Source organism: Salminus brasiliensis, chromosome 1 (assembly GCF_030463535.1).
Source record: "Salminus brasiliensis chromosome 1, fSalBra1.hap2, whole genome shotgun sequence".
In the NCBI taxonomy this organism is placed as follows: Eukaryota; Metazoa; Chordata; class Actinopteri; order Characiformes; family Bryconidae; genus Salminus; species Salminus brasiliensis.
This window is the reverse complement of record NC_132878.1, coordinates 21,094,595-21,238,773: the sequence shown is the minus strand read 5'-3', so window position 1 is coordinate 21,238,773 and position 144,179 is coordinate 21,094,595. Positions and strand designations below refer to the sequence as shown.

The 144,179-nt window shown below is 40.7% G+C and overlaps 6 protein-coding genes across 7 annotated transcripts in view; 3 read left to right on the top strand and 3 right to left on the bottom strand.

The window, feature by feature from the left end:
• Positions 1-49,252: 49,252 nt before the first annotated feature.
• Positions 49,253-51,411, bottom strand: btg4 (B-cell translocation gene 4). Its single transcript, XM_072693787.1, has 4 exons — positions 51,239-51,411; positions 51,022-51,159; positions 49,582-49,822; positions 49,253-49,453 (listed from the first exon to the last, which is right to left on the bottom strand). The coding sequence occupies exons 1-4, from the start codon at positions 51,409-51,411 to the stop codon at positions 49,253-49,255; spliced, it is 753 nt and encodes a 250-aa protein (XP_072549888.1).
• Positions 51,412-60,821: 9,410 nt separating this feature from the next.
• hoatz (HOATZ cilia and flagella associated protein) lies at positions 60,822-72,289 on the top strand. 2 transcript variants are annotated; one of them, XM_072693766.1, is made up of 6 exons: positions 60,822-61,023; positions 62,595-62,630; positions 62,714-62,784; positions 68,365-68,424; positions 70,212-70,264; positions 72,127-72,289. In XM_072693766.1, the coding sequence occupies exons 1-6, from the start codon at positions 60,822-60,824 to the stop codon at positions 72,191-72,193; spliced, it is 489 nt and encodes a 162-aa protein (XP_072549867.1). In that variant the 3' UTR covers positions 72,194-72,289. The 2 variants fall into 2 exon arrangements, with proteins under 2 accessions (XP_072549867.1, XP_072549874.1); XM_072693773.1 differs by lacking the exon at positions 72,127-72,289 and having other exon boundaries at positions 70,212-70,328.
• A 2,329-nt stretch (positions 72,290-74,618) lies between these two features.
• Positions 74,619-86,422, top strand: layna (layilin a). The gene is made up of 7 exons (XM_072693730.1): positions 74,619-74,846; positions 77,581-77,878; positions 78,532-78,689; positions 80,913-80,957; positions 82,519-82,605; positions 83,064-83,166; positions 84,792-86,422. Exons 1-7 carry the CDS (start codon positions 74,771-74,773, stop codon positions 85,147-85,149), a joined length of 1,125 nt encoding a protein of 374 aa, XP_072549831.1. The 5' UTR covers positions 74,619-74,770; the 3' UTR covers positions 85,150-86,422.
• Positions 86,423-87,076: 654 nt separating this feature from the next.
• Positions 87,077-118,021, top strand: sik2a (salt-inducible kinase 2a). Its single transcript, XM_072674364.1, has 15 exons — positions 87,077-87,551; positions 88,620-88,736; positions 91,700-91,763; positions 98,009-98,170; positions 102,060-102,184; positions 103,333-103,456; positions 104,468-104,694; positions 106,345-106,497; positions 107,407-107,550; positions 110,817-111,033; positions 111,241-111,522; positions 112,003-112,151; positions 114,495-114,614; positions 115,020-115,114; positions 115,463-118,021. Exons 1-15 carry the CDS (start codon positions 87,417-87,419, stop codon positions 115,905-115,907), a joined length of 2,559 nt encoding a protein of 852 aa, XP_072530465.1. The 5' UTR covers positions 87,077-87,416; the 3' UTR covers positions 115,908-118,021.
• A 2,987-nt stretch (positions 118,022-121,008) lies between these two features.
• On the bottom strand, positions 121,009-132,740 carry ppp2r1ba (protein phosphatase 2, regulatory subunit A, beta a). Its single transcript, XM_072674363.1, has 15 exons — positions 132,589-132,740; positions 130,965-131,055; positions 130,167-130,267; positions 129,820-130,052; positions 129,505-129,652; positions 129,075-129,230; positions 127,813-127,927; positions 127,557-127,627; positions 126,595-126,729; positions 125,798-125,971; positions 125,378-125,438; positions 124,778-124,932; positions 124,292-124,434; positions 122,507-122,598; positions 121,009-122,408 (listed from the first exon to the last, which is right to left on the bottom strand). The coding sequence occupies exons 1-15, from the start codon at positions 132,664-132,666 to the stop codon at positions 122,392-122,394; spliced, it is 1,770 nt and encodes a 589-aa protein (XP_072530464.1). The 5' UTR covers positions 132,667-132,740; the 3' UTR covers positions 121,009-122,391.
• A 10,371-nt stretch (positions 132,741-143,111) lies between these two features.
• The window catches only part of alg9 (ALG9 alpha-1,2-mannosyltransferase), a 17,655-nt gene continuing 16,587 nt past the window's right edge, over positions 143,112-144,179 (bottom strand). Inside the window, exon 15 of the mRNA XM_072693705.1 lies at positions 143,112-144,039. Coding sequence (XP_072549806.1) covers positions 143,916-144,039 — 124 coding nt within the window. The 3' untranslated portion in view covers positions 143,112-143,915. The remainder of the gene's footprint in view (positions 144,040-144,179) is intronic.

The following is a 144,179-nucleotide window of genomic DNA, read 5'->3' as shown; positions in this document are numbered from 1 at the left end:
ACCTGCAATATGATAAGGGGAAGATTTTGTAAATTAGAAGGACAAATATGAATATAATTATGAATTATTGACCCCTGACACAATATTCTTATGAGTGTGAGACATGTGTGTATTATAGCAGGAATCCACTGTGTTCACATGATGTCATGTTGTTCCAATTTACGAAACATCTGATTTAGCTTTAGGTGTGCTTTTTAGTTGTTTTTCAATGAGGAAAAAAGCCCACTGCTTCATCTGTAACCTGACCCATGACTGGAAATCTGTCTGCCTTCGGGCAATCGCTGGCCCCCGAACAACATCCACCTTAAAGAGCCCCTTAAATGGCAGCCTGTGTCTTGATTTGTTCCAGCCTTCAGAGCTAAGCTCAATCAAAGACATTTGAAGAAGAGTCCCCCATCTTTATTATTTGGCAGAGCTAAAAACATTAAGAATATGGTTGTTAAAATAGACAAATTGGGGTTTATAGAAATTCCATTAGGGAATGACAAATGTGGTTGTTTCACTTAATGTCAGTACACTGGACGAATGAAAGATTTTTCACATATAAAACTGCTCGAGTAATTAAAATTGCAATCCAAAGGCAAGTCATGTAGGATATGCTATTTGTTGTACATGTGGGTGAAACTTTCAAGGAGTTGGGGGCTAGGATTTGTGAAAATTCTAGGACCATATGTGCACTGATGTTAGCAAACCATTGTCACAGCAGGGGTCATTCAATATTTTAGTATAGAACAAGTAGTGGTAAAAGATGGGGGTCACATTGATCAACTTCACAAATCTAGGGAAACCCTTCTGGAAATATCATCTAGGTACACTCCAAGAGGACTCGACTTAGAAATGGACCATGGTTGCTTCTTTTACCTTCCAAGGTTTCGACTGGTAACCAATGATTATTGAACTAATGTTGTTGTCCTTCTGTATGCAGACCACTAGATGTGGTAGAGGAGAAGATTGTGTCCATCCCTTGTCCCCATTAGTGGACCACATTTTAATTTGTGAGAGCCTTTTAGAGGTGTAGGCCTGTGGTCTGTGAAGTAGGCCCACGTTTTGTAATGCTATTGCTAATAGCATATTGCTTTTTTTATGTAAAGCTATGGCGTGATAGTCACAATATAGCAAAGTAACAAATCACACTGTGATCATAAAGAAATTGTTAGAAGGTTATAATCACGCAGTGCTGACCAGCGCATTAGACACACGTGAGCTCCTCCACTTGTCCACATTACACTTGACCTGCAGCGCTGTGTGTAGTCAGCAGGACAAACTCGACGTCAACCTGTCCTGGAATCCTTTGGCCTGCTAAACGTTGCCTCATTCATAATTTTATTTTTATCTTATGTTGTAATTTAAATGCTAAATTAATGTTTGCATTAGTGTTATTCCTTTGCAGCAACCTAAGCATTTGCACCAGCCTATAGCCTATTTAATTAGTTTAGATTAGACTGCAGTTTGTTTGATAGGTTATTATAGGTCTATCCGATGTTATCTTGGATTATTTTGCATACAAATTGTTATTGGCCTATTGCAGTTTAATAATTGTGCAAGGCATAGCCTTATTGCTGTTTTTTTGCACTTAGGCTGTACGCTTCATATAAAAATGTTTGTTTGATCAGAAAGTATTTTATCTTCTTAAACGTTGTTAAATTATATTACAGTAGAGGAAAGTCATTCAGACTTCACTCTTGTAGCCTATTTTGTCGATGTTTAGGCCTGTGGATCATTGTTCACATTGTTAGTGTTTTAATCATTTGTGAGTTCTTTTATAAACAGAATTCTTAATAAACAGTTTTCTTAAATAATAGGTCTGTGCTTCTTCCATGTTGCACTGCAATTTTGATCATTAAAAACAATTGTAGTTAAAAAGGTCAGTTTTAAAAGTCTACTAACTAAAAAATGTCAGATTTAAATCGGGCTCGGACTCGGAAATGACAGTTTATGGGGTGGGCCGATGTGGGTTTCGACAGAGCGTGCATGTGTAGAGTGGGTCTGGATTTTTTGTGCCCAATCTAAGCTCTACTTTAAGCATGACCCAAAACATCATGTCCTTAATTTAATAAAGACGCTTGTCTACTCTTCTGTTCTGCGCCTTTTTGCATAAAAGCTCATTTTTTATTTTGTTTGCATTTCTACAAACAGTTGGTTAAAGCACATTTTCCCTTGTTTTAGGCACTATATAGTGTCCCAGCTTTTTTTTCTACTGGGACTAATGTGGTCATGTGTAGATCAAGACAGTCATGGGTTAATCACACTCTCTATTACAAACATGGTTCTGTTTATTTTGTGTTCATGTACTTAATACTGTGTATTGTGTTCATGTACTTAATACTTTAGTCGGTCCATGGCTGAATCCAGCATCATGCTAAAGTAAATCTGATAGATGGGATTCTATCCTTGATATGGGAGATAAAAGAAGCTTGACTGATGGCAGTTATGGGCACTCAATCACACCTCCATGTTTTCTTGTCTGAAAGGAAAGAATTATGTGCATGATTTTACATTGTACTCCTTCTTTCTGAAACCAGTAAGGCACATTCCAGTTTGGCAGCACTGTGTTGTAACATAGCCTCCTATTGCCAGGAAATCAAACGAAATGAGAATGCAGAAGGCTATATGTGTATTATTATATATTATATTTTTTCACTTAAATATTAAACATTTTATGAGCATTCATTTTGTAAACATTAAGTCCTCTGCTACAAAGTTCACTGCAGGACAGCATTAGTAAAACCTGAAAACAGAAAGCGTAGCAATCATCATCACTCCTGTCAAATGCATTTCGCTGCATAATTCTCTTTCATGAGAGTGTGGATGCAAAAGCGTGCTGATGTTTTCTAGCTTCTTCTCAGCGTGTGGCCTGCTTCCACTGTGCAGGGAAAATAATGAGATCTTGACTTTTCTTGCTTTTGGAGAAGGGAGGGAGGGGGTCTCGGTGCCAAGCCTCATCCCTCCATGATAAATCCTCTCATAGTCTGCTGGACACTTGGCAGTGGCCTTCTAGAATGCCTCTTGGGCTGTGAGAAAGCCAATAAACCTGTGAATGATTGCCCAAACACAGAAAACTTGACGGGGATCGGTGTAGCTACCAAAAAAAAAGTAACACCTGGTCCAAAAGCTGAAACTGGGGTTAACAAGACAAATAACAGATCACATGAAGTCATCCAGGGTGAACTTCTGAACTGATCAATTCCTAGTAAAAAGGTCAGACACTTTTGTGCTGGGATAGTGTTCTTGGCTTTGCCTCAGGGCCAGCAGCTGGAACTAGACATGAACTAGAAGGTGATTTTAGAGGCAACAGTGCCCCCTCCTGGTGGTTTAGCCCAGGGTGCGACATACAGCGTGTGAACTCACAAGCTCAGGAGAGACAGAGCTGATCTAGGCTCAGGTTGCTGTGAGCACAGCTGTCATAAACACAAGAGGAATCTGATCTGAGATCAGTCCTCGTATACCAGTACAGATTCTTGTGCTATTGCCTCTGGTGGTGAGCAGATAAGATAAGATAAGATAGTCCTTTATTAGTCCCGCAGTGGGGAAATTCTCAGTGTCACAGCAGAAAGGGATAGCAAGACACTCAGTTACAAAAATGTAGATAAATAATTTACACTATATACACAATATAAAAAAGCAATAACAATATTATTTACAGCAAATGACTCTTAATTGCACATGGGGGGGGGGGGGGGGGTATTGCACATAGTATTTTTGCATTGAGGGATCTCTGTTCTCTGTTCCCTGAACATGTGTGTGTAGTTTAAGTGTGTGTGTATGTGGTCCGCTGGGGGCAGTGCTGGTTGTGCAGTCTGACGGCAGCAGGAAGGAAGGACCTGCGATACCGCTCCTTCACACACTTGGGGTGAAGCAGCCTGTCACTAAAGGAGCTGCCCAGTGCTGCCGGAGTCTCATGCATGGGGTGGGAGCTGTTCTCCAGCATGGATGCCAGCTTGGCTGTCATCCTCCTGTCTCCCACCACTTGCACTGGGTCTAAGAAGCACCCCGGGACAGAGCGAGCCCTCTTTATGAGTTTGTCCAGTTTTTCTGAACTGCTTTGTGATTGGTCATACCTCTCGTTTTATTTTAGGCCAAAAGGATCCAATAGGAGAAGAATGCTGGTTGATTCAGGTAGGGGTTACTAAGAGCTTCCAGTGCAGTGCTATTAGTTACTCAGTACACCCTTATAAATATATATTGTTTAATTAAATTTAGAGAGCCAACTCAACAAACCACCTTAATGTTTAAATGGTTCTTTGCTTGGTTAAATGGTTATAACCTATTATATCAGGTTATTTTAATAAAACAACAAAAAGGGTTCCACTACTGTTACAAGTCTTGAAACTCTCATAGAAATCTCTTCTGGCTGGTCTCTCTTTGCACACCATCAGGCCCTTGCATCTTATCCAAAATTCAGCAGCACAGGTCGTCTTCAACGTTTCTAAGTTCAGCTATGTCACTCCACTGCTGCGATCTCTTCACTAGCATCCTGTAGCTGCTGTCCACATCAGATTCAAAACCCTGATGCTGGCCTACAAAGCCAAGACTGGACCAGCCCCTCCTTTGTTGATGGCAATGGTCAAAAGCTGATCTGCAACAAGAGCCCTTCGAGCTTCAAGTACGGCTCGGCTCAACCCGCCATCCCTCAAAATCCAAAATCCAAGCGTCCAGGCTCTTTTCTGTCCTGGCACCGAAGTGGTGGAATGAACTTCCCCTGAGTGTCCGAACAACAGAATCAGTTACTGTCTTTAAACGCACACTGAAGACCCTCCTCTTCTGAGAACACTTGGGTGAATAGTAGAGTGGTCTCCTTATTGGCTTGTGTTTAGTAAAGTCTAAACTTAGAGGTATCTTTGAATTTAGCTTTGAAAATAGCTGAGGTTATTCTTGAGTAAATAGCAAAGCACTTTTGTAAGTCGCTCTGAATAAGAGTGTCTGCTAAATGCCTTAAATGTAAATGTAAATAATTTGCACAACCCTTTTTCTATAGAGAGGTGCACTCCAGCCAAAGCGAAAAAGGCTATGCCTTTTTCTAATCAGACTAAGACAGCTGTAGAACATTTACAACATAGAAGAACAAAAGTAATTAAAAGGGACAAGTGACTCCAAATGTTTGAAAGCTAATGTAAATATTACATAATGGCATTTTCTGTCCAACTTAAACAGTAACAGTTACATTGGTTCATTATAAGTTCCAGCTGCAAATTTGGGGGCTGTTATGTAACAAGCCCCTCCCTAGCAGCCAGACAGGCTGTGGAACAAGAGACCTTCTGTCCTGTGGGGGGAGGGCAAAGTGGTTATTTGTGTTCTGCCTTCAGGTCTTACCTCATGTATAGCTGATACCTGATGAGCGTGCAAATGTGTGCAAGAGTGATTATGAGTTTATTTCTCTGCAGTGAGTGGTGGGGGGCGCTAGGGGAAGCATGAGAGTTGGCTGTTTGTTCAGGGTTAGGAATGTGTTTTTTTTTAACCTTGTATTGTACTTGTCTTTGTATTTGTATTGCAATGCCTCTGTATTTCTGTATTTCATATGCTTATCTGCACAAATAATGCAGATAGAAAAAAAGTTTGTGGTGTGCTGCAAACTGTGGAGCAAATTATTTTTTCTCAGCTGAATTGCATGCTTTTGTACACGGCCACAGCTAAAATAACTTATTAAATTACATTTAAAATGATCGCCCTAGCCAGAAGCTAATACCACTCTCTGAATTTTAGACTTCTATTCCCATGACAATGGGCAATCCAAATTATTTGTTTAAGCTCTCTCTCCCTCTGACGGGCACAACCATATTAACCATATCATTGGTCTTGACAAATTCTGAGTTAAACTGCACTGGCTAATGTCACAGTTCTTACCGTCCATAATTGTCTTGACAACTGAACTGTCAATCATAATTGTCCTGTAACTGTCTTGGCAACTGAAATCATCTTCAATATAGTGAATACATCTTATGTTTTTCATTATAAGACTGTTGTAACTGTTGCAGTTAGTAGTGATGTCCTAATTAAGTACATTTATTAAGTATTAAGTTTCATTTTTCTTGTTGCAAAACCATTTACTTAACATAGTAACTATTGGGGCAGCTTTAATGCAAATCTGCCCACAAGTCTTATTACTTGAAATAACATTTTAAAAATGTTAACATAGTCATCTTTGCCTTCAAAGGAGCAAAATGTTTCTACTGAGCTTCAATCTAGATTTCCTGTGACTAAAAAACAACCAGAATTAAGATTGCTTAATTTTTTTAAATTGAGGCTGCAGCTCATTTAGTATGCTGTACACTGAATTGCAGTGGAGTGGCCTGATGTAAAATGGAGGTTTGTATTTATGCTTAGTATTACATACAATATGTTGTAACATACACATACATGTATGCAAACACACATTGGACCTGAAGAAAAATAGAATATTAAGACAAAAACCTACATAACTATGTTCAGCTTTCTTATAGAGGCAAATAGAAAACATATAGATATATAGTTTCCACAAAGATCCCCACCTGCAGAAACAAACAAAAAAAAAAAATTTAAAGGAACTGTGCCAATGATGTTCACTGAGGTAGAGCTGTGGTATAAATTTAGGCCTGCGTATGTGTTTTTCTGCCTGTTTCATGTTGCTGCTGGAAACTGGTGGTTTACAGATAAAAGCTACTTTTCACCTGCTGCTGTTAATATTGCTTAGGGCCAGTTATTCACATATGCAAACTACACAAGCTTCATAATCTCTATGTAGTGCACCACACTGGTCATAAAATCATGACTTCCATGAAAGCATATACTTGTCACGCCTGCGCTGCCGCGCCCGCCCCAGGGGCAGTCTTGGGCCGCGGCTCATAGGCGATCAAGAACTCCCCCTTCAAAGTCATGTCATGTTTTGTTATGCTCTGGACTTTTATGTTGAAAAGGACTCTTGTGTTGACACCCATCGTCGCCATCTTGGTTTTGGGTTGTGTTTGTCATGTGTCTGTTCATCGTTTGGTTAATGTGTTACACCTGTGGGCTGGTGTATTTAAGTAGGGCTAGTGCCAGCTGCCGGTTGCCGAGAATTACTCTTAGTGCAACCAATGCACTCAGGATACTCAGCTAACCTTGGGTACTCAGTGTTCACCGGTCTAGTCTGTGAGTCCGTCTGTATCTAGAGGACTCTTCTGGCCGTAGCTAGTTGAGTATAGCAAGCTAACTAGCTAGGCAGTATTATTCTTATTATTCTTATTATTTGGGGGCTACTGCAGGTCTGCGGCGATCTCGCCAGGCTTCACGGTTTTAGCGTGCTCAGGTTCTGGAGCTCCAGTACGCTCGTTTTGGCAGGTAGCTTCCCCTCCGTCGGACCGGTTCGTCGTCTAGGTTTGGCGGCTGACTCCCCACTCCCACGAGTCGTGTAAGTTCAGCGCGCCTGACTAGCGCACCTCTTTTGTTCTCAGTTGAGAGTTTTTCCCAGGCTCTGCCTGGTGGTTTATGTTTCCATATAGCGGTTCAGGCTCAGCCCCGGCAGCTAGCACAGCCCTAGCACCTCGCCAGCCCCAGGTGTGTTCTTTTGTTTTGCCCCTCTTGGTTGTCACGGTTGTTGTTTCTGTTCCTCTTTGCCCCACATAATTCTTGCTGCGTTTTATTTTTGTTTTATGGTTTATTGTCCCACAAACTTCTCGCTTTGGTCCATTCCCTGCGAGTGTTCACCCATTCTTGTCAGACCGTGTGGATCATGACAGAATTCTCGTCCGTATACCCCCGAACAGCGGGGATGGATACCAGGGATCTAGCTGCTCGCGCCCAAGGACAAGTCTTGGGGCAGCAGCAGCACTCTCTACAGAGTGTTTCTAAGGCCGTTGGTCGCCTGAGGCAGCAACAGGTGAACCAACGGCAGCTAGTCGCCCAACTAGTGGGTGACATCCAGAGGCTCACGAATCGTTTACAGACTTTGTTGGAGCCTGCTAGTCTTCCCAGCCAAGTCACCAGTCCGTATCCGATGGACATTCCGGATACGTATTCAGGCGATCCAGAGCTTTGTGAGGGGTTCTTGTTTCAGTGCTCGGTTTATTTATGTAGTCAAGGAACCAGCACTGACCAGGCGAAGGTTGCCTTTCTTGGATCCCGTCTCGCTGGAGAAGCTCTGGATTGGGCCATAGCCACCTGGGAGGAGCTTAGCGTGGAGCCCTTCTCGGAGTACCTGAAGCACTTCAAGGCAGTGTTTCAGTGTCCTCGAGGGGGGCTCACGCCGGGCGACCTGTTGCTGTGGCTGGAGCAGGGCAGCAGGTCGGTAGCCCACTATGCGCAGGAGTTCTGCTCCTTGGCTGCGCGTAGTGGGTGGAGCCACGCCGTGCTGGCTGCCCAGTTCCGCAACGGGCTTGCCCCCCGTTTGCAGCAGGAGTTGGCGTGCCGAGGTGAGTTGCTTGAGCTGGATGAGCTCATAAGGCTCGCTATCAGGCTCGACCAGCTCCCAGGTCACCCTACCCCCACCATGTCACAGCCCAAGTCACAGAGAGCTGGGGGTTTAGCTGCCGGGCCTGGAAGGCAGACGGGTTTGGTTACACAGCGTCGGGGTGGGTTTACGGGTCCAGAGTCGTTGGCGTCGTTGTCTGTGGTACCTGTCAGCGAGCCCATGGAGGTTGGCGTGTGCCACCTCAACCCGACGTCTGTTTCTGAGGTGCATGGCCCTAGGCCTACGCCTAGGGTCTCTGCTATGGTGGCTGTGCCCAGCTCCCCGGATCACGTCAAGGCGGCGCTCGCGGCCCCGGATCACGTCATGCCGGTGCCCAGCACTCCCTTTCAGGTCATGCCGGCGCCCAGCACGCCCTCACCGGCCAAGGAGGCGGCCCAGCCTGCCAGTCAAGCCAAGGAGGCGGCCCAGCCTGCCAGTCAAGCCAAGGAGGCGGCCCAGCCTGCCAGTCAAGCCACGGAGGCGCCCAGCGCGCCCTCATGGTTCAAGGACGCGCCCAGCGCATCCTCACGGTTCAAAGAGGCGCCCAGCACGCCCTCACGGGTCAAGAAGCGACCCTGTCTGCCTCTCGAGTCATGTCGGCGGCCTCGTCCACCTCTGTTCGTGTTTGGGCAGTGGCTTCTGCACCCCCTGTCAGGCAAGCAGGGCCAGCTGTCCCAGGTTCAAGGTCTGTGGGCTGGTGTATTTAAGTAGGGCTAGTGTCAGCTGCCGGTTGCCGAGAATTACTCTTAGTGCAACCAATGCACTCAGGATACTCAGCTAAACTTGGGTACTCAGTGGTCACCGGTCTAGTCTGTGAGTCCGTCTGTATCTAGATGACTCTTCTGGCCGTAGCTAGTTGAGTATAGCAAGCTAACTAGCTAGGCAGTATTATTCTCAGGGTCTGTTTGGGGGCTACTGCAGGTCTGCGGTGATCTCGCCAGGCTTCACGGTTTTAGCGTGCTCCGGTTCTGGAGCTCCGGTAGTGAGCAACTCGTACGCTCGTTTTGGCAGGTAGCTTCCCCTCCGTCGGACCGGTTCGGTCGTCTAGGTTTGGCGGCTGACTCCCCACTCCCATGAGTCGTGTAAGTTCAGCGCGCCTGACTAGCGCACCTCTTTTGTTCTCAGTTAAGAGTTTTTCCCAGGCTTTGCCTGGTGGTTTATGTTTCCGTATAGTGGTACAGGCTCAGCCCCGGCAGCTAGCACAGCCCCTCTTTTGCCCCTCTTGGTTGTCACGGTTGTTGTTTCTGTTCCTCTTTGCCCCACATAATTCTTGCCGTGTTTTCTGTTTGTTTTATGGTTTATTGTCCCACAATAAACTTCTCGCTTTGGTCCATTCCCTGCGAGTGTTCACCCATTCTTGTCAGACCGTGTGGATTATGACAATACTACACAAAATGTGGAGCCACTTGCAATGTTTTAGCCATAGGATACACATCCTTTTGTAGACATATAATGAATTATTTGCCACAAAATAGGTCAAATTCAAAGTAAGTGTTTTTTTTATCAGTAACATAGAACTACTGGGTGACCATCATTTACTGCAGATCATTATAAGAGTGAGTGCGAGTTTCACATTACTTTGGTAATGTGGTTTAGTTGACAGAATGTCCTAGGTCAAGTTTTGTTTAGGGTGGTGGGAAGGCCGGGACCAGTTAGTTCTGATTTTCAATTAAGTATTAAGGAAGTGAAATTTGCAGTAACTGTCATGGCATGCTAGGCCAGACCAAGATGGGAGAGATGGTTTTAAAGCAAGCAGATTTATTAACAACAGCAGATAACAAGAAGGAGGCAAAATGCAGCAAACAGTGACCAACAGTGATAAACAAAAAGTCAAACTTGACAAACGAAATGGCGAACAGAACAAACCTGGGACTAGGGGGAGTTGGGAGCTGAGCAGAAACCAAAGGGGAGAATGGCAGGAGAGGAACCTGAGAAAATTTCAGAAGGTTTTAATGTACATTTTGTAAAACTTCTTAATTCTTAGGACATTCATAAAAATTTCCGATTGATATTTTTAGCAATTTTGATGTTGCAGCCACATCTTTAAAAAAGGTCCTTGTTAAGTTACGACAGTGTTACCAGAACATAAACAAAGTTTAATAAAATGTTCTAGGAATGTCTAAGAACTAAAACTTGTAAGGTTCCACTATACAAACATTAGTTAGGGTGTAAGAGCAGCATGCAGTGTGTGTTTGTATGGGGTGGATGTGTGATAAGATATCTTATGTGATGAGACCGGTGAGATAGCTTTGTGATGGACTGGATTGGTACACTATACTACTGGCTGATTATGATTCTGGTGTTCACGCTGTTGTACCTCACGCTGTTGCAGCTGTGAGAACAGGCAGTGAGTGGCTTGGGTGGGTGGAGTCCTTAATAATAAACGTCTTGAGGATGTGGTGATTCATACCAAACTTCTTCAGCCATCTGAGGTAGAAAAGGCACCTTCTTCGCCACCCGTGTGATGTGTTCTGTCCATGTAAGTTCTGTCCTGCTTCCTCAATCCAATATCAGCTCCTTGGTCTTGTTGACATTTAGAGGGAGGTTATTTTCCTGACACCAGTGTATTTCAGGAAGCTAACCTCCTCTCTGTATGCTGCCTCATCATCATTGGAGATTAGCTGTGTCTGGCTTTACAGTCGTAGGAGTACAGGAAGTAAAATCAAATCATGTTTACTGTCACGTCACATTACACAGGTGTATAAGTGTGTGAACAGCATCGTCCCTTACAGTAGTTAAAAAATAACAGATATTTACAAAATTAATATACACATGAACTATACATGTACTATAAATATTATACACACACTATACATACTCTCTATTCACAATAGAGTACAGGATTGGGCTGAGCACACAGCCCTGAGGGGCTCCAGTGTTTAGTTTTCATGAGGAGGACGTGATGCTGCCCATCCTTACCACCTGCCGCTAGCCCAACAAGAAGACGGAGAGACAGCTGTTCAGACCTAGATCCCGGAGCTTGATGTCAAGCCTTGGGGAATATTATTAAATACTGAACTGTAGTAAACATTACAGTACTATGTACTTCTTGTCCAGGTGGGAGAGTGCAGTATGTAGAGTCATGGCAATAGCATCATCAGTGGATCTGTTTTGTCTGCATGCAAACTGAAGGCTGGCTGTCAACGGTGGCCAGTTTAAAACACGCTGGCATGACTGATAGAGCAAGAGAGGTGTGCAGGGTAAGCTGTCTGGGCCTGCTGATTTGTGGGTGTGGACATGCTTAAAGGATTTTCACGCATCAGCTATGGAAACAGAAGGTGGATGGGACTCAGCGATGGATGGGACTCTCTCCGGGGGCTCGGCATGATATACCTCGAAACAACCGTAAGAGCAGTTTAGCTCGTCTGGAAATGCAGCACTGGTGTTACCCATAAAGCGTTCCCCTTAAAGCACTGGTGGAGTTGAACTGTGCTTCTACTTTGGTTCTGTACAAACTGTCTTTGTGGGCACAACATCCCCTATGCTCTTCCTACTGACTGAGGCGACTGAGTCTGCATACTCAATTTTTGGTGTCTTTATGTTTTAGAGTATGGTCCTAACCGTTACCCTATCCCTAACTCTGATAAGAATTTACCAGATTATAACAAAATAACATATGTAGATAATCTATAGAGATTACATTATACTATTCAGATTATGGAAGATCAATCATGTTACTGCCAGAATGCAATCATCTTAAAGTTACTATTCTAAGTCATAGTATAAGAATAAAGATGCAACTACAGATGCAAATACTTTTGAGGGATCTTTTTTCAAGTTTAAAGGACCTCCAGGTAATGCAAGGACTATTTTTGTGCGGCCAAAGAGTTCTTTACAAAACTTCAGAAAAGGTTCACAAGTGATGTCAGATGGGGCCATGTCAACCAAGGCCCGAATTTTATCCAGGTTCACAGGAAAGAGATGGACCAGGCACAAAACTGCGACTTCTAGATAGACAGCCACATAACAGTCTAGGGCCTCCCTTAAGAACTCATTGCTGAGCAGTTGGAAGAACAACTGTTTTTTTTTTACACTCAATTTACACTCAAATTATTACTTAATTGTATTTTTATTTTTACAGTGTGTGGAACCAATGCACACATTTAAAGCAAATAAATTAAACACAAAATAGGCAGGCCACGTAAATTGACAGAGGGGGGTCAGCGGATGCTGAGGAACATTGTGTGTAGAGGTCACTAACTTTCTGTCAATCGCTACAGACCTCCAAACTTCATGTTGCCTTCAAATTGGTGCAAGAACAGTGTGTAGAGAGCTTCATGGAATGGGTTTCCAAAGCTGAGCAGCTGCATCCAAGCTTTATATCACCAAGCGCAATGCAAAACTTCGGATGCAGCGGTGTAAAGCATGACGCCACTGGACTTTAGAGCAGTGGAGACATGTTATCTGGAGTGCTGAATTATGCTTCTCCGTCTGGGAATCCAACAGATGAGTCTGGGTTGCCAGCAGAACGGTACTTATCTGACTGCATTGTGCCAAAAGTAAAGTTTGGTAGAGGGGGGATTATGGTGTGGGGGTCAGGAGTTGGGTTCGGCCACTTACTTCCAGTGAAAGGAACTCTTAATGCTTCAGCATGCCCAGAGATGTTGGTCAATTTCATGCTCCCAACTTTGCAGGAACAGTTTGGGGATGGCCCCTTACTGTTCCAACATGACTGTACAAAACAAGGTCCATGAAGACATTGGAGCGAGTCTGGTGTAGAAGAACTTGACTGACCTGCACAGAGTCCTGAACCCCATGGATTAATAATGGAATGTCACTCAAGTTCATATGCATTAAAAAGGCAGACGAGCAAATACATTTGTCAATATAGTATATATATGGACGGGCGGGACGCAGGGGTTGAGGGGAGTAAAGGGACAGAGCTTTCTCCTTCTTCAGCATTTATGTCTGAGTTAAACTTGAATAAGCCATCTAACCCCCTTTAACCCTGTGGGCGCAAAGGTCTCTTTGCGGTGTGTTCTATGGAAGGGTGAAATGTCACTCATACTCAAAAGTTTACTCTTTACATTTCCTTTAGGCCTTCAAAGTATTCAGTGCTGATCTCAAAATGCCAGGAAATATTTTTTCTTAACCAAATTTAAGCCAATGTTAAAACTACCTACAGCTATACTGTTTTTTCTTTGTGATAGGACCAGTACAACCCATTAGTCAGCATACACTACCAAGGCAAGGCAAAGCAAGGCTATTGTATATGTATATCACCTTTCATGTGCACTGGCATTTCAACACATATATACAAAGACAAAGAAAAATGTAAGCAGAATAACAAAAATAAGCCACCACACTGAGTTAGTCTGACACTAATTAGCAAAGCATCACATTAACTGGGAGTGATAGCAAGTTATCCCAATTTGGTCATTGATCTGATTCCAAACCACTAGGTAGGTCTTTACCTATCCATGTGTCATGTGAACCATCATATAATGTTAAACTGACACTAATTAGCACAGCATCACATTAACTGAGAGTGATACCCAATTATGTGCTGTTGAAATTGTCAGTCTCCAAATGATAGGGCCAAACCACTTGGGGGTCCACAAGTAAAATAAAAGTTTAAAAAGTTTAAAACTTTAAAAGTAGTCACAATTCACTTTTTCCCCATCCTATCTAATAGATAATGGAATAATGAATAACATATTGCTTATTTTTCTCTGCTGAAGTATATTTTAAAGCTTAGCATTACATTTGAACCAGGACACACCTTTCTAGACAATGTACAAGAGCTTGTTAATTTTGTCCTTGTTGGCTCTGTTTAGCCATAATTCTTATCTTCATTAACTGACCTTGTGCAATCTAAGTCCCTTCCAAACATCTGAAATTTCTATGTGCCCCAAAGGTTAGATGTGTCACTTCCTTCCTGCAACCAAGAAGTTCATACATGAAATGTACCAGCAGTTGAACTTATGTGGCCTGCCTTTTCTCTCAAGAACAATACTGGTCTACTGGTTGTTTCTAAGACCAGACAGATCATTTATTGCTATGGTGCCCAGACTTGGACTGGGATGGCAAAAACTGTATAAGATCAACAATTTAATATGATCCTTCTTAATTATTCTGGTACTGCCACTTAATAGTGCTTTTAATTATTATTATTGCTAGGTCAAAAACTAGCTTGTTATATATGCCTGGCCTTTAAACTGAGTGTGTTTGGAGGAACAATGTGTTTGCTGGGTAACAGGTGCAGGTAACAAAATTCTCCAGGCTACATCATCTGCTTCTATTTTGCAAGTGTACGATTGTTGAATCAGAGAGGTTGTGCAAGCCAGCAAAGCTTCCTTTCTTACAAGAACATTCAGTCTCAGCTTTCTAAACAGACTATAAAACAACCAAGCATATAAACTTGATTTGGTGCCTCAGGCAAGGTTGCCAGTCACGGCAAACTATACATTTTCATCACATGTCACAGTTTTTTGGCTTTTTGATTTAGTTTTCTTCCTTTCTCAGCTTGTTTTGTTTCTCAAGAAATCAGTAATCGCATCCAGTTATGTGAATCTGATACTCCCTCACTCCCTCCCTTTTCTCCATCTCTGAGCTCCCCACCCCCTTTTTGGCCACATCCCACCTCCTCTACCTATGAAGAACTGCTCCTGCCTCTCATACCATATTGCTTCTGAAGCCCTTTATTAACTAAAAGTGCAGTTGTGAAAAAATTACATTATTGTACAAAATGTCAGAACTGTACCCTTGTACAAAAAACTGACGGAAAAAAACAAATTCACTTTAGGCTGAATTTGCAAACTCAATTGGAGATGGCACAAAAGCTCACACTGGATGTTTTCCAGGATGGCAAGGAACCTAATTATTGTAGCACTGTTAACTGGAATCATTTGCCTCAGAATCCTTGTCACCATCTTTGTCTTGATGTCTCAAAATCTGACCATTTTTGCCACTTTTGAAGGATTCTTTTTGTCCCCTAATATTTTCCTGTACAATCCCGGCATCACACTGGTGCGTAAGAATGCCAAATTCTTGTTCCATGTCTGTTAACATAAGACACAATGCAAGCATGGAAACTTGTTTGCACTGAAGTTGTGGTGGGAGATATTTTTGTATACTTTGCACGATCACTTTCTGTCTAAAGAAATAAATATTCTTCTGTAATCTCCTTTTATATACTCAACATGTATATACTGGCATGTATCAAACATATCTTACATAGTCAAACAAAAATGAAAATCACATCTTTGTTTTTCTTCCTGTTTTTTGGTGAGTGGGAGTGTAGATGACTGTGATTGTGTTTTTATTAGTGAGTGCATTTGTAAAGATGATAAAAAAAGTGTTCCCTTCAAATGCACCTCTCTTTGTTTTAAGTAAAAGTATTTACAGAGCGAGCCCTTAGCTTGGAATATACCAGGAGTCTGCAAATCCGGCCCTGGAGGGCTGGATTCCTGCACAGTTTTTTGCTTTTCCTGCATAGACACACCTGATTCAACTCACCTGTTGATTGTCAGCTTCAAAAAGCTTGTTAGAGATGGGAAATCAGCAAACTGTGCTGGACTCTGGCCCCTGTTGCCCACCCCTGGATGGTACACATGGTAGAGTTAAAATTTGAATGTAATATTGGCCAACATGTTGTGGACTTGAAGTATAAGGGGATTTCCCACTAGCAAGGGAGAGCATTCCTCTAACTATTGTTCCTTGAGTGCCAATTAAGCAGTTCTTGATTGCCCACAGAAGCATTGAATCAACTTCAGTGACGTTGGATGGACCACCATAGCCTGAATTACTGCCACACCTACGCTCAAGTTCTTGTGAGAAACCAGAAATCCCAGGAAAGAGATGACTCGGGCATGAAATGGTGACGTCTCCAATTTCATATACAAGTCATTTTCCAGCAGTATTTGGAAAACCCGCCTGACATGGGTAATGTGTTCATCCCTAGTCCTGTAGACCAGGATGTCATCTAGATAGATGAACATGTAACGATTTAGAGCCTACCATAAGACCTTATTGATGGGCTGGTGGAAGACAGCCAGTGCATTTATCAAGCCAAAGGGCATCACCAAGTACTCATAATGGCCTTAAAGCATGATGACTGCCATCTTGGTCTGCATATCCAGACTGCATTCCAAAGCCCTCACTTGGCTTTTCTCCAGATCCTATGACACTGCCTGACGAATTGTCTGGCCAATGGAACCCCAGCATCTCCCTCCTGTTTGGGGAACATGGGTGAAGCATAGCCATACTGGCACTCAAACAGGGACATTATAAATAGTTCCATAATGTGTTATAGTCTCTCTCCACCCACATCAGATGATCAGACCTGCAAGAAGGGTTAGAAGATGCCAGATACTGGAGGGTCAGTTCCAGGTCCTGGTTGACCCTCTCAGATTGCCAGTTTGACTGGGGATGGAACCCTGATGGGGGGCCCCCAGGTATCAACAAAAGGCCCCGCAGAACCAACTAGTGTGCCTCCTGTCTGAAACAATCTCAAGAAGTTGACCTGCTGCCCTGTGTAAGTTATACAAGCTGTAAGAACAACCCTGCTGTCTCCCTAGCTGGCAGTTTCAAATGCAATCAAATGGCATGCTTTACAAAAATGTCACCTACCACACATGCAGTTATGAGCCCATGGAAATCATGGTCCATATGGGTTCACCAAAACTACCATTGTATGAATGCTTGTGTGCGGATAACCCCACCGTTTTGAGGCTTTTTCCTGACAGTGGTGGGAACATACAGTATCTGGCTTGTTGGCTACTTTGTTAGCATGCTGTATGGCTTTTTCCAGGCCTATTCAATTATGCAGACATCAGGGATTATGGCATTAGGTATCTACAACTGTGAGGAGGTTTCCCACTGGTGATTGAGAGCATCCAGTTTAGTGTTCTTGGTACCCACTCAATAGAATAGGATGAAATTGAACCAGACAACATGAACAATTAGCCAAATCTTCTCTGCTATTGCCAAACAGCTTATTGACACTTGTTGTGAGCTTCTGTTACCCCCAGGTGCAGCACCTGTGAGCATGGGCCCTGCTGCAGTAGTCAGAATGTGTCTGCTCCAAGAATCAGCATGCCACATTTGACTGATCTGGATGGGGCCCGTGCAGAAGACTTCCCGAGAAGATGACACCCCTAGAACATAGTTTCCTCACTTTCTCAGCACTTAGGTACCATACGCTTAAGTCTTCTACATATTTACAGTTAAGGTTTGCATAATGATAAGGCCAATGGCTCTCTGCCCAGACAATGTCACTGCATGCAGCCAATCTCCAATCTCATCAGGCAGCCAGAAGACCAGCCATGACTACACTTCACCATCAGGCCCATTTGTGCTGGTGTAGGCAACACATGCACTGGATCCTGTGAAGGTACATTATGTTCAATGATGAGTCCAGATTCTGCCTATGGCATTTGGATAGGGTCAAAGTGTGGAGAAGACACTGAGAACACTATGCTGATTGCTGCACCGATAGAGTAACATCTTTTGGTGGATGCAGTGGGGAGGAAAACCAGGGCTTGTGATCATTGGAGGCAATATCAATGCAGAGAGATATCGAGATGACATTCTGCAACCTGTGAAAATCCCATATCTCCAAAGTTTGGGACTAAACTCTATCCTCCAAGATGACAATGCTTATCCCCACAGAGCAGGGTTTATCAGAGACTACCTCCATAATTTGGGAGTTGAGAGGATAGAATGGCCTGCCAGCAGTCCTGACCTCAACCTTATTAAACACTTGTGGGATCAGCTTGGGTGTGCTGTGCATGCCAGAGTGACCAACACAAACATGTTGACTGACTTGCAATAAATGCTGGTTACCAGGCTGGTGACCAGCCGGAGGAAGAGGTGCCAGGCTGTGGTGCCTGTGTATGGTTCTTCCACATGCAAAATAAAAGTCTGGATTATTGATTGTTCAAGTTTTAAGATTATTTTCTAAAATGTGTCACATGTAAAAGAACTTCAAGGTTCATGGATAGTGAGTCAGCACACTGCACTCACACAGTGGTAACAGCTTCACTCTGAATTAGACAAACATACAGAAAAAAGCAGAGAGTCAAACATTTTAATTTGGGCACCAAAGAAAATCTTACATACATGGTAGACATGTAAGAGATATAGTTCAAGAGGGAGTCAGGGAAAAAGGGTATGTGGTTTGTCTGTGTGGGACTACTTGATGCCTGTAGTACAGCAGAGGTGATCAAAATTCCAGTCAATTAATTTGGAAATAGTGTCAAAAGGAACACTGAATCATATAAAAGTAAATGACTATGGATGTTTTCATTTTTACAATGATAGGGATTTTACAAGATGTTTTAATAAATTCACTATTTAAAAAAAAGGAAATCTGACATTGAAAAAAAATAGAACATGACCATTGGGAAGATATAAAGGAAAATGCACATAGTACAAGAATTAAATAAGTTTTCTGTTTCTATATAAAATTGTATAATAACAAAGAGCAAAGCCCCTTAGCAAAAGGAGTAAAAGCACAAGGGTAAGTAGTAAAGTAAGTATGGAATACTACACTCACTATTCCTACGTTTATTGTTTGTCAGTTCAGTTGATGTACCTGGTATAGCTAAAATGCAGCAGTTGATGTCTGTCCACTGGTGGGCTGGGGAAATAAGCAATAATACAATCACTACAGATTACATTAATATAAGTATCTCACCTATCTACTCCACTTAAGCCTCTGGACTGATTAGTGGTCTATCCACTTAAGCCACATCTTAGCAGGTTGGAATCCACAAAGACAACCCTGCTGAATGTGAAACCCAAATGTGAAATTGGTCTCTTGAGCTGAGCTGCACACTGCAAGAAGTTCAAACAGGACAATATACTGGATCTACTGCTAATGTGTATGTTCTGTAATAAAATGCATTCCTATAAAATGTAAAATTCTGTCTGGCTTTAAGTTGTAACTTTATGAAACTGTTGTACGACAACATTCAATGTACACATATAAATGAACTTACCACTTCATTTTACATGTATATGCCAGGGACACCACTGCAGGGTTTGGGCCATTAAAGAACAGGGGGATAAAGGCATCTAACAAATTATGCAGAAAAAGATGGACTGCGGTGTGTAAACACATAACTACAACATGGGCAATAATTGAAAAATGGGCAATAATTATGGATATAAGAAGTTAATGAAATGTCCAGTCAGTGTATAACACATTCATTTAATTCTATATTGGGTGACAAGCTAAAAGCCACCGTGGTGCTCACTGAATAAAGTTTTATGCAACCATAGCTTCCACTTCCACTGATTATTCAAAGGTTCTGTATTACTTCAGAGTGTAATTTAGTGTCATTCAGAGTGGTTTAATGAAAAAAAATGCTCTGTTTTAGAGAAACACAACCAGTTTTACGACCTAATGCCTCTAAAAAGTTACCCCACAAAAAGATTCTACATGAAATGGTTATGAAGACACTGTGTGATCAGATGAGCTGGTCTGAGGCATGAGGTTTTGAGGTTTTGACCTAAAAGTTATTTTCAAACTGCATTCCTGGCATAGGTGTACACACACAGCAGCATCCGGCAATGCTGTCCCCAAAAAACATTAGTCACTAGCATTTCAGATTTTCAAAATATAATTGAAAGAATACATGTAGGGTAACTGGTGGACTTGGAGAGTAAATAACATGGGTATATCTGTGTTGTAGACATTTGGACCCATTTCCCATCACCACCACTAAAGAAATCTGAGTCTGTAAGCTTTTATACAATTTACCTTTTCACATCAGACCACTCTGAATAATTTTATTTACATATTCTCAAAAACAGATACAAAAACCCAGCTTTAAGGAACACATTGATTGACAGGCATTGTTTAATTATTAAGAGAAAGTAAAATCTCAATCGATTTGACTGGAAGAAAGAGGCCCAAAGGGTTTTCATTGGTAAGAAATGAAATGGCATTTTATTTGAAGAGGTAAGCCAACACATATGTTGTAGACTTCATAGAGATACAATGCAACTTTACTATATTTGCATAACCAAGCTTATTAATGTTGCATTAAACATGGCTTTGCTGGTCAGCAATTTAAATTGAAATGGATACATGCCAACAGAGTTGTCTTGCTGTAATTAATGTTGCATGCCTATACCATTAGCAATCAATAATGCAAGTGCGCCATAAATACAACTATGTGCAATTTGCCCAGAAACGTCAACAGACTTCTCTTGTCGCAATGGATATAAATATAAGCTATATCCATTCATGGTTACATCACTAGCTACATTTATTTTTACACTACTACTACCACATCCTAAAATGGTGTAGGACAGTTAATGTAGTTGAACAGCTAACATGTACTACATTTTTATTATACTAGACCAGTAGATTGATAGATCTCCGGGTGCTCCATATCGCTCACAATTTCACAACAGAATAATGTTTGTTTGCTTAACTGAGGCATTTAAAAGCATGTTCTTTTTGTGGTTGTTTGGGGTTTTATGGTTGAACTACATGACTTTCATTTTGAAACAGGTCAGCAAGGCTCAAGTATTACTTACAGTGTGCACCCATTGCAGCCACAGTGTTCTGGACTGATTACATGTTTTGTACATGCATTATTTAGTAGATTTTATGACAGTTGGTTAAATATACACACAAAACCAAGAAAGGTAAACACAGATAGTAAAAAGAACAGAAATGTGAGGAACCACAATGATTTACACTGAGGAATGATTTACACTGTTATTTGACCAAATCCAATCACCCTAATAAAATCTACTACAGGTACATTTACAGGATTATATGGAAAAAAAAGATCTAAATAAGAGAAAGAGGCTTTTGTTTCTACACATTTCTTATAGTAATGAAAACTACATAGGATTATTTTAAACCTATACTCCAGTTTTGCAAGTCAGTTTGTGAATACATTCAATTAGGGAGCTTCTGAAATGTTTAGTCTAGCAACGCTTCCTTCTTTGTTAGAACATTCAGTCTCAGCTTTCTGAACAGACTATTAAAACAACCAAGCAAACTTCATTTAGTGCTTCAAGCAAGGGTGCCAGTCACAGCAAACAATGCAATTTCATAATAGACACAGTCTTACTTTTATTGTTAGCTTTTTAGTTTTGTTTTTCAAGAAATCAGTAATTACATCCAGTTATATAAACCTGACACTCCCTCCCTTTTCACCATCTCTGAGCTCCCCACCCCCTTTTTGGCCAAAGCCCACCTCCTCTATCTAAAGAACTGCTCCTGACTCCCAACCCATATTGCTTCTGAGGCACTTTCCCAAGCAAGTCCAAGTCTTTGGTTTTTTTCTGTCTAGGCAGAATTAAGAAGTAAGAACATGGACGGGAAAATGACTGGAGTTCCAAGTGCTGCCAATGCCCCGACATACCTAGGATGGTCCATCTTCAACACACTGTGCTGCTGCCTTCCTTTAGGAATTGCAGCTATCGTGTTCTCCTGTAGGGTAAGTCATCTGAAATGCACTCTTATAAATGAGGGTACCAACACTGTACTTAAAATGTTTAAATGTTTATTTTAAAGGACCTCCAGTTATTCTTTAGCAGTGAAAGGATTTGTTTTTCCTAAAAGTACTAAGTTTTGAAAAAAATGTATATAGTGCATTTCTCCTAGTACAAACGATTTCTGTAAAACTTTCATCTTAGGCTGATACTGCAAACACAATTGGAGATGGAACAAGAGCTCACGAGCACTCCAGGATGGCAAGGAACCTGAATATTGCAGCACTGGTCATTGGAATCATTTTCATCATCATCTTCATAATCCTTAAAGTGCTTAATTCCTAATGGATTACTTTTGTCATTATTGTATGGATTTTATTCTGCTACCAAATATTTTCCTGTACAATAATCCGAGCTACACATCGGTGGTAAAGAATGCAAAATTCTTGCCCTATGCCTGTTACATAAGACACAATGCAATCTCTGCTTTGTTGAAGCTGTGGTAGGAGTCCTGAATTGGATGTTTGTTTGTTTTTTTTTATGTTTTGCTTCATTTTTGTATACTTGTATAATCGTTTTTTATCCAAAGAAATAAATGCTATTCTTCTGTTATCTCCTTTTTGTACTGAATACATTATTGGCATGCATCAAATATCTTACATAGCCAAATAAAAACGAAGAAATCTCATCTTCTCAGCGTCTTTCTTCTTTTTGTTGTAGTGCAGTGCATCAGATACGCTGTACTGAGGTGCAACTGACTGTGATCAGGTTTTTACTTGTCAGTGCATTTATAATTTGCACTGGTGCAGTTGGGGAAAAGGAAAGGGGAAAAAAAGCCTGGAGAACTGCCAGCATTTCAAGAGGTAAGCCAACCAAACGTAAGTTGTTGACTTCATAGAGATACAATGTAACTTTACTAATTTTGCATAACCAAGCTTCTTGCTGTTGTTAAATAATGCTTTGCTGGTCAACAACACAAATACAGTTTTAGTACAAATCATAATAAGAAAGAATTTTATAAAACCAGTAGTAGGACATCATGGGATGCCATAGGATCTTTGGCAACAGGGTTATCTTGCTGTAACTGTGTTGCATGCCCTTACTATGTGCACTTACTAAAGCAGGAGCGCCATAAATAAAATTACATGCCATCGGCTCTGAAACATCAATGGCCTACCTCTCTAGACACGATTGCAGCAGTACATGGCAGTGTCCCCCTACAACCAACCATAAGCACACAAGAAGCTCAGATTTCACAACCAACTGAGTGGGCGGGTGGAGCAAAGTATGCTGCACCAGTTCCATATTAACAGTATTTATGCTCCACTCCTTCACAATACGTGCAACACGGAAAAGGGGGCTTTGTGTATCACACTAGCTATTCTTGATTTAATTTTTTTAACAGATGAGTTCTGCTAGAGACTAAATATGGCTTCACTAAAAAACATACTCTGTAAAGTTTCACAAATAACGTGAAATTGACCTAAATGATAAGAAATTGTGTAACCGAAGACTGAACTGTTAGTTCAACACAATTAGAAATGTAAGAAATGTTACATTTGAGACCATGTTAAATTGTTTGTCCAGTTGATTGTTCAAAAATATTTTTTTTGTGAAAACTCAAAAGGCCTATTGTTATCATATACTAATTAACTAACTAATTTGTCAGTCATTTTTAATAACTTTATCCAATACCCAGAAAATAGAAAATAGCCACTTCAGAAAGTTACATCACCAACATTATCAAACTTAAGGAAAAAAAACAAATGGCCAGGATACAAACAAGCCAAGTAAACTGCTGAAACAAAGGGAGTATAAATACACAGACACTAATGGGGCACACCTGACCAAAATTAACAACAGGGCAGGGTTACAATGGAGAACACCTGGAAAATCGAATGGCTGAGTGGGGAAAGGACAAAAATTAAATAAGAGGACAAAGGAAAAAACAGACAGAGCAGAAAAGGGACAAAATGTGTGACAAAGGAATTAAAAAGCCATGAAAAAAGCATTTTTAAGTATTTCAAACATTTAAAAAAGTACTGGAGTACATATTACAGTTTAGCATTACATTTAAACCAGAGCACACCTTTTTGAACCCTGTGCAGGAGCTTGTTAATTTCAACCTTGTTGGCTCTGTTTAATAAAAATAACCTTAATTCTTATCTTCATGAAGTGACCTTGTGCAGTCTACGTGCCATCCAAACATCTGACATTGGTTTGTGTCCCAAAGGTTAGATGTGTTTTGTCCCTTGAGTAAACCCAGTTAAAACTGTAGATTTGGGGCACATTGCATTAGGTTTTGAAGCGTCACACATATTATTTTCCATCAGAAACACATATGGAACTTTTTGTCACTTCCATCCTGCAACCGAGAAGTTACAAGAAATATACCAGCAGTTGTCCTTATGTGGCCTGCCTTGTCTCTCAAGACCAATACTGGGCAACTGGTGATTCCTAAGACCAGCAGGGACAGATCATAGCTTGTTATTTATGCCTGAATTTCAAAGTGTTTGGATGAACAATGTGTTTGCTACCTCTGTTGTACCTCAATTTAGATTACAGCCTAAAGTACCTAATGTATTCAACAGTGCAAGTCTATCGCGTATGTGTAGACCTGATGGGAAAGGTTGTGTTAAAAATGTTCCATTCCACCTGGAAAGGATAATGCTTTTGATGTTATCCTTATTACCGGTTGTCAGAGTACAGTTTTTTCCCAGCAGAAACACTGTGATTTAGGGCACTGACAGAGTGTAAGTGACCTGCAATGTCCAGTCTGTGATGGTTTGGGGTGCCATGTCATCTGATGTTCATCTGGTGTTGGTCCAGAATGTGTTATCAAATCCAAAGTCAACATAGCCATCTAGTCCCAACTAGGGACTGTGTCTCTGACTTGGTGGTCAGCAGCACAGGAGCCCCTCAAGGAACGGTCTTGGCACCGTTCCTCTTCACCCTGTACACTGCTGACTTCATGTACAGCTCACCAACCTGTCACCTCCAGAAGTTCTCTGATGACTCAGCGATCGTCGGCCTCATATCCAATGAGGAGGACAGCGAGTACAGAGAACTTATTCAGGACTTTGTGGACTGGTGTCTGCAGAACCATCTGCAGATAAACGCTGGAAAAACCAAAGAACTGGTGGTGGATTTCCGCAGGTGCAGACACCCCCCTCCATCAGTGAACATCCGGGGTATGAACATCGAGAGTGTGGACTCTTATAAATACCTGGGTGTTCATCTGAACAACAAACTGGACTGGTCAGTCAACACTGCTGCTCTCTATAAGAAAGGCCAGAGCAGACTCTACCTGCTGAGGAGATTGAGGTCCTTTGGAGTGCAGGGAGCACTTCTGAGGACGTTCTTCGACACAGTGGTGGCATCTGCCATCTTTTATGGAGTGGTCTGCTGGGGTAGTAGCATCTCGACGGCAGATAAGAAGAGACTGGACAAACTCATAAAGAGGGCCGGCTCTGTCCTGGGGTGCTTCTTAGACCCAGTGCAGGTGGTGGGAGACAGGAGGATGACAGCCAAGCTGGCATCCATGCGGAAGAACAGCTCCCACCCCATGCATGAGACTCTGGCAGCACTGGGCAGCTCCTTTAGCGACAGGCTGCTTCACCCCAAGTGTGTGAAGGAGCGGTATCGCAGGTCCTTCCTTCCTGCTGCCGTCAGACTGCACAACCAACACTGCTCCCAACGGACCACATACACACACACTTAACTACACACACATGTTCATGTTCAGGGAATACTATGTGCAATATCCCATCCCCATGTGCAATTAAGAGTCTTTTACTGTAAATAATATTGTTTATTGCTTTTTTAATTCTTATTTATATTGTGTGTATATAGTGTAAATTATTTATCCAAATTTTTTGTAACTGAGTGTCCTGCTATCCCTTTCTGCTGCTACACTGTGAATTTCCCCACTGCGGGACTAATAAAGGATTATCTTATCTTATCTTATCTTATCTTATCTCTTAGATGCCGATTCCCTTTTCCAGCAGGATTAGCACCTGTCCACAGTGCCAAAACTACTACCAAATGATTTGCTGACCATGATTAAGTGTGCTTGATTGGCCAGCCAACTATCAGGACCTGAACCGCATAAAGAATCTATGGGGTATTGTCAAGAGCAAGATAAGGACCACCCAATCCAGCAATGCAAATGAGCTAAAAGCCACTATCAAAAAAACCTGCGCTTCAATAACACCTCAGCAGTGCCACAAACTGATCGATACAGACTGATACAGTCATTTGTGTCAAAGAAGCCTCAATCAAATACTGAGTGTTTAGATGAACATACTTATGGACATTAGAACAGCAGCGAGTTTAAGATTTCTATTAACACCTGTGTAGGCTCTCATATGAAACAATAGTTAATAAAATAAAAATAAAATAGTAATAAGAGAAACTGTAAATAATTGTATTAAATTAGATTAACTGTAAAAAATAATATATATATTTCAGTGTAACTCCATAGAGTATGTTACAGCTATGACTGGCTCTGTATTTAGGGACAGAGTTTAGCAAAAGGAGCTGTATGATTGCTTTGCTTCAGTTTGAAAGTGCTTCATGTTATTTTGGATAGTCCAGTTTGTAGTGAGTAAATTACATTTGTATGTAAAAGCTTTAGTAATAAAGTCCATATGCTTTGTTACTTTCCACTGCTAGTAAATTCACATGTATTTGCAAACTGTTTATTTGTCCCATGAAAGAAATACCTACATTTCAGCTACCCAATTATTCAAGAATTAAAGGACAAATTAACTACATAAATGTATGAAGAGAATCTCTTTAGATGGTGCTTATATTTAGAGCGCTCTGACAGCCAAATACCAGAAAGTGTTCCATTACTGTTATGAGTCAAAAAAGTATTTTCCTGTACCATATAACGTATAGCTCTGATTGCTATAAGTGTACTTTCCATACAACATTCTTACTCTCGTTGCCAAAGTCTGTACACAACCTATATTTCAGAGGTCTTATTACACAGCTCACTCTCTTCAATTCCACTGCTGCTTGCATACCGGAGGGGGAGGGGAGCGGTAACATGATCTGTTGAGAATCTGTTCAAAACCCACCCCACAAACCACAGACACTGCCCCTCTTTAGTCAAAGTAACTTTGTCCTCTACTGTTCTGAAAACAGATGTGCCATGAGGGTTTGTACTCAACAAAGCAAGAATTTCCCGTTAGGACCCAGGCTCTGAAAGCTGAATTCCGAGAAACACAGCCCCTCCAACATACCCACACACCAGCATCACCACATACTGCAACAAGAAGCATACTGAGGCGTGCATATACGGGGGCAGAGCAAGCGGAAGGGCTCATCCTCAACAATGTTCTTGACACTGAAATGAAAAAAAAAATGAGACTCATCCATGGAGTTTCTGCATGACCAATGTTTAGATTCTGATGTTATGATAAAATTCTTCTGCACTGAGAGTTGATCTTTGCTCTGCTGCAGTGAGCAATTGCAGATAACCTCTTCATTGCCCAATGGCAAAAAGGAGCTAGTACTGCCCTAGAAATTGTTATGGCTTTAGTTCTACAGTTACGTCCAAATATAATTATGTATATACATAATTATTATATAGTAGTAGTAGTAGTAGTAATAGTAATAGTAGTAGTAACTATAATAACTATAATAACTTTTACATTCCATTTAGATTTTTCATCAACATATTCAGGGTGTTTTGAAGTCAGGAAGTTTTGATGGTATTGCTTGAAACATTCATAGCATTTCTCCATTGTTTCAATGAGCTACAACTGAAGAGAGAGGGATAAAATAATAACAAGAGAGAATAACAAAGAGGAATTCAACCATTTTTTAAATATATCTATATAAAATATTCTATAAAATAACTAAATCAAGACATTAACATAGTAATTTAGAGTGGTTTGGTCTAGAAAAACACATTGTCAGAATTGTCTTAAAATGTTATTGCCCCTCACAGCTCTCTCACCGAAATCTATTACATGAGCTAGTTATGAGTACACTACATGATGCCATAGATATTGTTTGATTAAAGCTCTGAGATGAGGTTTTGCCCTAAAATAAAAAAAAACAAACGTATTAGCCCTGATATGTTCACTTAACTTAAAAAATTCCAGTCAACCTGTTATCTTTTACAAATTAGGTTACACTTTGTTGAACAAACAAAGTAGTCTAAATGTAAGCATGTACTTGAAATACTAAACACTGTTAGATGTTAGAACAACTTAATTACATTACATTATAACTTACTCCCTGCACAAGGCACGTTGCGATGCTCATTGCTATCAGGTGTATTGCTATCTTGGCAACGGAAAACAGGTCATCAGTCAGATGTTCAATGCTATCTTGGCAGTGAATATACATGTCCAACAAGCGTACACCCATGTTTGTTACGCACACATGGACACGCAGCAGTTCACAAAACCATATCACATGTCAGTTGGCAGCTATGCAAACTTTTACATCAACAATAAACAGAATACAAAATTAAATAAAAAACATTATTCTAGAGGTGAGGCACTCCACCGCTTCAGAAAGCCTTCTCAGACCGTGCACGATGCGCCAATGAAACAGCACTGCACACGTGCTCGGAGCGGTGGGCAGCCATTGCTGCGGCACCTGTGGAGCAGAGAGGGTGAATGGTCTTGCTCAAGAGCCCAGCAGTGGGAGCTTTACCAACTAAGCCTTACCACTAGACCACCAGGTCAAACACACTGATGGTGAGGGAGATGCGAGTGACATGCCCAATATGCAAACGAATAGTGTCAATAGTAAAGATGTGAGTTTTACTCAGTTTTATTGCACATCAGGTAAACACTACAGGTCACTATAAATTATGCAGCACAGCTGAATGTTATATGCACCTGTTGAGAAACTTCAATGTGAGCAAAATGATTAAATCCAACATCAATGCCTTTTCTATTTTTATATATTGTGTCATTCTTAAGCTTGCATGAGCTTGCATTAGTTGTCAGTGGCTATCATCTATTCAATTATAATAAGTTAATTCAATTTAAAGATCCCATTTGAATGTTGGAAACCATTACAAATGTTTCTCAAAGTAGTTAAGTTATATGTAAGAAATGTCTAGTTTTACACTATTAGACATATAGCTTACACTCCGTCATACCAAACGGAGCTACGTGGTTAAATTAACAAACAGTCTACAAAATACCCTTCGATCAACCTTAGACAAAGTGGCACCGCTTAAAGTAAAATGACAAGGCAAAAAAGGCTCGCACTGTGGTACAGTGATCAAACTGGATGATCAAATTAGAGGTGTTTGACTCTGCCTGGAAGGACAGCCTTAGTCAATATAGAAAGACACATTAAAGCTCACTCAGCGTGTTTGGCTTCGCTGACTGAGAATAACAAAAACATCCCAGAATACTTTTTAGTGAGATCTCTTAACCGAGACTCAACCACAGATTCCGACTTCTTTAACCAGTAATGTTTTTATGGACTATTTTAACAATAAAATAGAAAACATTAGACAACAAATCCAACTCTCTTTATTAAATCAAACATGGCCGTCACCTGATGTAGCTGTTTTAGAACGTCACTTAGTTTTAGAATCACTTAGTTGTAGAACAAAGGCTGGAAGCCTTCAACCCACTTCCACAGCCAGAACTAGAAAAAAATATTTCCTCAGCAAATTGTGCAACCTGTATACTTGACCCAATTCCCCAATTGCTCAAAAATACTAAAATAAATACTCCTAAATACTCCTGAAACAGCTCAAAGGAACTTGATTTACACAGAACTTATAATTTAATTGGCGTAAAAGCCAGTGATTAATGGAGGACAACATTTGTAACCACTAGAGATCACTACAAGTATGTAATAATGACTTTTGGATACTTGATAGCACCCTCTCTGTCTTCCAGGCCTATATAAATAAAGTACTCAGAGACATGTTAGGTAGATTTGGATGACATCCTAGTTTACTCACCCACATTTGACACTCACGTAGATCGTCCAGTCTGTTTTGTGATGTCTACTAGAGAACAATTTGTTTGTAAAAAGAGAGAAATGCAAGTTTCATTTACAGTTCATTTCATTTTTGGGGTACATCATCAGGGGTTCTCATGGATGACCAAAAGGTGGACACAGTGATTCAGTGACCTGTCCCTTCTTAAATCAAGGACTTTTAGGCTTTGCAAATTTGTTGATTTTTTTTTAATTTTAGTCCAATCCTGGCCCCACTTACCTTGTTGTTAAAAGAGGGAACTAAGAAATTGAAGTGGTCAAAGCCAGCCGATGCAGCACTTCAGTATTGAAACTACCTTTTGTGGTAGAGATTGACGCTTCGGAGATAAGAGCTGGGCCAGTTCTATCCCAGCGTGTCAGAGTTCTGCATCCCGTTGCCTTTTATTGGCATAAGTTATCTCCGGCCTAACGTAATTATGGGATAGATCCCTTTTCGGTCCTAATGGATCCTAAGAATATTGAGTATTTGTGTAATGCGAGATGTCTCAATGCTCGTCAAGCCTGTTGGTCCCTCTTTTTCTCACATTTTTAGCTTAACATCACATATCGGCCTGGTTCTAGAAATACCAAGGCAGATGCCTTATCACATACATATTAGACAGAGCAGGGCGAGGCCGGACCAGCTACCAACATTTTGCCACCGGAGGTGATTTTATCCATTCGCTGGGAAATAGATGAGGCCATAAATAGAGAGTTAATAAATGTGGTCGCTCCCAGCCAATGCCTCCCGGATAGAATATATGCAACTAGTGTTTTTCGGCCCCAACTCATTACCTGGCCTCACTCCTAGCCTATCATCCAGGAGAGACACGCACGTCACACACTTTTGTCCCATAAGTACTGGTGGTAATCTATGCAAGGAGATATACACACTTTTATATAAACATATAAATTATGTGACTTACCGCTTGGATTTACCCCCCTGTTTTAGAGTCTAACGCTCCTTTCATGTGTTCCTGGTCCAGAGGTTGCTGGACTCCCGGAGACGAGGAGGTATCTTCCGATACCGAAGGTTGTGGCCCAGAGGAACAGTGCTGGGTTCCAGCCAGGGACGTTCTGGATCCGTCTCTCCTCGCCATTTCATGTTCTGTATCCAGACAAACCTGCTCCTCGTCCTTGCGACTGCTCGTGGTGGGGCCTTTCTCACTCTCTGTCTGTTCATCTGAGGGGTTCTCGTGGCCGGCCCTCCTCGCTCTAGCACCTTGGCAGCTGCAGGTCTGCCTTGGTTTCCTAGACCAATGGTGGACATGTTCATTGTTCTGGAAGGCCACAGGGCCACAGGGCCACCCAGAACTCTTTGGGGGGGGGGCAACTGTCATGACTCCACAGAATACCTCTGAGCTTCCAGACTCCATGTCCCAGAATCCCTCAGGTGATTGTAGGAGTGAGCGCATGACTACTACCATCCCTCCATGTTCCCAGTCACCTGAGTATTGATTTGTATCGATAAGATGGTCAGACAGTTTGGATGTATCACTGAATATAAACAGTGAAAAAGTAAAACATGGAAAGTTCAGAATATCATTTCATTTATTAGAGGGAAAATTATTTTTCTAATTAATTAGTAAAAGGTAGAGTGATTGTCACTTAATAGTAATATAAAAATAACTGGTTTATATCAACTTTAGTGTCAAAAGCCCACTTTAGAATCATTAGTCCACAGAACACTATTTCAAAAAGTGTGTGGGAAGGGGGAAAGACACCAAGATACATGGAAACCAGGAACAGCCAGGACCAACAAATTAAGCAGACACAATAACATACATGTAAAGAACAACCTGAATCCAAGGGAACTAACAAAAGAACTAACAATGACACAAAGAAGACATGAAGAGGCCAGAGTTAGCCAGGACAAAGAAAGAGAATCACTCTTCAACCTAACACAGGAAAAGGAGGGGTATACATAATGCACAAACAAGAAATAGCTGGAAATCACTAATAAACAAGGCGAGCCTTAAAAAACAAGACAAACAAGAAAAAGCAGAAACCAAAAAGGAAAAACAAGAACAGACTGGAGAAACAGGATGGAAAAAGGTTACAGTTTTATGATGTCTTATATTTTGATGTAAAAAGATGTTTTAGCACGTATGTTAAATCAGTTAAAATCGCATTCGTTTCTTTAGAGGCCTGGTCAGGACACATTGTTCTTATCCATAAACGCATGTCTATGGTCAACACACCTTAAATTCCACACTAATCTAGAGAAGTGGAACTCTCTAATAGGATGTCATATAAACTTCTTTATTGTAACAATGCTTCTTGGTAATAAATTTTATACCATTGCAAAGCCTGTTCTCTTCCTTTTCAAATGGAGCCACATTTGTAAGGAACATGCATTTGTGGGATGAGCAGTAGAGCTAAGTATGTGAGTTGCGAAATCTTCTCTGCCATTGCCAAACAGCTTATTTTGCTGTTGCTTTTGACACTTGTTTGAGCTTCTGGTCTATGTCGTGTTTCTTCAAACTTCAATCATCCAGCTTTCCAATGGTATATGATTTATTGCCAAGAAGCATTGTTACAACAAATAAATAATCTACCAAACACAACCTTTTCTTGCTTTTTGTGCTAAGTTTATGTATACCATCAAATCTCTTTTTTAGGAGAGATCTATATTACATCTATAGTGTAATCTGTATTGTCTATACATTAGTATACTGATTGAAGGAACCACAGTGGTGCAGCAGGTAGCATGTGTGCCACACAGCTGGAGGGGCCTGAGGTTGTGGGTTTGATTCTTGCCTGTCAGGAGTTTTGGGAGTGGTAGCCTGCTACGGATTGGAACCCTATCTCGAGGGTATTCCTGCCTAGTGCCCAGTGATTTCAGGAAGGCTCTGGACCCACTGTGACCCTGGCCAGGAAGAAGTGGATAAAAAAAAAGAATAGTTATAAAGATTGAAGCAGCATTTTTTTTTAACAGATGCTCATTATGAATTAGTTTCATGGCCATACTGGTCTTTCAAAGATTTCTTTGTACTGTTCTTTTTTATGAACTGGAAGCAGCTGGAACACTAGTGTCACAGTCCACAGTCAAGCGAGTTGTACATCGCAATGGCATGTAAGGCTGCCATCCAAAAAGGAAGCCCCTGATCCAAAATCAACACTTTCAAGCTTAATCTGACTAAATGGACCAAGAAAAAAGCCCTTTTGGAGGAAAGTTTTAGAATCTGATGAGACAAAGACTGAATTTCTTGGTCACAATGACCAGAGGTATGTTTAGAGGGGTAAAGGTGAGGCATGGTAACATCATGCTCTAATGCTTTTGCTGTCAGTGAAACTGCTACATTGTACAAGATGATGGAATAATGAAGGAGGACCTCAGAATTCTTCAGCATAACCTTAAACCATCAGCTAGATTCTTGGGCAAATTTGGGGTTTTCAACAGGATATTATGTGGACAGTACTTAAAGCAATGTCACAAAGCTTGTGGATGGCTAATGAAAGTGTCTGGTCAACAAATAACAAATATTAGGAGTGTGTATTTTTGCATATTTTATATGTGTGTTTTTTAACCCTCTATGTAAAATTGTGATCCTGTGTTGATTTCAGAAAATCCAAAAATGAATGATTTCTTTCTATTATTAAAGTCATTTTTCTTACTTTTAAAGATGTGTGTTGTTCACTCATTCTTCTCTAGAAACAATAACAAAATGTGTATTAAAACCAATCAGAGAACAACATACACTATCCAGTAAAACCAATAAGAGCTGGGATTTGGCTTCAGACACGCTTCCATACCATGTTTCAAAAGTGACTGCCAACAGCTTCTGACACATGTTCTGAAACATTGAAATACTTTCTTAATATGCAAATAAAAACATTGAATCTCAGACTTTCAAAAAAAAAGGATTTTCTTCAGGATATGAGCTGAAAGACTAATGCTTGTTGAGACACTTAACAAATGCCTGGAGTGTGATTGTGCCATGGTGCCAAAAGCGTAAAAACATGTCCAGGTGGACTTATTCGCATGTCCAGGTGGATCGCTTATTTAAGTGATCAAGCTAAAGTCTCCCCCTAAGAGAGACTGCTAATCATGCTTGACTAAACAATGAACAAATCAGTGATTTCATCACTTTAGTTTCCTGGTGTTATTGCGTCATGAGATTTTTTAAATTTATTTTTGTATCAACCCATTTTTAGAATTTGGATATCTATTTTTCAGGCAAAGTATTTCAACTTTTTTTTGTAGTTTACTAAATGATGTTTGTTAAACTCTTAACAGAACTTAATAATCTGTATGTAGGGCCCAATTTTAATTCCTAACTGTAACTTCTATCAGTTCAGCAGAGGTGCATTCAAGCATTTAAAAAATGTAATGATTTTTGGTGAAGGAATAAGTCTTCATTCATTCATTCATTAAAAAGGAATAAATGAATCATGCAACCTGAGTGTAAGGGAATAAAAGACTGTTTGTAGTTTGACACAGAAGGCACATTGTGATGTCCATTTGCCAGAGAAGAAGCATGTTTAACATCATAAATGTCATCTTGAACAGCTACAGCTGAACAGAAGACCCAGTGCTGTAGTCAGGCTGCAGTTGAGACCAGAGCACACACCTCAGAGGGTCCTCTAAGGGGGCAGAATTCCAGAAAGTATGAGTCACTTCCAGCATTTCCTGTGGGATAAAAATCAAGTAGTATAATGTAATGTACATTTGCTTTCCTTTAATCAAAACAGTAAACCAAAGTATGTAATAATAATTTCTTTTGTCATTTTGTCATAAAACCTTTTCAAAGTTGAACCCTTCTGGTCAAATTATGTTTTAATTGATTTATTTTAGTCTTAAGAAGTTACAAACTCTCTGCAGAGAACATCCTTTCTGCACATTTGAATACACCAATACTGTTAATTAGCTGAAATAAACCATAATACTGGGCATGTACAAAGTATATGCCTTTGCTCAGAAAATGCCATTTTAATATTTTTCTTGTAGAGAATTTGTTTACTTATTTTTGGAACACATAGCTTCATCTTGTCTTTGTTTCTGGCCTTCTTGATATTTCAGTAAGCGGGTTACGTGACTAAACCATGTTCATTTCATGTGACTGTGTAGGAGCCCCATTAAACATCCTGTCATTTTCTAATGAATATCTCTGTGAACTGTTTTCGTCAGTGTCAATTATCTACATAAACAACATTTTTTAGCTGCATGTTTCAAATAACACATTGTGGATCAGCGATTCCTTCTCAGCAGATTTTATGCATCACTCTTTTCACAGGACATTTTCTGCACAACGAGTTAATAGGTTCCTTGTCATTATTCTTTAGAAAGAAAATTAATTTTTATACACCCGTAACATTTAAATCTGCCTTTAACTCATACTCAAGCAATTCAGTTTCTTGCATTGTCTTGTGATTTGGAGCTTGGTGTGATTCATCTGAAGATCAAACTTTTCAATTAGTTTTACCAGCTGGACCTTTTATAGCTCCTTTACAAGCAGCTTAAAAGAAACAGACAAAAATAGCATGTTATGGTAAAATAAAAAGCATTCTGTGTTTCCTATATTTGAACATTTCAGACACATAACCATGTTCTTACTGTTCCAAGCTAAGCTCTGCAGGTGGATGTTCCCTCATCTAATTCTTCCTTAGATGTGAGACAGTGTCAGACTTTAGTCTTTTCAAAGTCTTCTAGTGTATGGTTAACATTAAACAACTAAACTTCAAGGTTTTGGAAATTGCATTTTGCACTGTGTTTTGGCAGTCTTAGAGAACAAGACTAGTTTTGAGCAGTAGATGTCCTATGCAAGAGAGTTGTACAATAACTGAGTCAGTGTTTTTTTGATAATAATTATCAGTCAGTTGAGAAATGCTCAATGATCTATACTATATTTACATATGTGACCTTAGTCATGAACGTTACTCTTGTTTCAACAGTCATCGTATTTAAGTCTGGTTACTGTACTAACTAAGTCTTACTGATATTTTACTTTTCCTCAGTTCTCTAAACATTCATGTTTAGTGAGTGTTTTTCAACTCTCTGACAACGTGCATGCGAGTACGTTGTTCAGTCCACAAGATTTGCCATTTTGAAGGAATGACATCTAAAGAAACAGCAAGCACTTTCTCTGAACATGTTTAAGGAATATTTGAATCACAAGATTAAAAACAATATTGCCAATAATTCAAGGGCTGAATGTATATTACTTTAGGCTAAATAAAATAATATACATTCTCTGAAAAATAATAAGAATAAAATAAGAAATACATTCTATTAATGGTCCATTCTTTTCATACTCCAATGTTATCAATTTAACAGACAAATAAGAAAATTATTTGTCAGAAACTGAGGACATCCCTGCATCAGGAAATGTCTAAAAGCACTGTGTGAGAGAAAGTAAACCTTCAGGGCCCCAAAGCGAGGCCTCCCTTGCCCCAGCATTCCTTGCACAGGCTAAACATGACTTAATCAAATGGTGGCTATACCAATAATACCACTTCTCCTCTTTTAAGTACTGCAGTATTTCTTACTGGAAAAAAAAACACAGTTTATAGAACCTATTATGTGCTTACGTTTTAACCTCAACCTAAAGCCTAAATGTCATCACTCAAAAATATTCTGAAAGTGGGAAACAGGCACATTTGCAGAACACAACTTACAAAGCTGTTCCTTTTTTTCTTTTTCTAAACCTGGGAACCAGGATAGACTACCTGCAACTCCTCAGTTGAGTGAGTTAAGGGGATTATTCTGCCCTGTCTTGGCAGCTGCTCAGCCTAGACTTGTATTAATTGTTTAGTATGTCTTTGACTGCTGCTGTTTTCTTTAGGTCAGGCCTCAACCCTGTTTCAGAGAGGATGTGGTCCAGGAATTACCCTTTATGTTGTGAAAGGGCACACTTCTCAGTATCTCAGTGTGATACCAGCATTTTCAAACTTTAGCAACACAGAGTAAAGGCATGTATCACACTCTTTTTGTGATCGGCCCCACACCAGCAAATCATGCATTGGGCCAAACTTCACCGTCTAGGCCCTCAGTGAAGCCTATGACCATAAGGTTCAGAAAAAAAGCTGACACTATTCCAAATACTAAGCAGTTGAATAACCACTGTCTGAATGCCCCCCCAACACATCTAGTGGGACATAACCCAGTCCCAGTAATGGTCTGGACACTGTTTTTAGCACTGGATTTCTGCCGCCTTTAAACACAGTATGGAACATGTGGTCTGGCATGACTGTCAAATGGGCAACTGTATACATTTTTAACTTTGCTATCCTGTGTTTGATTTGGATATTAACCATCCATGGGTCTCCATTGGCTTCAACAGTGCCTAGAAACATGCAATTATGCTCTCATTAAGCTCTCAAACCTTGATCAATTTGATGATTCCTGATAGTGTCCTTTCCATTCACAAGCATGACATGTGCATACTGCATGTGCTGGGCAGTAACCTTTGGATAAGAAGGGCATTGTGACTATTTCTCTTTAAGCATATGGCTGCTCTTTGCTTTCTGTTTACTCTGGTGTGTTTCATTGCTTCTGACTGTCTTGCCATTTCAGTCTCTTTCTCCAGTGTTAGGTGTTTATGTAGTTGCATGCACTTGGACAAACGCATTTTGGAAATCGTACTAGTCTATCTCTGATCAACTCATTGTACAATATTCCATATTTTCAATGTTTGAAGTGCCGTAACAAGAGTCCACTGATTTACCTTCTCCTTGCCATCTCATACGCAAACTGCTTATTCATTAATCACATTTTTCTTTACAACAAAGAATGACTGGAATCCATCTTTTACATCATTGTGCTTTCTTTGCTGCTCTGTATTCAAGATCAGTCTCATTAGTATGTCATCACAGTTCGTCTACATCTACCTGCATCGATCGACATGCAGCCCTTGGTCAAACTGCTTAATGACTGCTTTCTCACCACCACTGTTGGTGCACATGTACCTGCTTCTACATCAATCATTGGTCAATTGTCTCCACCTTCTTAAGACCACTGGGTTGGTCTATATGTACCTGCATCTATATCAACCATTGGTTAAACCGCTTCCCACCACAGCCAATTGGCCACAGCCTTAAAATACCTGAATGCAAATGTAAATAAACACAAATCAGTTTTACTTTTTGATGTTATTGATGTAGTCATTAATATTTTGGCATGAAAAATAAAAATGTAATGTAAGTCTTTCTCTTTTTTATTGTACTTGTGAGACATTTGAGTTTAAATGAATAGAGATGATATGGCCTATCGCCTGAAAAGGCTATTTATTTAGTTGTTTATTAACATAGTTGCATGATTTTAGAAATATTTAACTCCCTTCTACCCTCTCTCACACACACTGTTCTGTCCTACAACATATGCCTTCTTTAAATAGTTGTGCCCCCCCCCAGCCATTGCCTGAAAGCCAAAATATGGCTTACTACTTTCCATTAACTTTTACTTCAGCCTGATTCCTGCTTTTATGCTTATGCTTTTGCACCCCCAAACTCACAATTTGTCAGTTGATTAGAACGTTCAAGTTCAAGAAGTTCAATGCCCTCCCGGCAAATAAACTCCTCCTCATTGAGCATGACAGAGCTCCACTACACAAGCAACACAAGCAACATCCACAAAGGAAAGGTTTGAAAGAACTGGCCTGTGCAGACCACTACACTCAAACACACTGAACACCTTAAGAAATAAATGAAATGCTAACTGCAACCTAGGCCTTATCGTCCAACATCAGGGCTTGGTCTCACTCATGCTTTTGGTTGTAGGTTGGAGTGGTACAGCGGGTAACAACACCTTTGTGAATCTGTGAAGCTACACTATATTGCCAAAAGAATCCACTCGCCTGCCTTTGCACGCATATGAACTTGAAAGATTCTTAATCCATTGGGTTTAATATAATGTCAGGCCACCCTTTGCATCTATAACAGCTTCAGCTCTTCTGGGAAGGCTTTCCACAAGGTTTAGGAGTGTGTTTATGGGAATTTTCGACCATTCTTGGTATGATTTGGATGGGTGAGTGAATACTTTTGGCAGTATAGTGTATGTATCGAACCAGAACCAGTGAAAAATCAAAATGTAGCACTTTGAGGACCAGTTTGGATGCTAGAAGGCAAGAATGCATCACATGAAGTGCAACTGCATCTTTTCAAACTGCTACTAATGCAACATCATTGGACCGCTGATTACACTTCCAGGAAAACCTTAACTGCTAATTTTATTACATTAGCAAACAGATGGCAGTACTAACTAGCATCTTGCTGAGTAATGAGAGGGCAATCCTTTGCAAAACAAAGCCAATCATGCTTCCTAAGACTCCTGACAATAATTGCTTTAGGCAGATATTTATGTGTAATTTTCTTTACATAGCACTTGAAAAATACATCAAAATGTACTGCATTACAAAATACTGCTTACTTCATGAAATAAACTACAAAATAATCTAACCTAATATTCTAATCTAAGATTGGTCTAAGGCACACACTGCACTCACCAGACTCTCACCAAACACATCCAGATCTTGGGTGGATAAGAATGTGGTATGCCTTACTTCAACCTATAAAACTAAAATAAAATTCCACTGAATAGTGGGACAACTATTTTTGGAGTAACCTTTTATCTCATCACAAAATCTGGTACCATTTTATACACTGAAATTCAGTTTGAAAGCATGGTACTAAAAAGCATGTCATTAAATGTAAATGTAAATTAAATGTAGTTCCAATTTTACTTAAAATAAAATGTGCTTGCCATTTAATTCAATTCATTATACACGTGTAATTAGAGAAATTTGATTTGTGACAAATATGGGGTTTGTTAGCAACATTAGCCTAGCATTTATAAGCTAAATCTTGTTGTAAGCTAAAAAAAAAAAAAACTTCAGATATCAAACATGTCTAGGCTGATTGACTGCAACTGGGGTATGTGATGATATAAGCTAATGACCATATCCCTGCCTGCTAGCAGTATGTAACTTGCATTAGGCTTTTTGGTCCAACACATCTGTGGCACTAACACATCTGTGACTAAAAGGTTTTGCTAAGTAAAACAGATTTCCATTTAAGCTATTAAAAACCAGCTCATTTTAAACCAGATAATAAAAATGTTGTTTTGTTAAAAACATTTGCTATGTATAATCACAGTGTATAATACACTCTTAAAAGTTAGATGGATGCAAAACACTTTTTTGGAGCGATGTCCTAAAACTTTCAGTGGGTCATTCTTTAAACAGACACTTTAACCACATAATGTGAATGTTCTGTGCTTCATAAACATTTTTCTAGAACTGTGCATCCAAGCTAAGAATAATTTAGTAACATTTAATATGGTCACACATAGAGAATGTGAGAATGAGGTATATTTCTTCTAAACCTGTGCATCCAATCTAAGAAAAAATAGGAATGCTTACTGTAATGGGTGTATGGAAACACCCATCAAACCCTGCATTGCCCAAGGAAATCCTTTGTTTCACTACAATAGAGATCTTGGCTTTCCCGACTTTGTTACAACTGTTAAGTTTTTTCTTCCTGCCAGGGCCATTTCGGAATAGAAGCATTTTAGTGTGTTTATTTGTGGCTTCTTGTGGTTCAAATGACAAAATTAGTGGCTAATCAGGCAATATCCAGGCATGGCAAATGCCAATAATAACTTTGTTACTGTCCTTGTGGAGTAGGTGAGATTTGAAACTGATTTTGATTACTTTAGTCAAACATATTAAATTCAATAAATAAAAACAGAAAATAAACACAAAGAATGTGGTTTCGTCTCAGTGGAATTAAGTTAATGTGATATTCTAAATGATCTAAAAACATTGAGTTTCAAATCAATAATCACATCAATCACACAAACAGTTATAGCCTGTTAGACAGTCCAGGATGTTTTTTAAATAATTGCATGAATATTTGAATAAAATATGTAAAAAGGTAATATGTAAAAAAAAAAGGAAAATTAAGGCTCTTTATTGACGTTAAATGAGTAAACGTTGCATGATTGAGATATTTAATGCCCTCCCATACGTATGCATACACAGCCACGGTAGATGCCTGTGTGTGCCAAGTGTCCTCTTTTTTGAAAACTAAAAAAGAATTACCCTACCTAAGAAAAAACACAAACTGCAGGTGTTTTACATCCCTATTATTGTATACTATCAAAACCAACCTAAAAAACATGCTCAGACAGTTCATTTCAAACATTAAAGCATGCTTTTTAATTTTACATTATCAAATATAGCTTTGGCTCCGTATTGACACTTAATTTTGTAGGATTGTGACAGTATCCACACTTTCACTTACAGTACAATTTTTCACATCTACCAAAAGGGTAGGAGCTGTTGTGTTTACTTGCATAATTTAATCATTCTTATGCCTTTGAATGTGTGCATACAAAATAATATGATGGTTGAGAATTGGCCCTGGTTATTATCTTAATGCTTTTCCCAGAAAGCAGATTCTATGGATGTCCCACACCCACACCAATCAAGTACTGGCATGTTATCTTTTAAGGCAGCAGTAGACAGGGTAAGAGATATAGTTAAGTGGTGCATGATTCGTAAAACGGAAAAATTAGTTACAGCCTACTAGAATTTCCTGCCCACATTTTCAAGCCTTGGATGCCCTTCCAAGTTGGGCACAAAAGAACACACAAAGAAGTGCCAATGCAATGGAGAAAGAGGAAAAACTCTTTAAAACTGTTGTTTATTTTACCTTCTGACCAACAATGACCTAATGCATAAAATGTCCAAGGCGATTGTTCACAGATTGAAAAATGCAAATTGGAAATGGCAATTAGAAAATGACCATGAACCAGTGATTAAAAACAATTCTCTTTGTCTTTGTGTAACCAGGTTTAATTGATATTCTGAATGATTATTCACACACACACACATTTACTTGGTATAGACTTGGTATATAAGTAATTGTTTATGTATTAAAGTTCATTAACACAGCTGCATGAATTTAATGTTCTCTCACACACATTCTCATGGTCCTACAAGTTAGGCCTTCTTGAAGCCCCCCCACCTGAAAAAAAGCCTAACCACAGGGTAAATGGGTGAACTCCCTTCTGTCATTTCAGATGATGAATATTTCCTGTTTTTTTCCCGTCTAACTGCCCTGGACCCCCCCCCCCCCCCACACACACACACACACACACATTTATTAAAAAAATAATATGTACCTGAACATAATAGATTTAAGGCTATTCAATGGCGTTTAGAATGTTTAGTATTGCTTTACACTTAAAGCAACATTACGTTGTAAATATATCTAGAAGTCATTTAGCTGGTCCTCTGAATTTTACTAGTGAGAATAACATCTTGCCATTGTTACTCCAGTCCCAGAACACTGGCTACCACACTATGTAACTTTGGTGGAGTGTGGCCTTGATCTCTCACGCAAACTGTGTAACACTGAATAAGCCAAGTCACATTAGTGTGAAATCCTGCAAAAAGACCTTGTCGATGCAGTTCTTTAACATCAGATGCCGGTTCTATACCTCTCCGCTTGTCAACATGTCCTCGTATACAGTTTTAGGAGGAGCTCAAAGTGTGATTTGTATTTACAGTAAAGGTGTAAAATTAAATTCCCCTCCACAACTGTAGGGGTGACCAGGTGCAAAAATACCCGTTCTCACATACTGCTGCTTTATTGTAAGATCGCTTATGCAACTTATTTGAATTGTTAATACAACATATTCACTGGTCACATGCTTGTAGTTCAGTCTAGTGAAGATAGAAATGAGCAGAACAATGTCAAATCTCTCTGATCTTTTGGAATACTCATGTTTGAAGCAGTGGTCCAATCAGTTATTAGCACTTGTACTTGTGCTTGGTCGTACAATAATGCTAATTGCATCTGTCTTATTTCTGTGTGCAAATGGACAAAGCACTCAAATTAACAGGCCAGAACATTCAAACTTGTTTTTGTCCAACCCATTCGATAAAGCATTTAAGAGTGTGTGTGTGTGTTAGTGTGAAACAGGAAGAGACTCACACAACAAAGCTAGACAAGACATAGACTGGAGAAGATAACAGTAAGTTCATGAGGAGGGTAACCCATAAGTAAAGACAACTGACAGTAAGTAAAACAAGTGTGAAAGCCACATATGGCAAATTGATGGAGCCTAAAAGCAATGAGAAATATGTATTTTACTTAACAAGGTAACACATCAAAGATACATTTGGGGAACATTTTTGATGACTTTCTACATTAAAGAGTTGACTGAGTTATATCAACTTATTATAATTGAGTTCATTTATATTTGTTTAGGTTAAATATGTATAAATAAATATGTATATGTATATATGTTTAGGTTAAAGTAGCACAGTTAAAGTGCCCTCCATAAATACTCATTGATATTCCCCTACTGCTTCACAGTTTCTCCTGCTTCAAATATCATATTCAGACTTTAATTTTAGGGTATTTGAATATATGTTTCACGAGGTTAAAATTACAACAGTTTTTTTATACACAGTCTCCCTCATTTCAGAGCACCATAATAAGATAAGATAAGATAATCCTTTATTAGTCCCACAATGGAGAAATTCTCAGTGTCACAGCAGAAAGGGATAGCAAGACACTCGTAGATAAATAAATTACACTATATACACAATATAAATAGGAATTAAAAAAGCAATAACAATATTATTTACAGTTTATTGCAAATGAGTCTTAATTGCACATGTGGGGGGGGGGGGGGGTTACTGCACATAGTATTTATACATTGTGGGACCTCTGTTCCCTGAACATGTGTGTGTAGTTAAGTGTGTGTGTGGTCCGCTGGGAGCAGTGCAGGATGTGTAGTCTGACGGCAGCAGGAAGGAAGGACCTGCGATACCGCTCCTTCACACACTTGGGGTGAAGCAGTCTGTCACTAAAGGAGCTGCCCAGTGCTGCCGGAGTCTCATGCATGGGGTGGGAGCCGTTCACCAGCATGGATGCCAGCTTGGCTGTCATCCTCCTGTCTCCCACCACTTGCACTGGGTCTAAAAAGCATCCCAGGACAGAGCCGGCCCTCTTCATGAGTTTGTTCAGTCTCTTCATATCTGCCGTCGAGATGCTACTGCCCCAGCAGACCACTCCATAAAAGATGGCAGATGCCACCACTGTGTCGAAGAAAGTCCTCAGGAGTGCTCCCTGCACTCCAAAGGACCTCAATCTCCTCAGCAGGTGGAGTCTACTCTGGCCTTTCTTGTAGAGTGCAGCAGTGTTGACTGACCAGTCCAGTTTGTTGTTCAGATGTACAACCAGGTATTTATAAGAGTCCATGCTCTCGATGTTCATACCCTGGATGTTCACTGATGGAGGGGGGTGTCTGCACCCGCGGAAATCCACCACCAGTTCTTTGGGCTTTCCTGCGTTTATCTGATGTTTGGGACCTAACGTTTGGGACAAACATTATACTGCCAAAAGTATTCACTCATCCATCCAAATCATTTAATTCAGGTGTTCCAATCAATTCCATGGCCACAGGTGTATAAAACCAAGCCCTAGGCATGCAGACTGCTTCTACAAACATTTGTGAAAGAATGGGTAGCTCTCAGGAGCTCAGTGAATTCCAGTGTGGTAGCGTGAGAGGATGCCATCTGTGCATCAAGTCCAGTCATGAAATTTCTTCGCTACTAAATATTCCACTGACAACTGTCAGTGGTATAATGACAGCAGATGCTGATGCGGCTACAGGCCTCCAAACTTCATGTGGCCTTCAGATTAGCTCCAGAACACTGGGCAGAGAGCTTCATGGAATGGGTTTCCATTGATAGACATCACCAGGTGTGGAGAATATTCTCTGGAGATGCTTTGCCAAGCCTCTAATGCAGCCATCTTCAGCTTCTGATGGTTTTGGGGCCTTGTTCCCTTAAGTTTTCGCCTTCAGCATATGGAACACATGCTCAATTGGATTTAAATCAGGTGACTGGCTTGTAAAACAACTCCCCTCCAATGAATACTCACCTTGCTTTCAGATGAAGCACCACCCAGTGAGCTTGAATTCATTGTGCTACTGCCTTCCGCAGTGTGCCAGTACCTGTAGCAACCATAAATGCCCAAAGCATGTTTTACAGATGAGATGGAACATGCCCATTTCTTTTTGTCTACACACCTGGATTGTGGGCACTTGCCATCCCTCTCATACAGGTTAATCTTGGTCTCATCTGTCCAAAAGGCCTTTTTCCAAACCTGTGCAGGGTCTCAAGTACTGTTATCTGGTCATTCTGTTTATCGGTTTGCATCTTGCAGTGTAACCCCTGTATTTCTGTCCATGAAGTCTTCTGTGGATAGTAGTCTCTGACACATACACACCCACCTCCTATAGGCTGTTTCTGAAATCAGATAGACAGTTGAAGACTTTTCCTTATTATAGTCAAGATTGTTCTGAAATCAGTAGTGGAGGTCTTCCTTGACCTACATGTCTCTGTGTGATTAATGAGCTCACCAGTGCATTATTTCCTCCTAATAATAATCCACACAGTTTTTGGTAAAGTTTGACTGATTTCGGGTCATATTCTTGTTCTTCAGCCTCATAATAGCTTCTCTGAGAAACAGTTCTACAGTTTTTTGCAGGTACAGATAAAACCAACCTGACGTAATAACATTATAACAGAAATAGTTTGAGAATTCCGGGGAGTTGCTGATTTTGATAAATGCCTGGATGATACAATCATCCCAGTGGATTATCGCTGCCCCAAATGGCACCAGAACAACTTTGTCAGGTGTGCTAGAGAAGCATATTTTATACATTTGATTCTGCAATGTCTTGACATCAGCCTGCAGCCCATCTTCCCACCTACACCAAATCTATTGTACACCAACAGGGCTGTCTAAAGCAGGGGCATCCAGTCTTATTTATGAAGAGTTGGCATGGCTGTATGTTTTCATCTCAACAACACAGGAAGGCTGAGACCAACTGATTAAACAAGTGGAAACCAGTGTACCCAGACCTGTTCGAAATCAAATTGACAAACACGACAACAAGCTAAAACACGAACAGCAACCTGTCCAGAAACACACCGCCACAACTGATGATCTGGTGTCTTGACAAAGATCTTTACTTTAGCACTGCCTGTTTAAAGCTACTTTAAAAGCTATTCAGTGGCACATTGTACAGTTCAACAATTGAAACAAAGAAGCAGCTTTTCAACACGTCAACACCACACCTTTCAGCATGAGCTTGTGTTTTCAGCTTTGTAAATGGGTAGAGAAAATACTGTACTCCACAGGGTACCAGGCAGGACGTCAGGTCAGGTCTTTTGATTCAGATCTTTACACATAAACACTTCATAAACTGAAAGGCTGACTGAAATGATGGCAGATACCAATGGTTGCTACGCTGTGATTATACAGCTAAGAAAACAAAGTGGGGCTTGAGCTGGACCGCCTCTCACGTTCATCTTTAGCAGTGGGATCTCTCACTACTGATTTCTAGGAATTTGAAAATTACTCTGGGAGTTGAGTTTTATTTATTAGAAACATGTTTGTTTTTAAACTCTGCAAGACTACAGTGTTTCATTTTTAGGTTTTATCTACAACAATAGGGTTCAATTTGATGGAACAGGAAATCAGGAAACTTGAACTCAAACAGGGAACATCTGTTATTAGCTTCAAATGTAAATATTTAATTTAGAACGGCCAAAAAACTAAAGTTTAAGGGCACTGCCGTTAGCTTAGTGGTAACATACTACTAGAATCCCATAGGATGGCTAACAGAAATGAGCCTTATTGTACTGTATATTATAGATCTGTGGCCGGAACTGCAGGCCTTGGTTACGGGCTATACGGTATAGGGCCCCACCTACCATGTACTTCCCCACACACAGTGGTACAGTGTTCTTCATTAACACTGTACCTGATACAGCCTAACCAGTTGTTAAGCAGAGTTTTTCAAGCTCAGCTGGGGCTGCAGGCCTGTGGTTGCTCTATTACACTTCAGAACAAACAATTTTGCAGAGGGCCAACATGTCAGAATGTTCATTTATTTAAAATAAATAAATAAACTAGCAAACAAACTTTGTGTGCACTTGTAGGAATCAGGAAGAGACTGGGCTGTTAATTTCTATCAGCGTCACTGGGTGTGACCCAAGTTAAGACGTTATCTTTTGGTTCCTCACGCTCCTAAGGAGTTCTTCCCTTCACTCATTAGTGATTCTAAACCCTGATTCATGCAAAAGCCACTTTTAAAACATCTGCTGTAAAAATAAATAAATAATCATTTTTTCAATAAAGCAACAATATTCCTGATTCTCCCATAAGTAAATGTTTAATGCAGGAATTTCAAGGTTTTCATCAGTTTAGTTTCCTGTTGGAAGCCTCAGGCACTTTTTGTGCATTTTCCATGGCTGCACTCATGAGAAAACATTTCTTAACCAGCTCTGTAGAGCGAGCGCACAAAACAAAGAGCAGACCAGGTTTCATGATGGTACTCAACCGTTGCAGTAGACCATCAACCTACTCCCATTCATGGAATCACCATTTTAATGATGTACTGTACTGTATTAATACACCCATCAAAAGACCACAACTTGTCAAGGTAGTTTGGGAGCAAGAACTTATGGATCACTATTAGCAACATAAGCAGCATTGCTGTGTATACTGTTTTGAACAGAAGCATAAAAATATCTACTAAGCAGTAAAAAGCAATTTAACATTAAATGTACCCTTGTGAAGTACATGTAAAAAGTAGTTAACTTAAATAAATCTGGATGGATTGCAGTAGTTTTTGGGTTAAGGGGATGTCATTTTTTAAAGTGTCATATGTAATTTACCACATTTCTAATAGTATCTAAACCCCTTACACAAGAAAGAAGTTGTTGAAAGAGCTGCACACTTACAACCCACAGGAAAACCAAAGTTACTTGCGCAAACTACATTTTCCTGGGTTTTTTGGGGTCCTTGGGATGTCAAGAGCTCCTTTTAGTCTTTGACCTAGACAGACATAAAGTACTGTTTGAGACCAACGTATGACAATTTACTCCTGTTCCTAGAACTAGTTTTGGGTTGCTTAATCTTATTTCTTATAAAGCCTTCCTCTACATATCCAGGCAGTCTATCGGAGCAGAATAGCTGTGTACTACCCTCCTCCCCCAAATTAGGGAAACTAACTCAATACTGAGCGTGCAAATACATGTGGGCAGGAAAGAGTTCCCATTTCAATTTAAAAACAAATCCATGTGGCCAAAGGTCACCATCTTGCTGCCACCTAGTGGTTGCCATGAAATTTTTTTTGTGGTCTGCAAAAGACAGGACATTCATGAAAGATTATTTATTTAGACTTCTCAATTTATTAAATAAATTAAAATAGTACAAGTCCCCAAAAAGGAATGCTCTATAGATTCTCAAATACATTTCTGAAACATTTCAATTAGGCCAAGTTCACATGCTTGCCTGGAAAGAAGTCAAGACTATAGAAAAGGGTCCCGCTATGATCAATTCTTGCTGGTATTTGTCCACCCGCGGACCAGAGAAAGCATAAGAGGGCCTGTAATACCTGAAGCTGTTGCGTGGAGGGTATGGTTCACCCGAACGCTGCTGGTAGCCATTCCCTGCATGGGGCTTCCTTTTGGGATAGGGAGCCCCAGACTGCATGAGTGCAGGTGGTCCAAACTTGCTGAACTGAAACAGGGAGGGGTGGAAAGAACAGAAGTTTAACCCTTAAAACTGCTAATCAAGTTCAATTTGCATCAGTGTCCAACAGAAATTGGACTCCTAATAATTGTAGTAATGTGTAAACATACCTGGTAGACACTGTTTGGGTTGGGCCACAGTGGGGATGCACTTTGACTCTATGCTATGCTGCTGCTAATGGAACTCTCCTCCTGGTCACTGTGCGTGCTTCAACTGCATGGACAGGTTAAAGGCAAAGGCCAAATTTAATCCATGTCCACACTAATGGTCTTAAATTAAGACTTTTGGGATCAAGTCAACTTTAAAAGGTTTAATTGGATGCATTAATATACAAGTCTCACCCAAGGTGTTGGAGTTCTAACAGTGTTTTGCATATTAGATTCAATTAGATGCTCAAAGCTTAACTTTTTTTTAGGAAAAAAAAAAAAAAAAAAAAAAAAAAACCCACACATCCCTGACAAACTACCCTCTGATCTAAATAATGTCACAGGTGGCTTCATTTCATTTCTTAAGCTTTCTTCAACATCTCCAGGCTTTCAGAGCAGAATGGCTGCATAGTATGCCTCCTCACCCCAAATTAGGCAAACTAACACTTTGAAATGGTAACTTCCCTGCCCATGTTTAGTCTGCTTTTGAGACAAGTTCAACAAATCCATTTGGCCAAAGGTTACAATCTTGCTGCCACCTAGTGGTGGCAGTGAAACTCATTGCATTTGCAGCCAGTAAAAGACATTTTCTATAAAATGAAATTTATTTAGTCTTCATTTAATTTATTACATACATTTAAAATAGTACATTTAAAAGTCCCCAGAAAGGAATGCTCAATAGATTCTCATAAATACATTTCTGAAACATTTAAATTAGGCCAAGTTCACATGCTTGCCTAGAAAGAAGTTAAGACGATAGAAGAGAGTCCCACTATGATCGATTCTTGCTGACCCAATGGTATTTGTCCACCCGCGGACCAGAGAAAGCATAAGAGGGCCTGTAATTCTTGAAGCTGTTGTGTGGAGGATATGGTCCACTCGAATGCTGCTGGTAGCCATTCCCTGCATAGGGCTTCCTTTTGGGATAGGGAGCCCAGGACTGCATGGGTGCAGGTGGTCCAAACTCACTGAACTGAAATGGGGAGGGGTGGACAGAACACAGAAGTGTAACACCTTAACACTGCTAATCAAGTTCAATTTGCATTAGTGAATGACGAACTGGATTCCTAATAACATTTTATATTATATGCTTAAACATACCTGGTAGACACTGTTTGGGTTGGACACAGTGGGGATGCACTTGGGCTCTGGAACTGACACTGTGCTGCTGCTACTGCTGCTAATCATGCTGCTGTTGGAGCTCTCCTCATCAGAGGATGTCCCAGAGTGGTAGTCTGAAGAAGCCCGTTCCACAGCATTGTTAATCCTGCGTGAGAACTCACTGTCACCCTTCTCCCCCTCCAGAAGAGTCACACAAAATGGAGTGTTCTTCTCACCATACCTGCAGAACAAGAGACCTGGGTCAAGGCTCATAAATGCACAGCTCCAAATTGAACAGAACGGCACTCCCAACATTGCTGAAACCCAGGAAAGTAGTCCAAGCACTAAGAATGGCTGAATACTGATCAGTGCATTAGCCATTTGCAGACATTTGAAATAATGCTACCATCAACAGCAAGTACGCAGTCACAAGCCATGGGGGGGTGGGGGGCAGCCACTTTTCAGCTTACATAAAGGCGTTCAGAAAAGGCTACATATTTTAAGAGTTCATACATGTGCCCTCTACCTTATGACAGTGCCAAAGGGAACCAATATGCAACCCATCAGGTAGGTTCTGGAATTGTCAGGCAACCCAAAAGCACACAAGCCATGACATTAGCCCTGAAAGCCTAATTTAACCATTTTAAACACCACAAGTGATTCTGATGAGAATTTGCAGGTCGTTAGGAAAGTCAATAAAAAGTAGCAACTATTCCTTGCCATTCCTAATTTAACTTGCAGCAGCAAAAGTGGAAAAACATGGAAGTGTTTTATGCCTAACTTAAGACCAAGTAGAACACAGAGGCCAAGCTACTTAAAGAGACTATTCACAGGAAACTGTTCCATCCCTCAGGAGAGCCCAGTAACCCTGTGATTGCTGATCCCAGTGCTATTGATACCACCAAGCAGTCCTTTTAAAGATTCAGTTTAAAACTGAGTATGCTAGACTCTACTTGGTTCTCCTAGATAAACCAAAAGCAACATGCCAAATAAACTGTTAATAAAATAACCCCATTACATCCAAACCCTGATCATAACTTAAGAAACTTTAGGCATTACACATTTCAGTAAAATTTAATCTTTCATTTAATGGCAAGTCTAGGCTACAAGTTCAAAGGCAGTTTAGCAAAGCAGGGAAGCATGTAGTCAAACATAATTGAAGAACTTCAGTATTACCACTGGGATTATGCAGAACACATGAAAAGATCTTATATGCTTAAATACAAGCATCTTTAAATGAATTATTTTGTACATAGACAGGCCCACTTTAAGCTAATGGGAGCAGTTACAAAGGAAATAAGCCAAATCATTTGTTGGCTGATTAACATTTTCTAATTTGTGCAACTAATTTTGCAATTAACTACACCTTTAATAAAAAAAATAAAAATAAATAAATAATAAAAAAAAAGATATTGAATATGTGCTCTCAAAGTACATTACCGGCACGACACCTCTCCTGGATCTACCCAAATGCTGATCTCTTTTGGCAAACCCAGGTCATCATAGTTGATACCACTCCTTTTGCAAGCACGGTCAATTGTTGGGTCCCTAACTTGGGATCTGTTCATCCTCAGACACCTGAAGGGAGGCAAACCCAACACATTAAGACCAAAAGTAACCTCTGCAGCATCTTCTTTTGGACATTTTAAGGCCTCACCTAAAAGCCTGTCCCTTGCATGGGTTCTCAGGGTACCAGTGGCCTTTGTAGTTCTCAAACAAAACTGATGTGAAAGCCACCGCAAACTTCTCTCTATGTGAGCGGTCTAGTTTTCCATGTTTCTTTGCTAGTCTTACCACAAAGAAAGCTGTGGCTGCAATCTCCTCTTTCATTTTTCAGAGCGTAACACACTAGTACAAACTACAGCTCACTTATTGAAATCTAAAAGTCTTAAAACCAGGATAAAAATCAGGATCTTCCACAAAACACAAACAAATTTGCTCTTAAAAGCACTTGCAGAAACAAGCTCAAAACCACAGCCCACAAACAAGCATGTACTTAGTATCCAACAAAGCACAGGAAGCTGCTTTTTAAAGAGGCCAAGGGTCAAAGGGCCAATTGGGGTTTTCAACAGGTGTTTCATATTAGGAGCCTGTTAAAATTTTGAATAACAAATGTATTTACTAATCTTGGCCAGTAGGTGACGGCAAATGACATATTACCTTCACCTGTTCCCCTCAATATGAACTGGAGACAGACTTTCACAATTCAGCCTCTAGTCACTTCAACATGAGGCTTCCACATTGGAAAATTATTTACATATTGTTTAGCATATTGTTGATATATCCAATCTTAAAGGAGAACTTGATGGGAAACAGATTTTCAAAACACCAGCATACAAAAACAGCAACTCCTAAAGCTCCATCCCAAAAAAAACGATTAAAGGAAATGTTTTTGAAAACTCAGCCTGAAATCTGACACATTGATCTACACTGGTTTTCAGATAAGCTTTTAAACTAAGATGTATATTTATAGGCTGTTACAGTTTTTCTTAGTTAATTTGGTTCATTTCTCAGATCAGAATTAAAATTCCCAAAAATTAATTCAATCGCCACGTCTCCTTGTCACTTGTGCACATCATAATAGCAGTTCTCATTGTGTTTCATTTGTGTTCACATTTTACAAATGCTTTGTACATTCATGCAAATGCTCATGTACAATTGTCTGATGTTTGTTTTGTTTTTTTGTCATGTTTATCAAAATGGGTTCTACCGATTGTCTGTTGAATTCTCTTACCCTCCAAAACATTTAGGCTTTATTGTCAAACCAATTGTCAAACAGCTCTCAACCATAGATCAGAGGTGCATCTTATGGCAAACATATAAAAGACACACAACATTGCAGTGTCACAATGTCTCAGAATGGAGGCAAGGCCGTGTACCAGGTGAACAGCCAGGAAGAGGGGACAAAACAGAGGAAGAGGTAGGAGAGTCCATGCCCATAGGTTTGTCCCAGATGAAATGAATGGCAACAATTGTAGACCATGTTTTAAATCATGGTCTTACAATGGCTGAAGCTGGTCACCGGGTGCAGTCCAATATTGGACTGCACCCGGTGGACTGGACTACGAGTCTTCAACCGTTCAAATGTTTCGCAGGGAAAACATGTATGTCATTCAGAAATATGCACTCTGCTGTAATGCTGCACATTGACATAAATTCTGAATTGTTATTCAATCTTATGTTTTGCATTTTTCCTAAATTTTTAGCTGAGTTTTTGTCAACAAATTGCAGTGTGATAAATACAATAAAAGATTATTACTGCATAACTTTGTCCAGTCAAATGTCTTGCTGTCAGCCTCCCACATACAGTCATGTGTAACTTTGTGGTCTGATAGGCCATAGAATGTGCAGCGTTCTTGTAATCAAAAGCTTAACTAGTTTTCTGAATCGCTGTTGCACTGACAACATGGCAGTATTTGCTTGTCTTGTTCATAGGCAATGACACACAGACTTGATATTCTGATTGCACTAACAAGTTGACTGAGATAAATATTTGCCTTTGAGGCAAAAACAAAGGATTCTGAGCCAATTCTGATATTTGCTTTTGCAGGCACTTCATCGGGTTTTGCTGTTTTGAGAAATGCACTTGTTGTGATGCCAATGTAAACCATGATGTGAGAAATGTACCAAATCGACTGAGAAACTGTGATGGTGGAGATTTACGTAAACAGGCATTCTGATGCATATTAATTTAAGAACAGAGTAAGACAGACAGTTCAGACAGAGTAAATAAAGACATTGTTGTAGACAGACTGATCTATAAAGATAGATAGACAGACCGACTGACCAGTAGGTAGGTAGGTAGATAGACTGACCAACCGACCGACCGGTAGGTAGGTAGACAGACAGACAAACAGACAGACCGACCGACCAACTGACCGACCGACCAACCGGTAGGTAGGTAGGTAGATTGAGATATAGATAAAAATCTTTCTCATAAAACCTATCAACATAACTGTGAGGGGTTTTGGACACAAATGAGAAAAACATGAGCTCTCTTCTGCTCTGACAGACCGCTGAAAGATCTGAGATCTATAAAAAAAATTAGATCTTACGCTTGTCTTATGTAAATCGTATTTAGCTGAGACTGTGGTGAGGTCAATCAGACCAAAAAGAGATGAAGCCACCTGTGAGACATAATTCTGATCAAAGTTAGGAGACCCATTGATTGTTTCTCATGAGTTGAATTTCAGAAACAGGAGAAAATTGCTTTAGTTCCACACTGGTCTCAAACAGGACTTAACCACGTCTAGGAGGAAAAAAGACTAACTTGAATATTGCTTTCCTTTGGGACAGATAGATAACTGTAAATTGTTCGTTTTACGGGGCTAAGCTATAAAGCATGCTGGGAAGAGGCCCTGTGTGGAGCTTGACAGCAATCAGCAAAAAAAAAAAAAAAAAAACATGTCTGAGCAAATGTACAACTGAAAATCACAAGAATTGTAATGAGCAGGTGATCACAGGTGGACCAGATGCCTTGACTTTATGCTTGTAACGAAACCATGAATATTGTAATTTGATGCCTATTAAAATGGACATGGGGTCTAAATTACTTCTAAGTCAATTAATTAAGTTGTGTTGTAAAAAGAGCATATATTAATTTAAATAAAGCTATACTGTAAAGTAAAAAGTAAAGTAAAACAAAAGTAGGAAAAGTTGTAGGAATTTTAGTAAAGCTGTGAAATGGTAAATGTTCCGCTCCTAGGACAAGTCTGGACATGTCTTCAGTGGAGGCATGAAACATTTAGTAAATGGTTTCTCTAGTAACCTGGTCCAGCAAGTCTTTTGTCCATAATCAACATGTCCAGCACACTCCCTGCCAACAGAAACAACAAGATCATCTTGGACATAAAGGAATGTTCTCGATGGCTGGGTTACTACGTATCTAAGGAGTCCTTTAGCTTTTTTGTTTCTTCCTTCTGTCTGAACTAGCCCAACAATGGCAAGTTAAACGGTCCCCGAGTGACGTTTACCTTAATCCTCCAGCCCTGAGTCACAAGGACACAGGTAAGATGGTCATTCTGCTCAGAAATGTTGGAGATCATTAACCAGTAGCTTTACTCAGGGCTTAATGCTTAAGTCGTAAATATGTTCAGAAGATCGTAGACCCATATAGGTAACAGATAATAAGGAAAAGTCTTTTTTCTCACATAAAAAATATTGTAAACATTATTTACCATTACATATATAAACATAAATCCAGTAGTGAGAATGCTTTATTGGTCAGTAAATTTTAAAATGTACACAGTAAAAAGTTAATCTGTTCAACATAAAAAATATGACTTCATGTGGTAACAAGCAATTAAACTGTGTTTATTCAACTCAAATAAATATGTTTCATAAAAGAACTTTATTTAAGTTTAAAAAGAAAACACTTCATAGGTCTGGCTGCTGACTTCTCTGTGAACTCCTGACACTGTAAGGATTTAATCAGTTTCACCAGCAACTCATCTGATGATTCTTTTTAAATGAAAGACTGATTAGGTAAACAAGGTGTTGGATGAGAAATAAAAAATACTGGCCTTCCTTAAGGAAAGCATGGGGTGATGATTTGGCTAACACTTACAGACTTATGGACAATGTACTGTCTATTTCAATGTATTTGAAGGTTAGCACTTACTGCCCAGATAAAAGCTCTCAGGTGCTTAAGACTTTTGCACAGGACTGTGTCCATTTACCATCCAATTTATTGTAAACTGTAGGTGCAATATATGTCAATATATGTCATGTCATTATTTATGGAAGTCTTAGTATTATTTATAGTCATCATGCAACACTTTGCATTTGGTTTGGATGGTTTGTTTTTCAGTTTATGGTTATTATGGCCTTTATTATAGTCAGATAATAAAAGCAGTGGTGGCTAGCATGAATTTACCCCTCAACTCTTTAGCAAGTTCTGCAAAATCGATCAAGTTTGGAATATTTCGGTTTGCCACAAAGCACAACAGAATTGTTTATGATTCAGGAAATGTGTAGTATATGCCCTTAACCTCTATGTAACAGGTCAGATTAACGCAGTGTTTAAGCAAAAGTACTCTCTATAGTCACTTTACTGAAATAATGACTCAATTGAAATACTACTTAGCATAAAACAGTATTAGGTCCAAAGCGCTACAAGTACCAGGTAAAACTGCAGTGGCACTTCTTAGTACATCTAGCATCTACTGAACATCTGAACTGATGTTTGCTAGTTGCTTTAAGGGGGGGGGGGGGTAAACTACAACAGGCAACCAGTTCAAATCAGAACCAACCAGAATACAATGAAACCCTTAAAAAAGGGAAGTGGGAACTAAATGAACCAAAAGAGAAGATTCAGGTTTCTACACATCTTCGTCTAGAGTGAAATCCTCTAACAAACTCTGTGTTATTCTGTATACTTTATACACATTCAAGTGTAACTAAAGTCTGAAAGACTTATGTTGGACCCTTGAGCACCTAGGGGCAGTGGTGGCTCAGCGGTTAGAGCGCCAGGCTATCGATAACAGGGTTGTGGGTTGGCAAGCTGTCACTGTTGGGCCCTTGAGCAAGGCCCTTTACCCTCTCTGCTCCCCGGGTGCTGGAGTTGGCTGCCCACCGCTCTGGGTGTGTGCGTACTCACTGCCCCTAGTTCACTAGTGTGTGTGTGTGTGTGTTCATTACCACAGATGGGTTGAATATGGAGGACACATTTTGCTGTACAGGGACAAATATGTGCACCTTTACTTTACTTTTATGTAAAACCCTGCTCAGTTTTACTAACCAAACACAGATCATCACACAGTAAAGGCTTTTATACATTTGTGTGTCCATCAAATTACCTAAAATTAATTAAATCAACAGTGTAGTCTCTGATCACAATGACTGGGTTGAACTGTGTCAGTCATTTTTAAACAATAAAAAATATGATCATGGTTGGGAGAAAAATTAATATATTCCTAAATTAAATTCTAATGCTAAAATAAATGCATTCTTTCAGTGAGACCCCCCTCCCCACAAAATATCTGTAAACCATCACGTAGCTCCCGCCACACTTTCCTCCCACCGGTTTTCCGACAGGCTATAGCATAAGATAGTGGTTCAGCTTTTGCTGGTTGCTTGTAGTACTCTAGCCAATCCTAGCGCAGAAAACCGATCACCCGCCAATCATCGCTCTGCAGGGGCGGGACGTGACGGAATACGGGCGGGAACAAACTGACACTGCACTAACGGTCAGCGCGCTGATGGCGCCGCCGTTCCCGCCCCTGACTGCTGGCGCCTCTCATGGCGCTGAATTTGAAAGAGCAGCGGCGGCTCCCTCTTATAAAAGCCCTTCAGTGTTCTTGGTAAAGTACGAGTCACTCACCGGGCTTCGAGTTTGTGTGGTCAAATCTGAGTGGCAGCGGCTGAAGACATTCAGTGAAGGCGAGGAAGAAAGTCTCCTGCTGGGCTAACTAGTCTACTTCTCCACAGCTTTCCCTTCAGTGAGTCCAAAACATGGTGAGTAGTTCACATTTGTCCTTCGTTGTGCAGTTGTGTAGTTGTCATTGTTGTGCATTAGTTCTGTCTCAGATTTGCTGTAAATGAAGCTACGGTGTGCTGTTATAACCTAAAGGTTTAGTCTGATTCAGATTATCTAGCTAAATATATCTGATTATCTGAATTTATGAATGACCTGAGTGCAAATGTAAAGACATTAAAAGCCGCTCTAACCACAATCCAAATTTGTGAATACAATTTTATATATACATATATATTGTTAAATTAGTTAATACACACACACACACACACACACAAATATATATATATATATATATATATATATATGTAGGTAGCTGAAATGGTTGTCCCAGATGTAATTATACAAGATTGCATCACTTTAGACCAATCAGAACAAGTAATTTTGCCATCATAGTAAATGTTGTTGTTGGAAGTGAATGGAAAGACTAGGTATTTACATTGACATTTATGTCATTTAGTTGACGCTCTTATCCAGAGCGACTTACATGGTTGTTTGTATTACAGAGGTGGGCCAACATAATGTTAGGAGTCTTGCCCAAGGACGCCACCCAGACTGGGAATCGAACCCCAGTCTCCAACATAGTGTGGTAGCTCAGTGGCAGGTAGTGGTGTTAGCTGTTGCGCTAATAGTCCTGTCCCACATCTAAAAACTATTTGTCCTTACTTACAAAGACAGTTTTTAGTCCCATGATTTTGCAAAGGCTGAGAATCACACATGCATGGTCACTATTTGCAAGACTGTCACTACATTTCATTTGAGGTTTTTAGAGACTAGTAGAGATTTGTATTAATTTTATATTATTATTTCCCTATTATTCATTTTACAAGGCCTCCCTGGAGTCAAAATGTTTGTCGGCATAGCAACACTTCACCTCCTGTTAATAGAAACAGTTAGCATGCTAATATTTTGTGAACTAACCTGCCAAACCCACACTACGACGATTAGTATAGAGTATATGCCTTATAGCATTTGCGTGTAGTACTCAAATTGGATGCAGCCCATGTCTTACCTACCCGCCAGAGATGTTCCTGTAGCCGCTTTGCTGCTTCCTATTGGTTATTCACAATGTCCACATCACAGTTTGCATGAGCCAAGACGGAAAGCTTGTGATATTATTAAACATGTTAAATTTAACGCAACTTCAAGACGAGAGATGAGTCCTGTTGAGTAAAGACCGCTCTTCTGACCTCTCCTACACCAAACGATCAAGATGACGAGAGTGTGCTGCAAACTGCGACATTTGGTATAAGACTTAATTAGTGTCCAGGAATCATTGTGGCCAACCCTTCTTTTTTAGCAGAAGCATTGAAATTCTGAAGCTCCATGTTTATCAAATGTCTTCCATGTTATTAAGTCTAGCTTTTGCCCAATTAATCATTTTGCAGTTGAATTTTCTTGACTCTGAAAGCATGTACTAGATCATCTTTTCCAAGGTGGTTTACATTTGAGCGCTATCAGGAAAAAAGCATCAGGTGAGGTGTGTAGATAACTTTCACATGAATAAGATACATAGTTTACCAAAACTATCAACTATACGATACAACTGAAGCAATAGTCTGTGTGTTGAAAATTAGTATATTGTATAGAAATGTTACAAATAAAGTTATTGAAAACTGATGAAGTAAACATGCGTGTATTATACATTTTGAAAAGCTAGGTGCCCCTAAACGTTCGATGTAGAGCACTGTATAGGCCAGTCAGTGGTCTTTAACCCTGCTCCTGGAAGGATCTATACCTTTTTCTGGAAGTGAGCTCCCCACCGTATCCATCTTAGTTGTCGGCCAAGAAGAGAGTTCTGATCCACCCATCTGTTTACCTGCAACCCCACCTGCTGGTGTGACGTCACTAGGACCATAACAACGAGAAATGCACAAACTCGATATAGAGGAGAAGGTAGCATTCCTTCAGACAGGACTTTATTGGAAAAGGAGGGATACGCTGTTTTATGTGCCGTTACCTATCTTCCACAGGTGGGTGGGAAGGAGTTCTATGTACTTGGTGTTTACTACAGAAAATACAAACAGTTCAGTTTTACAAATCAATTTGAGCCTCATGAAGATACCTAATGTTTCTGACTTGCAGTTAGTATGTCTTAATGTACCTCAGTCATCTCAAAAGAACCAGACACCAGATTCCAGCTCGGATTTCAAGTTAATAAGGTGTGAATTATGGAATAACACTGCAGACTTGTGAAGAGTTCTTATTTGTCATCTGTTTTAGTGCCTTCTTCAGTTTGCCTACACAGTGTGTATTCTGTATTTCTGCATATATTTAGTGTATTCACTCTTAGCCTGTTTCGTGATCTACACTTTAGTCTCCTAATCTCAATCAGCTTGTTCTTTCTTCTGCTGCTGCTCTTAAGTAGCGACCTGGGTAACCTGTTGGGGTTGGTTTGTAGGCAGTGTTGTTAGCTGATTGTTTCATAGACTCTACAATCACTAACCATACTGCCAACACAACGGCCTGCAAGCAAGCACAGATCATCACAGGCTGCTGTCCGAAACTCACATTGGATTTGGAAACCAGCGTCGCCACACTATCACCGCAGTATGTTGACCAGAGGAAAATACTACATAGGATCGTGTTGGTTTACTGCAATGGCGTATGCCTTCTGGACGACTCTTCGAGACATTATACTGTTTGGTCGTCTGGCAGTGTAGTTAGTTGATTACAATATAGCTACAGTAATCACTAACCTCACTACCAGCTGAACAGCAGGTGCAAAACAGTGCTTCTCAACACATGGACATTTACTGTGCTTTATTAACTTGTGTTGTGTTATTTCTTAAAGAAAACATGTAAAGAATGGCAATTTTCTTCTTAAATAAAAGGACACCTAACATTCAGTAATTCTGTAGTGTCTGAGTAATGTAGTAGTATGTAGTAATAGTATGAATGATGACTGAATGAATGATTTATTTTTGGTCTAAATCTGCTGATAGTGTGTGATCACTGCTTTTTGGTCTTATTAACATCTCAGATCACATAGTTAGCCTGATTGTATTAAGGCTTGTACTTCATTAATGTACTTAATAGTACTTTTTAATTTATACCTTAAAAGCACTGGTTCAGTCTTCAAATCTACTTTTACATTATTATTCCAACAAAATAATCTTCAGTGTAAAATAACTACCACAACTATGCTAAATTATTCTTATTTGTTAGGGTGACTGAATAAGCATTTTCACTTTTATATATTTAAATATTTAAAACTAGTTTTTACATATATTTTAATCAAAAATTATTTTTTGCTCCATAATTTCTTATTTTTAAAATGGTAAGAAATTAACATTTTAAAATTAAAGTCCTGACCTGTTAACTTTAACTAAAGTTTCTCTGAACTTTTCCCAACCCTGGTCAATTTGGATGTCCTGTCAAATATAATCTATCACTTTTAATAAATTTTGTTTTGTTTTATAATTAGATGTATTAATTAAATAAATAATTACAGCAGTAAATGATCTAATTGGTAAAATTGCACATTTAGCATAACCCTACTTTCATTATTAAATAACGTATCAATAAATAACCAAATAATCTTTCAATAAAATAAAGGTGTCCTGTCGGCTCTGGTTTCTGAAAACACTCATAATAACATAACACCACGCTCCACTTTCAGTCTGTACTGTGGCGTGCAGTAGCACAGCAACGCGTCCCGTCTCCTTGACTACCACGACGCCAAAGAGTCCCGTCGCCTTGACTACCGCCGCTAACAACGCTTGCCTGACAACCAGTCTGCGCCGCCACTGCGGCCTAGAAGATCATGGATGCAATGGAGGATATCAGCGCTGCGGGTAACCTGTCGGACTTTGAGAAGTATTTCACAGTGTTTGAAGGGTCGTCGCAGGAAGACGTAGCTCACGCAAAGGTGTTCTGGAATTCGTTGTCCCTCCAGCCACCAGTGGAGTCCAGCCTGGTCTCTGTAGACATCAGGCAGCGCCTGAAAGTAGCCAAGTCCCTGCAACGTAAGTCACGTTTTAGTGGGAGTGGTTCACGTCAAGTGCAGCTTGTAGCTATTTAAAATTCTTTAAAAAGTAGAGGTCAGCCCAAATACACACAAAGTCAGTAATACAAGCGTGTGTGTGTGTGATGTGTACAATTAGGAAAGTGCTCTGTGGGCATTTATGCAGTTCTGCGAGTCCAACTGAGCTCGATTCTGGACCCAGCTGACAGGAGGAAAAGCTCAAGATGATTTCTAATATTGATTTTTAGAAAACAGGCTGCTAAACAACATGTGCAGCAGATATTCATTTGCCATTAATCTGAATTTCTAGTGTTCCTATACAAAACAAACAGATTGTCGAGCCAGGGAATCGAACCCACAACCCGGCATGCTAACCTATGAGCAACCACTGCCCCTAGGGTTCAGTTCCCCCGCCAGGCAAGCACACTCCACTACACCTGTACAACTCTTTAAGCAAGACTCCTAATACTACGTTCACTTACCTAAATAACATTATTCAAATGTAAGTCACTCTGGATAGGATGCCACTAACACATTCCATAAATGTAAAGTTGGCTTACTGTTGGACATAAATCCTTCTAATCACTCAAAAGTTCAGCTTTGTTTGGACAAAATAAGACCTTAGTGTCAGACTGTGATTCTGAAGGTAATCCGTAAAAATAAAGACCAATAAGCACTGTAAGGAAAATATTCAAATTGAGAACCTCTAAAAGTTCCTCAAGGAACTTATCCTTTTGACAGTGTTAAAACCGGCCTGTAAGGGAGGGTCGCTAGAAAAAAGCCATTCCTAAAAAAAAAAAAAAAAACATCTGGAGTTTACCAGAAACCGTTAGTGTGACCTACCTAAGGCTTGAGTGTGTGTTCAATGTGGCAGAATTTAAGCATTTAATCCAAAATTCTAAATGAATAGTATCTAATCTCAGACATATCTTTTGGATCCTAGTCTATACAAACTAGCTAAGGATATTTTTCTGAGTAAACAGTGAAGCACTTTTGTAAGTCGCTCTGGATACGAGCATCTGCTAAATGCCTTAAATGCAAATGTTGTATGGCACAAAAATATCACTGCTCATGCCTTAATAAACACCATCCCAGGATGCTTTATCTCAGAGGCAACTGGGCATCTTTGCTAAAAAGCAAGGCAACTCTTAAGTCAACTACAAACCTAAAGCTTGGGAGAAACGTGATCCTACATACCAGGTCAAAGCAACACAAGAGTGATTCAATACAGTGACCCAAATCAGAGTAAATCGAGAGTTCAACCAACCTGAATAACGTGGAGCAAACCTACCTGAAAGAATGAGCAGTATCACTCCAAACAGTGAGCTAAGCTGATAGAAACATGACCCAGCAGTCTAACTGCAGCAGAACGTGCTTCTACCAAATACTCGTCTAAAGAGTCTGAATTTCAGCTTGCAAATTTGCTTTAAGATAATATTCGTTCATAAAAACAAAAACTATCTGGAACAGACTGTGCAAGTCTTTGTATTAAAGGTATGTCTGATAACTACTTTCATAATTGCATTTATAATTGTGGATTATAATTTTAAGTCTGCTTTATCTTCTTCCTAGCCACCAATAATGGTCCCAAGCCGCCAGCAGACTCCAGTAGGTAACATCGGCATGTTTAATTCTACATTTCAGTTCGTTTCCTTTCATTCACCCAATCTGACTGCTTGTTCCCCCACCAGAAAATGAAGAGGTCCTACAGAAAGCTTATCAGAGACAGATGCAGGATGAGAAGAAGAGATATATGGAATTGGTGAGGAATGATCTCTCTCTAAACTGCAGCGTCCTTGTATAAGCGTAGAGATATTATGGCTGCTCCAAACGAAATTGAAAAGTCTGTGTCGTAACTGTCATAATGATGACTTGCACAAAACGCAGGACATAGGCTTAATGAGAAATCCGAGAGGAAATGCTTCAAACTAGCTTTGCAGGCCAAGTATTGATAGCGTTGGGAGATGACTTGTCCTCTCAAATGGAGGACGGTTCAATTCCGTGCTCAAGTGGCCTGTGATGTATGATGGTGCTCTTTTGTGCAATAAGCTGTGGCCCTCCATCACTTCTCTAAATCTTCAAATATGAAAAAAGGGTATGCATAACAATGTGTCTGTTTTATACTGCTGTAATTACTTAACTGCTGGTGAAAGCACAGAAAGGCTCAGCATGCCTGACACACAGTGAAACCCAGAGAGTGAAATTAAGCTTCCAAAATTTATCCAAGACTTAAATTGGTTGTCAAAGAAATCCAGTTGTAATTTGTATGTTTGACAACTGGCAAGCCAACCAAAATTTGTTTATGGGCAGCCTAAGATGCTACGTTTTGGCTGCAATTCATTAACAACAATTAAGCATTAATTCCGAGTCTAGTGTTCTTTGAATAGTCCTATTTTTTAAATGGAATTACTTATGGGTAAATGGAAATACATTATACATAGTAAGATATGAGTCTTAGTAAGTAAGGATAGCAGGTGCTTTTTTTTTAAATAATAAATAAGCAGATCACGTCATTGTTACATTAGACGCAAATACATTAAGAGTATTGCATTTTATTCAAAAGAAACCCAACAAGAAACCAGGATCAAAATCAACTCAGATACATTGGGCCAAAATGAACTGTGATAACTTGAGAAACATACATTAAAAGACTAGACTAGAACAGAACAGAAACAAATGCAGGAGGATACAAAGCAAATGTGACAACAAATGTAAAACACAATACCAGACAAAGATTTATACATATGGCTAGAACGAGGCATACCTGACAGGAATTGCAAAGGGCCGGGCTTGAAACAAGCATCACCTATAGCTATACACCATATACACCAGTGTCATTACTTACAGGATGGTGTAACTGGTAGCGTTTGGAAACTCATGTATGAATATGATTGGCCCTTTTTTCCCACTTCTTTTGTTCTCCTAATGTTGAACGATGCATGTTAGTCCCATGTACTATAGGTACACATAGGTGATCTTGTGTCAGTGTAACAGGTATGGGAAGGGTGAGAGGGGTATTAGTTTTGTTGTTTACTGTATTTTCTTGAAAAGCCTATGAAGACACACTTATATATGTGTTATACATAGTAAAACAGGGCGAAGGCTGGAAATGGGTGGAGATACATACACAGTATTGTGTGATAAATTACACATGACAAACGTAAACAGACAGGGTACGAGGTGGGGGCTACGTAAGGTTTTGCTTACAGGTTTTACATCAGCGCTAGCCACTGGACAATAGTGTACACAGTCTACACTCTAGGCCTCCATGTCACACTGAAGGAGGGTTATTTGACTCATAGCAATTGTGAAACATTCTTTGGTGATATTAAAAACCACTTTTAAAAGGTTTTATATTAAACCATCAAAATCCACCTTACTCAAATGTGTACATCATTTTCACATGAATAAGATGCAGTGTATTTTATAAACACAGTTATTGACCCACTGTAAGTAACTTTAAAGACACAATTATGTTCATGTAATACATTTATTATTCAGCTGAAGTCAAATTGAGTTTTATTTTGATCTATGGAACTGGATGATGGCACTACTAGTAGATTGGGAGGCAGCTTGCAGTGGGCAGTTATAGATCTCTGATGAAAGATGACTTGAGATCAGAGGGGTTTTGCTGGGTGTGGATCTGGCAGGCAGAATCTGCTGGCTTTACGCAAAAAGGCTCAGCAGACTGCATTAACAAAATGAACCTCCCACCAGCATCGCAGCACTTAAGATCACAGCGTAAAATGACTCAGGCCTATGCAGCCACACATCCCTGCAATTTAGGCTAGATTGGTCTGAAATTGCAGCAGCTCAATTGAATCGCTATCCAGATTCTGGTGGTTCTGAGGAGTGTAAGAATTGCATATAAGATAATTATCCTTATTTGGCATTTGAATTTATGCAATTTACGAACTTCTACATGTTCAGTATTTTATGTGGATATGGATAGGTGGGAGGTATACTGGTATAAAAGTGAATACTAAGAGATTGCTTCACAATAGAGCTATATCAAGTTATTTCCAACCTTGCAATATGATTGGCTAAGAAGCATTCTGTGAGAGCCAATATCTAATGATTACAACACTAATCATTAGATATTAGCACGTATCTCTGAAAATTTCAGTCTATCACGCTAGCCTGTAACTATTAAATAGTATTAGCCAAGTGTAGCTATTAATAGATACTACTAATAAAATATTTTAATTTTAAGATAAGATAAGATAAAAAAAATTAATGCCCAGAACAATATTTTGGTAGATAGTCAATTAAAATCGACCACTCTTACCGGACCACACGACTCCCCTATATTATTATTGTAGCCCCCGATGTGTTATGATCGGCTAATAAAACTCTCCTGAGTGATTGTCCATTTTCTCTGTGCACCTGATGCTTTAAAACAAGACTAATGTGATAAAAGGAGTCTGGAGCCCTGTGATTTAAAATGCTCCACTGCTGTCCAGCCCGTGTAAATTCTCCCACTGCAGAATCACCAGGGAGCCAATTCGGTAATGCTATCTCAGAGGCTGGCATCTTTAACGAGCTTCTTAGCCCCACTTAGCCCTGCGCACCCGTTGTGATGAATGTGCCTGTGGAGCCTCCATCTCCTGCCGCGTCCCACTAACCGCAGCCACTAATCGGATTAGCAGGCCAAAGCCTGCAGTGTGTACTCCACAGATCAATTCATCTGAGAGGGGTTAGGAGAATTCAGGGAATGACACTGTATCCCTCTATGGGAGTCAGCTGTGTAGTACTGGAAGTATATGCATATATATATGTGTGTGTTTTCAGAAATGCTCATCATACTGTAGCTGCATGGTTTGAGAGGTATTTCCACCCTCACATATACATAGTCCCACACATTGCCTCACATTCCTACAGTATCATCTTTTAAATAAATAAATATACGATCACCCTAGCATTTCGATACATTTTTAAGGTGATGATCATCACACATACAACTAGGTGTGACTTTTTAATTGGTATCTATATAAACTCATTCATGCAGTTGTCTGATTGTGTGGTAGCAATGTGGTCATGCAGATATGTGCCAGCAGCTGCTGGCTATGTTCACGTCAACCATGTCAACAATGATTGTGATCTCAGTGATTTTGAGAAGTTCTCTTGATTTTGAGAATGTGACATGGAAGTGCTCCTGAAACATCTGCAGAAATTGCATGACTCCATCATGTCAACATGGACCAGAATCTTAAAGAAATAGTCACCCAGGTAAGGGTGTAGTATGTGTAGTCTGAGTACTGAAATGTGACCTGCAGTCTATACTTTTCAGTGACATTCAGTTGTTCATTCACATCATATGCTTTTCTAAATTCCAGTTTGACTTCAAGTCCATGCTCTTTCATCAGCCAGTCCATTTACATTTACAGTGCAAGTCACATCCATGCAAATGCCTGTTTTACAGAAACAGAATGAGCCTTGCGTTCATTGAGTTCACATTACATTATTAGGAATGATTCACTGACAGAAACTCTTTTAAGGACTTTAGGACATTAAGGATTCAGGTACTGTCAAGGACTTAGCTAAACCTGAGCATGGCAAAACTCAGTAGCGACCAAATTTCACGAACTTGCCAATGTGGTGCATCACCACTGACCCATTGCTAAGTTACTTACTTACTGTCATTTTCAGCTTGGCTTGCATTTAGACAAGAGTAAATCCACAGCCTTCTCATTTCTCCACTGGCCCACTGAGAGCAATCAACATGGAAGCCCCAGGATAGATGGCCCTCTAGAGACCAAATTTGTTTCATACGACTCCTCTTAACTAATTAACCTTCTTTCCAAGGCCTCCAAAGTAGAGATCTAGAGAGAAATGGCTGGTTTTATTAGGAAAAAGAGCCCTTTCCATCACAGAGACTCACTTAATGCTGGATGCAAAGTCAATTGTGCATTATTTTCATTCAGCATCTAGAATTAGAGCATGAAGAATTAAGACTTGGGAGCATACACAGTGATGTTCATGTATTGTGGATAATGCAGTTTGGCCATTATGCAGTTAAATGGAATTTACATATGTTTCTTTGGTGAGGGAAACTCCTTCTGATTTGACTTTATGACTACTTTATTAGCGTGTAGCATGAATAATGTTTATAGCTGGAGATAATAATCAAATCCGACACCGCGTTACAATACTGTAACTGATTAACCTGCTGTGAAATCATGTCTGCTTGATAAATGGGTACAGAGGCCATATTCGCAGTGGAATCAATCAAATGACATTAAACTCCAGCCAGCCATGTAGCCAGAAAGTGGGTGTGTTAAATCAGAGTTATGAGGCTTGTTTAGCAGTTGCAGCTGTTGCCTGCCACCGCAAGCTGACTGCTGCCTTCTTAGCATCACAGGGCCAATGTACAGGTGGCTTAGACAACAGTCATCTAGTAATCTTGTTTTAATTTGAGCTACATGAAAATTACTGCATCTCATCTAATGTCAATTCCTGCATGAATTCCCGTTAAAACTTAATATCTGTAATTTAATGGTGATGCCCCATGATATCAATTATCTTCCCAATGCAACTGCTATATCACACTTAACATGCCACAGTCATATTCACAATAGGATTGCATAATTAACCTATTTTACTTCTTAATCCTAGCTGCTTTTCTTTCTTGTCTGTTAGAAATCTTTTTTATTTTAAGTCTCGGTTCCTCTTAGCTTTTCGTCCTTATTCTCTTTGGGAGCTTTTCCTTTTGAGTCTTAGTTCCTCGCAGATTTCTGTCCTCATTCTCTTAGGGAGCCTTTCCTTTCGAGCCTTTCCTCCTCATTCTCTTAGGGAGCCTTTCCTTTGGAGTCTTGGTTCCTCTCAGATTTCCTCCTCATTCTCTTTAGAAGCCTTTCCCTTCGAGTCTTGGTTCCTCTCAGATTTCCTCCTCATTCTCTTTAGAAGCCTTTCCCTTCGAGTCTTAGTTTCTCTCAGATTTCCTCCTCATTCTCTTTGGGAGCTTTTCCTTTTGAGTCTTGGTTTCTCTCAGATTTCTGTCCTCAGTTTCTTTGGGAGCTTTACTTTTTGAGTCTTGGTTTCTCTCAGATTTTTGTCCTCATTCTTTTTGAAAGTCTTTCCTTTTAAGTCATAGTTTCCCTCAGCTTTTCATCCTCATTCACCTTTCTTTAGTCTTGGTTGTTCTCAGTGTTTCTTCTGCATGTTCTTAGGTTGCGTTTTTTTTTTAGTATTGGTTCCTCTCAGCCTTTGTTCCTCATGTTCTTAAGTAGTTTTTTCCTGCTTTTACTACCCTTGTTGAAATAATGAAAAAATATTTCTTGTAAAAAGAAAAAGGGAATTTGTACCAGCATGTTACTTCATTGTCAATATCTTTTTTCTCAAGGCGAGAAAACGAGATGAGATCATGGTGCTCTTAAAGAAGCAGAGAGAAGATCGAATTAGGGTAAGTATTTAGGTACCCAAATTAATTGATAAACCATATTGCATATATCTGGTTCATCTCTGTCTAGCTCCGAGCATGAATACTCTAGCTACTGCCTACTTGGATTTGGACAGGGCAAAAGAGGACTCTTCTAGACAGCCAAGTGTTTTATTTCTCTCCCATCCATTAGAGTGCTCTCTCTCTCTCCTCAGCACTTTTTTCCTCAAAGCCTCAGCATTTCTGAAACTGGCTACCCCACTGAGAGGAGGAGTGGCGTGGGCTGGAACACATCCCCCCTCTGGGCTTTCATGTCTCTATGGGGAAAAGGGTGATGATTAGAGATTGCTGGGGCTTTATCCTCCGCCTGCTGAGTATCCTACCAGTAATATTTAGTCAGACCATCATAGTCACTGTTTGATTTTTTGTGCTTACTTACTTACTCAAGAGGGGCTGTGCATTGCGGGGCTTTTACCATGAATGAAAGGTGTTGTTAGGGAAGCAGAGAAAAACAGAATAAGCAGAATAAAGCAGAATGAAGGACTAAAGTAAAAACATAGCCATTTCAGCCATTATGTCCACTGTTACTAACCTGTTAATAACAATTTATGTAATATTCTCTCTGTGCCATTATAACAAACATGAACTAACAAAGCCAAACATTAAGCTAATTGATATTGTTTGTGTGATGCTGTGGAAAATTCAACACATGGACATGAAAATGCCCTAAACATTAGTCCCACTGTTTCATTACTCTGATTTAACAGAACAATTTCTTTCAGACAGAATCCGTACTTAGCTAACATATAAGTAATCCTGATGTGTGTTATGTAGCAAAGAAAATCACAGAACTGCTCCAAATCCACATATTTAAAACAATACTGTGTCACATTTTACCTTACAACAGCTTCAAAATCATTGTGACGCTTCACTGTCCTGTAATAAGAACCATAGTGTCTCTAGCAGTCCCACTCCAGGCTTGGAGTGCTGGTAACTGCACTATGTGACTTTGGTGAAGAAGGCAGGTCAACTCTAATGAGAACTGCGTAACGCTGTGTAAACCAAGGAATATTTGTATAAAATGCTGTAAAATCTCTTCTTCCACTTTCAGTGATGATTCTGTATCACTCAGCTTGTCTGGAAATGCATATGTAAAGTGTGTTCTTTTGGAGTGTCTCAAAGCATGAATTGTACTTCCCGACTGTAGGGGAAGCTCAGGAGCAAGAAATACCAAAGCTCATCTAATGTTGCTTTAACTCATCGGCCCCTTGTGGAAAGGCACTTTTGCCTAATGCTAATATCTGCGTGGCATCATCTTGTGGAAGATGATGGGGCATCATCTGGGGCTTCCTGAATGAAAGTAAATGTTATGAAAGTCATAAGCGTCCAAGGCTTACTAATGTAATCTATGGAGGTCCCACCTCACAACTTACTGTAACTCAAGGTGTGAGTGTGTTAGCTCACATTTCTGGTGCTCTTCCTGAAGAAGGCCAGTATATTCAATTCCTGTTCCACACCTGGTTTATCTATTCAGTCCTTCCTTAAAGTAAATCAGGTGATCAGCTGGTGGAACTGAACAAATCCATACGGTGACTGGAGTTCACAGAAGTCAGCAACCCGACCTGTGCTCTTCTAACTGTTCTTCTAACCAACATATCAATAACCTCACTGACCAGCAACAAATTCTGTCAACTAACTTCTAGATTTATGCTTATTACATTTTTCTAAAGGACTGTACATTCCACAAAGGCTTCCTGTGCATCATGTTTATGCATGATTGTGAACTGTTTACTATTCTTTCTTCTCCACAGAAAGAGATGATATCCTTTCCGCACAGGCCAAGAAAGCCCGACCTAACCGACAGGTACCAGAGACAGTTTAAACCTATAAGCGTTAATTCCTTTAGGGACACAGTAGCAGAGCAATGATGCTTTGTATGGCTTATGATAAAAGGGGCATGGTGGGTGATAGAGCCCTGCATTGATTGTGTAGATGCAGAGGCAGTAACCCTATCCTGACTGGGAATTTACTGCTAGAGAAAGTGGGAGGGTAAGCTGTTTTGCTGAGGCTGCTCCTGTAAATCACTTCTAATTGAAAAGAAGGGAAAACAAATAACAGGCTACTCCCTTTTAATTCTTGGTAGAGGAATTGCTCCAACTCTACAGGTAGGGGGGAAAGGGATATGTGTTTGTGTGCGTATATCAGTAAGGTAAGAGAAGACCAGAGCGTTTTGTGCTGCTGAATCAGCTGCATTTTTTGGGGGCTGCCAGCTAGCCTCTTGTAAATTGGTGATTAATGGGGTGTTGTCAGATGAAAAATTGATTTAAACTTGAATATTGATCGGAAGTGTCTGATCTTGACTCTGCATAAGAGTTTATCTCAGTTGCCGAGCCCTGGGGACTTTAACAAGCTGTAGTTCAGTCAGGACAGTTCAAGTCCATTGATTTACTGTCTTACTTTATAAAAATTTCCTTTGGCTGATTAATGTATGACCTGCTTCCCTCTGTAACACTTTTGCTAAATCACTAAGGATGGCTACTCTGCGAGTATTATTTGGCTGCTGAGGTGAGGACGAAAAGTGCAGCACTTTACTGCTGATATTTTTTTTTAGAATGTGTGTGTATCATTAAAAATGATGTCCATGGAGCCCTGGGTTTGGGGGATGGTGGGGTACATACAGGATTTGCTCCCTTCTCCCAATCAGACAGTTCCAAATTACAGACAGTGGGATATAATCTAACATTTCCTAGTGTAGACCACACCCTGAGATGGAGCGGGGGTGTTGCAGGTATTTCCTGTGGTCAGCACGTGAAGCCAGGGCCCCCCCGTTGGTGTGGTGAGTGATGGAAGAACGGGAGGAGATGGCTTGAAAGTGGGTGCAAAGTTTGCGAGACACAAAATGAAGTTATAACATAGGCCCACTCACGTAAACGCTGAGTGTGTTTACATGCACTTAATAATTCGATCACAATCGTATTTCTGCAGTTATATAATTATTCAAGTGGTCTTGTAAAAATACTCTGATGTCTTAGATTGGAATAAGGCCTAGAAAACAGATTAAGAAATCTGATAAAGAGAGAAAGATTTCAGCTCAGTAATCAGATTTCTCAGCACCTGTATACCCTTACCCTTTCCTCAGTCTGCGCATGCATGTTTGTATAGTGCTATTGCCACTAGCATTACCAATGGTACAGCAGGGGCATACAGTCATCTTATCAGAGCCCATGGCATCCTTCATCATGTCACAAAGTTTTACAAGAGATCTTGTAAGTTCTCTTGCCATTCTGTGTCTTAACATTCATTAAGTACCATTCTCTGCTACCAGTCCTTACTACAAATGCACACGGTATGATGGGACACATATGCTGCGTCCAAGAACCAATGCTTATTTAATATAAAAGCTTTCCTCAGACTTTGCAACAATATGGAGCAGGTTATAAGAAGGGCAGCATTGCATACTATTAGAAACCATAAAACTAAATAAAAAACATAAAAAAAGAAAAAGATATATATGCAACACATTGATCGGATTGCTGACAAAATCTGTTTTTTTAGCAGTTATCGGATTATTAAGTGCATGTAAACCTTCTATGAGAAGATAACCTACCTGGAAACACATTCTACCTGGATCTTTTTAACTAGATTAAAAAGTCTTCTGCTGTACCTAATATTTATCCAGTTCATGTCTGCTTGCTGACAGCGCTCTATTATAATGTGTTTTTCTAGGTTTTCTATAAGGACTCCTCCTGAGGTTATGGATCAGGACATAAAGGAAGTCCAAGCGCTACTATGAAGGCCTCAGCTGTCTAAAACAACACAAAGAAGAGGCTTTCTACAAAGAGACAATTCTTTCAGTTTAGTGTTCCTGGTTTCCTTTATGCAGTTAATAATAAATGGTATATTTCTTGTCTTGTCATGTGTGGTGGTGTTGTTGGCATGAAAGGTGGCCAAGTTCTCAAAAGACAAGGAAGAGAAGCTCATGTCTTTTTAAGATGACCTCATTAACTTTGACTAATCACTCAATCCCTCGCCTCACCAACAGCTCATATAACAACTTTCACCTCAGTTAACAAAGTAATGAAATGAAAGGCGGCATTGGGGATGACTCGGGATGACATAGACAAAAAGCTACAAATCTGTCTACAAATCTGCCTGTCATACAAAAAGTTTTTTGTGGCAAATCACTACTGACGCTGGCTTGGCAAACTCTACAACACTCACGGCTTTCATAACCAATGATTCCTTGTCACGGGAGATTGTGCAGAACAGTACAAATTGAGAAAGACAATATATAGCATATAAACCTAGCAAAGATATACTCCTTTGACTGACACTAGCTTTGCCTAGCTGTGATTGTTAGCATCCCAGAATTGTAGCTTAAATGAGGAAACTATATCACTTTAGCCTTTAGCTCACCATGGAAAGTTCTTTTTAATATTTTTTTGGCTAAACTGAAACTTGATTATGTGTAATTGCTGGAGATCACTCAAAGCTTGCTAACAAGCAACTAGGCAAACATGTACCTTAGGCTGACCCCTTTCCACAGCGACCAGCAGAAACATAGCTTTTTTTCAAAATTGAAAGTGGCTGGAAAAAAGTACACGCTTCGGAGACTGAGACTTCGGAGATTACATTTTAGAAAAAAAAGGAGGTCCAGCAAATATTTCTGACAATTATTTTGTCCGCACGAAAACACCAAAACTGTCCTTAAACGCTTGCGTGAGCATGCCAGCCCAGCAGGGGCAGCATTGGCACCTTTTTTTGATGTCAAAGGCTAATGTTTATAACAGATCTACATACAGTAAGAAGCCGAAGCACATTTTATAATAACAAATATTTTCAGAATACAATTTTTATCCGGGAAAAAACATCTGTGGCATCTAACATCTAACATCTAAAAACATCTAACAACATGTGGCTATCCCGCTATCTCTGAATCACAAAGTTTTTGTACCGTAGTAAACCCAGTCATTAATTGTCAACAACCATGCGCAGTTTAACATTGTGATGTGAACATTTTCAAAAGAAAGCTTTACTCATCCATACAAAAACTGAAATATGACCATCATGGTCAAACTTGATCATACTGGTTGTCTAGTTTCAAGTTTCAGGTTTATTTGTCATTTGCACAACATGTCAGGACATTTATGCATTGAAATGCCTGTGGTGAGGCTCAGGTTGATGTTCTACAGGAGGACAAAACTATATACACACTAAACATATTAAAATAAAGTTATATAAAAATGATATTAATAAATACAAAATACAAAACACACACAAAATACAGAATATATAAAGACAGGAGGGATATGTAGAAATTATTTGATATGTACATTTATGAGACAGGTATGGTCTGAGAGAGAGTGGAGCTAAATATAAATATGTATGTTTATGTCTATTCATGTTGTAGAAAGTGACTTAGTGATGTTGTCCATAGCAGTGATATATATAGTATCAATAATAAAGTGTCCGAGTGCAGTGGTGTTGGTGAAAGGTTCACAGCTTGTTCAGGAACCTGATGGCTTGTGGGTAGAAACTGTTCATTAGCCGGTTTGTTCTGGCCTGGATGCTGCGGTACCTCCTGCCTGATGGCAGTAAGGTGAACAGGCTGTGTGCTGGGTGGCTACAGTCCAACCGGATCTTCTGGATTTAGCTAGTCAGCTTAGTGAGGTTGGTCATGCTTCTATGTTGGTTAAGAGCTACGCTGGTCAACCAGCCTGCCCTGCTGTTTTATTGTTTGTTTGTTTTTTCCAGCAGGACAGGCTCTAATCTTGAGATGCATGCATGTTAGATTAGGGATGGCGCTAACCTCTGCAGGGTGTTCAGTATACAGGATCAGGATTGGGCACCCTCAGAGGCCCTGTGGGGGGTTTTAATTCAGCCGTTGCTGATTTAGTAACAATTCTGTTAGTGCATTATTCATATAGTCTATATATAACAGTGGGAGCATGTAATCATGCTAACATATACCTGATGGATGAAGAACTCTGTGCTAAATCTTAGTTCCTCAATTAGAATCAGGCATACTTGTGTTTTTTTCTGAAAGCATGCTGGAAGACCAGACGCTAGCAAAGAAGGTGGAGCAATGGGGAGGAGTCTGAGAGGCTTTACTTGTGGTCAACGCTTGACCTGCTGCTGATGATGGATGACGTGTGGCTGCTGCGCGCCCCAGATGCTCGCCCCCGACGCATCTCTCCAGTCTTCAGTGGGAGCGCGCAGAGATGTCAGTGGTTGCTCTGAACAGAACTTCTTTTCAGACCTCTCTCAGATCTTCAACCTGGATCTTTTCCTTTTAGCCTCTGCAACCACTCCACTGGTCAGGCTTTAGTGGTTTATATGTGTGAGAGAAGCATGAGAAGAAACTAGTGACATGGATTTGATGAGTGTGGTGGGTCTGGCAGTGCTGATGCTCAGTGTTCCAGCGTTGGGATCCAAACTACTAAGCGGTAAGTTCACGTGTTCACGGTTTCCTCCTCGTCTCAGGATGAGATACATGAGTGTGTAGCTAAATTGGTGTCTTGTGTGTTCTTGAATGGAAATGACAGCGTTTTAATGCAGGCTTGTGGAAAGATAGGAGAACACTGAAGATTTACCCGTTTGGTTTCAACGTACAGCGATGCGTAATTGCGCAGATTTGCGCCAGCGTGCGTAATTTGCAAAAAGTTGCATCCTGTCTACGTATTTCTTTAAACAACTGCAGCCAGGCAATTAGTCTTGTCCTGTGCACCCCTCTGTGAGGGTAGTCGTTTCCCTCTGTGTTTCTTTTAATCATGATGAAAGCGGTTCTTTTTACTTTACTGCCTGTAAACCCGGCTCTGGTGGGTTCCCCTGCGCTGCAGACATTTACGAGCCCAGAGGTAGGTCTTACTCCTACAGTCTCCACTTAACGAGGGAGCGAACTGCATGTTCTTTCTGCTCTGCTATGGTGTAAGCATTTCCATTACTACAACCCCAGTGTCAATTGGCCTGTTGGCCAGTGGTCACCAGCCCTCCTGCTGGAGATCTGCCTTCCAGCAGGTTTCACCTCCAACCCAAATCTAACTCATTTCATTCAGCTAATCAAGGATCTCTGAAAGCTACAGTTAGATGAATCAGGTGTGGTCGGTGGAGCTGAGGCTGTTGGAAGGTAGATCTCCATAATAGGGAATAGGGTTGGTGTCATTTTCAGTCGACCAGTTTAGCTTTTCACTTGCTAAGTTGCCATTAACATTACATAAACCCAGCCAACAAGTCCATTTGGGCAACCTGTGGGTATAAAATATTATAACACATTTTTTTCTCCCACAGGTTATATAAACATACATCTGAGTAAAGGAATAAATGATAGAGGCAATCACTGTAGTTAAGTGGGTAGTTTTATAATGTAAAATACATTAGCATAATTTGAGTCATATTTGTGTAAATTCCTGTAACATCTCTACCATCTCAGTCCACATGCTTCCTCCCCCTCTGTGATGGTTCTGTATCTCTCAGCTCGTCCAGAAAAAATGTGTCCATTAGTGGTGGCTCAAAGTGTGAATTACAGTTTCCAACTGTAGGGGGAGCCCAGGAGCCAAAAATGCCAGTTTTCCATAGTGTTGCTTTAAGCAGTGCTGAGCTGCGTCATCTGCGTTTTATTTAATTTACTGCATTTAAACCCCTGTAGAAAAAAAGTGATGCTACCTCAGGTGGATTCAGTCCCAGTTTCTGCATTTTATAAAAGTGTATGTATCAGCATTGTACATAAAACACACTGGTTATCTGTGGTTACCCACGCTTTCCGTAATGGTGCATCAATAGTACTTATGAAATTGCTTATTGTTAAATATCAGATTAGAACATTTATAGAGACACCTGCTAAATATACCAGAGTAGGCTGTTCTGTGTTACTCACAAATGCTTTTAACACTAAAGCAAATCCTACTTCATAATTGAATGAGCAGAAAATACATTAAAATGTATGGCTTTGCTTAGTTATTATTGAATCTTGTTTGCTGAGTGACATCAAGGATGATTTATGTTCTTCCATTACTAACCAACAGGCCTGTAAAAAGCCGAAAAACCACAGATGTCAAGGAGGGATGGGGAGTAGTTCTTTAAAATGTGTCTCTTTGAGTGATGCCATTAAAAACCACAGCAGAATCTGCTTTCTTAACCACCCCTCCACTGAGCTGAGGAGGAAACAAGCTTCTTTGGAAAAGAAGCATGATCTTGACTGGGACTGTATCTCAAGGCTGAGCTGCTGAGTCAGTGATGCCAGGCAGTGAGGGGCACCTACCAGAACAAACTGAGCCAAGGCTAGCTTAAGCTTTTGTGGGGCAGCCATGGTTTGAAGGTTAGAGAAGTGGCCTTGTGACTGGAATGTGGCTTGGATATCAGAAAGTTATCCAAGTCGGAAAAATTTAAACATACGTTTACACTATGCTGAAGTCAGACAGCCAGAAACATAAGGTATGTTAAATATCATCATTTTTATCAGATGATCATACAAATTATTCAAATATCTAAATACTGCAGAGAGATAATACTGAACAAGCTTTGAGCCAGAAACACAAAATCACTGTGTAATGAAGCCTTTCTGAATCCAACATCTCCAACATAGTATACAGATTTTCTGGGACGTCCAGCTTTAGCCCATATATCTCTTTTATGTATTATGGAAGTCAGCACTATTGAAAATGAGGGCATGACCTTAATGTGTTTACTGATAATTAAATAAATGAACTGGGCCACATTCAACCCATGTAGACCCCACAAAGACATGTTGGCAACACTCTGAACATATGTTGCAAACTTATGTGTTATTCACCTTTTTGCAGGTCTATGTGTGTGCATGTGTACATCATCATCATTATCACACCAATTAAACTATAATTTCTTCTCCAATACTTGGTTAGCAATCTCCATGGCTTAATAAAGGCCCTGTTATTAAACCAGTCCTGCTAGACAAGAATTACACCTTAGTTTGTGCTGTGCCTATTTCAGCATTTCATTCAGTTATCATCCTGTAATGTGGGAGTGTTATGGACTGGTGTAATGCTGTGAGGGAAGGCATGCGTAACCAAGTGTTAGAGAATGTTAGAGAGTGTCGCATGATGCATGCCACCCATTCTTTTGTCTAGAGAGCTTATTACACAACAGATCAGACCTTTAAGATGCCTAAACATAACAAGCACACACCTCTTTCCCATTCCTTGAAAGGCCAGCGCATCTGCAAGCGCGGCACCGACAAGCCCTGCTATAAAATCGCCTACTTCCAGGACAGTCGGCGCAAGGTGAACTTCGAGGAGGCCAACCGAGCCTGCAGGAGCGATGGAGGAGAGCTCCTCAGCATCGAGTCATCTGCTGAACAGAGACTGATCGAGGGCTTTATTCAGGAGCTGAAAGCTTCCGATGGAGACTTCTGGATCGGGCTTCGCAGAGAGCCAAACTATGAAGAGACCAGTGGAGACTGCACGTCTCAGTACTACTGGATGGATGGCAGCAGTTCTAATTTCAGGTCTGGCAAAAAATCTGCTAAAATAATTATTAAAAATATCCCAGTTGGGATCTCTAGTTCATGCAGTGCACTTAATTGCAGTGTCAGTGTTCCTGTTCTTATATTATCCAGCTCAGAACAAGTTTACACTGTGCTATCTATAAAGCAGTACAATAAAGGAACCCTTTTTGGTGCTATACGAAATAACAATTTGCATGCTTAAATGGCTGGTTGCCAGGTTACAGTGTTCTTTAGGTTCTTTAGGTTCTTCATGGTTCTGTATATAACCACAAATCATTAAAAAAAGCCCTATAAAATACTTTTGGCTCAGAATGAATATGAGGAGCCATTTTACCAGGAAAAGAGCCATTTAGGCATTTAAATGATTCATTAATTTGTCCATTTAATCCATTTGATAGACATCTGAATTTTACTTGTACTATTTTTAACTAAAAGAGTCAGATAATATAATAATGTACATCCTTAAGAAAGTGTTTCTTAGTAATTATTTTATTTAGTTTTAAAGACTACAAATCAAAGAACCATTGAGAAATGGCTCTTCTCTTCAAAACAAGAAAAGCTGTGGTCTATGGTCTTAAAAGAACCGTTCAACAAATGGATGGAGTAAAATAACAGAATGTGTAATAGTGTATTTATTATGTGTGTATGTGCAGGAACTGGCATTGGGACGAGCCCTCGTGTGGCTACGAGGTGTGTGTGGTGATGTACCACCAGCCCTCAGCTCCTCCAGGCCTCGGAGGCCTCTATATGTTCCAGTGGAATGACGACAACTGCGAGACCAAGAACAACTTCATCTGCAAGTATACCAAAGGTGAGGGCTGGTCATTTCAGAGATGGGATAGTTAGTATGTTACCAGTCTCAGTGGTGTGGGTTTCCAGTCTGATTGCACATGGATGCCACAAAACCTTAAGCCAGGCGTGAGAGTTTCAAAAACAGCGAATCATAATGTCAGTCTTTTACAGAATCTCTTGCTTGTTAGTCAGGAGGGCGCACACACTACTTGACCAGCCAGAGTTTTACACAAGAAGAAGTCAAATCCTACCATCATCCCCCACCATACAAACAAAGCTAAATCTTTAATTGGAGGAATCATAATCAAATCACATGGAGTTGAAATCGTAAAGCTCTGGTTACTATAAAGGCGCTATCAATACAGAGACCCTCGCACATTTGTCAGTATTCAACAAGCAGCTTCTTCATCACCATGCATACATGTCCATTTTCCCTTTTTTTTAACTCTCTCATTGGCTGTTGCCAGAATCACTCATTCAGTTTACATCACTGACCACGTCACACTACAGGACCGGTAACAATAAAAGAAATTGTGTGCCAATCACATAAGTGAGGCCCCCGGAGCTGGAAAGGAAGGTTAAAGGTTAATTTGCTGGTTGGAACCATGCCTTTTTCTTATGATGATTTTGGGAGATGACTGTAAGAAGGGGGGGGGGTGCATAGAGGGCTTGAGTTCAGAGTTTGGGAGCTTGAGAGCTGTAGTTTCTTTGTGGTAGGAGCCAGTATCCCTTCTGATAAGTGAAGCCAGGACTGATAGATAACAGGTTTAAAAGGGAGGAGACGAGGTGGTGGAGGGTTGTGAAGACTTGTATATCAGATAAAAGTCAGGTACAAAAACACTGGAGTATTCTTTTAAGATTTTGTTGTCACCATAAAATATCAAATTGATAATAAAAAATATAAGATAGCATAGGCCAAGCATAGCAAAGAGATACTATTCTGATGGCCTAAAGATGACACGTTCTTTTGGACATTTTAAGCAAGATTGCTGTTTTATATATTTGTTTGGTGCAATTTTAGATGTAAAAGTTTGGGCACTCCAGGAGATTTAAGCTCTCAGATAACTTTTGCCATGGTCTCAGACCTTAAATAGCTTATAAGGCCAATAGCTTGTTTACAGTCATCATTAGAAAAGGTCGGGTGATGCAAATTTTAAAGCTCTCCTCAAACCATGTTCCAAAAGCAGCAGTCATGGGCTGCTCTGAGTAGATGCCTAGCACTCTGCGAATTAAATTACCCTCAAAGGAGAAGAGGGCAATAAGAAGATGGCAAAGCTTTTTCAGGTAGTGCTTTACTCAGTTTGTAATGTAATTAAGAAATAGCCGTTAACAGGAATGGTGAAGGTCAATTAGAGGTCTTGTAGAACAAGCAAACTTTCAAAGAGAACTGCTTGCAGGAAAGCTACAAAGGCTAGAACACCCCCTTCCCCCAATATCACTGCAAAAGACCTTCAGGGATATTAAGCAGACTCTGCAGTGGTGCAACAGGCTGCACAGATCATCAGAAGATGTTCTTTCCTGTGTCCTCACCACAAAGTTAGAATAGAAACTAATGGCAGCAGAGGTATGTTTAGAGAAAAAAAGGGTGCAGCATTTTATTAAAAGAACACCTCTCCAACTGTTAAGCACAGAGGGGATCGATCATGCTTCAGTCTTTGTGTTGAAGCCTGTGACATGCAGAACATTGCACTCCTAGAGGGAAGAATAGATTCAAGTAAATACCAGCAAATTCTGGAAGCAGTTGAAGAGGAAAAGAAGAGCTTCTGCAACAGGACTGACATTTGCCTTGGGTCCTTTTCTTGTTATTTTAACACTGTAAAAGATGGAAACAATAACAAGCAGTCTTGCTTAGAATTTTAAAGAAATGTGTCACATTTAACTCCATACCTTATGACTTAGAAACCAGGTCAACTTTTAGCCACTTATCTAAAAGACTGCAATGCCAAGGCTTCGAGATTTGCAGGATATCTCTTCAATTCAGAAATCAGAAAATGCCACATTGTGATTTGCCCTCTATATCTCTGTAATGGACTCTCTACTGTATCAATGCACAGAGCACCATTATGCCACCCCCACAAAGAGTGCATTTGGCACTCTTGAGGGGGCGGAACAAAAGGAGCACAGATCCTGACCCCATCCACAAAATATGATATTCATAAGAGATTTAACAGAAGTGAAAAGTTCAAGATAGTGTCATGCACTGATAATTAATGGGATGTTTGTGTTTTTTGTTTGTTTTTAGATCGAGCACCAGTCCCCACCATCGCTGGAAACAGAACACGTGGAGGTAATCTGTTGTAAGAGAAATATTCAAAGCCCCTGTCTACTCATATTCATGAATTTCTTCCAACTATTAGCAATATATGTTGTGCAGAATTTACTAAGAACTGCCAGAGAATATGTTGGTCTTTTTTTGTGGAGATTTTCTTTTTATTATTATTATTTTGTGTAGTTTTTAAGTTGGACAGGGACTAAATTTGGCCTATGTGACATCAAATCAGCCAATCAAAGAACCAATCAGAGTTAGCGAGATTCTTTTTGCTAAGCTTTAAACGTGATGCAGCAATCAGCTTTAATTCCGCTAGTTCGTTTAACCTGATTCTTCAGCAAACAGCGTGTAAAACACAACACCTGTGTTAATCTGCATGTGCTATTTGGTGCTGGTTCAAGCTTCTTTAATCTCTGTGTTCAACATATACTCCTGTGATGTCTTTCCCTCGTTATTTGCTAAAACAGCTTGGACATTTTCTGTTTTGAATGTTGAACACTGCTGTACCCAGAAGGCTGCAGTCAAAGAAATGTCATCCACCTTAAATGGTGCAGACTTTACAAGAGGTAGAAAGTAACTGCAGCACTATTTTAAGGTGGAATCTCAGCCTAATGTTGTGAGATTAGTGCACATGTTCATGTTTATTTCTTTAAAATGATATTTTACAGCATTTTATATCAGTCACATTCAGTGAATACATGAATCAAAGTCATGAAGTCTCACCACGTTATTAAAACATGTAAAAAAGGCTGCTGCCAATTACTCTGTGATCTGATATGCCCTTGCAGTTCTAAGCGGGCGGCAGCTCACAATTTTAAGAGCATTTGACTATAATTGAACTTCATTCAAATCTAAATTGTTATACCATGCTTATTCTGTAGCACATCTTAAAAAAAAAACAGTAGACAGGGGTTTTAAAAAGCCCACCTCCTACATTTGTTTGCATTTAAATTTTCCATACAGTGTTTGTGTTCAAAAATGGTCATATTGGGAAATTGTGTAAGTTTTTTTGTACTGTACTGCTTCTCTATTGAAGCATTGTGGAATACAGTGCATTTCACTACATTATGTAACTTTGGGCACACCTGGTCACATTACATACATGTATTGTTTCATTCAAATTCTACAGATGCCACATTTATGCACATCGTAATGCTTAATTGCTGTTTTTTCTTTTTACTGAATTTAACAAATTGGGAAACAAACACATACCATATGATGTACAAAGGTTATGGGCCATTTTCTTATGCATTTAATATTTAATGTATAATAGATTCAGCAACAAAAAAAATAATAGAAAATATGCAGAAATATGCAAAAAATGACATCTTTAAGTTGAGTAGACGATATGTGAACCTGAAAGTGAAGAAATAAGTCAGAGGTGTCCAAACTATGTGACTGTATCATAACTTAAGCCTGACCAGGACTTACAAATCAGCAGGCAAACAAGGACCCCTAGTGGTAAAATGATTCATTCATGTCAAGAATATGTTGCACATCTGTGACTTGTGCAGCAACAGATGTGTACTTGGCATTAATAATAATGTTTAATCTTCAGATCATGTTTTTTGTATTCCAGATGTTTTCCCAACAGCAAAAGTACCCAAAACCCCTTCAGTCACAGAAAATGATCATGGAATGAGAGTCATTGTTTCAAAACCAACAGGTACAAAACATAGATGTCACATTTCCATTGTTTAACATCAAAATAAAACAAAATACATTTACCAGAGTTCTTATTCAAACTTGCTTAAAATTTGAATAAATGAATGGATTTGTGTAAACAATAACTATTTGACTAGACTTTCGCAATGGAGTATGTACCCATCCTGCTACATGTTAAAAACCAGTATTTCTCAACCGAGGGCCTGGAGGCCCACTGCCCTGCACCTTTTTGGATTTCCCTGCTTCCAACACACCTGATCCAACTAATCAGCTGATTAACAGCTCATTATTGAGTTAAAGTGGGTGTGTTGAAGCAGGAAAAGCACTAAAATGTGCAGGGCAGTGGGCCTTGAGGACCAGGATTGAGAATCACTGTTAGAAACAACAAAGTTTCATTCATTCCTGTTTCATTCTGAATAGAAAAGCTCAATGCTTTGCTTTTTTCCCATCTCTTTTCAGATAATGCTCTCAACATCGCCTACATTGTCCTCCCTACAATACCTTTACTTCTGCTCTTGATAGTCGCAACAGGAGTTTTCTGCTTCAAGCTGTTCACAAAAAGGTATGCCACTATCCTTCTGAATGAGACTAGATCTACTGATTACCGTCTGTTATACAGTATCACATGAAGCTACCAGTGCTGGAAGGCTGAAGGTTAACATGTGCTTACTCAGAATTTACTGCGCCTGGAAGAGAGCTAACTACCAGTTCTATTACATTAGCTAACAGATACCTGCACTGACTGGCATCACTCAGAGTGACGGGGAAGCAGGAGGGCAATCCTACCCACCCAAATAAAAAAAAAAGTTCATTTGTCACATACATAGTCATACATGCCACAACTATCACTGAAATGCTTTGATGCCTGTCCGGTCACATGAAACACTAAGATGAAATAATTAAAGAGAATGTATATAATATAAATATATGTTAAAATGTGTACAGCTTATATTTACTTTTAGTTATTTTTTGTTTATATTTATTTTTATATTATATTTATATTTATTTATACACATATATCAAGCCCTAATTAAAACTATAGAGTGAATTAAATAGCAATTATATAGACTAAATATACACAATATAGAAATATGACTGAACTAACAGCTGGTGTGCAATGTAAGAGATCAGCATGCTTTAGTGTAAAGTGCAAAACGTGCAAAAGTGATTGTGCAACATAATGCTGTGCAATTTGAGCTGTAGATGAATAGAGTAATTCAGATGAATGTCCGGTGTCCTGTATGAAGTGTATGTTTATGAGGTAGTCCTAGTTCAGGCCAGTTTGTGCTTCAGCATCGAATCTATGCCATAACTCACACATTGCCACATATCCTACACTGTACCCTACGGCGTAACTTGATGCACACCTTCCCAGAAATGTAACTAAGCGCTGCGGCAACGCTGACCACAACAACTGTGATTGCTTAGCTTGGTAGCATCGTATTTCCTCCTTCACTAGCACTTTTAAATTCAGTTGGACAAACATAGATCATGATTGTTCGTACACTGATGTAAAATAAATGTTTAGACATGATGAACTAAATCATCAATCTACCTGTATTTCCTCGTCAGTGTCTCTCAGTGGCCAGACAAGCAAAGAAAGTTCAGTGGCCATACAGACTCTCCTCTCCTCTGACGTCTTTTTTTTTTTTTTTGTTGCAGAAATTTTTGTAAAAGTAAACAACAGCTGTTTTGCTCCAGCATAATCCACTCAGTTTTAGTCGCCATTGTTTATAATACGTCAGGAGAGTCAAAACAGTGGCATTAAAAGAACAACCCCTCTCACCAGACTAGTGTTTTGGCTGCAGAGCGACACAGATGCATCAGCGCACTCTGCGTTGACTCAGTGCAGAAGCATAAATCGGCCATTACTGTCCAGAGAGAGTGATGCCGATCATGCTCTCTGGGAGGCCATAGATGGCTGTTGCATCACCAGGAATCGAACTGGCGATCTTCTGATGATGGTGCCAGTAATGACTTCACTTGTAAATTAATATTATAAAATATTTCAGCATGTGAGATTAGGTTGAAAAAAATCTGGAGTATTCCTTTAACACCTGTTGACCAGTTAAATGTTGTATGAGCATGTGTCCGGATACTTTTGAACATACAGTAGCAACTCCAGCTGTGGGTAAATTACTGCCAAATCCGTCCCTGAACTACAGTTCCTCTTTTCACCATTTGCAGAAACAAGGAGCGCACGGAGACTCCTCCAAAGGAGCCTGGCTACTGGCAGTCAGGTGACCGCTGCCCCAGCCCCAGCCCTGATGTCTACAACGTCATCCGGAGGCAGCACGACGCGGACCTTGCCGGCACACGGCCCGACATCAAGAACACCTCCTTCCTGGGCTCGTCTCCAGACACGCCACCCGGAGACTACGACAACCTGGGTGGCCGTGACACAGAGAGCGGCTTCGTCACGCTGGCCAGCACAGAGAGTGGCTTTGTCACCAACGACATCTATGAGACCACCTGCCACGGCCGAGGGAGTCTGAAGTACTACAGGGAGCACGGCTGGCTGGACAATGAACTGTATGGGTACTGAAGGAGATGGCAACGGAGCAGCCGGGCCAAGCCGGACTGTTTGTAGATCTATGGACGAGCCAGCTGATGCCTTTATGCTTTGGGGTTCCTCATTTCTTCGTGTATGCTTGGTCTTTTTGGAATCTGGACAGGCTACCACATGATGGATTTTGACAATAATGTAGTAAAAACAGCTCACTCAGATGCACACAGTAGGATTTTCAAATTAGTTTCCGAACGGCAACCCAAGGGGCCCAGGCACTTCGATGGATTAAGCTCAGCAGGCACAGGACAAAGTGTGTTCTCTTGCATTCGCATGCAATCAAAGACCATAAAACATAAAAAACTGCATAGAACTGTCATGAGACCCGAACCTATGAAAAGAGTTGCTCAAGATGTTTTTATTAATCCTCCTAAATGACTGCTTGAGCAAACAGGCCTTTGTTGCTAAAAATCTATCTTTTGTAAAAGACTTTTTATGCGTATACATCACCGAATACAGGGACATGTACTTTTTAAGGGAAATCTCATGTTCCCAGGCTGATGCTAAAACAGAATAATCACCATCTTTACTAGTGGTGCCTAGTCACTGTTCAGTTTAAGGGTTTAAAGAAGACCTTTCTTGGAACAGTTCAGTCAGAATTTCTACATAATTCAGTCACTGTGCTGTAAACAACATAATTCAGAAGGGTTTAGTGTGAAATTGTTTGTTTTACGATATCTTTTGACTCAAATTCACTGTCTGATGCCCAAAACAATTTGTTATGCTTCTTATGGGATGGGCCTTTGGCCTACAAGTGGCATAAAATTCATTGTGGATGGTGGCGGGGTAAATGCAGGGTGTTTTAAAGAAAAATAGCACCGTTTTATCATCAGCATTACATGCAAAGGCTGTCTGATGATTTTAGGTTGTGAATAAAATGGCTATATTTGCATCGCAGGCATTGTGACCCCTCCACAGTAAAGAAATATTCAGTCAGTGAGTTTCTATACCTATAAAGAACCATTTCACACCAAACCTTTCTGATTGACACTGTTTACGTTTAAAGAACTGAATTATGCAGAAATGTAAAAAAACAAACAAAAAAAAAACACTGAGGCTAAGACGTTGTGGATGAGGTAGAATATGGTGGTTCTGTATGTGCTTGCCTCCTCCTCGTTGTTGGGTTTGCATGGCCCTGTTAATACTGCAAATGAGATCTTCTAACAATGTCTTGTAGACTGTTTGCCTGAGAAACGACTCAAATATCCCAGCTATTCTCTGCATTTACTTTCAGAAACGTATGAATGTGGTGTGTGCTCGTGCTAATGAAATCCATTAATAAAAGAGACTCACGAAAGTAACGTTATGCTAGATATTTTACCACCTCATGACTTGAACATCACACAGTCCATATGATGAACCACTGTGGACTGGGTGGGGTAGTACACAGCACATGCCGGCAGGTGTCGCTGCGGGACGCAGTTCACTCATTGGAAAGGCTGTGGCAGACTCGCAGCGGCACGCGCATGCATAACACAGGAGCGCTGTAAGGCTGTCACTGTAACGCAGAAGTACGCGCAAAGTGGCGGACGTTACCCGGGACCGTCAATGGTCCTTTAATGGCCGCCTTTAGACGGTACATGAGCTGAACCGGCGTAGTTTGGGATTCATATTTGGGACGCGAACGACGAACAGCCGCGCTGGACAAACAGCACACGGTCAGCTGCTGACTGACGCATGTGAGGCGGATAAGGTTGTCTTGGTTACTAACCGCTCGCGGACCGTGTGGACACGCCCCCCTCCCTTTTTTCCCGCCGTCTCTCACAAATAAATAAATAAATAAATAAATAAATAAATAAATAAATAATGATATAAATAAATAAATCCAGTCGGCGCTGACGTCAACGCACGTTGCGCGCCAACCTCGCGCCGAAGCCGTTAGAGGCGGTGATGAGGATGAGGATGAAGAGGGTGAAGATGGTGATGAAGAGGATGTCTGAAGCGATATGGAAACAGAAGGAACGAACAGCGGCGGCGACGCGACCGGGTCCGGAGCTAGGCGGAGCTAGGCTGGCAGCGCCAGTGTTTTGAACTTTCAGCCGGGGCATGTGAAGCGTGGTTCGGTTAGAAGGAGTGAGAGAGGCCGTCCTCCTCCCTCCCTCTCTCTCTCTCTCTCTCTCTTTCTCCCTGCCTCTCTCTCCCCCGCCCTTCGGTTTGTGGAAAGCACACAGGTGTATGAGCCCCTAAGCACTCGGCTAACTCACTGACTCTCAGCTGAAAGGGCCACCGGGAGGAGAGCCACGGCCATGGCCGAGCCGGCCGAGCCGAAAGCCGGTCAGCGGGCGCCGGTCCGCGTTGGATTTTATGACATAGAGCGGACTCTGGGCAAAGGCAACTTCGCCGTGGTGAAACTGGCCAAGCACCGAATCACCAAGTCTGAGGTAAGGGGACGGCCGCCGGCTGTCCACGCTTTCTGACCGACCGACCGACTGGAGGGAGTTCCGGCGGCGTTCGCTAGCGCGGTCTCAAACTTCTGGCGGTGTGCTTTTGGGCAGCTGAAGTGACCAACACACTCGACCAGCGACCAGCATTAGCGATATTTAGTTATTGCATTAGGGGCTGTTTCTTTAGCTGGAACAACGCAGAAGTGCACCAGCCATAAGTCTGGTCAGCCGTTGGCTGCTAACATTCAAGTTTACCTCACGGTTATTTGACATGGAGCCCTTATTTGATAGGTGTCGATGGTATTGCTGCATAAACGGCTCCCTCAGTTTAGAGAGGGCGCTTTAGTCAGACTGGGGAAACTTTTTTTTAATGAAGGAAACGATGTATTAATATTTTACGTATACTGTAGGGCCACCGCAATTTGCAGCAAATACGTGCACCAACATAAAGTCATAAAGTGGGCAGCTTGCCACCAACAGCAAGGTTCACCTTTGCCTTTGCGAAGTTTTAGGCTGGCAGGCAGGCAGGCAGTGCAGCCCAGCCCACAAGCCAACGCGTGGTCAAAGAAGAAGCGAGCAAGTCGTGCAAGCCCCCCCAAAACATGCCACAGTGTGTTAGCTAATGTGCCGTGCAGGTGAGGTGTGTGTGTGTGTGTGTGTGTGTGTGCTGTGCAGGAATGTTCTTCATACCTGCTGGCATGTGAGACCACTGCTGTGCTCACTGCCATGACGTCAGCGTGTTTGTCTTCAGGGGGAACTCTTCATGTTTCTCTGCTCCTGTTTCTGCGGGGAGCTGCTGCTCTCCTGCAACCTGCACAGCTCACATTTTTTTAATGTCACAAAGCTTAACATGTGGAGCCCCGACAGGCCTTTGCATACCTTTGCAACATTGTTGCATAATCCATTTTTTGTTATCATATTATGTAATGACACAATGGACCTGGGTGGCTAAAGGGAGTCCAGTGAGCCCTCTATTTGCTTTACACGCCAGTGCACTTATTAAAAAAAAAAAAAGAAATGTCTGCAGTGCCCAACTGGCCAATAACTTTTGGCATCAACACGCAGGTGGCCATAAAGATCATTGACAAGACTCAGCTCGATGCTGCCAACTTGGAGAAGATCTACAGGGAAGTGGAGATCATGAAGCTGCTGGACCATCCTCACATTATCAAGCTGTACCAGGTGCGTCAGGGTTGCCAGTCATCTCCGTTCAAATCCTCTTAATTCTCTCAGAGGGGAGAAGATAGACTGCAGCCTCTGGGTTTACATTTTGGCATTAAATTGATGTTCATTTTAGGGTTTCTTACACCACATTCTTAAAAATAACTTTAAAAATCTGAGCATTGCCATAGAAGGACCACAGAAGAAATGCGTTTTTAAAAAAGATGTGTAAGTGTGAAAAACCTTACACGCTTGACGCAAAGGTTCTTTACTAATTTAATGTTCTTCACACACACAGTTCTGTTGCAAACATGGTTCTTTATAGAAGCAGTCGAAACAACTTTTTATTTCATTTTATTTGAGTAAAAATGAAAGAATAAATCATTTATTACTGAAATAATCACAAATAATCAGTAGGATTTTACATCCTAAATGTAACATAGCCTATTTATTCCCAATAAGCTAAAAATAAAATCCACAGACTCTTTATTTCTGGTAACCTATACTTGCACTCCAAATCACACTTCTGTATTCTAAGCACTACCTGAATAAAGGTGATTAATTTTTACACTGTACATATTGGGTGTGGTTCGGGATGTTCTGATCCAGTTTTTTTTTGCCTCCCAATCCGAGTGTTTTAATGCTAAGTATGGGATAAACCCGATCCAGTTTTTGTGTTTCTATGAATCATACAACCGCACGGTTTAGGTAAGACACTTCTAATTAATACAGAGCATTTCTGTAATATTTTAGTTTCTGAGCATTTAAGGGGAAAGACGTGGACGTCAGTGATAAAAAGAGAGGGCTAGAACTGGATCAGGCTTAAACTAGCCAACACCCGGTCCGTTAAAATATGCTGCGATAGAACCCGATCCCGGTCCACTGAAATGGATCGAGACATCCCTAAGTGTGTTAGTATGTGCTTTGGGACTTTTTGTTCATGTGATTGGTTGTTTTGTAACTATTTAGAATGAGCTTATTAGTTTGTGTTTCTTTCATACTATTTATATTTGGTAATCATTAAACAATTTCTTTCACTTTTAGATACCATTCATTCTGTAAACCATCAGTATATGTAAGGAAACTGCATTTATTTAAAAAACTGCACATTTACATATATTGGGAAACAATAAATGCAATAAGGAGAGAAATTGTATTGAAAAAACATTTAAAATGGTAAAATAACAAAACTAGTAATAGTAAGAATAGTATAATTTTAGAGTATTTACAATTTAAATAAAATAAAACTTAAAATGAGAAAATGAAATACCATATATTAATTCTTTTAAATTAAACAGGGATAAGAAAGTAGATAAGTAAAGCAGTATCTATATGGTAAAAGTCAATAATAGATGATGAAAGATACATTTATGATAATAACTAAAATATACCAAAATTGTTCCCAGAAAAATGTATAAAATTATAAAAACTCCCCAGTTCACTTAAGAAAATGTCTTTTAGCTAGGTTTCCTGAAGGGGAAATGGCTAGCATGTGCTTCCGCCAAGTAACATGCCAACCTTTTTTTATTATTATTTTTTAAATCAAAAACAAAAAACTGCCTCTAACAGCTGACCACACTTGGAGGAGAACATTCACTGTCAGTTCAGTTAAATGTACATGCTGGCTGTTTATTTCTGAAGACAGTGGCCATTTTTTGGTAGACAAACTCACTAGACATCATCAGTCAGTGATCTTAATACTCAACATTGTGACCTTGCTCAGATTGCATTTTCAGCCAAGACATGAATGAAAAGCTACTCTCTCCCACACCAAATCACACTGTGACCTGAGCTTGTGCTGCCATGGAGTCTTCACCATTAGTCATAATCACCTCCAGCGTCCCCTGTGGGAGTTCAAACTCCCACAGGGAGGATCCCAGGAAGCTGAGGACCAGAGTGAGGCCTGAATCCAGTTGTTGTGGCTATGTGCTTATAGGGTTAGCTTTGTTCCGTTATGTAAGGTTTTTTTAGGTCGCCTGGGGCTGGGATGCTGTGAGTAGCAACAGCAGTCTGCCACTGTTACACAACAACAGCAGCAGCGGGCAGCGGCGGTCCAGAGCTGACCTTCGCTCAAGCTTCGTTGGGCTGTCATTCAGTCAGTTACCCCACGCTTTAATCGAAAGCTGAGATTTCACAAAATGTTCGCTGCCACTGCGCTACAGACTCTGCGGCTACAGATAAAGATCACCTGTAGCTTTTTGAAGCCTGTTGCTAAGAGGCTTATGATGGGTTCAAGGATTATATGGACAATTTGTAACAGGTTTAATGCAATTCCTATTCTCACAGCCCTTTCCGTTCAAAGTGGATACATAATACAGTTATGAGAGTGCTGCCGAGGGTGCTGAAGTACAGTTGTAGACAAAAGTTTACATACACTTATCTCATGAATGTCATGGAAATATCAGGCTTTCAGTGAATAATAGTGGCAGGTTCTGAAATCAGCACAGTGAAAAGTTTACAAACATTACCTCGTGACATTCGTGCCTATGCTGATTGTATGTAAACTTCCAACCACAGCTGTATAATGTACAGAACAGTAATAATACCACAAGCTGTCCAGCAAAATCACCTCTTCAGTTCTGAATCCAAAAAGAAACCAGCTGTGGAATAGCATCTCTATCGTGATATTATTTTTGCCACTACAGTAAATTATTACCTGCTTTCTCAGACTTCTAAGGCAGCAATTTTGGTGCAGCAAGATCGACAAGTGGTATCATCATCGCTGTTCTGGTGGGGATTTGTGCTCTTTTAATCCTGCCATTTTCTGAGTCATTTTTTGTATTTTTCTTTCCACTGAAATTTTCTTCAGTGTGTGAAATGCTGTCTCCATTAAAGCCAACACTGCTCCATTTTAATGGGACACATAATGGTGGGTCGTTGATGGTTTACACTTTGGAACTCCTGCTTTCTTGATGTTTGATGCTAATCAGTTTGGCATCTTCTGCATTAAACCTGTTCATATGTCTTTTTTTTTCTTCATTCAGGTCATGGAAACCAAGAACATGCTCTACTTGGTCACTGAGTATGCCAAAAATGGGGAGATCTTCGGTGAGTGCCAATCTTTTCCTTTGCATACATGCGTATCTTTTCCAGGTCAGGATTTGTAGGAGGAATGTGTATTTTTTGCTATTCACATTCTTAAATGATAAATCCCTGCAAGGATATTAATCAAAAACAACAACACTGGATATATTGCGCACCGTTAGTTTAAGAGATAGTCTGAACCTAATTGTTTGATTTTTACTTGTTTCTTTTGTTTTGTATGTCTCTTATTTTAACACACTGTTAGCTGACCTATAGAACAATTCCTCAGATGACATCATACAAACACTATACACCATCATTGAGAGAAATGCTAACTGCTAATTCCTATAACAGAATTGGCAGTTAGCCTTCTCCTCCAAGTGTTCTTCGTTCTCTCTGGGTGGGTAAGATCCTCCTCTCCCCCCTCAACATGATGCTAGCCAGTGCAGACGTTGGCTGAGACAAGAGAATTGGCATTAGACATTCTCCTCCAAGTGTGTTCAGCTGTCCATTGTCATTGCATTGGCTGTCTTTATGTGAGGAAGCACATTGTTGAGGTCACCTTTTGCACAGTTTTTCACTTTCTGACCTAATTTGAATCTGGCAGATGTTCTTTACATTATGTCGGAATTTCATACAACCAATAGGAATGACAAAAAGTTTTTTACATTGGCGTGTGACTTTTTTCCATTTATGGCAACAATGTTTCAGCCAAAAATGTTTCCTGATGATTAGATTTTATATTTTAAACTACATGCCTTATTCAAATACCCAATTAAGTAAAATAATACCCAGATATATTTATATATATTTAAATAACCATGAAGTCTTCTTCTCTGGACCCTTCAAGGTGCCTGAGGAATTTGATTGCAGCACTGTACATGCATGCAGTAACCTACAGCGCTTGCCATCTGCATGCACCGAGTGCTGATCCTCCAACAGCACCCCCCCCCATAATAGACACGCTGAACAGATGCCATTTGTTTATCTCTGTTAATTAGCTGTGGAACCTGTAATGGAAAAAGGGTCACCGTGTTTGGGGATCTTGCTCAGTGCTTGGTGGCTGGCTGGCAATTTTTCGTTTTTCGTCACTCAGACTCACGTAAAAAGGGGCCAATCTAAACTATACTGGCACCCTTTGTGTAGCACTATTATACGGCCACGAACAATCACTGCCCACGTCAGTCAGAACAGCCTGTTTGATAGTCTCTTTAGGATGAAAGGTTGCTTTCGATTGTCACTGTCATATGATAATAGCTATAATAAAGGAATAAATAAATAAAGATGAGTGCTATCCACGGAATGATGGGAAACCAGTAAAACCAGCAAAAACAAGCAGTCTCCAGCCAACGGCTCCTGTCGTCTGTGGACTTGTATCTGGTGTGGATTAGTGCTGCAGGGGACTAAGCGAGCACCTCTGATGTTCGTCAGCACTTGGAGCGCTGGCGGCGGCAACTTCAAAGTGCCTCACGTTCTTGGCTGGCTTCCCAAACGCCAGCACAATAAGGCTGAACAGGACCAGGGAACAGGGTGTCGCAGAGATGGTTATCAAAGCCACGTTTTGTAATAATGTTTGAATGGGTGGGAGTCTGGGGGGTAAGCAGTTGTTGCAGGAGGTTACCCAATGAGATGCAAGCTTGTCCAATTTTCTTATGGATATAACATACACGCTGTTGGGAAGAAGAGCCACTTCTTATTTTTGTATTGTATTATAAATGTATGAGATTAAACATATATAAGTATGGAAAGTTTCAAATAACATTTTTACTTCTCTAAAATTCAATAAGATCTGCAAAAACATTTTTTTTACTTTTATGGGAATAATAAAATCACAATTAATGTTATATACACTATTAAAAGTATACGTTCTTTGAGGAACTTTCGGAGGTTCTTTAATTTGAAACTGTGGAAGAACCTCTTAAGGTGCTTTGTGGAACCTTCAAGAAGTTTTTTTACAGTTACACCCCTACTTACAGTGTATGTTGCTTTGATTCAAGCAACCAGTTATGGAGTGAACTGCAACTACATGCAGTGTAGATGAGTAAAGTGAGTTTTGTTCTAGCAAATGATTTTTACTGGCTTAGCCTGAACAGATATTTGGATTTGGTTACAAAGTCATACATAGCTTTTGGCACCTATAGCCACCTCTTTCTCCATCACAGTGTTGTTGAGAGGTTGCTGTGATGTTTGTGATATGTTCATATACAATTGTAATTGCAATTATTTCACCTCCATTGCACTTTTTATTACCTCCATTGCAAGGTTTATTAGCAGAATTTATAAACTTTTAACTGTTTGCAATGAACTAATCAAAAATGAACAGTTGAAATAACTCAGCACAACTAATACAACTAGTGCTTTCTCCAAATTCACACAAATTGCCACTTTAAATGCCTACTGCAGTCTCACAATTATTTAACATCTTCAATAACAAACATCTTTATCACTTTTCACTTCTTCTTCCTCCAGGCATACTGCTGATCCATAGGCCTGAAAAGTTCCAGTTTTGTTTAAACAAACCTAGGTATGTTTAAATCAGCGGTATGTCTGGAGGAGGAAGAATGAAGAATACACTGAAAAGAACACCCTGTCTACAATGAAGCATGGCTGTGGCTTGGTGATGCCCTGGGAACATGCAGTGTGTGCAGGGCAAGATGGATTAAATATGGTCTTAGTAAATTCTAGGAGAAAACGTCACGCTTCTGTAAGGAACCTGAAGCTTGGACGTAATTGAACCCTCCATGAGGACAATTATCCCAAGCATACCTCAAAGTCCACCAAGGCTTGGTTTCAGAAGCAGTCCTAAAAGATTCTGGAGTGGTCGTCACAGTGGCCTGACTTGAACCCCATAGAAAATCTTTGGTTGGGTTGCAATGAAAGTGAAATGGAGGTCATTAACCTTGAGGAATGGCCCATGAGACGCTTGTCCTGAAGTGGTTGAAACTTTGTGAAAATGTTAAGCCTTCAAAAAAGGGAAAAAAAACAAACAGATTTTTGTTTTTAGAATATTAATGAAATTAATGAAATGCATATGTTTGTCCAGCATTGTCCACAGTTTTAGAGTTTGATGACACTGGTGTGGTTTTGAATCTAAACCTGATTGTAACCCAGACCAGATGCTTCGCTTCTGGCTAACATCACGCTGCGAATGACGCTTAGTTGTCAAATACTTATAACACACAGATGTGAAGCCATCTGTCAGATGACCACCGTGCCCCCGTCCCATTCTTAACCAGTGCGGCCCGGGCCTGGCTGCGCGCTCGCATGCACGTTGCGTCCTCTGAGGTCTCCTGTGTGTCCTCGACACATAAGTTGGATGACGCACATGAGGCTTGTAGCACACGCTGCCTGCTGTCTGCAGCCTCACACTGACTGATCAAGCTCTGAGAGCTGCTGTTTCATTAGCACCAGAGGCACACTGCAGCGCCTGGCGCGCTCACACACACTCTTACTCATACACACTTTCACTCTCTCGGGAGGCCTGCTCTTCTGTCCTCTCACCTGCCTCAGAAAGAATCAGCAGGGACTTGGAGTTATAGGAGCTTAGGAACAGGTGTTTGGTTTTTCTTGTCATTTTCAGTTCACATGTTCATGATTTGTTGTGCTGGTGTCTTTGTAGTGTTTCCTGTTTAACAGCTCTTCATTATATTTTAAACGACATTACTGAATTCTTACCCGTCATTGAAAAACAATATAGGGAGGTTAATTTATCTTAAAGAGATGATAATGTTAAAAATGAAATTAACATCATTTATTATTGACCCCACATGCAGTTAGCCAAACATGTTGGCTGTCTGATGTGTGATTCTTTTATTCGCAACTGGAAATGCTAGGCTAATGTAGAAAAACAAACACAGACTGTTACCAATGTCCTTTTAGTAAATACACGCCCAAAATAAGCTTTAGTTGTTAAGAAAGTAATGGTGGGGCAGGAATTCTGAGAAACCAGAATCATTTTGCCTCAGGTCCAGTTTGAAAGCGCAATGTTACTACAAACCTGGGCACTATGTGGATAATCATATAGTTTTACTAGCTTAAATGTTTTAATAAGCTAAATCCACGCTTTTACTAATTCTTTTTAATAACTTATTTATGTAACTTTTTTTGGTGAGATTAGTGACAGTCCAGCGTTTGTTAGCAACCTTAGCCTATCAACATAAAACATTTCTTGGCTAATCCACTGCATGTGGGGTAAGTGATAAATCATCTAAAAATGATTTCTTTCTTCTTCTTTGTTCTCTGTATAGCGACTGTGACTGTGACCATAAATGCTGTGAATCAGATAGTCAGAATGCATGCAGACCATCTACATTTTTTGTGCTGTAAGTGGGTTTAGAGCAAAATCTGGACTGACTGAAACTTCCGGAGGACAGTATTTAAGACCTGTTGTAGAGACAATCATAAATCAGTCTCATAAAGCATGTCTCATGAATTGTAACCATACTATGTCGAACTCAATAGAAATATGTTTATTTCAGCATATTTTGTGAATTCACATCTGCTCATGTCTAACTGTATTTTCCACAAGTTAGCAACTTTATCATTTTAATTAATTAAGCTCCTCCTATACTCTGCTCAACCATGCTGTTATTTATCACTAAAATACTTCAAATATAACCAGAATATCCATAGTATGTCTATTTCCTATATTAGCAACAACATTTACACAAGTGTTGCGTGTTGTCTGAGTTCTCACTGAGAACTGCAGTTTTGAGAATGATTCTTATTTATCCTGAACAATTGGCTTTTCTTTACACTTTTTTTACTCTAGAAATCTCTGTTTTCAGAATACTTCTGAAAACAGTGTTCATGCCATTTTACATGTTATTTCCTTACAGATAAACAGTTTGTTCAGAAAAGTCTTTTCTCTGGAGAGTGTCTTTAAAACAAAGCGACTCTGTTATTCTCCCACCTCCCCGAATTACATTTATAGTGTTAAAATCTGGAATTTTATAATTTTATGGGATTTGTATAATTTATTTGCACGGTATGTCTTATTATTTTACACTGTAACACAATGTAAACAAAAACAGCCAATATTTATTGATTGCATAATTATTATTCATTATTATTAAATGCTTGGTACAACCACCTTTGGCTGTAATTACAAATGTTTTTATCAGCATTGCACATCTAGGTCCTAATGTCTTTGCCAGTCTTCTTGGACAAATTGCTAAAATTCAGTCATATTGGAAAGGGTCAGTTGGTGATGAGCAGTTTTCAAGTTTTGCCAACTATCTGCTTATGGCCTGGCCTTTGCCTGGTCCTTTCTGAAACACTATTTTCGAACTACTCCAGTGTAGCTTTGGCAGTATGCTTAAGGTCACTGTCTTGTTGGAAGTTGAACTTCCACCCTGTTCTCTTGTTTCTTGCTGATTAAGACAGGTTTTCTTTCAAGGTTTCCCTGTATATAACTACATCCATCTCGTCTTCAACCCTGCTGATGAAAAGCATCCCCACAACATGGTACTACCACCACCATGCTTCACTGTGGGGCTGTTGATCTCAGGGTGATAAACTGTGTCAATTTTCCACAATTGATGATTTTTTTTACTTTTTTTGCCAATGAATGCTGGTTTGTGTGTGTGTGTGTGTGTGTGTGTGTATACATCATACTTGTAACTGTGATTAAAATGGACCAATAGAAAGCATTTCATAGATGGAACAAAGTTTTCTTGTGACAGTGACTTTGTTTAGCATGTGGTTTAAACAGAACCACTTCTTTGAAATCCATCTTGCCCACAAAGTTTTCAACATCTTGAACAAACTCATTTTAAATACACTCATCTGTCCTCTTGGCCTAGTTTCAATTGTCCTGGCAAATGTGCCAAAATATTGAACAGATTGAGCATCTTGTGAGCCAATATTGCTTTAACGTTTTACAGATGAACACAACATTTTTATCATTGACTTTAATAAATGCTCATTTAGTTTTAAGGGGTTTTGTGCTTTGAGTTGTATAGTGTACTTGGTCAGTGTGATGGGTGATGATGAAAGCTGTCAGGTTGAGTTGATGTGTGGCAGGGGTGGGCAGTATGACTTCTTGCCAACATTGCATTTGTAAGAATATGATGGGTGTGATAATATGTCTAGAACATACATAGAACAACAGCATGTACTATCAAATATAAGGAGCCTGTAAATGATAACCAGTGTTATGTTGTTTTGCTGTAATTTTATTAATGGTTAGATGTATTCATGTGATGTTTTTGCTACATTGGCCACATTTAATATAAAGCAGTAACAGGCGATCTCTCCCTGATCTGCAGACTACCTGGCAAGTCGTGGGCGGCTGAGCGAAGCGGACGCTCGCCGGAAGTTCTGGCAGATTCTTTCGGCTGTGGAGTACTGCCACGAGCGTGGCATCGTTCACCGAGACCTGAAGGCCGAGAACCTGCTGCTGGATGCACACATGAACATCAAGATTGCAGGCAAGTGGTTACTAGTTTACACACTAGAAATGAAATGTGAACTACTTTTGTTGATATAACATTAAACCCGAACATTAAATAGAACACCCAGTAATAATCATACAGGTTAGAATTGTAATAAATCCAGTAGGGGTAAAAAGGGACGGTGCAGTTGAACAGCCTGATGCTTAATTGTAAAAGATGCCCAAGGACAACACATTTGCTGCAACCAGTGCTACACTCTTGTGAACTACTACTCTTGAATTATTTCCATTGTAACTAACTACAAATGTTCAGTAGCTACTACATATTATTCAATTCCTATTATTATTCAGTAATATTACTGTTCAATAACCACTGTGCAGTGTTCAGTAACTACTCTGCACTGTTTAGTAACTACTGTGCACTGTTTCGAAGCTGCTATACAGTATTTAGTAACTGCTATAAATTATTCAAATACTGTTATGATTTTTTTATAAGACTAAAGATAATATTCAGTTACTTAAATTACTTATTGAGTAACCACACTATTCAGGAACTACTTGAATTCATAAATATAAATGATTTAGTAACTAGTATAAGTCATTCAGAAACTACTAATGAATTATTCAGAAACTACTATAAAACTAATAACAAAAGTTATGTAGATAACTAAAGTGCAAGCCCACGTACAGGTCTTTAGGGTTAACGGATTAAAATGCTTTTAAAATATTTTCACTCCCAAATGTAGTTCCCACACAGCCGTGGAATGCATGTTCCTTTTACTTTCATGCACTAAATATGGTGTAATCAAGTGCTATCATTGGATTATTCCCATCAGTTTTCATTGTAATTAAGTTGCTTTGTGCGTTTTGCTGCAAAGGTTTTAGCTGCAGTGCGTGTTAAAATCACAGCCAGCCTTTATCTTCTTTCAGGCTCACCACATTTCAAACCAGATAACATACAAATGCATACCAACAGCAGTCAGTCCCTCAGCCACTCTGGGATCGCATATTTACCCAGTGACGTCAAGTAGAAGTGAGGCCAGTAGCACTGAGGAATGAACTAATATGCTCTGAGATCAAACACACATACACGCACACACACACTCACACACACACAGAGCTGTAAAACCGGCTGAGCTTGGTGAATCACCAGACCTCCCACAGTTATTTGTAAGAATACAAAGATTTGAGGAAATGAATTATTGCACACATGCTAGAGCTACACAGTAGAAGTTCTGTTACCATTACATTGATATGAACTTGGTTAAAGTCGAGCAGTGTGTGAAATGCTTTTTTATTTCTAGAGAATGCAGTCTGACTGAACTCCCTGACCATTCAGCTCCCTTTTACTTTAGAACACTGCAGTGAGATGCACTTAATGTGTGTGTGTGTATAGTGGTACACACCTACACCTAACTTAACTGAAAAACAGCATAGGCCTGCCTGCAGCGCCACCACATGGTAACATCAGTGACCACAAAATAGAGCTAAGCGATGACTGTACACAGGGCAGGTGTTTAAAACAATAAGGTGATATTGATGCACTGGCACATGTGATTGGTTACAGTGTGGGTTGCTTACACTTGCAGCGCTTCAACAAGAGAAAGTATAGTGTCCGATTTTGCGAGCTGAAGTTGGCTTCTTGTTTGAATATTTTGTTCAACCCTCAATGGGATAGGCACTAAAACTGCTGCATCGTTTAGTGCAGGCGACTGTGAAGCCAGTTTTAATCCTCTTTGTTAACAACCTATTATTTTCACTATGGATGGTTTGTCCATTAAAATCTCTAATTACTCTGATACTCATTTACATCTAATAATCAGGTTACTATATTGGATTGCTTATGTATAATGAATGGTGACAGCCTTAAACCCAGTAATGCTAAAGCTATAATTACTATATTGTACATACTGCACGTATTGCGCTCATCTAATTCTGCAGTTTGAAGCAACAGACATGTAAAGGCTCCAGAAACGTGAATCACCTGGAGGGGTGGGGGGTGAATATAAAAAATGTGAAATATTCAAACCCCCACCCCACTAACCTGACAAAAGGCATGTGATCGCAAACATCAATCACTTCATCTGACCTACATTTTTAACTCTGAGACATTTTTGTGTGCGAGTGTGTTGGAGGCATACTTTTATCTAGATCCGTAGCTTGTTGTTTTCCGAGTAAATGATTGCTGCAGTGTGACAATAGAGGCTGGTTCAGACTGAAGTGATAGAGAGAGAGGCCGTCCGGGTGTTCCATAGATGCCAGTCTCTGGCGACTGAGAGGCGCATTGTAACGAATCAATTATGTCTGCATTTACGTCACAGCAGCGTGTGTGAGAGAGGGGCAGACACACTGAAACTACATTATAAGGCGCTCCTAGTTCCTGCTGCGTCTTGCATATATAGCAAGCTTTACTTCACTTTATTATTGCTAATGCTTTTATTGCAGCCGGTACCTGATGACATTCAGGATGAAAAGGTTTATGAAGGTTTATCAGCTCATATATTCATAAACTAGTTTTAAACCAAACCAGCTTTATCACATGGTCTTTGTCATCATTTTTGTAAGGGGTGCATGATGTATCAGCGTTCAGTAGATTATAAAAACATAAGGAAAACTGGATTATTATTTTTTTTGGTCTGATTTGGGAATTACAGGAAGTAATTGCAGATGCTAATTTTGCTCTCTATTTGAATCGGATAGCACAGTGGATAGCATTTGTAAAATAGTTGTCATTTGATTCAGCTATGTCTTATTTAGCTTAAAACAATTAATAGTTTTATAGACAGTGTTATAAACACTTATTGATACAGTATCAATTTTTGCCATAACAAGGTGTTAATTATTGATTATCTTATGGACACATTCTATATAAAACTATTTTTAGCCCCTGGTTGCATTCCTTAAGCTGATTCTTCAGTCCTGTGTTTTGATAGCGAAGGGGTTAACCCCCACAGTAACGCTCCCATTCAGTCGTGCATCAGCAAACCCTCAGACCTGGTAGACTTCGTATACCATGACCTCTATCATGGCCTCATTGGATACCGATAATATTCTCCCCCCTGACTTTGCTAGCGTTTCTTCCTCTTTCCCTCATGCTCACCTGTTACATAACAGGGGCAAGGCAATGAATTGCGTTGGAGATTTCATCATAATAGCTTAGTGCCAGCAGAACACCAGCAAGCAGTCACTGTCAGTTTACCCGCAAGGCCCGCATAAGGGTTTTTTGTCTCCGCTCCGATTGTCCCAGTCTGTTTTCCCTGCATCAGTTATTTAACAGACGCCACACCACTGCCATAATTCAGGATACATTACACCTTGTTTCCTAGAGTGGAGCCTATAAACTAATTAGTCCATCTTCAAATGAATAGTTTAAGGTAACTGTATATTTGTAAAACTAGCTAAGTGATGTCTAACCTGTCTAATTTTGGCTGAGATATTGATTTTGGCCCCTCAATGCTTATAGCTCATATCTACTACACATAACAGTAAGGGCATCTTGAAGTCTGAATTGTGTGTGTGTACATTTGCCCATTGTTGTAGTATAATATATAATCGGTCTGAGCCACCACAGAAGCAGGATTTAGTTAGCTAAATCTTGTTAAATTACATGTTCATTACATGTAGCCTTGTAGCTCCAGTGCAAATATTCCAAAGATATTTGATTAAAAAAAATAATCATCTCAATAATCACCAACAGTTGCCTTACTAGGGACAGACAGTGTGTCATGGCTGTCAGTCACTGTTTGTGTAGAGCAATCAACCTCTAGCCACTTCTCTTGCTGCACTTGCTCTTATCTCACTTGTTGTTTTTCACTAGGATGCTTCCTTTTATAAGTGAAACCCAGACAGCAGACACTTTGAACTGCTGACCAGATCTGCAGAGCTGAACTGATAGGCATGTTTTGCTGCCACACCTTCTATTCCAGACTTCGGCTTTGGAAACTTCTTCCGCCCTGGGGAGCCCCTGGCCACGTGGTGTGGCAGTCCCCCTTATGCTGCCCCAGAGGTGTTCGAGGGCCAGCAGTATGAAGGTCCACAACTGGACATCTGGGTAAGGAAGTTTCTCTCCATTTCATCTGAACAACATTTCAACAGACTACCTGTTCCAAAGTTTGGAAGTTTGGATCACTGATTTTGATAATATTAAACCAATTTAGTTGCTAACAAAGTGCATAAAACATGCTGTTTGCTCATTCAGATTCATTCAGATAAAAAACAAATGTATATAAAGTTGTATATGAAAAACTAGCTAATTTTAACTGAAGCACTTTGCTTACAACCAACAGGACTTTACTGAGATTACTGTAAAGAAAGCTGTATAGCATTAAGAATTAAGTTGTGGTTAGGTTAGGATTTGGTGGTTAGGGTTAGTGAACAAGTATAATAAATAAAATTTAGATCAAAGGCAGAAAACATAACTATTTTAAAGTGTTATTTACAGCATAGGAATGTAACAATATAATGTCTCATAGCGAGTTTAATTCCTATTGTATTTATTCCTATTCATATTGTGAAAGTAGTGGGTTAGCTTGTGGCTAGTATGTTAGCTTAGGGCTAACAGTAGCTTTTGTCTAAATCATTAGATTGGTACACTATAAAGCATAGATTTTGTTTCTCCCAATTTGGTACTGCCAGTCAATTCACCTGTTTGTAACTCCCACTAGCCCTAGCAATGCTCCCAACACTATGAGAGTAAGAACTTAACACCTGTCTCTTTTCAAACTGCAGCCAGTGCAATGAAAAAATATTAAGACATACTTTCAACTAACATTGTATTGTTATTGAATTAAATTTACATTTTTGTAAAACATTCCTGCACTTTTTAGTGTCTAGTCTATAATATTCCAAACTTTGTTATTGTAGATAGAAGAATCAAAGAGCATTTCATGATGACAGATTAGTCCAAACTTTTGAGCTTTAGGGCCACAAGTAGCCCATCCACGGTCCGTTCCTGTTGAGAGGATCAAAATTGTGCAATACAAATATACCCAAATCCCAAGCTCTTAAATCAAGGGCTTGCTGTCTGCTGTATTTCGGCCTCTTGTTGCGCTGGGACAAGCGCCACGGGTTGCGTCACTGGCTAATGGTCATTTTGATTGATTTTGCACTCCAAGAGCGCATGCTTGTTATTTCCTGTTTGTTGTTCGAGCGGCCCTCTATGAGTAATGCTGCTCTGTGTGTTTGTGTGCCGTTATGTAGAGCATGGGGGTGGTCTTGTATGTGCTGGTGTGTGGAGCTCTACCGTTCGATGGTCCCAGTCTGCCTGTTCTGAGACAGAGGGTACTGGAAGGCCGTTTCCGCATCCCCTACTTTATGACCGAGGGTAAGGCAGTGGTGTCCTACTTTTAGCAAATAGAATAGAAGTGCTCAATTCTACTGGTCTGTCGAGTTTACATCACCTCAAACCATCACCTCAAACCAATCAAATCCACAGTTCTGCTATAAAATCAACTGTCTGCAATGAGAGAGTCTCTCTATACTTATAGAGACGTATAAAGAAGATCTGCACATAAAATGACCTAATTGTAACAAAGCTAACATTCAAAGCTCACTCACAAGCAGACTAGGCAACAAAGGATCGAATTGGTCAGTGTTAGAGGCATGCAGCAATTTTGAGATTGCATCTTTATTTTGAGGAGCAGCTCTCACTTTCTAACAACTGACAACTGTCATTACAGCAGTGCTGACAGTGTGGATCATAGATATGTGTCCTGATCTTATTTTTTTATTATTTTTTTTTTATTTTTTTTTAGAAATAGGCCTTTGATTATTTCAGGCAAAACAATTATATTTTACTTCATTTTGTGGTGAAGATCCAGAAAAGGTTTTCTTCTGATAATGACTCTTCCATGAAGGTGCAGGTGTCACTCCAGAGTCTGCTAAATCTTACTAAAGTTCATTTTCATTTTGTTTTCCTAAGAGAAGTTCTAACATTTTTAAGTAAAAAATGGCTACCTGAAAATATTCCTGCCACAATGTGTTTTGACTGCTAGAGGAGCCCATTGATGGTCCCATTTACACAAAAAACACTTCTTTAGCTAAATCTTTGCAAAATAATAGTAATTATATGTCACTGTTAGCAGTTGTTATCTATCTTTTTAGCCCATGCACACAAAGGTGCAGCATGGAATTGTGCAGCATGGAATGCTTACTACAATTCCTAGTAATGGAAGCCCAGATACAATACATGTATGTGCTTGGGTGCATTTGGGCTAAGAATGGGAAGATTTTACTGAGCTACCATATTAATTTATCCTCCATGATAATACCAGCAGTCCAGAGTATTTTTTTCAAAGTCCTTTGAAACTTCAGCTATTTGCCATTCCCTCCTCAGACTGCGAGCACCTGATCCGGAGAATGCTGGTGCTGGACCCGGCCAAGCGCTTATCCCTGAGTCAGATCCGCGAGCACCGCTGGATGGTGCAGGAGGTGCCGTCTCAGAGGCCTGTGCTGTACCGGCAGGGCGTGGCCACAGACAGCAAGGCAGGGCTGGGGGAGCACAGCGAGCAGGTGCTCCGCCTCATGCACAGCCTCGGCATCGACCAACACAAAACCATTGAGGTGAGGCAGGCTTTTAGTAGGTCAGAAAAGCTTTGACAAACGTGTACACCCCTGAATTTGTAGATAGCCAGACATAAAAATGGGGTCTGATGAATGAGGCTTAAAATGTGGAAAAGCTGTGGTCTATATTTAGGTGTTTCAGACTACTGAAACAGACTACCCAGCACATCTGAGGGCTAAAGTTTTGCACTGGTGCTATGAGGCTTATGTTACTAATGCGTAATGTGTAATGCAACTATACCCTACCAATTAGCTTTGGTAGGGTAGTGCAAAGTTGAAATCATACTACATTTGCCTCAGATTGCACTGAGGTTTGTTGTTGGTCTGTAGTCATATTAAGCCTGATTCATCATTTAGTTTCTATTTTGTCTATTAAAATGCAAATAGATCAGAATCGCAGTGGGTCAGAATCAAGATCAGTCCGGTCATTTTTATAGATTGTGTATCGATTCTTATGTTTCCCCACTGTAGTAGAAACGTTTTCAGAAGTTAACAACAAAGTAATTTTAAAACCTAGACAAAATGTAAACTCAACAATCCACTGTTTTTGATTTTTAATATACCTTCAACCAGGGCAATAACCAAAAAATAAAAATAGATAGATAAAAATCTGATCACAAAAACAAAGCACAAAAAATATGTTAATAACAAGGACAAACCCAATAAAATTAATTAAATTATATCAAGAAATCAGAAGTCAAACAGAAAAGAAAAGAAAAGGTCAGATTTCAAATGTCTCTGCAGATCACTGCAAGTACATGAACAACTTTAACTAAAAGCTATCCGTACTATTGGAATGTAAAAAACAAATACCCATTAGAGTGTAAGTCATACAGAGACTTCTTTGCTGATGCAAATACAGAGTGATATAAAGAGTTAATAATTAATTAATAAGTTTACTAATTAATTAAGGTAAAATAATATACACAGGCAGTTTTATATTATATTCAATCACAAGTGGAAAAAAATAAAACGACTGTGAATGCTTTCTGCTTTACAAGTGTGGTGACCGCTGAGCTAATAACCAGCATTTAACTACATGCTCAAAACTCGAAAATCAATGGCAAAACAAAATCAATAGCTGAATCTTACATACCTCACTACTCTTTATGTAGTCTGTTCAATGGAACACCATTTATAATTCAGCCATAGGTCGCATATAATTCATAATGAACATTTGGTGCACAACTTGGGTGCAGAAGCCACTGTTCCATGAGCTGTGTTGTGCACTGTATAGAAAATAGTCATATAAAACGATATAAAAAACTATATAAAAAAATCAGTGTCTAAAATTAAAACAAAGTAATGTAATTAGCATATTATGCCTGACTTGTTTATGGATTATGAATGAAAACACAGAAAAATTTATAGATCAAAATTGGCCAATCAGTATAATCAGTATGCAAATTTACTCACTTATGCGCTTTCTGTCACCATGTGAACTAAATGAGCCAACTATACAAAATAAAGTACCTTATACACACCAGATGTACATTGTATAGTATCAGCCATCCTGAAGCCTGAATATTGTCTGTAGTTTTGCTTGTTTTCATACATAGCAGTACATCATGCAGTGTCTGAAATGGCACAAGCATCCAAATCTCTACAAGAATGTGCTTCAGTCTTTCATCTCCTCCTCCCTTCATGCAGTCTCTCCAGAACAAAAGCTACAACCATTTTGCTGCTATCTACTACCTGCTGGTGGAGCGACTGAAGGCTCACCGGAGCAGCTTCCCCGTAGAGCAGCGTCTCAACGCCACCCAGCGCCGTCCCAGCACTGTCGCCGAGCAGACAGTCGTCAAGGTAACGCTTTCCTGCCCAGGTGCCCTAGCCAAGGTTCCAACGACACCGTTATAAGAGTGCAAATAATAGTCACGCGAAGGGCAAACGTCTGATGCAGTAGCAGAACACAGGAGCTTAAAGTTCACCATAGCATTTGCAGGGGGGAAACCATGCTAAACTGGTATCACATGTGCTTGTGTGTTTCACTAATGGATAAAGACATCAGTTTAAAGCGGAAAAAACAAATTGGGTTATTTCCCCTTTATCCCGAGCGTCCTAGCTAAGGCATGTTTGGTGTCCAGTGTGTCCTGTTTTGCACTGGAGCCACAGTGTACTTGTCAGTGTAGCTAACAAGTAACAGATTTTAACCGCATCAGCTGATGTAGTGCCAACTGTAGGCCTAAATTATCACATGCTTAGCTCAGACTTGTTTATGTGGTTTTTGACAAAAATATGTTGTATAGTTAAAACAGGTTGGTGTAGTGGCAGAAGAGTTTAATTCATCGGCCAGGCAAGGACACTATGCCAATAGGACAAGTCAATGAACAAGATTCTTAACACTACATTTGCCTACCTGACAAAAATCAGCTTAATGGTGAAAAAAACAACATGGGTCAGTATCACTTGGTACTCTAGATTTATCAGAGTATCAGTATTGGAAATGAGAAACTGGCATTGTGCCATGTCTACTAGCCTGCACACTGTATTTTAGCTTTGTAGCTGCGCTGAAGTTCCCACTAAACACTTTTTTTCAAATGGTCACAGCGGGTTAAATTCTTTTGTGAAATGCATCTACAACTTCTACATGTGGATCATTATTGAATCCTATTCAAAAGAAAACCCCTGCCATATATTGACAGCTTCCTGGATCTGATGATACCATTAAAGAGTGTCCCTCTTCTCCCCCCTGCCTCATTGACCTCTGTTTAGGCTCAGGTTGGTCTTTCTTCTCAAGCTGCTCGGCACCTGCGCTCCCCTGTCCTCCTACAAACCTCCACCGAGACCTTCAGCTTCCCGCAGTGCCCTGCTTCCCCAGACCAGGCCCTTATGGAGGAGGAGGTAGCCACTCCAAAGGTCAGTGAAAGTCTTCAGAAACGGTTTGTGTTTGGGGGAGAGTGGGTCTCATAGAAATACACAACCAATAGCAGCATGCAGCCATTAATTGTTGCCATGGTGATCACGTTACTGGCATTTCAGTGACGTGCATGCACGTGTGAAGGCTGACCACTATTTAATGAATGCATGCTAACGTCTCTAACAGTATATAGTCGCTGTCACACAAAAACCTTGTATCCCCAATTTTACAATGAATGGACCAAATTAAATGGTACAAAAGGACTTTTTACATTCAAATTTGCGATTTTGGCCAAAAGTTCCCATTTTGGGTGAAAAAATTAGCAGGACAGTGGTGGTATATGGTTGGAGCTGAATTTTGTTATATGTAAACTGGTACGCCAGGACCCACTTGCATTTCCAAAAAGTCAGCACTGCTATTCTACTGCTGTAAATGATGGCAGACGTTGGGAAAATTGGAAAATAGGGACTCTTGACAGAATGTTCTGTCGAGAGCTGTGGCACTCTGCCATTGGCGGTGGTGGGATTTTTTGCTGAATACACCAACGGAAACAAGTGTGCCATCCTCTAGCAAGGCAGCAGGTCCCGACGGCGCGTACCGGGAGAGCGAGCCGAGTCGAAATCCGCTCGCTGTAGCCGGAGGCTGTATTTGTGCGCTGGTCGTTTTTTTTTAAATAGCAGCGTTACTCATTGCATGCCTCTGGATGACGGCAGCAACGGCTTCTTTTGTCTGCGGTGTGTGAAGTTCCTCCGCCACCATGCCACCCTCCACTCTTCCTCATGACTCATCATCCTCATCATCGGTGGAGAATCAGCCCCTGCTCTTGAATCTTAAAATAACAGCAGTGCAGAGACTGCAGCTAATGACCCCCCCCCCCCACCTCACACCACCCCTTCCCCCTCCATCTCTGAGCTTTAAATCGTAATGTAGCTGGCTCGGGATGCGTAAGGGCTTGAGTTGGAGTGTAGTGCGTCTGCTGTATGGCTTAGATGCACTGTGAGTGGAAAATCACTGTGTGTTTGGATTTTGAGCTATGTGGCCCTTTTGTTTGAGCTTGGTTGCTTAAGTCCCACCGCTGAGCCGGGCCAGCTGCTGGCGGTTACACAACACGTCGGGCCATCGGGCGTTTGCCAGCCCTTGTCTGCCCAGCACTGGGCCACCCCCTAGCCATACTTTTCTGTCCCTGTCTCTCTCTAACTCTCTCTCTCTCTTGCTCTCGCTCTCCGCAAGCCGTCAGGAGGTGTGACTGCGTACCACCTTTTTCAGCTAAATCAGGACCCTGGCTGTCGCTAGGCGGTCGCCATAGTTACCGTATATTTAATTCCCAGCTCTGTGGCTCAGCCTTTTCGTGGTTCTTACAAGCATGAGCCCCATTTGCTCTTAAAGGAATACTTCCCCAAAATGCAAACATCACTAATAATGCAGCAGCATTTGTTGTTTGTGTAAAATGAAATAAGAAAAGAAGCTTTTATGCAGTCATGTTGCTTAGTTAACTTAGTTAACTAGTTTGCACAATATTCCTGTAGAGATGGGCAATTTGACAAAGTGCTGTTGTTATCGTGATTACGTATTATATCACGATATGCTTTCCTGAATGAATTGTGGGTCTCGTCAGTTTTTTTACTAAGCGACTGCATGCATCATTAAAAGATCAGATTTAGACCAATTATAGAGAGCCTACAAACAACAACCAGACTGGATGGGAGTTTGTCATTGCTATTATCTGATTTTGTTCATTCACAGTTGCTTTGACTGACTGTGTATCCCGACAGTATGCTCAAGTATCATGATGTTCAATGCTATTTTTTGCTATTTCTACTGTTCTCACAGAACCAAGTGTTCTTTTAAGCAGGTCTTTTTTCCACCAGAGAAAAACAACCTGTAGAGATCAGAGTGTGAAGTATGTCGAAGCATCATCCAGATGTTTTCAGATGCTCTGTTGCCCAGAAAAGCTCAAAGGACAGCAGAGTACAGGATGCTGTCGGATTCCTGACAAACGGATCACCAGCGGGCTTATCCTGATTTACGCTGCCGCTAGAAGCCAACAGGCATTTGATAGCATGAAGTGGCATTACATAATTTAGATAAATCAAATGGGCCGAGGGGCACGTAATCGGAGCCCAGTGCACAAAAGATGATTAATCGGACGAGGAAGTGAGGAGGCGGAATGGTTAATAGAATTTTTTGCACTGCTTGTTGGTATTCGCGAAAAGCAGTCGCCGATTCCCCAGTGGCTTAGGCGTCAGGGCCCCCTTTTTTCCGCTGTATCGTTTCCTTGTTCTGCATCTGATGCTATTGTTATGCAGATGGTGTATGTGTGTGTGTGTTTCATCTGCCAGTATATAATATAAAACTCTCTTCCGTCTCTAACCTATTTGCATACTGTGCAAGAATAGCAAGCAGCAGCATCTCTTTTGGAATCCTGAGTGTGTGTCTGCCAATTCCAATGCTTCAGCTTTGTGTAGATTTAAGGTGGCCATTCTCCGACCTCAGGGCGATTCAGCTTGCTTATGATTCTTAAAATTTTCGGAGTTCACTGTTTGAAGACCTTATTTTGGTGGGATTTAGGATCATTCTTGAAGGTGTCTTATTTAGGCTACTTATTAAGTAGGTTTTTTTGTAAATAGTCTGCATGTTTCACTCACCTGTTTATAACTTTTTTTGCCTCAGAATGAAAAAAAAAACATTTTGCTTTTATTGTGGTGATGAGCTCTGCTTTTATTGGCTGGTTCACTTTGTGCCCTTTATTGTCGTGTGCTGTTAGCTAGCTGAAGAGACTGTAGCTAGTCGGCTGAGTTAGCGTTAAGCCTAGCACTGGCTTTCTTTTCTGGTCGGCCCTTCGGCCTTCTCTGGTCAGCCTAGTGTTAGATTTTAGCCTAGCATATGTTTGCTTCTACAGCTTCCTCTAGTAGACCCTACTGCCTTCTCTGGTTGTTCTAGCATTAGCATTTACTCTACTTTGTAGCCTTGCTTCCATATTCTCCTAAAATAGCTGTTGTGTTTAACCCTTACAATGGGGTACATTTTGGGGCCATAAGTAACAATATACAGAATACACAACTGTGGCAAATAGTGGCAAATACAGGACATAATATAGGCAGTTGTACTTTAATGTAAATTATTATTTTGGCAAAAATATTTTATTTAAAATGCTGAATAAAATTTAACTGACACCATCTGAATAACTCATCACAGTGTTTTGATGCATTAATGATAGTGGCTACCTTGTGGTCTGATAGTAGTTCTCGTTATTCCGTTTCTCCAGGTGGATGGCTGCCTTTTAGACCCTCTGCCCCCGGTCGTGGTACGCAAGGCCAGTGGCTCACTGCCTGGAAACGTCCTGGAGACGTCCATTGACGAGGGCATTGAGGCTGAGGAGGAACAGACCCCACCCCCGGCCACCTTCCAGACTCCTCGCTTTAGCCAGCGCAGGCACACACTCTCTGAAGTCACCAACCAGCCGGGAGCACTGCCCAACACAGGTATGCGTGTGTATGTGTATGTTGGTGCAGGTGCTGCCAGTAGTTCTTGAAACAGTACTCTTGTGACTAAGCACACTACACTTTATGAGAATGCAGTGACCATGCACTGTCAGTGTCCACAATAACAGTATTGTGTGGGATGCCAACACGTGTAGGGACTAGTTATTATAAGTGGAACAGTTGTAAATACGTTTATCCTTGTCACAGGGAAGCTACTTTCCATGGGCCTGAACCCATCTCTTGGCAGTATGGATTCAGAATACGATATGGGCTCAACACACAGCGACCTCAGCCTGCCTGAAGAGACTCTGCTTCAAAGAGGCACACTGGCTGCTACCCCTGCCAGTCAAGCAGAGCCTTCCTTCCTCTGCATGAAGCCTGCTAACCCCACCCTGCAGGCCCTGAGCTCAGAGGGACGGGACTCTCATAATCATTCACCAACCAACTTCCGCGAAGGACGCAGAGCCTCCGACACTTCTCTCACACAAGGTAGTTCTGTCACAAGGATGGGTAATGAGATACGTGGGAGGGTGGGTGTATAGGTAGGTAGATGGATAAATAGATATGCAAATGGGTAAATGGGCTGAAGGATAGGTAGATAGATGACTATTTAATATATACTACTGTTGAAGTCCTTCATCAGTCTTCTCTGTTGCTTTATTTCTCCCTGTCATTCATATGCAGTTACTATAAAAAGCCATTTGCGTCAGTCTGTGCTAGCCTATTCTCGGTTCATTTGAAGAACCCTGTAGTGCCTCCTTTTCCAGCCCACGCCAAATGACACTCACTCTGATTGACTCCTGACCTCCCATTAATGATGATTAAGTCTGAATCCTAAAAAAAAACCTCTGGATGATTCAGTTTAGTAGCAGTCGAGGCAGTCATAAAAACTATGAAAAAGTCCATCTCTCACAACAGCTGCAGAACTACACCTGTTCCTTTATGCCCGGTGTTCTCCTTGTTTTCTAGGTCTGGTAGCTTTCCGGCAGCACCTCCAGAATCTGGCACGGACCAAGGGTATCTTGGAGCTCAACAAGGCCCAAATGGTGCTTGGATCTGGAGTTGGAGATTCCAACTTCCAACCTAAACCCCTGGAGCTCCTGGAACGTCAGCACCAGGCAAAGATACTCACCATGCCCTGCATTCACAGGGTTTTCACATGTCATGGAAATTTAGAGGCTTGTTATCCAGCTACACACGTGGACAAAATTGTTGGTAACCCTCAGTAAATGAAATAAAAACCCACAATGGTCACAGAAATAACTTGAATCTGAAGAAGTAATAATAAATAGAAATTCTATCAAAATAAACAAATGAAAATCTGACACTGATTTTGAACCATGCTTCAACAGAATTAAATAAAAATAAACTCATCAAACAGGCCTGGACAGAAATGATGGACAACCTTTTGAGGCAATCACTGCAATCAAACGATTCTGTAATGGTCAATGAGAGTTCTCAGCAGGTTTTTTTGGCTCACTCCTCATGAGCAAACTGCTCCAGTTGTCTCAGGTTTGAAGGGTGCCTTTTCCAAACAGCATGTTTCAGCTCCTTCCAAATATGCTCAATAGGATTTAGGTCAGGGCTCATAGAAGGCCACTTCAGAATAGTCCAATGTTTTCCTCTTAGCCATTCTTGAGTGTTTTTGGGTCATTATCCTGTTGCAAGACCCATGACCTGCGACTGAGGCCAAGCTTTCTGACACTGGGCAGCACATTTCTCTCTAGAATCCCTTGATAGTATTGAGATTTCATTGTACCCTGTACAGTTTCAAGACACCCTGTGTCAGATGCAGCAAAGCAGCCCCAGAACATAACAGAGCCTCCTCCATGTTTCACAGTAGGGACAGTGTTCTTTTCTTGATATGCTTAATTTTTCCGTCTGTGAACATAGAGCTCATGTGCCTTGGCAAAAAGTTCCATCTGTCCATAGGACATTCTCCCAGAAGCTTTGGGGTTTGTCGGTATGTAGTTTGGCAAATTTCAGTCTGGCTTTTTTATGATTTGTTTTCAACAATGGTGTCCACTTTGGCTCAAACAACGACGGATGGTGCAATCTGACACTGATGTTCCTTGAGCTTGAAGCTTTTAATCTCTTTAGGAGTTTTTCTGAGCCCTTTTTTTTACCATTCGTATTTATCTCTCTCTCTTTGATTTGTCATAAATTTTCCTCCTGCGGCCACGTCCAGGGAGGTTGGCTACAGTCCCATGGATCTTAAATTTCTGAATAATATGTACAACTCTAGTCATAGAAACATCAAGCTGCTTGGAGATGGTCTTATAACCTTTACATTTGACATGCTTGTCTATAATTTTCTATAATAATCTCCTGAGACAACTCTTTCCTTCACTTCATCTGGTCCATGTTGAGTGTGGTACACACCATGTCACCAAACAGCGCAGTGACTACCTGTAGGCCCACTGACTGATTATAAGATTGTAGACACCTGTGACGCTAATTAGTGGACACACCTTGATTTAACATGTCCCCTTGGTCACATTATTTTCAGGGGTACCATCATTTTTGTCCAGGCCTGTTTAATGAGTTTATTTTTTAAAATAACTCGGTTGAAGCATGGTTCAAAATCAGTGTCAGATTTTCATTTGTTCATTTTCATTGAATTTTTATTAATTATTACTTTTGTCAGATTCAAGTTATTTCTGTGACCATTGTGGGTTTGTCTTTCATTAACTGAGGGGTACCAGCAATTTTGTCCATGTGTGTATAAAAAAAAATGATTTGCTAAAATGTCCTAAAAATTTGTGTAATCCTGGAAAGGTTGAGCTATTGACTGACAGATATTTTAGCCAACGATTACAAACTATTACTGTAGACTATTACGGTAGGCAGTTGATATTAAGAGGATTTATTACACTAATTGTGTGCATGTTGTCATGTATGGAAGTTATGTTAAATTACCTGGAAAAGTCCTGAAAAATGGTTTCAAACACAGTGTGGGAAGCCTGATTCACTTCCCCTCCAGCATATTATAGGGTTATTCAGATTCTTTAATGGGTCAAGGGACGTTTCTTTCTGCAGCTTGACTTGAGAGGGAGTGTAGAAACAGTGGCAAAGAGCTAGCCCCATCAGCTACACATGTTAAATACTTTCTGCTAATGTTATATAGTAATGTGTGATTATTTTATCTGTTTATTATTATCTGTGGACTGCAGATCATTTTACCTAAACCACAATGAATTAAATAAACCATTTAAAACTAACATTTAAAAGTAAACATGTTGGCTTTAATGAGTTGCCTAGCACACAACTGTCTGTGCTGTGTGCTATGTATGTTAGTGTTTGTCCATTCCTTTGCACAGTAGGTGAGCACTCACTTGAGTTACACTGTATGTCCAAATGTTTGTAGCTACTTCTAGTAGTCAGATTAGTAATACATTTAGCTGCATTAAAGTTCACAAATGATGGATATTGTTATAGACCCATATTGTTTGGGTCTGCAGGGTGATGGACATCAGTCTCACAGCGGAAAGGATATGACTGCGTTCTCAACTAAAATGCATCCTTATCTGCTGTCCAGAAGACAGTCTCTAGAAACCCAGTACCTCGCTCAAAGGCTGCAGGTATTCTCACTCTGCATTGAACTGGTAAACATGTTCCTCAGAATGTAATAACTGCTCTCCCGAAGCCTAGACTGCATATAAGCAAAGCACTACAGAGTAATTTTGAGGGTCAGAGGTTACAATAGTATGTTAAAATAGTAATGGGCTTTTCCTAAAATTGCACTTACGAGTCACTAACCTACATTAGTCATCTCAGGTCTTGTGGTATTTTTGAAAGATCCCGTTCTGTCGTTTATAATAAGGGCCAACAACCTGCAATGACTCAGAATTCAGTTTGGGTGGATTGGGTAAGCAATAATCTAAGGCGGGTTTGGCCTTCCAAATTAAACTGCAGATTAGACCAAACAGATTAAATTGGAGAGCACAGTAGTCTAGTCGGGTTAATGAGGATGTGTGTTTTGCCAGAGGGCCAGTCTGCTGGCCAGCGGTCCTGGCAGTGGCCAGATGTTCTGCAAGGAGCCTGCACCCCGTACGCTGGAGCAACAGCTGCAGGAACACAGGTCAGGACAAAAGGAACTTTATTTTTTAAACACCGTGAACATTGCTAATTATTAGAGGGACCGTTTGAGAAAATAAATATGGTTCTAACTGTAATCTGTCAGCCAAGACAAGTTTGGTTAAGATTTGGTTTACTTAGTTTTACACTGGAGATGTAGGCCAAGGTAGCTAACAAAGTAATAGCAGCATATGTACACCGATCTGGAAACCGAATGCCTACATCACAAACTTGCCGTGGCTGATTACATTTTGGGTAAAGGATAATAAACCCTGGCTCACTCTCTAAAGCAAACTGACAAGATCTGATTTCCATGGAAATGTGCCATTAACATTTGTAAACCCACTACCAGACTCCAGCAGAAGAGGCTCCATCTTCAGAAGCAGTCACAGCTACAGGCCTACTTCCACCAGATGCAACTGGCTGAGGACCAGTACCCATCGGCGCAGGAGTGCTTGGACCCCCAGCACGTCACTCCACTGTCCAGTCCACCCTTCTCCAGGACCCAACCCCTCACGCCACTCCTGGAGCCTGGCACTCCTGCACTCCCCTACAGCCCGGACCTGCTCTTCCCCTCAGCCGGCTCTCCCTCAGACTGCCCCACGTTTAGCCGTTCCGCATACACCCCATCCACCCCCACTGAGCCGCTGTACGCCTGGAGCCCAACTCCGGCGTCCTCGCTCCCTCCAAGCCAGGGCGGGACCAAAGCAGCCCAGCCTGCCCCAGAGCCTCCCTACATGGACTGCGAGATGATGGAGACTGTGGAGGCCCAGCACGGCTGTGTGCTGGTGAACTGAAGCTCCGCTGTAGTGGCCATCAACATCATCTCTCTTCTTGGAGATGTATTGCCCTGCAAGGTTTCATCTCAAACCCAAACTGAACACACCTAATTCAGCTGAACACAACCATTGGCAATTGTATACTAAACGCTAATAACTGTTTTTTGGATGTAGGGTATGTAGTAAACTCAAAAATCTCCAACATGACAACTTCCTACTAAACCTCCTGACTAAATTCCTAACTTTCAGTGAAAGTCAGTGTAGATAGAATTCTAACAGTGTAAGAACAATGACCACATTCAGCTAAGAGGTTAAAGAAATTCTACCGTTCAACAGCCCAGTGCAAACTGGAAAGTGAGGAGCTCGAAAAAACATGACATGGATGGAAGGGTTGCAATGATTCATGAAAGTCAGGGAATAATAAGGAGTCTTACAACATTCCACATTATAAAAGCACAATATTTGAAACAAAAGTAGATATTATAGAGCCCTGCTCTAATTCTCTAGCCACAAGCTAATAGGTTTGCTCATGATCTGACTTTCAGACTAGTATGGTGGTCATTATATCACAATACTATGAATTGTACTGTTACAGCCCAAAAGCTAAATAGCTAATAAGGTCAAGCAGAAGCATGGACAGGTTTCCCAAAAGCACCTTAGCACAAAGCTGATTCGTAACTGATCGATCAAGCATCACACGGAGCACTCACTCTACGAGTTGCATTATCTTAAAACTAAGCATCTGCACTTGGGAAACTGGGCCTAGATCATTACATAAGAACAACACTATTTATGGTTTTAAAGAACTGGTATTTTTAAAGTATGGTAGTTCCCGGAGTCGGCACTCGCCCTTATACATGCTATTAGTGTACACAGTGTTATTATTTAGTATACAGTTGGTGCACAGCAAATAATTAGCTGGATCAGGTGTGGTGGATTAAAGTCGCAGCCAAGCCGCACAGGGCGGTAGATCTCCAGGAGCAAGGTTGGCGACCACTGCTCTACTGGTTTAAATGGGGGCATACTGGGGCTGGATCTCAGGATAACTAACAAGGAGGGGCCACATGCGTCACAGAGCCCTCAGGGACAAATAAGATGGTGTGGTGTTAATAATGTCTAATCCTATTGACCCCGTAGACCTCCCTCTCCCCCCAAACCCGATCCCAGGGTATAAATGATTTTACTTTGTTGTTTGTAAGACCTGTAGTCTTTGAAGAAGTATTTAGCTCATGAAGCACAAAGGGAATCAGAAAGCACATCGCAGCACAGTTACAGTAGTCTTTTGCATCAGTATTAAAGCAATATGTTCTCCCTGAAATGTTCTGTAACTTTGACAGATTTTTTTTTTTTTATATTCCTAAACGGTTGTCATTTTTTTGTTCAGATTTACCCAAGAGTCAATCGTACTCTAATCATAACAGCTGTAAATATTGAGACCTCTCGTAGAAAGGTACTTTTAAACAGCTGTAAATGGTAAACGGTAGATCTGCCCATTCAGTTTCCCTCCATGCTGCAACTCTCTGGTTGCAGTTCTAGCAGTCTCGTTTCTAGGCTCGACTCATTCATGAATGGACAAAAGCAAACCACTCGGGGTTTAGAATCGCTCCTAGTGAGCAGCAAGGAGCTGGAACATGCTCTTGCACAATGGCTGCTAGATGCACTCTTGTAACGATTTCTCCTGAAACCTTTTTTAGTGTTCTAGTGACGTGCCTTTCTATTCCTTTCTTTTCTGTTCTTTTCTTTTTAAGAATGTACGTTTTAACGTCCTGCGAAATTTCCTGTTGGGGAATAGTGTTAAGTGACCTCTTCATGGAACCAAAGCCCCTCTGATGCCCTCCTTCCAACTCCACTACGTGGCTTCTAGGGGGATCAGATCAAGCTATGTGATACTGATACGGTCCGACAATATTATACACCGTCCAGAAGTATAATAGCAATATCCGAGGCTACAGTAATAGTCCTGACGTCTAGAACAGGTGGCGGTAGTGAATGTGTTTACTTTGTCTGTGCCATTTCATGCCTTTCAGGACAAAAGAAAAAGATCTCATTAATGACTTGTTAGAGTTTGTAGTCAAGCTTTTGTTGGCTATACTTTGTTGGTATTAAACCTGAGAGATTGCAGTTAAAGAGAACTGGTTTCTGTTTTGTCATTCTCAGAAATATAAACATAAAATATTGTCTGGTAGCCTAAACACAGCCAATACACCACCTGTAGCATAGACTGACATGCACTTTGTTGATCCCTGAGGGGGAAGTTGGGATTGTTCAACAAGGGGTAAATGAAAGGGGACTGTTGAAAAGATGAATTATACTTGAAGGACCACTTCTCCGATCTGTCTGTGTTTTAAGCAGAACATCGTTTCACTTCATTAAGTGTTTTTTCCCTTTTTAGTTTGCCGATCTTTCACTTAAATATACTTCCTAATGAAATTAGCGAAACTTGTTTTAAGAAGATATAAAAAATGAAATAAATAACCTCCCTCGGGCTTCTATGGAGCATAGAGCACTACCACAAGATCAGGCAAGCAACACCATGTCCTTTTGCTTACTGTACAGGTCCTTCCTTTACCTATTAACTAGATAGCCAATCTCCTCCATTATATGTTTACAATAATTATTTAAATTAAAAGCTAACAGCAGTAAAAGCTGCGTTATGTAAGACTGCTGCATTTGCAGTAAATTAATTTTTCAAGGCTGGGTGTCATGCTAGCTTGACTTCAGTACTGATTTCTGACTCTACCTTCTTTAGTGTACATTATATATAAATCAATACTGCAGTGTTGTGCTTTACACCCTTCAGCACAATTTAGCACGAGTTATTCTGCATCAATACTCCTTAAAGATAGTATTAAAATATATATTTATGTAATTATATACATTATAAGCTTTTTTTAGGAACATAGCAAATATATATAATATATATATTTCATAACTTTAATGCTGTAAATCTCCTGCTCTACCACATCCCAAAGGGTTGATACTGGATTCAGAAGCGGTGATTGGGAAGGCCACTGAGGAGCACTGAACTCACAGTCACATTCACGTAACCAGTTTAGACATTAAACAACCACATTGACCATTTGCGACGGACACACATTGAATTTAGCTTCCGCTTTTATCCCATCCATGCAGTGAACACACAGTGGACAGTGAGCACACGTGCCCGGAACGGTGGGCAGCCATTGCTGGGCACCCGGGGAGCAGAGAGGGTGAAGGGCCTTGCTCAAGGGCCCACTGTGGCAGATTGCCGAGCCCGGGAAACGAACCCACAACCCTGTCATCAGTAGCCCGGAGCTCGAACCGCTGAGCCACCACTGGCCCGTAAAGTGGAGAAGTGTTTCGCTTTGTGGAAGTAGCCATTAGAATATTGGTAAATTGTGGTCATGAAAGGATGCTCATGATCATAATCAATACTCAAAAGGCCAGAACACCACCTTCACCAGCCTAGACCGTGCTTCAGCAGAAATGCAGATTCATCAGACCGGTCTTTAGTTATCCAGTTTTGGATAGCCTGAGCCCACTGCAGCCTCAGCTTTGTGTTCTTGGCTGACAGAGGTGGGGCCCTACATGGTCCATCCGCCTCAAGGTTTTACATGTTCTGCTAACCATCAGTTATGCACTGCTGCTCACATAATAAAGCAAATCTTCCACACTGTAATAAGGTACAGTCACTTAGTCAATATATTTTCCACGTCTGACAGCATCCTACCCAGCATTTTAAATTTCTGAGGACTGTGTAAAAAGGAGGGGGGGGGGGGGGGGGGTAATTCAGAGATACTGTTGATGCCAGTCATACAGTTGCATGCAAATGTTAAACACAGTCTCTTGGCCAAATCGAAGAGAACACACATTCAGAGGTCTGATTAGCTACAGCGGCAATGTTTTCTACTACTGAGAAAGGAGAAAAGAAAAACCCTATCTATTCAGACACCGATCTAAAGTTTGTAATTCTTATTGGCTCACTAAAGCTGCCTAATATTTCACTTTAGGAATAAATTATTTCAAGACTGAAAACTTCTACAAAAGCTTGGGACCATTTCTTTAACCCGAGCCTCAGAAAGGCACATGCTCAGCTGGCTGTAGGTGCGCTTTAGAGAACTCCCTGGACCTCATCATTAAGGCCAGGCTGAGCCACCAGAACCAGCCAGACAGCTCTGATCCGTAAATCAGATTACACTATAAACGCCCTCTCCTTGGCTTATAGCTCGCTGTACAGTACACTGATGGAGGGCAATCTGCCACAAACCTGCCACTACACCCAACCTCAAAACCAGAACCCTAGTCTGTAGAACAGCTTTACAGTGTCGGTCAGAGCCTCAGAAAATATCATTTAAAAACCCTCAGGAAGGGGGGCCAAAAAAAAAAAATAAAAAATAAAAAATAAAAAAATAAATAAACCACCACCCCACAAAGCAGCAATGCTAATGGTCAAACGAGCAGCTGGAGCCAGAAGAGTTTTCCTTAAATAGCTGAGGCAGCAGGAGGGTGCTGAATTCCCCTGCTGATGATGAGTAAAGCACCGCTGACACTCGAAAGGTGAGTCGTGATGTAGCAGTGACTAGCTGTTCGCCAGCACGCACGACAGCGGCTGCCACACAATCCACACCAGACTCGTAATGGCCTTGTCAGAACAAAAGCTTTGCTGGCAGTCGTGAAGCTCTCACCAGGGCTCCGCTAGACCTACTGCAGTCCAGAAAACAAACAAAACAAAAAAAAAAACAGCAGCCGCAATTGATCTCTAAAAATAACAAATGATCCAAGCTTAGAAAACTCGTGATAACATTCTCTGTAAAATTTTCATCAGGATTTAAACAGCAGGGTTCTAATTCCTTATGAGGGTTTTTTTTTATATCTACAAGAACACAGAGCAACAGTACAGAAAAGTGTCAAAAACAAGACAACTGACAAAGCTGTACCCCAACTGCACATCAAATTCCCAAGCCTGAGAATAAACTCTGAACTCCTTCACATCTCACACAATGTGACAGTAGAAATTGAATTTTGAGCAAATTACCTAAACAAGGTGAATAAAGTAACCCATGCTTGCATGCAGCAACATTCTGCCAGCGCTTCAGGCTGCAACGAGCCATCAAGAAAGTTCATACAGGCGAGGGAGAAGTACGTTTGTCAGGTTCTTTATTGATCCTCCCCTCCATTTCGAGGGCGGTGTGGCTTCACATTCATATAAAACCAAAAAGCACATTCTGACAACAACCACGACAACAAAAGAGGACTGGGTTCTGCTTTCGTGAAGCTGAGGAGAAGTAGGCATCACTGGCAAAGCAGACGTATTAAGAACAGGGGAAACGTGTTGTCTGGGAGCGGACTAACTGACCCATAATCGTCCATTCTCTTGCTAATAAGGCTTTACACCTACAGCAGTGGAGTTCACATTTGAACATGCAGAAGCTTAAGAGTAAAGGACAAAAGCGTTAGAGATCTGCTTAATATAAACAAACAAATATATGAACAGAAGAAAGTACAAGAATGTCTAAAAAAAAAAAAAAAAAAAAAAAAAAAAAATGTATAATGTGCAGTATGGTTGGTGTCAGAACGGCTGAGAATTGGCAGAGAAAGAAAGGAGCTGCAGAAGCTTTCTCCAGATTATGACTCTTAGTAGGGGAAGGCATCATTCGCAATGGTCCCTTTTAGATCATAACCATTCGATCTGGAGTTCTAACAGAGAGCTAGGTTATAACAGCAAAACAGCACTGTGTGGAAACACTGCAGCCAACGTCTTGAAGAACTTGGGCTTGAACATGTTCACAGCCATTTAAGACGGATGGAATGCACGAGCTTAATGCTAAGTGCTAACGGCGGTTCTACTGTCAGCTATGATTAGTCCAGATATCCACATGCACGAAGTGGAGGAAGGGGTGCCAAGTCTCAAAGCAAGCCATGCAAGCTCTGAATCATTATTAACTGTCCATATGCTTCTGTTCATAGCACGCAGAAACTAGAGAGGAAACAGTTATAACAGGGCCTCTAGATAATGATCGCCACAATCATCCCCACCCCCCAAATAGGTATATAGTTTGTAATCTTACATGTATTTATCTCAACAGTTCATTAAACACTAAGACTACACTTAAAAGTGCCGCCCACTGGGGGAAGGGTAGCAAGAGGTGTGAGCTACTAAAATGCAAAGATGATGTGTAAGGGTGGGGAAAGGCTGTTTGTGTGTCAGCCAGCCAAACTGTAGTTTGAATGAAGGGTGAGATGGGGTGAGGTGCTCAGGATCATTCAACGCTGAGAGAAAGAGAGAGAGAGCGCGAAAGACAAAGAAAGAAAGAAAGAAAGCAAGCAAGAGGGAGAAACAGACAGACAGACAGACAGACTCAAACCAAATTCTGTAACAGCAGATCTGTCACTGACACTTGTGTACATGAGGGACAAACTGAACACGTCTCCTCTTTAAAAAACAGTCCAATGAATGATCCTGATGACGATCAGTATGGTGCAGGTCAGCTTGAGATGGCAAAGGAGTTCAGCAGCAGTTCCTCTAGGCCAAGGCAAGAACTACAGAAGAAGAGAGAAGAACACAATGAGCAGTGACCTCAGAAAGAATTGATCAAACAGCTGTGCGGCTGCAACACATCCTCACTGCGGCCTCTTACCACTTATGGCCTCCTGGGCAAAGTATTTGACATCTATGTCTTGGTCTGCAGCTAGTTTCTCCAGTACTGGTTTCACCTCTGCTTGCAAACAACTGTGGAAAAAATAATAAAAGCTCATTAATAATAATAATAATAATAATAATAATAATAATTATAATAAACCTTTTATTCAAAAAAAATAAAAAAAAGGAGTAAAAACTCAAGACCTGGCTACAGCCCTGCAGATAATGAAGGGTGATAAAGCAACAATACGGCATAATACCAGCTAGCATTTGTTCATGAAAACATATTGCAGTTTAGTTTTTCTGCAGTTTGCAAACAAGTTGGAAACTATAGCATAACAGTGAGGGATTTCACAGAGACAGTGGAATATACAGGAGGTATAGATGGTTATTTTTGAAAATGAAAGTAAATATGGTAAAACGTACTGTCACATTTGACACGTTTTACTTTAGTTTTATCAACTCATGCTTTAGGTTTCAGTTTTTTTTCAATTTTTGTTTTTCGTTCATCTTTTAAGTCTGTGACTCAAACACGACCAGCTGCTCAGAAAAGAATAAGAGTCTCTAGAGTGACAAATTAAGACCAGCAGACCCAACTTAGCAGCTCACGATGGCTCCTGTTTTGCTAGTGAAAGTGTTCACAAAAGGAGTGGGTCAGCCATACCGCCGGTGTGGGGAGTTTGAGGACACCTTAACCCAGGGCCTCCCCTGCAGCTAAGGCTAAGAGTTACATTTATGGCATTTTGTAGACTCTCTTATCCAGAGCGACTTAGAAAAGTGCTTCACTGTTTACTCAAGAATAACCTCAGCTAGTTTGAACAGAAAAAAAATATATAGATACCTCTAAGCTCAGACACTACTAAACACAAGTCAATATGGAGACCATAGTACTCTAGTATTCGCCCAAGTATTCTCGGTAGAGGTGGGTCTTCAGTCTGCGTTTGAACACTGTGCTCTCAGACTCTTCGGAACAGGGGAAGTTTGTTTCACTACTTCAGTGCCTAATCTAATTCACTCTGTGGCTGATTGAGTTTGGGAACACCTGCACCACAAGGGAGACTGAGGTCTCAGTCACCACCACAGCCAGATTTCAGTACCAGTAAGCAGAACGAAGCGCTCTAGGATCCCTAGGATCAACACTCATATCGTCAGAAAACGTGGGTCCTTCGAGTTTCGACTGAACTGACTCTACCTAGAAGGTACTGCTTTTATCTCCTGTTTTCCAGGCACTAGAGATTTAGACAGAGATCGCCAAAAAAAAAAAAACCTTCCTGCTGCTTTCAGTAAAACAAAGACACTGAAGCAGCTGTTGTACATGCAGGGGTACAACAGCTATTAAACCTACTGGCACAATGCCTAATGCCACCATGTCCGATGACAGACGTGAGCTAGAGGGGTATAATTTGTTCTTTGTTCGCTGGAAAGATGGTACTCCATCCAATACTTTTGGGATGAGTTGCAGATAAGGTGGAGTAGTGATCATTCAATGTCCTAGAAAACCACCCATGGACAGTAGAGACAGTTACTCCAACAAAAGCAGGTTAAACTCTTTAATACCCTCAATTTCAAAAGAAACAGTGAATGAGCAGGGGTCCCAATACTTTTGTCTATATAGCGTACATGCCAAAGCATTTGACTTCACTGCTATGCAACATAAGTTTACAAGTAAAGCTAAAATCACTTTTAAATGTGTGCTAACGGAGAATGCAAGATGCAGTGTTAGAATACTAAACTCTGCAGAGCTGTGGCCTTCCCCTGTTCTGAAAGATACTGGAAGACTTACTTGCTGTCTAGAACAGGGCCAATCTTCTGCAGAGACTTGGCCACATTGAAGCGCACGTTAGCCACCTGGTCATTGGACATCTTCAGGACGACAGGAAGCATATGTTTGGTGGTGATCTCCTGGCCGCATGCTTCTGACAGGGCCTGAAAGACACATGCACATGCAAACATTTTAATGCCTATGTAAACTGGCTGGGTCTGCTCATGTGAAGAGTTAGTCACTGGGCACACAGCAATGGTGACTACACAAACCGCAGAGTCGCTCACAGACTGGAGCAAATAACGGCTTAATTGCTTTAAACAGCACTTCCGTTCTTTGTCCGTTTAGTCATAGAAACAAGGGTTTCTAACCCAGCTCCCAACTACCCACTACCCAAAAGCAACTCCGGCCCTAGGTCTTGCACTGTTGCCATAGCAACCACACTGCTTTCTCACCGCTACAAGGGTGAATCAGTGAGCATGTGCGTGTCAGGAGCAGCAGACTCACGTTGATGCAAAAGAGAGTGGTCATCCGATGCAGGTAGTTTGGGTCATTGGCCATGCCCAGCACTTTGGGTACGATTGTGTTCTGAGCCCACTCTGCTCCAAACTTCTCTACCAACTTAGTCAGGTTGCACGTAGCTGCCTCTCTGATGGCGTACACTGTCACACACACACACACGAAAACAAGTCAGTGAACAGACAATTTAGCATGTAAAGCAAAGGAGGAAACTCAGCAACTATCTTCAATAACTAAGTATTTAATATGACCTTAATATACAACTTGTGTCTCTTTAGGGTGCTTTTACAGGAAGTTTAGGCAGGCTATAGTCACAGATTAAACAACAGAAGATGAAAAAGAAGGGGTGTTGTGCCAAAATCCAACTCCCTTTCGCGTGCACACACGCCAGTATGGGCACAACAGATTACACTTGCAAACTGCAGATTAACGTATAACCAATGTCAAGTATAGGGAGACGCATAGGTGAGGATGTTTCTTTTGGAAGCAACTGGGAGAAAATCTCCACTTCGCTGCTGTTTTGTGTGGTTCACTCAGTCACTCAGCTTTATGATTATGATGCACTGGGGTCACTTGGCGCTCACGTACCATGGTCAACAAGCCACGCCATGCACAGAGAATTCAGTTTCTCGTCAAAGAACTCCACTCCCTGAAGAGAAAGAGAAAAGCAATCAAACACAGCAATCTATATTCATGAGCCCCACTAGCCCAATCAGTGTACAATAAAATAACGGACCAAAGAAAGAGACCATCCCAGTTCAACTGCTTTTCTACAGACAAGATGGACCAAACACGAATTAGAGATTAGACAGCTACTCAAATGACATATGGTTTACTTGCATCAAATTAACATACATTACCATTGAATGTGCTAGAGGTAAATGTTTGCTTACGATAAAGCTGATGTAAACACACTTCAGTTTTCAGCATACCAGTTAAAAAAAACACCGGCACAGAAAAATAAATCCCATTATAGGAACCAGGCAGGAGAACAGGCAAGAGACTCACTAGTTGGCCTGCAAGGAGCGGCATGTACTCTATAATGGCCAGCCGCACTCTCCACTTGGCATCTTCTGCCAGCTCCACAATAGCAGGAAGTAAAGACTGGGACAACTGGCGGATCCCAATGACTTCGTTTACACAGTCTAGGTTAGAGATAATGTTCAGACGCACCTCTGGACACTAAAAGAAAAAAAAGAAGAGTGTTAGAATGCTTTTGCATTAAACTTGATGTACCCATAAACAAAAAGGGGGAGGGGTTCATTTCGAGAAATACAAACTAATTTTAAATTTTATGATACAGTAACTTCTATAAATCAATCACAGTATAAAACAAACGCATAACTTAAGTAGCTATAAGGCAACAAACTGAAGAGTCCTTGCAGGGACCTCCCACAAACTAAACAAAATTAGATTCAAGTTCTCACTTGGTTGACAGATCAGTAAACGTTATTACAGTATGAGTAGCCTTTATTCTATTTGCCTGTTCAGTCTGCGAGCGAGAGAGGAGACACGTTCAAAGACTCAGCTAAGAAGAAAGGGAACAATGTAGATGCACAGGCCAGCAGGGAGCAATAAAGAGAGCCCTGCACAGATGAAATAGGAGAAAACTGCACAGCACTCATCTATTCATCCCTCACTTCAAGGCTTCCCGCTGGCCTAAAGGATCAAAGTGACCAGTTATACAGCATGCTCATCTGTGGCTGGAAGATGACGCAGATCATCTCACTGAAATCTGGTTCAGGTCAAAAACATGCATTTAATTATATAAATAAATAAATAAAAAGCCTGATCTAAGGTCTTACCTCATCCTTGAGCTGTGCCAGGAAGAGAGGCAGCAGGTGCTCGATGGTGTTGTCCTTGCCCAGAATGGTAGACAAACCCATGATCACGGAGGCCAGTGCCGATTTGACATGCTGATTCGTATCTGAAACCAGTTCCTATAGACACATGCATGCAAAACAAGACTCTGGAGTGTTAATGAGATATCTGACAGCTGTAAAATCCACCGTTAACAGCCCCCACAACTCAAACTGCATGAGTCATTAGGACTAAATGAAATATTACCCCTGCACTAAACCCTGTAATTACAGACATTATCCAGTTTAATTGTAATTATGAATCATACTGCTGCACAGCACACTGGAGGGGGCGAGGGACCATATGAATCAACAGGGAAGCTGCTCCCCTATGGTGGGTTTAGCAAAACTTTACCGGGGGTATATGGGTCGTTTTCAGCATCACTTTGCTTAAGTAATGAAAGGAACTCCATGATATTGGCATATATACTGACTGCCACTTCAATAAATTCCAAAAAGGATTCACATTCTAATAAAAACAAAATAAATAAACAAACAAATAAATACTTCTTAATGAGTATAAATGTGTCAACTACATTCAAGCCATCAGTCCTGTCTTCCTTCTGTTAACAGAAGATCAAGGCTAAGACACAGTGGGTCTGGTTAATTTGATCTTGTTTAGGTCTTAGCTGCTTACACGAGGGACAGACGCTGAGTCAGAGTGTTAGCTGCCAGCCAGAGTGCCATAAAAGAGCTGCGAGTTCCCAGACAAACTGCATGGAACTGGAAATTTTTAGAGTGCTGAACAAGCTTGGGGGGAATCTGTCACATAAAGGATATAGCATGGTAAAAATCGAGGGGAGAACAGAACTGGCATAATAAGGAATATGAATTGGACAGCCTATAGGCTATAGAACCACTTTGAAGTCTAGTAATCCAGTTGGCTGGCGACTGCATGCATAACATACCTTGACGCAGGGCAGAATGTGAGTCATGATGATTGTCTCTCGGCTATCTTCCGTTAAATTCTCACAGAATTCTGATGAGCAAGACAGATCACACATTAAAGGCAGAAATGATTGCTAAAACATGTGCAGACTGTAAATAAACTTGATCATAAAAACAATACTGTTTGCAAAGGGTAGTAATCCTAGTAGCCTATTGCCCAAGTTAAGTGATGAATTAAGGCAAGACTGAGGCGAACAACTTTGATGCAATATTTACCTTTGACTTTGTTAGCAGCTGCAGCCCGAACCTCAGCCTCACAGTCTTTGAGAAGGTTCTGGAAGGCTGGAACCAGGTCATTCTTTGTGATTTCTGGACCAACTGCCTTTTGTAACTGCAAATTAAAAACACAGCCAACTATGCCAGAGGTTCCAAAACATTTTCATGTCAAGACACACATGTATGGGATTTAAAGTGGGATCTAGATGCAGTTTTCTTGCAAGCCACTTGTCCCCATAACAGAGAATAGCTTGAACATCTGCCCTAGTACAAAAGAAATGCTTTTTAACTTGACTGATTTGTTGTAAAACATTTAGGCTTCAACAGCACTTGACACAGACTAATGTGGCCTTTACTATTGCTGCTACTGCTGCTACCACCAATACTGTTACTAATAACAGTAATACAAATAACATTTTTAAAGAAAAGAAAAAGAGGAAGAACAGTGTACAAAACACAGCAGTCTACACATTCCAGATTACATATATTCTGACTTTATCACTGCACAGAGGGCCACAAACAGCAGTCATTAAATCACATGTTGAGCGATGCCTTTTAAGGCTAAAATGTGTTCTGCTAACTGAACAGCTTTCCCTTGCAAGTGGTACTTTTCACCTTTAACAATGTAGCACACTCTCTTTATAAATAAACAAGCTTAACTGACGTACTACTTGGGGACTTTGTTGCCATTATAGTAGTCTGAAAGAGTTTAACGTATCACTAGTGGATGGAAGCAAAATCTGCCACTAAGGCTACTCCAATAGCCTTTCCCTTTAAAACCCACGACTAAACTCTTCAGGTCCATGCACTTCTAACATCCAGAACACGACTGAGAAAACAAGTAATACATTATCACAAAACAGTGTCTGCCCTGCAGCCAATTCTTTCGAGACCACATTTACTCTGACTGTACCAGCCCAACTCTGACCAGAACAGGCCACAAGTAACCTGTTCAATGTCATTTTCTAAGGCTAAACCATAATCTGAACAGTTGTCCCTTGCCAGACGCAACAGTTGTTTTTAACACAACTGTCTTGTGTACCATGTCTTCTGTCTTATCTTCTAGCTCACTGTGGGCAATTCTGGTCCTGAAGGGATGGATGCCTGCCATGCTTTTACTGCTAAACTCACCTGTTAATTGCCAGGTTTAACAGGTCTGTTAGAGCAGGAAAATCAGCAAACTGTGCTGGACTCCGGCCCTGATGCCCACCCGTTTTAGCTCCTAACCAGGCAGCAGTTAGATAAAAGCAGTTTTCTCTCACCTCAGAGAACTTGTCAGCCACCATGTAGCGCACCCTCCAGGACTTATCCTCAGCTGCCTGGCGCAGAGTTGGCATGACCAGGGTCTCCAGGTCCTCCTGAGGCAGCAGTGTGGCAATGCTCACACATGCCTCCACAGCCAGGAGACGCACAGAGTCCTGCAATAAACACCACATATGGTCAGCAGTCTAAGCACAGCAAGCACATCTTTAAGGTACATGCTTAAAATTGAACAAGTATTAAAATAAAGCTAATTTTCAATCCCACTCTGCTGCCATACATAACAGAAGACAAAGTGACAGTCAAATGTGTCCAACCATGAGGAATGGGAGAATTACATGCTTCCAAAGGCGTGAATTAATTCAGCGAAACAGTCGCCTCACAATATGGATTCTTTAAAGACACCTGTCTGACAAGGCACGACAAGCTCACCTGCTCATCGGAGGCCAGTGCAGTGAAGAGAGAGATAATGTCACTCTTGACATATTCCAATTCCAGGACTTTGGCAAACTCTCCCAGCTTGGAAGCAGCAGCACGACGTACCATTGGAGTATCATCGGAGCACAGGTTACGGAAATGCCTGAAAAAGACAGCATTTAATGAGATCTCAGCTCCATCCGTAGAGTCTGTCTAGTATTAAATAATTTTTTCCTGTCTTTTCAACACATGTCAAGTCAACACACGTTTTTTTAAACCATTTCTTAAATAACAATATCAACTGGTATGGAGTTCAAATGGGCTACTAACTGGCGAATCTCAGCTTTGACAGTGCTGGAGACCCGTGGATAGCAGACGCTGAATAGTCCACAGGCTGAGGTGCGGGAGGTGAACCAGTCACCGCTGGCCAGGCGCTTCACCAGTGGCTCAAAGTGCACCTCCAGGTCGACAGGTGAGTGCTCATGAGAGATCTTGCGTAAGGACTCCACGGCTTTGTCCCGCACCACTGTCTCCTCCACTGTAGCCAGGCTCTCCAAGGGCGGCTGAGGACACAGGGAAAGAGGAATGCAAGGGAATGATGAGTAATAAAACTAGAAGAGGCTTCATTATGTACAGTTACGGAGTGTTCTAATAAATGAACAACATTGGACACTTACAAGGAGGCAGTGCACATATTCAGGGCCTCCAACCAGCATGGTAAAGTTGCCCAGCTGTTCAGCAAGGGCAAGAAGCACTTCGTCTTCATCATAGATGGTATCTATATGTTGTAGTGTAAAGAATAAATGAACAACGTTAAAACAGGGCTGAAGTAAGGTTCCAGTATAACAAGCTGAATCCAAAAACACCAATCAACAGGTTACTACTATTATTAAAATCAACCATTTGGTGCACAAGCAATTACTTTAACAAACACATTTAAACTCTCTAAAGTTAAAAATGTGGCATGCAACTAATTCCATAGACCACTGAAGCCATGTCCAGGTCTAAGCTAAAACCCTGTGGTAAACAAAAACTTTCCAAATCCAATACGTTTGGGTTTGTGTACATTCTTCCCAGGAAGGTCACTGGATCCTCAAAATAACAAGCTCATTAAGGCTGCTACAAGCGAGCTAACACTGACGCACACTGAACCGACCATCATGCAAATGGCACCTTCACCACCGCGATAAATAAATTAAATTACATTTTAAATGTTATGTTACACATTTTTTGTAATGAAGAAATTGAGCCAGGACCAAGAGTCCCTAATTGGGCATGGCATCAAATGACATTAGACTTCAGTGGCCTATTGGCTCCAAGTGTTGTGCTACAATACCACTTCCAGATTAGTTTCCCTAGCCAAAACTGATGCAGGTCTACTCTGACATTCGCTGTGTGATGCCCTACGCTAATGTGTTTTAACGGTTTTCTACATAGATTTCAGACATGGCAGGTAAAAATCCTGAAGCGTTCACCTGTCAGAAAAGGGAGAAGCTCCGTGCGCGTCCTTTCCACTCCTAATGCCAAGGCAATAGTTGAGAGTTTCTTGATGCTGTTCAGCCGCAACTTTGTGGAAACAAATGGCAAGTAAACAATTAAAAGAAATTCAATTAAGGCCATGGTTAAGCCAGACGTAGCCTGCTGATCCAGGAGAGCAGGCAATACAATCTTCTATGCCTATATCAAGCGTGTTAAAACAACAAATCCAGACTTCGGCCAAAAAGTTTTTGAATGACAGTGTGATACATGCTGCCATCCTTTCCTACACATAAGCATTTCATGGTAAAGCCTGTTTGAGGTTATGGATTGATACATCTGTAAGTTCTTCAGGAGGGTTGCCTAAATTTAACAGCCAATGGGGACGTTTGATTTGAATCCCCAGAAATCCTACGCTAACTTGCCCAACGAAAGAAACCTCTTAAAAGCCCACTGCATACGTTGTTCTTGGCCTCTCAAGCGAAAAAGGTCCGGACACCCTGTTTGCTTGTATTTCTTGTAGGCCTGACAAGACACCCCAATGAGGCAATGCATTATTTACCATTTAGTTTGAGGCAGCATACACAGTTTCATACATGCAACACATGCTCTGGATTTCACCAGCCTTATCTCTCAAAATGCTTCCCATTTTCTTTCTGAATAAACTATTCAAACCATTCAGCACCTGCAGAAGAGGACCATCTAACTTGGGAGTAGGGGGGCACACGGGACACTCCCACATCACCAGTAAAATGCGTAGGGCTTATGCCAGCTTTTCAAACAGCATGGCTACTTTACATTACTTCGTGCAAGGCGACATTAACTAAGTATAAAGTGTGTGTTTGTTGATGTGATGTTGGGTGCAGCAGTAGCGCCTACATTAAACCCTGTGCAGTTGGCTGGCTAGCAATGGGGGCAGATCCGGGTCCGGAGTGTGAGAACTCCGTCCCAGGATTTTGTTCCAACTGCCTGGGCAGCTCTGCGGCAGCGCGGCTGCCGCAGAGCTGCCCAGGCAGTTGGAACAAAATCCTGGGACGGAGTTCTCACACTCCGGACCCGGATCGCTAGTTACCCTGTCCCAGCTCAAGTTATCCAGCTGTTCCCGCAACACAAACAGCTGTATCGACTGTTGTGGGTTTATAAAGGCAGTAGACTAGTAAACTAGAGCGTTTGATAGGGTTATATTAAGCTTAACTAGCTAAATATTACCCTATTTAACAAGCTGGCGAACATAAACATGAGAACTTGACCCGAATCCTGGTCTCGAGCCCTCACGACTAAACATTTGCTAGCACTAGCTAACAAGTCAGCACAAAAACATGCCAAAATAGTCAACATTTACTAAACTAAAGATAAAAAAAAGTTGTTTAAAAAAGCTATTTAATACTAGCTAGCAAACTAAGCCACTCAGTAAGTCAGTCACGGCACCGGTTTGCAGGCTAACGTTAGCTAGCGGTTAGCTCGCCGGCTGAGCCGTGTTATCGCAGTGAGGCTAAGCTAAGCTAAGCTAAGCTAAGCTAATGCATGACAGATCCGAGGTTTGTGGCCAGGCCAGAGGACAAGCTTCTCCTAGCCACAGCTTTTAGGTTGTACGTTACATCTGGACACGCAGCGTAGACTTACCTGGACATCTTCGTTCCTCAGTTCGTCAATAAGCACCGCAATCGGGTAGAGAGAATCGTCGCCGTCGGCTCCCGCCATCTTGTCTCCGGCTGTCGGCTGCTGCGGGGTTTCCGCGGAAGGGCTTTAGCTCCTCGGCCCGGAGACGAGCAGCGCGGAGCGGCGATTGGTCTCCTTATTCACGGCGCCCCAAATGACCTAACTGCAACCGCATAGCAACTGCACGCTCTGTCCAAATGTTTGTGGACACCCCTTCTAAGAAATGCCTTCAGAAACTTTGAAGTTGTACGCACACTCACACAGCTGGCTCTGTAGAGTCTCTGGAGAGAAGTACTGCCAATAGAATAGGACTCTCTGGAGCAGATAAGCACGGACCTGTTGGCACCATGCTGCCTAATGCCCCCCAACATTAAGCTTAACTCACGGCAATGCTCCAGAATCTAGTAGAAACAAGAAAGACAGTAACTCCAACAAAAGCAGTGTAAACTCTTTTAAATAATATTTGATTTCAAAAGAAACAAGGAACGAACAGGTGTCCCAATATTTTTGTCCATATTGTGTATTACAAGTCTCTAATGGATGCTTTATTTAATCCTTAGCCTGCATTAAAATCTACTATACTAAGGACCTACATGCTGGTATGTCCAAATAGCACCCACCTACATTATCAGTGCAGTAATGATCATAGTCTGTGTGTAGTGTAGTACAGCGGTTTGGGACGCAGCTGCTGGGCCAGTATATGGAGTTGTACACTGTAATGGTCTCGCTATGTATTTAAATGAGCATTATATTAATTAAAAGTGGCGTTTTTAGCCAACATTGCTACCTGTGATGCAGCAGACTGGAGTTTGGTGGCCCACCTGTGCACGTTCATCATGCTAAACCAATACTTCTATAGTAGTCCCGAACCAGTACTCCTCCAACACTCCTGACACTGCATTCACCACCATCAGAAGATGATTCCATAGAAACAGAGCCAATTTGACAAGGGCCCAATTGTGATTTCCAGCATCTCTAAAACAGAAGGTCTTATTGGGTGTTATTGATATGCAGTGGTCAGTACCTACCAAATGAGGCCCAAGGCAGGACAACCAGTGAACCAGCAACAGGGTCATGAGCACCCAAGGCTCTTTTATGTGATCCATGGAAGCTCCTCACAACTTCCTCAGGAACTTTAAAGGATCTGGTGCTTGCATTTTCATGCCAGGTACCACAGGATACCTTCAGAGGTCTTGTAGAGTCCATGCCTGGACACAGTATTACGCAGGGGGTTTGAATCTTATGGCTGATAGCTGTATGTAAATGCTTGACCACAACTGTACAGAATACTGGCCAAAATCTAGTGAAACATGTTAGTCAATATTAATCCTGCTCCATTCGCTGGTGTTGCTTTGCTAGGCCTGCACGCCCCCGCAGTGGTGTTTGGATCTGAGGTATGACAATGCCTTTTCACAAAGCAGTCTGCTTTGACTTTTGGTTGAATTTCACATCCCTCTGGCAGAGTACATGTCTGTTCCATCCACCCAAGACTCTCCAGATTGAACAGCGTCTTTGAGATAACTCTGCTCACAGCTGAGTGGGCTTCTGATCTGGGAGAATTGTTGCTCTTGGGTTTTCCCTTCACGCTGAAAGGATTCTTCAGTCGTTCACTTCTGTGAGCTTTCAGTGTCGTCTGAAGATGCACTGTTGGTTCTGGCGTGCCTGCTAGGCCCATTTCATTTGTTTCTCTGACTCATTTGATCTCTTTTCAACCCTTGTGAGGATCCTTGTAAGTCTCTTGTACTGTCGTGGCCTTAAAATAATTTCAACCCCAGACTCGGTACCATTTTGTGACAAGACAACCAAGGCAAGACAACTATATTCACCATTTGTGTCGGACACAGATGGAATTTGGCCTCCGCCTTTGACCTATCCGTCCAGTGAATACACACACACAAACAAACACTAGTAAACAAACACACACAGTGACAGTGAGCACATATGCCCGGGGCTGTGGGCAGCCACTGCTCAAGGGCCCAACAGTGGCAGCAGTCCGGGTATCAAACCCACAACCCTGTCATCAATAGCCTGGTGCTTGTGATGAATGGACCAAAGGTAATTGGTCCAAGATCACTTGAAATTCATTGTTGTTATCTTAACTTCCAGGTTAGTTTTCTTCTAGTTCTAATGAAGATAGATAGGAAGATAGATCGATAGATAGATCGATAGATAGATTTATCCCACGGGGAAAGTCAGTTTTTACAGCAGCAAATAGAGCAGCATAATAAAGGCACTTAAAATAGTAGTAAGAAGTGGCAAATAGGAAACAGTAAACCTGACTATAAATACAGCTATAATATACATAATATAACCCAATTATAGAAATAAGAAGTACTAGAAAAAGTGATTGCAGAGCAGTAATTACATTAATATAATGTAATATACAGAATGAATTGTGTAATGTAACAGTGTAGTAACTACATTAATATAATATAGTGATGTAAGGCATCCTGGGGTATCAGTACAGTATAAGTGATAAACAATAGAGTTTTAAAGTGGCAGTGCAGATGACAGAGCTGTGTGGCAGTACATAGTGATGAACAGAATAGTGTCTGATTGAGAAACAGCGGGACCGTTCTATTAGTACACTTAGTGCACAATAATGTCCCGGCACAGTGACGAGGCGTTGTACAGTGAGATCGCTGTTGGGAGAAACGATCTCATGTACCGTTCCTTGCTGCAGCGGAGCTGAAGGAGCCTGTTACTGAAAGTGCTCCGCTGCTTGACCAGTAGATCATGGAGGGGGTGGGAAGTGATCTCCAGAATGGCAGTGAGTCCTCCTTTCCACAACCACCTCAAAGTCTTCCAGAGAGCAGCCCAGGACTGATCCAGCTTTCCTGATCAGTTTGTTGAGCTTACGGTTCAGAAATGGATTTTATAACCCATACCTCCACATTTTGGATCAATTGCAAGGGCAGTTCGCTGTTTGTTTAGTCTGTTGTGGGGTCCCTCAGGGGTGCATTTTAGGCCCAGACATATTTTCTATTTACATGTTGCCATATTGTTTCGAAATGTAATATCTTATTTCATTGTTATTGCTGACGATACACAGTTGCATCTGCCTTTGAAGTATGGTGATGGCTTAGCACTGAAGAGGTTAATTTTGTTTGGCAGATGTGTACCTACTCCACAATCTTTTAAGTAAAAGCTAAAAAGGTATATGTATTGTTTGGCCTTCCGTTCTTTCTACTACTGTTTCTTTCTTTTGTTATTTTAATGCTGTTATTTTTAATTATTTTTATTTGCACATTTTGTCGGTTTATAGTTTCTTCTTTGTACACAATACAATGTCAGATGTTTTCAATGTGATATAGAAATAAATATTACTTACTTACATCACCAACAAAATGAGTCTTCAGGGTGAGAAATATTGTAAATATTTACACATGACTTTATGACAATACAAGAAGGTATTGAAAGCATGTTCTACTTGAATCTGTGCCCCACTCACCCCTTACACCATTACGACAAACATAACAGCCTCTGTAATACCTGCAATGGATAGGTGATCGTTTTCATCTAGAATGTAAGTAACACAGCAAAATGATCTTCAAATTCTTTTATTCAAATTCATTAAAGCAAATTTGTATTTTCTGCAGGTGAGCTCATGAGATCCCAAAACCAAACACATCACAGACCCATTTAAAAGCCAAAGAAATAGCCTGCTGCATGATCAAAATGTGTGTGGGCCATCTGTCACCCATTCATTTGCTAATTTGTGCTCAATTAAATCACATCAGCCTCCATTATTCAGGTCACTCTGTCCTTTTTTCCTTGGGTCTTTTTTCGGACAGCGCAATATTACACACCGACTCAAACATTTGTTTGGATTGCCCTCCCACACTTGTCTGAGGTCAGTCTTGCTGTTGAAGTACATACATTATGTGCATTAATGTAGATATGAAACACATCCAGACTTACATTTACATTAAATTTACATTTACGGCATTTAGCAGACGCTCTTATCCAGAGCGACTTACAAAGTCGCTTAGATGTTGAAACAACAGATGTTGAAACAACAGAAAACCTTTATGTGTGGAGTAGGGGTGTAATATCTTATTCTAATCATGTTTTCAACACAATTTGAAATAAGGAAAATAATAACCTATTTACCAGACAAGGCTGAGCGTCAGGAAGAGTATGGCGCATGGTATGAATTAGCAAAAATGTGTTGTTGATTGGAGCATTAGATTAAAGTTTGATCTGCATCAGATATCGCCTGAGTGGATGTTATACCTCCAGTGAAGAAAACTGATAGAGGTCATTGATCCCCAAGGAAATTTAGCATCCAGCAGCATTACACAGTAGTACACTATAGGAAGAAGTACTGACAGGACTCAGATGCAGATACACATAATTAAATAATGCAATTAAATAATACAATAATTAAATAATGAAAGTAGGTGTAAGTCCCCCTACATTAAATGTAAAACAGTTCATGCCTGTGGTGCTCATTAGACAATATACATCCAGTTGGACAAATAAAGAAATAAAGTGGCATGTCCCCACTCGGAAGAATTGAAGAGCATAATAGCTCGAGGGACAAAAGATCTCCTCAGCCTCCTCTCTGCCACCATAACCAGAGTGTCAAGCTCCACACTGATCACTGACCCTGCTCTCCTGATCAATTTGTTTTTCCGGTCTCTCATCCCTAATTTTTTATGCTTCCTCCCCAGCACGGCACTGCATAGAAAAGACAGCTAGCCACCACAGACTGGTCTCATCCTGCAGATGTTAAAGGCCCCAAGCCTTCTCAGAAAGTAGAATCGGCTCTGAACCTGGGGTCTCAGGAGATGTAGCAGCAGTCACTTCGTGGTCTTCATAATGTGTGATGTCAGAGCTACCGGCCTAAAATCCTTCAGTTCACTGGGGTGATTCTTTTTGGGGACGGTAACGAGGCATGAGGGTAGGAACCCTCCCCAATTGCAGACTCATATATAATTTGTTCTCCCAGCTTCGTGGCACAGGACTTCAGTAGTCTTAGGCAGACTTTGTCCGGGCCAGCACAGGCCAGCTCTGCCCCTGCGCTACAATATATATACAATATATGACTTTCTGCTGAGTTTCTGCTGTTTGACGAGCGAGAACCAAAACATTTTATATGAAAGTTTACAGTTGACCATCACATCACACTGTAACACAGTGTGTTACCTACTATTGGATTAATTTGTGACCATATTAAAGTATATCTGCTAATGATGGTATTTTTTATTCCATAAAGTCAAGCTAAAAAATAAACTTTTTTACCTTGTAAGCTCATTCCTTTGGTCAAGTTAAACACAATCCATTGAATCATGTTTATGTAATCTTTGGTCGAAATGTAGTAAGTGTTTCCCCGTTGGTTAACACTTCTGTCATTTGGCCGATGTAGATAATCACAAGGGGGCGTGCGCATTATTACATTACACAGGTATTACATTAACTAATGTACACTCCTCTTATGTTGGATTTTTCAAAAGAATTTGAATACTGGCCTATAATCACATCTCCCCTTTCCCTCTACAACCACTTGTGTGTTTTGTGTACCAAAAATTCATTCAGGTGGCTTAGGATGCAATTAATTTTTTTTACAACCATTTTTTAAACCTAAATCCTACTTATTTATACATAGCCACCTCTTACATTTACATTTACATTTACGGCATTTAGCAGACGCTCTTATCCAGAGCGACTTACAAAGTGCTTTGCTATTTACCCAAGAAAAGCCTTAGCTAGTTAGAATAGGCTAATAATTCAAAAGATACCTCTAAGCTTAGACATTGCTAAACACAATACAATAAGGCGACCATAGAACTATTCGTCCAAGTACTCTCTGAAGAGGTGGGCCTTCAGTCTGCATTTGAAGACCGTTCGGACACCCAGGGGAAGCTCGTTCCACCACTTTGGTGCCAGGACAGAAAAGAGCCTGGACGCTTGTCTTCCGCGGATTTTGAGGGATGGCGGGTCGAGCCGAGCCGTACTTGAAGCTCGAAGGGCTCTTGGTGCGGATCGGCTTTTGACCATTGCCATCAGATACGGAGGGGCTGGTCCAGTCTTGGCTTTGTAGGCCAGCGTCAGGGTTTTGAATCTGATCTGGGCAGCTACAGGAAGCCAGTGGAGAGAACGCAGCAGTGGAGTGACATGGCTAAATTTTGGGACATTGAAGACGACCCGTGCCGCTGCATTCTGGATGAGTTGCAGGGGCCTGATGGTGCGCAGAGGGAGACCAGCCAGAAGAGAGTTGCACCACCAGTTCACAAAGAAGTTATAGGGAGTATTTCAGTCCTGAATGGTATGATATACGCAAGCCAAGTAGAACAGATGTCATTTGCATCTATCAGTGTTAATTTATTATGAACCCTTTAAGACTTTCATTTAAGACTGATAGATGTAAATGACATCTGTTCTGCTCAGCTTGACTATATTTAACCTCAATCGAAAACCATTCAGGGCTGAAATACTGCCTTTATCTTCATTGTGAGTGGGTGGGGCTAAAGGGAAAAAATAGCATGATATAGGCCTATTTAATCTGTTGATAGTGTCAGCCGTCAGATTACCTTCCTCAATCTATCACTTGATGAGCGGTGTGGCATCTTGCCCTGTGTTTGTGGTTCTCCCCACAAAAAAAAGAAGAGATAGAGCTCTTCAAACACATCAGTATGACTATGGCCCTATAGCAGTCGGGCCAATAGACCTGTGTGAGGGATGGGCGGAAGGGGTGATGTATGAAATTGACTTTCAAGATACAGAAAGGCACAGGTATGACAAACCAACCCCGCATTCGTTGGAGAACGCTGGGTGAGTGAGGTTTGGGCTCAAAAAAGCTTCTACGCGAAGCTAACCATCCTGGTTGCTGAACCACATATGGTGCACTGAGTCACATTACAAAGGTCAAAACAAGGCCCCCGGTGTCCCGTATAATACAAACTATACAACAGACAGCTTATAGTTTTAAGAGCCAAGGTAATTCCTGGGGTTGCGCTGACGCACAGCAACAGACAGAGCCAGGTGGTTGATCCTTTGAGGACGAGCGCACAACCGACCGACACAACGTACTTACACTGTCTCAGCTGTGAAGGTCTGGCTGAACAGAAGACCGCTGACCTACTAAAGACTCAGAATGTTGACCTCGCTCACTGGACTGCTTTGTGCAACCTCACCTGTTGAAATAATAAAAATAACTTTAACTTCATGTATTTTCATAACAACCATTCATTAACATGACATCTGAGAGTCTTCATTGGGAACAAGAGTGTAGCTCTACGGTATTGCAACACTGATAGTAGAAGCCTCTGGCATGCAAATGAACACCCTATTCAATCATTGTGAGCTGTGAAAAGTCCAGATCGCAGGTCCAGATCCAATGCAGCTGTGGGTGTTTTCTTGCATTAGGGTTCATATAATCCAATACAAGTAATTTATTTACTTTTTTATTGACTGACTTTAATAAAAAAAAGTCAGTCATTAAAAGGCCCCTATCCTAGATTTATATTGTAGTTTGTGTTTTGCCTCGCAGTCCACTTGCAACATTGGTGTGGTGTTATGAAAAAGCAGTCATTAATAAATTTTGTACGACCATTATTCAACACCTCTTTATTCCTTAAAATGAGAGTGGCTAATTTTGTGACTGATGGAGCTGGGGCCTGGCCCTTTCCTCTGTGCGTGTTGGCTGCCTGGCTAGGCAAAAGTGGCGGCAGTTTGAAAAGAGGCGGTGGCTGGCTTCACATGAGCTGTGTCCTTACCCTCCTTGTGTTAGGGGAATTGACAAATTATGGAGAAATTGATTGGAGTTGATGTGGTCCAAAGAAGTAATGGTGCAAGTAAAGGAAGCCATTGTTAGGTTAAAAAATATATATACCAAAAGACTACAGTGGGGCAAACAAGTATTTAGTCCACCACTGATTGTGCAAGTTCTCCTACCTAGAAAGATGAGAGGGGTCTGTAATTTTCATCATAGGTATCCTTCAACAAAGACAAAATGAGAAAAAAAATACTTTGTAACATAACCTTTCAAATGTTTCCTGTAAGGTGAAACGTTTCCTGTAAGTCTACACCAGGTGTGCACACACTGTAGCTGGTATTTTGGCCCATTCCTCCATGCAGATCTCCTCTAGAGCAGATCTCCTCTACAGTGATGTTTTGGGGCTGTCGCTGGGCAACACAGACTTTCAACTCCTTCCACAAATTTTTGAGGCATTGAGGTCTGGAGACTGGCTAGGCCACTCCAGGACCTTGAAATGCTTTTTACAGAGCCAATCCTTTGTTTCCCAAGCAGTGTGTTTGGGATCATTGTCATGCTGAAAGACCCAGCCACGTTCCATATTCAATGATGACTGATGGAAGGAGTTTTTGGCTTAAAATCTCACAATACATGGCCCCGTTCATTCTTCCCTTAACACGGATCAGTCGTCCTGTCCCATTTGCAGAAAAAAAGCCTCAAAGCATGATGTTTAAACCCCCATGCTTCACAGTAGGCATGGTGTTCTTGGGATGCAACTCAGCATTCTTCTTCCTCCAATAACTACGAGTTGAGTTATATTTTGGGCCTGGACATGCCTGGCACTGCAGGATTTGATTTCCTCTCGGCATATTGTGTTATTGATGGTATCCTTTCTTACTTTGGTCCCAGATCTCTGCAGGTCATTCATCAGGTCCCTCCTGTAGTGCTGGGATTTTTGTTCATTCTTAGGATCATTTTGACCCCACAGGATGAGATCTAGCGTGGGGCTCCATATCCGAAAACAAAAATCTTCAAATAAAGGTTGCTGCAATATAGGCCTGTCATAACATCTAATAGAGAGGATATTCAGCATTTGGTAATATCCATGGGTGTCAGACTTCAGGCTTTCACTGACTGCAAACCCGTATAAATTGTGTTTGTTAATTTGTCAAATTTCTTTAAGCTTGTTAAAATGGATTGAGTATGTAAATAAGGCAGTGATTCCTATACAGTGAACACCTTAAATTAAAACTAAAGGTTAGTTTGCATATATGAACTGCATGAACTCTGGAATCAATGGAAATGTTTGGAAACGTTACCAGTTACCAGAATCATCCTAACCCCTCTCCCCCAATATGGCGCCCCTGTTAATGATACTGATACAAGAATCACGAACACTGCACCTTGAAGATAAGCTCTTGAGGTCCTGGCCTGACAGAACATTTATATCAGCACCAGAACGAGTACACTCGAAAAGTGTGCCAGAAAACATCTGGAACGTATCTAGCCCCTAATCACAACACATGGTGTCACACACTTTTCTCCCAGGAATTACACCTAGAGCGTCTGACGCCACCGAGAAAAATAATAGACAATGATGTAATTCCATAATGACAACACAAAAGACGTTATACAGAGGTGCTTTACATTAAACATTTGACTTCATCCGTGTCGTGAAACCACCGCTGCCATGTGCACTTATTTGGAGAGCGTCTCTCTGCTGAAGACAGTGGTAAATTAAGCCTGCAGTAATAACACGTAGCGAGCAAGGCTGGAAAAAATTCTCATCTAAGTTTCAAAGGGGCTTCTGCGTCACCAGCTATAGCGTCAGTGCCAGGATTTAAAAAGGATCAGAGTTCTCTGTAGTGTCACGGGGCTTAATGTGTCGTCACTGTGTACAGCTTAATAATCCCACAAGCCAAACACACCACACACACACACACTTACTCACTCACAGAAAGATCTGTGCATGTTTACATTCAACCAGCATTATTTCTGTACAGGATAAATAATAGCACCCTTGTGAGTACGTGGCAGGCCAGAATCATTAGGCCACTCTTTCCTATAGAACCAGCAATGAGAGCATGAGGGAGAAGCTTGAAGTTACTGAGTGACGTAGGTACCGGTACCGGCTCAGGTTTCTCCAGTATCTCACGTTACTCATGGGAACTCTAACCAAGTATTACTAAACCCGTAAATGCTAATGCTGCTAAATATGAATGTAATCTGATATGTGCTCAGAAGTGTATAACTTGCAAAAGCTAGGATAGCACTGATTATAAAATGTTGTACTTTTATAATATTGAATGCTCTAAAAATGGAAACATTTACACATACATATTTTCCACCATTCCAGTAGACAGTAGTCATTACAGTAGACACTTTATCTAATCACACCAAATTGTGAATTATGTGAACCGGTTCATCTTTAACTAGACAACATTTGTAAACCTGCTAACTGGTTAACTTTAAAAGACCAGGAGAGCCATATTATCATCACACCATTAGCTAGCTAGCATTAAACAGTGACCTCTTCCTAACTTGCTCCCCTGCTTTTCTGTCAAAGTTAGCCATATTATCATTACACCATTTCATATACTATTTTGACAGGCCAGCAATTGGTCTTCAATTCTTTCAAAGCCATGTTAACATGCTGAGTAAACCACTCTTTGCTATTCAGATCCATATTCCATGAAGTGTTCATTTAGTGATTAAAGGGTAAAACTTAGTCTGACATGGGCACATATTAGCATTTTCTGGTCATTCAGTCCAGGAATGGTCTTGGTCATCACCCATCAAGACTCTCTTTATTTGATTCCATCAAACAGTAACACTGAGATTATTTTTTTTGTATGTTTGTTTGTTTTTGAGGACAAGACATGACAGCACATTAACGAGTAACATGCCCTGGTCCACCACCCATTTTGCAACCCAATGTTTAAGTTTCACAGAAAGAGAAACAGGAGGAACCAGATAGAGTTTTTGGTGTCACTTCTCCTGCCAAAGAAGCTGCAACAGAGCAGGACCTGGACCATACACACAAGACAAGCGATCGCAAATGCATGTATACTCCACACACCCAAGACAACGGATGACGGCAACCGTGACCTGGGGCTAGGTTGAGTTCATTGTTCGAACCCAGGTCAAGAAAGCATGAAGATGTATTCACGGGACACTGACAAAGAAGGGACTTGTGGTCCTTAAAGGGGTTGCTGATCGTCTTCTGTCATAAAGGTACAAAGAGGCCGGAGCGCAGCTTACATCAGTAGTAATGCACTATGTGCGAGACAACGGAATGGGGGACGGAGAAAAGTCATGGAATGCAAAGGGGTAGAGGATGGCCAGCGGTGGGCAAACAGCTCAAGCTTCCATGCTGCAACTTACCAGTGGCCTGGGTGGGAACTGGGAACAGTCATAATCAGTCATAATACAGTCAGATACTACACGGTTTCTGTCTTACTCTTGCATATTCACGCTCACACAGGGAGGTTCGATGGGAGGTTCTTGATGCAGGCTTAAGTGCAGAAAAACTAAAACCTGAAAAGCAAACAAAGGATGCATTTTGTTTTTGGAGAGAAAAGAAGATGAAGCATCAGGGTTGCGTTCTTCTCCTGCCATGTTTCACCCGTCTGGGCTTGAGGATGACGTATCTGCTGTAGGTAGTGTGATGCTCGGACAGGAATGGAATGAAGAATGCCCTGAAGAACCTGGACGATCTATGAAGAAAGAAAAAAACAAAGAAGAAAGATGAAGATCACCTCGGTTCCGAAAAACTTTCCAACCCTATTCCTGGAGTACCTCTGGTGTAATTGACCTCAAAACTCACTCAAGTCTTTCCTAAGTTTGTTAGTGGGAT

Excerpts from the sequence above, each read along its gene's own strand:
- sik2a (XM_072674364.1), top strand. The coding sequence starts at position 87,417 with ATGGCCGAGCCGGCCGAGCCGAAAGCCGGTCAGCGGGCGCCGGTCCGC. Across the intron at positions 103,457-104,467 it reads CCCCTACTTTATGACCGAGG|ACTGCGAGCACCTGATCCGG; the intron begins GTAAGGCAGTGG and ends TTCCCTCCTCAG. Across the intron at positions 107,551-110,816 it reads AGGAGGTAGCCACTCCAAAG|GTGGATGGCTGCCTTTTAGA; the intron begins GTCAGTGAAAGT and ends CCGTTTCTCCAG.
- ppp2r1ba (XM_072674363.1), bottom strand. The coding sequence starts at position 132,666 with ATGGCGGGAGCCGACGGCGACGATTCTCTCTACCCGATTGCGGTGCTT. Across the intron at positions 129,653-129,819 it reads GTCAAAGCTGAGATTCGCCA|GCATTTCCGTAACCTGTGCT; the intron begins GTTAGTAGCCCA and ends TGTCTTTTTCAG. Across the intron at positions 127,928-129,074 it reads TGGCTGACAAGTTCTCTGAG|TTACAAAAGGCAGTTGGTCC; the intron begins GTGAGAGAAAAC and ends TTTAATTTGCAG.
- layna (XM_072693730.1), top strand. The coding sequence starts at position 74,771 with ATGGATTTGATGAGTGTGGTGGGTCTGGCAGTGCTGATGCTCAGTGTT. Across the intron at positions 80,958-82,518 it reads TGGAAACAGAACACGTGGAG|ATGTTTTCCCAACAGCAAAA; the intron begins GTAATCTGTTGT and ends TTTGTATTCCAG. Across the intron at positions 83,167-84,791 it reads TTCAAGCTGTTCACAAAAAG|AAACAAGGAGCGCACGGAGA; the intron begins GTATGCCACTAT and ends CACCATTTGCAG.
- hoatz (XM_072693766.1), top strand. The coding sequence starts at position 60,822 with ATGGATGCAATGGAGGATATCAGCGCTGCGGGTAACCTGTCGGACTTT. Across the intron at positions 62,631-62,713 it reads CAAGCCGCCAGCAGACTCCA|AAAATGAAGAGGTCCTACAG; the intron begins GTAGGTAACATC and ends TTCCCCCACCAG. Across the intron at positions 70,265-72,126 it reads AAGCCCGACCTAACCGACAG|GTTTTCTATAAGGACTCCTC; the intron begins GTACCAGAGACA and ends GTGTTTTTCTAG.
- btg4 (XM_072693787.1), bottom strand. The coding sequence starts at position 51,411 with ATGAAAGAGGAGATTGCAGCCACAGCTTTCTTTGTGGTAAGACTAGCA. Across the intron at positions 49,823-51,021 it reads CCAGGAGAGGTGTCGTGCCG|GTATGGTGAGAAGAACACTC; the intron begins GTAATGTACTTT and ends CTTGTTCTGCAG. Across the intron at positions 49,454-49,581 it reads ACCCAAACAGTGTCTACCAG|TTCAGTGAGTTTGGACCACC; the intron begins GTATGTTTAAGC and ends TCCCCATTTCAG.